This window comes from Cyrtonyx montezumae, unplaced genomic scaffold (genome assembly GCF_038088225.1).
Source record: "Cyrtonyx montezumae isolate F1298 unplaced genomic scaffold, pur_monq_1.0 scaffold_7, whole genome shotgun sequence".
Lineage (NCBI taxonomy): Eukaryota > Metazoa > Chordata > Aves > Galliformes > Odontophoridae > Cyrtonyx > Cyrtonyx montezumae.
Genome location: NW_027072078.1, coordinates 27,528,398 through 27,669,550, shown reverse-complemented (window position 1 = coordinate 27,669,550; position 141,153 = coordinate 27,528,398). Strand labels below are relative to the sequence as shown.

Here is a 141,153-nt window from a genome sequence, read left to right as displayed (position 1 = left end):
TAAACAGATTCTTTCCTTTGTTTCTGTGTCCATCTGTGTTTTCCACTGCCTACAGATTCATTGCTCCCAATGGGTAACAACCTGGGGCTTGGCTCTTGCACCTTTCCCTGAGCCTGCTGGGCAGCACACTCTACCCAGCTACAAGCCCTGCAGTAGCCCCCACAATGGCTTTGGTGCAGAAAGCAGTAGAGACTCTCCCAGGATAGTTATTTTAACAAGACATTTTAAAATGAGCTGCAGTGATTATTAGAAAGTGTGCTAATTTGCAGGCTCGTGGCACGAAGGCATTATAATACTGCCATGAAGAGCACTTTATCTGAGCCTCTGGATTTCAGATTTCTCCCACATTAATACTTCTGCAGTTTAACCCTGATTACTGCTGTTTCTCTCTTTGCCCATCACGTTGGATGTAGTTCCACATGATCCTTCAGCTCTGTTGTGTACAACAATGAAGGATGCAGAGTTAGAAAATAATTAAAAAAAAAAGCTGATGCGTAAGCATGGAAGAGAACTGCTTGGAGTTCTCATTCACATTTCTTAAAAAAGGGATTTATTTGAATAGAAGAAATTCTTCCTCCAGTGCAGAAAGGCTCATTGCCCAGCTAAATCAAGTACCCCAGCTAAGGCTTTCTAACAAAATGTTTGTGAATGCTTTTCCACAACGTAGGGTTTTTGTTTTTTTTCCCCTCCTATTCATTTGCACATCTTCTGCTCGTCAGTTGTAAATGACTCCAAGATGTTCATATGATATAAATTTATGAACTAGATGATAGCTATCATTTACCCTTCAGGGAAGCAAACTCATGTTTTCACTGCTCTATTGATATTTCTGACCTTTAGTTTTCGAATATTCAATCTTTCTCACGAGTTCTTGGTAGCTGACAGTATTTGAAAATACTGATGCTATCAATCAGCAGAAGTCCTCTTTTAATTTTTTAAAAAGCACCTTGTTTGTCTTGCATGACACAACATTAATGTTTTGTTAGCTCGAGTCAACACAATAAGATGAAGAGAGCAGGTGTGTAAGGTTGGTTTAGATGGAAAATATTTTCATCACAGCTGAGAAAAGAAGAGCTCAATGTCAAGTTTACACAGACCCAGGCAGGTCCTCAAGCTGAGGTGAATAAACTCAGGTCTGCTGAGGTCAAAATGGTTTACGCCCAGCAGTGCTCTTCATGAATGAGGTGAACATACAAAACTCCATATTGTATCATTTTCTGCAGTTCTCACTGAAATTGACAGTAATTTGAGGTCTAAGAGGTGACTACTCAAGTTACTGGAGGCTGTTAGTATCTTTCAAGGAACAACTGCCTTTAATTCAGAAAAGAATACAAGTAAATGGTGGAGAACATCCAATTTTCAGAATGGGCAGAGGAAAAGAGAATCCAAATGTACATACACCACAGCAATGAGAGGAAATGCGGTGAACCTCTGACAGACTGTCAAAATTGTTCATTAATATGAAACCAAAGGAACATTCTAATGGGTCAGAATTTTGACTGTGTGTTTCAGAAGCAATCAACCATTACCACAGTCAAGTTAAACTGGAGGAAAAAAAAAAAAAGAAGGAAGCTTGAAGTAAGCCCAAGAAGTCTTGGCAATTCAGGTATGAGAAGTAGAGTAGTTAGAGGCTCTTTTTGTTCCATGAAAGCTTAAAAAAAATAGCAAAAAAAAAAAAATCAAACTTTGAGATTGAGACAAAACAGGAATTTCTCTGTTTTCTTTCCAAAACTTAAAGGAAAGCATTTTATTTTTTATGGAAGGTGAGTGCTACAGATTTCACCAAGTTTGCACATCATTTAAGTCAATCTCCCAAAAAGTGCAGAGGTTGTCTCAACAGTGAGGAAACCATACCCTAGGCAAAAGTAGCCAAAAAGATGACTTAAACCCACCTGGCCCAGTGTTTATCTATGTCACTGACTCCAATTTCATCCTGGTGACCCGATACCCACACTGTCAGTAAGGACTTCTCAACATCCCAGCTACTTTCTAGAAACACTGTGGATGGTGACCATCTGTCACTGGGAAAACACGAGAAGGGGGATTATTAACAGACTGGCAGAGAATACTGGAGAACTAGCAATATATTTTACTAAGGACAGATGTAAACACAATGGGGATATTGTTTTGAAATTAAGGGAAGAACAGGAAATTTCACAGCACTCTTCTGAGGTTTTTCTCCTTGCCACACCAGTGGAAAAAAAGCTGGCAAGTGAGAAGACTAATTACAGGGAATAAATCTACCATTTTGTGGAATCTCTCCTGAGATTTGCTCCTCCTCCATTACTTCTCGATTGCCACTGTTACTGAGCATGAGATGTATGTATGTGCTGCTGCTAAATGCCACAGATGCATCTCTATTATCCTTGGAAGCATAAACTATTTTTTCTAACAATCAATTGCCCAATTCAGAAACAAATATAACGAGCTCATTCTGTCTTACTTGTTAGAATCCAGCACCAATTCTACTGGGACTCAGACAAAAAGGAAAACGCGCAGAAATAGCTTTGAAGAACTAAGCAGGGTACTTAATTACTTCAGTAATTTTGTTTCCTGAATTAAAGAAAAAAATGTTTCATAGATGAGACATTGGGATTTTTAAAGTGTCTCAAATCCCAGTTACAGAGATTTCTGTTTAAGACACCAATGGTCAAAAAAAAAAAAAAAATCTCCAAATCCACGTTCATTGCAGAAGAGGAAAATATGCAGAAAACTGCCAAAAATGTCATCCAGGAAGGGAACGTCTCCCAAGATTTTGTCTACACTAACAAGAGTTTGCTGGCACTTTTGAATGCAGACGTATCTTCTGCTGGCAAACCTTTTCTGTTCCCTATCTGCAATAAGACATGCTCTTCAGCTGGTGTGAATCCAGCTATCTCCACTCCTGCTAGCGTCAAAAGGTCATTAAAAACCATGGCCTGAGCAGCACTTCCAACACCCAGCCCCACACCCCACAAGCCCAGGGAGTTACATAGCAAGTCATGGGTGACCACCACGTCTAGAAGATGTAAAACCCATGTGAGTCAAGATGGAAAAGGGAATGAAGGTTCTTTAGCCAGCCAAACTTGCAATTAGGAGAGTGGTGCTAGGAGAGAAGAGTGATTCATGAAGTGGTGGCTGGCTGGCACAGCTCCTGTCCTTCTGTGCTTACTTCTTTTCATCACAACTCTTGAGAACTGGCCCAAAGCTAACTGAAGAAATGGAAATACTTTTATCAGCTTGAACAGACTTCGGATCAGGTGTGATCACAGTTGGCTTTTCATGACATTTTATCCTCTGGTACAACCTCAAAAGGCCTTACATGACGACTACACTCTGGAGATTTTCAAGTCCATCATTTCCAACAGAGACTTTTCTTCCTCCCTGCTGAGACAACCCTGAGCTGCTTGCGTTAATAATTAAATAAGAGCCATGCATGGGGAAGGGGAAGTGACAAATCTGCCAAACTCGTTCTGAGATATTTTGACAATCCACAGTCTGAAAAGATTGTAAATGAGGGACTGGTCCCTCATTACACTCCCACTCTCTCATGCTTATCTTTAAACATAACACGGATTACGCACCATCCATCCCAGAGACACATTTTGATGTCATAACAATAGTTACGATGCCGGAGTACACAATACTTAACTGCAGACACCTTGGCACCATGATTAACAACCACTCCTGCCACTGTACCTTCCAGACTCTCATCCAAGGAAAATTTGTCCCTATTAATCACATCCAAGCATTCATGGCTGAAATGCTCATTTGTATTGAGAAGATTTCTAACGTTCATCCTGAATGCTGTGTGTGGCTGCTAACCTTTCAGTGAAGCCCACTGGGAGTATCTGCTCATTTGTATACAAAGTGCATTGGATAAAAGGGCAACTAAACATAATTTACCTGGAAGTGAGGTTAAAAGTGGTTTGCCAGCTTGATGGTGTTTGGCTAGAGAAACAAGACATTAATTAACATCTACCCATTGATTAATATTGACTAGCTCTTTTTCCTTCTGCAAGATTTAATAGTCTTTTTTTTGTTTTTTACTTACATTTCCCCCTGACCTTGAATATTTTGCCAAATTTTTTTGGTCAAACGTGAGATTTCTTCTGGCCTGATTGCACAGATAAAGGGAAGAAGTGAACCTTTATTATAGACTGAAAATGCTGCTGCTCCAAGACACCCTACTGTACCCAGTGGGATGCCCCAGGACCCCAGTCAGCACCACTGAAAGCAATGAGCCTTGGCACTGCCTACAAAGAGCCCATGTCCAAATCCATGCAGCAGCCAAATCTGAACTAATATCCAAATCCCTCATTTCTTCCAAAGACATCATGCATTCTATGGTTGCAGCCTCCTGGTCCTATTGTAGGGGTGACACAGGGTCTTCACGTGTCCTGAGTGCCCCAAACACTTCACTGATCCCACCAGCAGAAGTTGGGCTGTTTTACCCTGAATGACAGTGAAGCCCTGGTCCCTGCTTTGTTCCCATCCCTGTCTGTGAGTGACACGAGTGGCAGTGTCCCTCCTGCCAGGATGTTCAGCATGGAGAGGGAAGTTGACATCCACTCATCCTCTGAAAGTACTTCTCATGGTTAAAAAAAGGATCCTTTACACCATCTCCAGACTTTCCTCCAGAAACTTGCTTCAGGCTGGCCAAAGCCCTCAGAAGTGATTTCTATCACAAGCAGAGCAGGTGGGAAAAAACCCCAGGAAAAAAAGGCAAAGCCTTGAAGCTGCATCTGCCTTGGCAGGCTTCGAAACACAGCCCTTCTGGATATTTTTCAATGGGTCTGTTAACTGCTAGTTATTAAAAAGTGACCACTTTTTAAACTTAAAAGATCTCTTTTCAAATTGCTGTAATTTTTCTCAGCCACTACAAGTCAGTGTTTTCTTCTTGAATTGAATTTTCCATAAATAAAAGACCCTCTGCCACTTTGAAATGTACTTTGATTGAAAGTTTTAATAAAAAACATTTGAGGCATCCTTATTGTCCTTGTCTAGAGGGACAATGCTTGTTTGTTGTTGGAAGGGAAGAAAATGCTGGCAGTAATGTCAGCTTCAGGATAAAAACAATTTTTTTTACAACAGAAATTCCAAATATTTGTACGGAGAGGTCTACATCTCCAAATACATGAATATTAAACCTTGTTTAAATGTAAGTTACTGAAAGATTTCAATGCAGTGAAGCAACCAAAGCAGCTCAATCCTGGAATAATGTGAAGTATTTTAAAAGGGCTTCAATTGATTGTGTACTTCTCATGGTAAACACCAGAAATGGGCAAAGACATGTTATGCTTTCTCTGTTATAGCATGATGTCTGATTATTATCACAAAATGTCCAAATTTTCAGTACATATTCACTGAGATACATGATTTTAGGAAGGGGAGGGGGAGAGGCAAGTTTAAATAAAGCAACAGCGTCAACTATGACAAATGGTTTCAGCCACTTCACAAAAAAAAAACCATGTTGAACTGGTTCAAGCATTTTTCTTTGGAAATTATCTGTTTGTTCTCACTTCCCATGGGATGACTCTGCACTTCAGAGCAATTCTTCCCAGTTCCAAGCTGACCAAGCTTTCTCAGGGCAGGTGAAACAATCCCAGCTGCAGCGTGATTTTAATCACAACAAATATTCCAAAACCATTTCAAATCTTCTTTTTTTTTTTCCTTTTGTAATATAATAATTTAAAAAATGCCCATCCCAAGTAGAATAATGCCAAACAGAAAAGCCATAAAAATTGTTTGCCTGACTCTAACTACAAAAAGAAGATGCATGAAGAAGCTCATAGGAGGGACAGTGCTGCCAGTGAGCACGGTGACTTGGCTACTGTTGCTGGCCACTCCAGCTTGGGAGTTTGGTTTGGTGTCAATCATTGCACTGCCAGCTGCTCTCTCCCATCACAAAGCAGTAACCTGAGAATGTCTTGACTTATGTCCTGTTCTCCTATCTCTTCACCAACAAATTAAACCAAGCATTCAAGGAGTCAGAAACTCAGCACTGGCCCAAGCAATTGGCAGTACCCATTGCATGGAGGTTGGAACTAGATGGCCTTTAGGGTCCCTTCCCACCAGAGCCATTCTATGATTTTGTGATTTTATGATCTCACTCTGGGCTGTTTTGCAGAAATGTTTCATTCTTTGTGCTCCAGAGCCCCCAAGAACATCTTTAAAATCGTTCCATCAAGTTATCTGTATCTTAAATATTGACCACAGATGAAACAGCCTCAACACTGAGAAGTTGCTTCGTGGCTTGAATGCTTCCAACACTCCCATTATCTGTAAAGGACTCGGGATTTGCTCGTTAGCATACATTTTACAGGCAGGCAACAAGAAGGGCTGTTTTTTTGAGGCTCAGGTGAGAGATGACACATACCCTCGCAACAGACAAAGAGACAGGTGAGAATATTTTGGTATGTGGTTTAAAGAGAATGTTATTTCCTTACAGTTGAAGCCTGGTGCTCCCATAAGGGAAAGAAGATGCATTTGCTGTATCCCTTTGAGAACAGAGATTAAGGGAACTTTGTAAGTGATAGATGGCCTCTATCAGCCCCACTGTGGGCACAGGGCAGACTCCCCTGTCAACACATATACCTGTGCATGTCATGCCCATCATATGAACAAAGTGCAGCTCTTCAAGGCTGATAGCTCAGTCAAAGAAGTCCCAGTTTACAGCTGAACTTTTCATGGAGACCCATTCTGCTGCTGGATCCATTTGTCTGCCCCCAGCAGCTTTATCTGCTCAGATGTTCAAAATAAAGTCTGTTTGCTACAGGGAAAATGTAATTTCTGCACTCTAATGTTGCAGAATGAGCAGGCCAAGTTGGCTCTCAATTCCTCACACTTTCTTTTTGTCAATTCACCCCCCACCCATACAACAAAATTAATGAAAGAGCAAGAGTCCAGCTCCCCTTCTTGTCCAGTCTGAAACCAATATTCTGGAAAGCAAATATAAAATTAAACCTCAAGAAACCCAAATACCTCTTTAATTGCCAAGGTTGATCCTCTAAGCAACCTCACCAGGGGCTGGTGGTGCCAAGTGCCCACTGCAGCTGTGGTCTGGGTGCCCTTGGCAGATGCTTGTCATGACTGAGCAGCTTCTGGCACTGCCAAAAAAAAAAACAACCTACTTTGCTGTCACTTGTATTTTATGAACTTCTACGAGCTGCCAAGAAAGAGACTTTGACTAAGAAAACAAGACAAGAAAAATGACCTCCACACCCCATTTTCTCATTCATCCTCGAGTTAATCAGAAATGTTTGCAAAAGGCTAGGGCAATCCAGCCCACGCTGCATTCCAGGCTTTTCACACCCACAGATACACTGCATCATCCAGGACTGGCTTTGTGACAGAAGAGCCCACCACGACCAGAGCTACAGCCTTTAAGAACCACTCTTCAATTAAGTTAAAAATACTTTTTGCAATTCAGAGCCTGAGGCTTAAGTGAAGATTTCTGAATGCCAAATAATCCATTTATTAAAAATAAAGAAAACATCCTTACTTTATCACCTGCTATTCCAAGGTAAGAGATTTATACCAAACCTCTGAAGAACACAACTACAGTGACTACAAATGGGATTACTCACAGGAGCTTTTCATTCGTAAGTTTTTTGTAGAGCTTGAAGGTCACACATTAAAAAGGGCTACAACCTCCTTCAAAACAGCAAGGGAGAATGCATTACCTTTGCTGCTGCTGCTTATGCAAGGAAACAATAAATGCCTTTCTTAACTAGTATAAATCAGTCTATGCCAGTGTTTCACAAAACCACAAATTGCTTGTCTTATTCAAGTGTCATTTTGCTTGCTTTTGATTGGGAACCACAGTGTTGTGCCAAGATGGACAAGATTAACTCAGCAGCTCTGAGATGGGAAGGGTCAACACAAAGCTCTTTGGAAGCTGAGCTTTGATGTGGTCAATTGAGACAAACCTGTGATCCCTTCAGGAATCCTCCTCAAGCCTCCAAGGTTTGAAGAAGCAACCCTGTGCTCCACCAAAGGAATGTGAGGTGGAGGGAGCCCTGTGAAGACATGGAAAACATCAGGAACCTGCCCTGCTCCACTGGCAATAGATTGCAGCATCTCAAATGAAGAGCCACAGGCATTCGAGCTCTGCAGAGCCACAGCAATGTGCTCTCCTCTCTTCTTTCCTCCACCTTGGGCCACTGTGCTTGCTCTCCTCACTCTGGATAGGGATGTGGTGGAGCTGGTTCAGGGGAAAAATGAGCTTACCTCATTCTCTGCAGTAATTACTTGTGGCTCACAGGACCCCCATGCCAAAAATCACACATCTGAAGAGATTCTTGTATTTTGAATTGTTTTTCAGATTTCTTAGTTGTCTCCTTCAGCACGTTTCAGAGACATCAATCTTTTAAAAATGTCTTAAGGACAGTTTTTCATGACTTTTAAAGATGACAATGAAGGTGTCACAGGACAGATATACTTGCCACACCAGACACCACAGTCTGGTAAATTCAGCTACTCAAGACCTATCCCAGCCCACTATATATGCAGCCAGGTGTGGGGATCCCTACACCTGCCACCCACTTTGTCTCTCCTGGCTTGTTTAAGTAGGGTGCAAATGAAGATTTTTCGAGAAGGACTAACTTAACTCTCCTGCAATTTTCATTGCTTTTGACATTTTGACATGCTGCCTTTGTTCTTGACTGTTATAACTCCAGTGCTGTCTGAGGGAAGAAAAGGTGAATGGAAAACCTTGAAAGATAACAGACAGGAACAAATGGTTACAGGGCAGCCGCATAGTTGGTCTCTTCTCCTGCAGCAGTTGGATTGCTCATATAGGTGGTATCAAAGGGAAGTCAACAAATAGCTATGGGACAATGATGTGTAGCCTAAGGCAGTGCCCTGTGCATACTGAGTGCCCTTGGAGTGGTTCTCCCCAATAGCCAGGAATTATCATCCTGCACCCAGGCACTAGGAAGGCATCCAACACTGGGAGGAAGCTCGGTCTTGGCTGTCTGGGCTGACCCTTGTTAGTCATGCAAGTGCTGCTGACTTCTAGGAGTCCCCCAGACTTGGCACCCGTATGCTCCTGAGAAGCACGTGGCTTTCTCTTATGGCTCTGGGGTGTAGGTCATCTCAATTTCTTGGCATCTTCATCAGGTATCTCATAATGACACAGATTCTAAATACTAAATAAATCATGTCTTTCATAAGCATTTATTGCTCATTAGTTTGGACATTGAGCTAATGAATAACTCATTTGTCTTCTAAATCCCTAATGACCATTAATTACAGAGTTTACCCAGCCTCCTTAGAAATGAGAGTAAGAAATCAGCTGTCAACTGTTCATAAATGTATACAAAAAGCATGGCTATTTTCAAGACTCCAGGATGCTTCGTCAGGGCACTGCAATCACTCACCAAAGTGCTGCTCTTTAATTTCCAGTTTGAAAGCCTCAGAGCTTCTCTCCTGGCAATTGTTAAGTGGCTGAATGATTGCTCCCCACTGACAAATGAGGGGATGGCAGGTCGCAGGTGTTTATATGCATTCATATAAAGTAGCACGAGGCTAGTCAGTGCTGCTTAAACGTGCGTGTCACCTCTTCATATTAACAAAGAAAAATACCACAAAAGGTTTCAAGTGTTTTGCTTATTAAGCAGTTGACTGATTGCTCCAGACTGGCAAGTGACAGTGTGAAAAGCTCCAGGTGCTGCTGCTGTATGGCAAACTGGAGCTGCCCAGCTTCCTCTGGGGCTGGCAAATTAGTCAGTGGTATGAAGAGAAGATTAAGTTTTAGCTGGATTAAATACTCAGACTGTTATGTGACCTGCTCTTGCCAACACAACATGCCTCCTGTTATAGAGGGAGCAGATCTTCAGCAAAACAGGACTTGGCTGACCACTTGAGACACAAAGGTTTCCATGGAGGCAGACAGAGCATAGCACAATCAGGTTCAGGTGTGGAAGACTTTCCTTGTGTTTGCTTGAGCCTGCTGTCCCAAACATCCGCTGGTGGTGGCCTTTGTTCTTGTGTTCAACTGCACTGTGAAAAAAATCCTTCCCCAGTCACTCTGTCCATCCTCTTCAATATATTTCTGCTTTTACCTCATCTCCCTCACAGCCATTACTTTTCCAGGAGGAGAAGTCTCAGTCTGTTGAGTACTCAGCATATGGCAACCTTTGCACGCCCTTGGACATCTTTCTTGCCCTTCTCTGTGCATTTTCCAATAGATGAACAATGCTATTGATTTAACTGGAAACAGTACAAGCTTTCAATCTGGAATCTGTTGGTTTCGTGCTTAGCTTTAAATATATTCAAAAGTCACATATACTCAAGCAATTTCGGTAATGAGCTGGGCAAGAAAAAGTTTTGATTGAATCACTACTGTAGCTTGTGCAGTATACAAGCTGCAAAAGCACTGTGTGAAGGTTGGGTTATCTGGATCACAGCTAGCAAGATCTTAATGACAGAATATGCAATAGCCAATATGTGCCTTTGAAATTCAAAATACTCATTTAATTCCTGCCCTGCAATTTACATATTTGAGTGTTGGCTTATGAATAGAAAAGGAACTTCATATTGCCAAAATAAAGTATTAGAAAATCATATTACATGCCATCCTGTCTTCAGAAAACACATACAGGGAAATTTTCTTCTTGAAGAATATAAATCTTTTTATTATTATTATTATTATTTAATTTCTGAACGTTTGAGGTGAGCTAAACTCATACTTCTAGGCTCTTCGCTGTAGCCCCAGTCAGAGCCATTGTCTCAGCACACCAAGGTGACCTGACAGAGGAGCTGACATGGTGCTGGGCATTCTGTGGTATCTGAGGTGGGGTTTTAACCAAAACAAAATTAAAAAAGCACCCCCAAAAATGGCAACTGAGCCATTTTTGACCTTGTTCATAAACTGCAGAGCAGGGCAATGCTCAAGACCTCATTGACTTTGATGGAGTGGAAAAAAACATTTCCCAACTAGCTCTGCCCAATTAAAGCCTCATTAACAGGAGAACTGAGTGTGGTGAGCCATGGGCAAAACCAGGCTGTCACAAGCAAGACCTGGGAAAGGCCATGAATATCATGACCTCTACTACTGTCAAGTTATGGAGCCAGTGACTGCCTGCAGATCTCATGAAGATCCATCCAGATGCCCTGTGTGTACAAACACACCTGAACATATGGCTCTACATTTTCAAGGGTGGAGTGACTGATATTTAACTAATGCCAGCCCAGTTCTTCACCGTTCTTGCAGGAGCATCGCAGCTATGTTTCTCCTCCTCTCCAACTGCACGAGCAGCTCTGCTCTCATGCTCATTGTCTCAGTGCTGACTCCAGAAGCTCCCAACTGACAAGCTGGGACAAAACAACCATTGTGAAGTTGGCTTGAAGAAAAATCACAGGGCTGAGTATTTCAAAACACCAACACCAATGAGTAAATGCCCTGGACTCATTGCTCTGAGTTTGCAATGCCTTGGCAAGAGGCACAAAACAACGGCTTGGGTGTTTACAAAACACGCACAGATGAAGCTGGTTGTCTCCCTGGGGCTCTGCCATGACCTTCCTTTCCTGGGAGGGCTTGTCACACCCCTGCCCTCCCCAGCCTCTCCCACCCTTCATCAGAAATTTAAAGAAAAATAAAATTGCGTGTAAGCAGAAGGAAAGATTTGGGGCATGGGTTCGGCTTTTAATGATTAATTTATTTAATTAATGGCCTTTCATTAAATTTTTCCCTGGGTTTGTACAGCCATCTCCCATCCTCCAAGGCACGCACCGGATTTGCAGGAGAGCGGAGGCCGGCGACGCAGGTGGGTGTTTGGCAGCAGTGGCTACAGAGGGACGCATGCTTGCTCCTTGCACATCTTTGCTGGGGCGGCATTGAGGAGCCAGAAAGTTTCATCATGTCCAAAAGAAAAGAGCAGAGTAATGAAAGGCTGCTCAGACAGTGCGGCAGAGTGCCAAGGTAATAAATCTCCGGAAGGAAAGTCAAAACAAACAGGAGTGAAAACTTCGGTTTGTGCTGAATTTCAGACTTGCTTTGTCTTAAATGTAAAAGCAGTGAGCGAGAGCAACTCCTTATTTTTATGCAAAATTTGAAATACTCTTCAATTTTCTCTCCAGATTTTTTTTTAATCTAAGATAATTTTGACAGTATTTCCACAAAAGATTTTGTATACAGTGCATCTAAAGAAATAATAATTTAAATCAGATTCTTTTTCCCCAAAATGCTTTTTAAGATAAAAAGCTGTTCTCTATTTAATGTGCAATGTGGAAATAAAATAAAAAAAATCAACCAAATCCTCTTAGCAGAAATCCTGGCCACAGTGTAATGAAGGGGATTTTTTGTTCTTGATTACAATGCGGACCAAGATTAATCACAACATTTTAAGGAACAGCTGTATTTTTGGCTGGAGGGGAGGGAGTTTAAAAATAGTTGGCATAAAGATGAAAACAAAAGACTAAGGCATTATGTTTAGCTAATTAGCTAATTATCCTGTCCTAGCAGCTCTTCTGTCGGCACAAAACTAAAATAGTCTTAAGCAAGTGCCAAGTATTTATGAAGAATGGAGCTTACAAACAGGAGAGAGACTTTTCACACTGCCTGATTGTGATAGAACAAGGAGGAATGGCTTTACATTAAACAAGGGAAGATTTAGGTTAGATGTGAGGAAGAAGTTCTTTATTTGGAAGGCAGTGAAGCACTGCTACCCAGAGAGCTGTAGGTGCCCCATTCATGAAGATGCTCAAGACCAGGTTGGATGGGGCCCTGGCAGCCTGAGCTGGTGGGTGGCAACCAGCCCATGGCAAGCAGTTGGGACTGGTGGGCTTTACAGTCCCCTTCAACCTAAGCCATTCTATGATTCTATGATTCCGTTTTCCTCTCTGATACCTTCTTTGATCTCCCTTATCTCCTCAGACCTACTCCCTGATGGATCCAGTGCCCCTGTGCTAAGGATGGAAGCCTAGCCTGGAGGCACAGGGCTTGGGGTGGTGGCCAGACATCCACTAGGATATGTCACAAAGACAAGCTGGGACTGTGGTTTGGGAACTTGAAGTCAATACTGTGGGGCATAATGTGTCAAAGCGAATATATCATGCAAACTTTGCCACCCACATAGATTAGATAGGGTTCACACTGCCTAGCAAAAGTGAGTTTGATATGCATGATGCCTTGCTTGGCTGGTAGAACCTCTTGTAGTACGATTAACTACCTTGCCTCCTGGTAGAACCATCTTGTAGTACGATTAACACGGAGCTGCAGCAAGGTGGGATGTTACCACCAGCAACCACCTCTCTGCCAAAGGGATAGCTGAAGCAGTCTGAAAAACTCAGAGTGGGTCCCATCACTGGGGCTTGGCTCCTGTGAGCATGTGAGCCAATGTGAAAGGGAGACTTCCCATTCCCTCAGCTGTGCTGGCTGCATCATGGGATACATCTCCATGCGCCTCCAGCAAGGAGAGTGGGTGGGCAGAGTCTGTGGTCCTGGCCCAATAAATCAATGACTACTGTTTCTGTGAGGCCAGTTCCTCATGCCTGATCCACTACGTAAATCCACCAAGCTGTAACGATTTCCTAAAACCATCAGTCACTGAAGCCCAGAGCAAAATACCTCTTGTCCTTCCCTATGATGCTTCAGTCCTCAATGATGTGAATGTAATGTTTTTATACAGGCATTTTCCCATGACACTGTTTAGAAATTTTCTCCAGAACGAGTCACGCTCTGATTTACAGCCGCACTTCTGCTTTCAGCATCTCTGTCTAAAAGCCTGTCTCACAGGTTTGATTTGCATGTGGCATGCAGTGCCCAGCAGCACTCTGCTAATCGGTGCATCACCGGCAGGCCCGGAGCACGCTGAGCAGTTTTGTCATTGCTGGTTCAGGTGCAAGCAGAGTTTTGTAAGAGTTCAACAAATTTGACAGCATGCCTATGAAATGGGGAGAGGATGGACACACAGACAGCACTCGTGTTTGTTCAGGTCTTCCCAGGACGATGCCGGCTTGCAATGGGAGCAGGGAAGGGCAGAGTTTTGCTCCTAGGATTGTAAGACAGACAGATTCATGCTGGATATTTGGAAAAATCTCTTCTCAGAAGGAGTGGTGATGCACTGGCACAGGCTGGCAGGGAGGTGGGAGAGTCACTGTTCAAGGATCATGGAGATGTGGCCTGAGAGATATGGTTTGTGGGCATGGTAGGGATGGGTTGAGGTTGGACTTGATGATCTTAGTAGTCATTTCCAACCTTAATGGTTCTATGATTCTAATATATCCTGGGTCCCTTGGGAAGGAGTGTGCTTGTAGGTCCCTCAGTAGGACAAAGTCACCCAAAGTCTCCCAACAAAAAAAAAAATCAGTAAAAATTAGCAGTCACCCTTGGTAATAACAGCTTATGCAATAAGCTGTCCTGGTCTGGCCAGGACCAGGGCTGCTATGCCAACAGCTTTCCCTGCAGGTAGCATAGGAAAGCAGACAAGCCAGGAACTTTTTTACACCCATCATAGTTCGTTCATTTCTTAGTGCTCGCAAACTTTCTGCTTGTAAGTCTTTGCTCTCTGTCAGAGCACCAGCTTTCAGGGTGATTTTTTTTTTTAAGCTTCACTCATTTCCTTTCATGGTGACAAGGGCTGGCACACTGCATAAAGACAATTTCATACCTGTTTATTATGTGGAAGGACACATGCATCTGTAACTGATTTGACAGAAGACAGCATGACAGATGTTTTACAGGATTTTCCATTGAAATAGTGAGCAAGAGGCTTGCTAGCACGTATGGGACATATTTATATCCAAAACAAAAGGGCAATAACATACATAGCAGAAGCCTGGCTTGTACACAGCTTTCAGCAAGTTTGTGCCAAGCACTGGCTCCCAGCCAGGCTCGCTGCTGGTGCAATCTGGCACAGCCCCACTGACTGCAGGCAGCTGCAGCAATCTGCACCAGGAAGAAGCAAGGGATCATTTTCTCAGTTATGCACTAGAATTACAAGAAAGGGAAAACAAGTGATCTGCAGAAGGCTGGGAGCACACAGTACCTCCCTGTGCTGGAGGGGAGAGCTCTGGGCATGCCTGCAAGGGCTGAGCAATTTGATTTGTGCACATCGTAGGGGCAAGCAGTAAGAACACAGCCATACTACAAGACACTAAGACAGAAAATTTTAGCTTGCTTATACTAAAAGCAAGATTAGAAATTGAGATGATGTGCCTGCACTCAGCACATCAAATACAGCCCTCTTTAAAGGGGAAGAGAGGTTAAAGATCTCCCATCTTTCTACCAGCGGCTATTTTTTCACCCGAGCATAAGGAAGAAGAGGTATGAAGATCACCTCCAGCTCTGTCAGACCCAGAGAGGTCTCCACCTTGCATCTATTTAAAACTGATTTTTTTCAGAACTCAGCGACCAACATGAAAAACAGCATGTTCACTTAGTCATGATCTATAGAGGAAACACTGCTTCTCCATGTTATCTCCACAGCACCTTGCACCAGGCTCAGGGCTTAGAAATTTATACTTCTGTTCATCGAGAGGAGAAAATAAAAATCCCCATCAAGATGCCCGTGGAGGGACATTGTCAGAAGGCTGAGAATTACAATGTCCTGCTCATGTCACTTTGCTTTTACCTTGCAAAAAAAGATATGTGTAACATAGGAAACTGGTAGGACATAAATCTTAGCAAGTTCGTATCGTCCTACATTCATGCCTGTATCATGAGTTTTATGAAAGACATCATGAAGTTGACTTGTTATGTCAAGACAGGCATGTTAAAAGAAAGGTCTGGATTTCTTTTGTTTCCATTTACATTAATGGAGGAACAAAATTCTCATCGGTTTTAGCTTGCAAATACTACATTTGTTGTCAGGAAATTGAAATAATTTTGCCTCTAGGTATTAAAAGCAAGGAGTATCACATGCTATTAAAAAATGATGCTGAAACGATGGCAAAACAAGAAGCCAGTGTAAGCAAATGGATGAGGAAACAAAAACTGAATGAGTCGTTTTCAAACATTTAATGATTACATGTCAAAGCACATTTTAAATGTCACAGCACCTTATGTGTTCATGAACGGGAAAACAATATGACTGAGAACTCCTGGCTAAAATAGTCTTGTTCCTGGCACTGATTGATATTCTTGAATGGAGGACTTGATGGATTATGATTTTTGCAAGAGAATCATTACATGCCAGGTGCACAAATAGAGAAGTACAGCTTGTTGACACTTCTGTGCAAAATAAAACCATTCTAGGAATTCTGATTCATTATGTCTCTATTAGGAACCAATCCACCTGACCTAAATTTTGCATCGTAAATCAGATGAAGAGCACTGACTGGATCTCAGCAAAGGCTGTACATCCACGGTTTAACGTCACTCTACTATATCCAGGGCACCATTATTATTCTGAAATCAATAATCTGTGCCATATAATTAAGGCCAGCTTGATCTCAAAGTAGAGATGAGCATTTCTACCAACTCATCTGCATAGGAATTTAGTCATTTTAGGGTCATTGTTAGGCTTTATGCGTACTGGCTGTTTTCTTCTTATTTTGATGCTCACTGCTGAAGATATAAAAAGACACCGAACCTCATGCATAAAAATACCATAGGATGGTGATAAAGCAACTTTGGAGACCTTTAAAGTAGAGACACGTCATTTTTCTTATTGGGGTGCCCTGCAATTGCAGTAAATGGGTTTTTGCTCAAATGAGTTAGAGGCACAAATTTTCACTGGTCGGCCACAGCCATTAAGAGAAGCCAGGTGTGTTTGTGTGGTGCTGCCTGAAAGGCTCTGACAACTGAAAACTTCCCCAGAAAAATATCTAGGAGCACGTAGGTCTAGCTGAAAGTCAAAGGGATTTGCATCCAAGTCTGAGATGTTTTTGAAACTATCCCTATTGGCATCAACTTGGAATTTGGTGTCAGTTTTAAAAGGAAAGATGGCAGCATTTTCTGCATAAAATTAGACAGGTTCATTAACTGTGAGGATTTTTTGTTTAACTTTGAGGAGCCGCATCGCTCGGTCCTCTTTGAGCTGCAAAAGCAAACCCAGGGGTACAGCCCCAGCCTTTGAGCTACGTACAGAAACAAAATGGGCTTTTGAAAGCTTCAAGCCCATGACAGCTGCGAGAGAGCAATAATTCAGGAAATGTCTTGGGTAAAATCAGCTCAAATGACTCAATGCTTTGTTTTATCATTACGAACATAAAGGAGTTTATTTTAGTTATCAACTGCAAATTCTCAAGGGGCTCCCACAAGATTTGATAATGGCATGCCTTGAATTGGAATGGCTGCAAGTGGCAGGAGAGTAGCAGTGGAAAAGGGACGCTTTACTCATCAGTGTCAGTTCTGCCACTAGCACATGAGACTCCCCAGCACGGCACTCACACCCTATTCCCAGCACTCTCTCTATCCCCAGCAGAACAAGGCTCATCCAGCCTTCGGTATACTCACCCCTAAATGAGTGCAGGTTCCTTTCTCCATAGAGTAAACGCATCTGAACAGAAACATAAAGGTTCCTTCCTCACCCACTCTTTTAGTGGTGTGGATGGAGTTAGTAAGCACTAAAAATCTTACCTATTCTGTATTCTGTGAAATAAGACCATCCTTCTTATCTTTGTAACACAAGACAACGAATTCTCTTTGGACTTTTCTGTTGTTGTTTTTTTTTTCCCTAGTTCTCATACACACTTCTTAACAAAAAAAAAAAAAAACAAAGTCTTTCTACCAGAACTTTTAGAACAAATGACAAGATGGGATAACATCGTTCATAAAGGGAATTTCCATATCCCTTCAGCATACACCTACTCACTGACTACCATGGGAGGAAGAAGATGTAAGCTTTAGAAAGCTATAATAACATTTTTGCACCAGGAAGAAGCAAAGAGGAGCTGCTGCCATGGGTGGTCCGGGGATGCTCTGCGAGTACCGCATCAGTGACACCTAATTCTCATATCAAACACTGTCATTGCACCATGGCCTGATCACCAGCAATATCAATGGGCATTTCACAGAAAATAAAGACTTTGCAATAGAAACGATTTAAGTAATACAGTCTTGGCTTTTTAAAAAGGAAGGAAACAAGCCATTCAAATGTGGCATGATTTCTTTCTCAGAATATTTCAAAGTCATGTCAGTCTATCTATTACCCAAGACAAATTACTTTGACAGCGCTATCTACTCTTGACATCTGAGTTGTCTCTCCAGTCTATTATATTTTAGCACAGGCATAAAATATTGTTCAGACAGTATGGTTAGTCTAAAAGAGTAAATCTAACTGCTTTGAAATGGCCTATTAGGAGATGAACTCTCAGTTTGGCTGCAGGCAGAAAATTAATCCACTGCTTTTCTTAGTTCTTCAATGGCAATCTTTTCTTCCCCACTAACTACATGCTTTTTATTCAGAGGGATGTAAAAAGGGAGTAATCTTCAGAAGGAAAGGGGGAAGCATATTGAAGAGAAATCAGAGAGGAAAGCATCATTAAGAAATCCTGATACATGACATAGTTAGAGGACATGTATCTGGGCTCACCTACTACTGAAGAAATAGAGAGGAGGGTCAAATTTTGACTTTAGTCCCAAGAACAATCATGAATGCAGCTTAATCAGCTCCATGCACCCCTAAACATTGCAGCCCATCACTGCTCCCTGGCTTGGTGTATCCTGAGTGCTCAGTAGCACAGAGGAACGTCCTCAGGGATCCTTTCACAAGAGACAGACATAGAGCTCAGCCCTAGACCTTGTCCTGCTTGAATCAGCACAGCAGAGGGATGCTGCTCAGCTTAGCAAGGCTTTTGGCTGCGTCACAGTCTAACCTTCAGCTGTGGAAGTGGTGTGAGCTTGTGCTTGGGCACAGCATCCTCCCAGGCATGTCTATGTATGTGTTTTTAATAAACAAACAGTGCCAGCTGCTTCAGCATAACTCATTTCAATTCTCCCCTGGAGCTGCTCCTCTCTGTAGCACCTGCCTTCTCAGTGCTTCTCTTTGCATGTTTGCTGTTTGGCTAGCCAGGGTGATTCAGCTGCTTTTATTGTAGCTAATACATCCCTTGGCAGCTTCTGCAGGAGAGGATCTGAAATGAGAGCCACGCATGCATCCACAAAGCTCAGTTAAACACATCCCAGAAACTCATGTGTGTGCTGGCATCTCAGGGGCCTGGCTGGCTGTCTCACATCCCCACAGAGCTCACTGGCTGTGATGGAATGGGCTGTGCAGCTGAAGGCAGGCATTGCCACCCTGTGGAGAGAGAAGAGGAGCAGCCAGCTCTGCTGGGGAACTGCTGTGCCCCTCTTCAGCCAGCAACCCCACTGCTGAGCCCACAGCTATCCCAAAATGCCAGCATGTAGGAGGCTCACATGGAACTGGCTCCATTCCTGCCAGGTCCCAGGTGGCAGGTTTGTCCCCATCGCATCTACTTGATCACCCACCACATCCACTGGCTCAGAGGTATCCTAGAGGAGAGGTAGTGAGAGATTCCACCTGGTCTAGAGACCAAGTACTTGAGAAGTACAGCACCCAACCTCAGTGAAGCAGTGCCCAGAACACCTAGCTGCCACCTGCAAGGCATCCCCACACTACATGGTGAACCTGTCTTCAGCCCCCTCACTTCTGGGGGAATGGTGAGGCTTAAACTCTGCGGTGTTTCCCACACCACAACGTCACTTCTTGTTAAAACACGTTTATTGCCATAACAGCTTCACTTTGTGTAATTATCTGTTGATCAACCTACTCCTACTAACAAGCTTACCTCTCTTCTTTTTTATTCATTGCTCCTGATTAGTCTTGAAGATAAATGATATCAGGTGAAACAAGCTTCCTGGGCTGATCAATCAGCCCTGGAGACAGTGTCTTGCCTTGCTCAATGTAAGCCCCCGGTAGCCCTCCCTGTACAGGGTGATTGCCTCTCCTTCTCCTGGGACTGCAGCAAAAAGATCCTGGAGGCATTTGTTTGGCTTTTTTTAATTGAAAAGTGAAAACTCTCCTAATTAATGATCCACCTACTGGGCCTCATTGTGTCATTACTCCTTATTGATGAAAAAGGAATAACAGTCATTGGATAAATTAGGGAAGGCAGGCACTCTAGGACCTACACAGTTCTTCTAAATGGCACGTGCTCGGTTGTGAAGGACGGAGACAAAGTAGCGTGAAGGGCACTTGGTAACAATAGGTGGGAGACAGAAAGGGATCCCCCAGAACTATCATTCTCTGTTATAGCATGTGTCTGAGGTACACACCCCATTCATAAACTAGGAGGAGCGTGAACCCATCTTCATATTCTCTTGGGAGCTGTACCAGAAGCTCATGAGCTGTTAGGTGGATAAATGAAGTATTTTGGGCCATTAAGGAAGTAACATTTTTAGAAATCTGTCCCATGACCTACCTTTGAGAAGAGTCTTCATTGAGATTCATCCAGCCTGATACTTCTCTTTTCAATGCTCCTTACTGTTGTGCACCTATAAACTAATCCTATATTGATCTTATTTTGTTCTCCAGTTGAGAACCAATGTTCCTAGTTTCATCAAAGCCTTCTTGTTAAGTACTTTCTCAAGAGTATATTTCCAGGAAGGATATTTACTGTACTTGTGTTGAAGGTGTTTTCTATCTAAGCCAAGGTGTGAAAGAAGTCAGATTAATCTGGTGCAAAGTTTTTTGGCAACACGTTGAAGGATTTTGCCTTGCCAAACTGCTTTTAAACTGCTTGGGACTCTGATCCTTTATCTTCATCAATCAAAGCAACCTTCCCTACTGTTTTAATAGTCCATGGATCAAACTTGGCTTCTGGCAGCATCCTCTGAAGTGTCAAAGGAGTTGCCATGGTCAAATCTTTCCCAGATCTCTACCCTGTGAGAGTTGCTACCTGCCATGTCAGCCTTGTACTCCCCTGGAAGATGGAGAGGACACTCAACCCCTCCAAAGTTAGGAAGAAGACACAGGAAAATAACGCCTGCCTTTTAAGGAAATGTATTGTGAGACTTTCTCCAGTTGCATGAAACCCACCTTCATGCAGAAAACTGGTGAGCTGAAAGGCTCGTGCAGCTCTGTGCTGATCCTGCCCCAGCTCAGTGCACGGTGTGTGCTACAGCAGAAGTCGTACTGGAGAGGCTACAGCAAAGTGGGTCCTAAACTTGGCTCAGATGAAGATGGCATCTCATACAGCACTGAACAAAAGGCAGATTACAGGTATCACTGGAGCACAAACAGTAATCACGAAGGTGTCTTCGGGGCACATGAGCTGTATATGCACACACAGCTATTTAATTGCATTATAAAATGTCTCACCTCCTGAACCACTCCAAACCAGCCACGGGAATTCTGCAAACCTAGCAATTGTAAGGGAGAGAGACCCATGAAAGACTGGCATTTTTATATAGGCAATAAATCCTACTTCATGAAGAAACATGTTGAGGTAAAATTGCCAGTGTCTGTTTTAATAAGTATTTATGATACATAAAGGGATTTGATTCATAAATGCAGTAATTATGTCCTTTCTACAAAGCAGTACAAATATAAAGCCTCCTACCCATTACACTGAAACTGTAATTGCATCTCATTAAAGAATATAAGCAAATTAAAATTAAAATCTTGGGGGGGAGGGGGTGGGGAGAAGTGTTACCCAAAGTCTTGATAGCTAGACATTATGGGCTTTCTATTGTGCCATTCAATCTGCCTAAATACCTCATAAAGTGGAGTGAAGCCCTGAAGATCTGGGTGGTGTTTGTGCAACCTAGAAGAAAGCTTTGCTCACCTTGGACTGAAGTTTCCAAAGAGACGTGCACTTGAAAGGCTTAAACAAAATCTTGGCTTTAACCTCAGACAAGTGGGAACTCCACCAGGGCTTTCCACGCAGCCACAATAGAACTGCTCCAGCCATGCCAGAACCACAAAGGAGGATTAAGGCCTTCCTCATCCAAACACAGTTGATAGACTGAAACAAGCACTCACCTTTTAAAGTCATGTTTAGGTACACACATCTGAAGTGAGAATTGTTTGCACTGCAGTAACAGAGAAATGTAACAACAGTATGTTCCCATATTGCAGGCACCAGGTGGATAGAGGGTAAAACAATGTCACGTAGAGGAATAACAGCTTTGGGGATCAGGCATGGATCACTAGAGTACAGGAGGATAGCTTAGGTTGGATATATAGAAAAATTTATTCTCTGAAAGAGTGATAAGGAATCGGAAATGGCTGCCCAGGGAGGTGATGGAGACACCATCCCTGGAGGTTCACAAGAGACATACAGACATGGCACTGAGGGACGTGGGGATAGTAGGGTTCAGTCAAGGCTGGACTAGATGATCTTAGAGGTCTTTGCCAACTTTAATGATTCTACGATACTATGATCCTGAGAGTCTGATGAACCCCCTGATACTTTTGCTCCCCTCCAAGCTAACCCCATCCCAACCTTTGCCAGGACTCCTGTGGACTCCTCTTGGGTCAGCCATCAGTATCTCTTACATTCACTTAAGCAGTGTGATTTTGGTGTGAAGAGTTTTTTCTCCTCTTACATACGCTTAATTCCTGGCCATTATGAGCCTCTGAAGGCATCAGACCCCACTAATTGTGTTCAAGATGAGCTCCTTATGACCCACGGCAGCTCTCATTGTTGCAAACCAGTGATTGCTCTTAATACAGGAGCACCTCTGCAGGGTGCGGGAGCAGTGCTGGACTCCTGATGCAACTTCCCTACCAAATGTTCTTTGGTCTAATCGCTTTCTTAAACTACACAAACACAATCTCTGCACCATGATCAATTATTTAACAGAAAATGATGCATCAAGTTAGAAACTAAATACCATTTAATATGCTCTAGGAATTCTAATTGAGAGATTTCACTGTATTGCTAATGAAAACTTTAACTTTGCAGTATTTTTAAATCTTCCTTGCATACAGATAAGCCAATATCTATATGCTTTCTTTTAATGTCTGGAATTATTTTGGTATTTTAATATAATCAGTCTTTCTATTTTGAAGAGAATGCCCTTGTAGGTTATTTGTTTTCTTTCTGTTTTGCAAATTGTTCCCTTTTCAAGACTGTTTGTTTAGTGTCAAGAGGTTATTAAACAAACCGAGCACCGTCCTTAAACTAATCAGCTAGAAGTGACTACAGAGATCAGGAATAATTCAATATTAAAGAGGTTACTTTTAAAACTGATCTGAAAGTGTAACCTACACGGGGAGAAGGGGAGGCACACACACATCCCTTATGAAAATTGAATGGATGAGCTGGAGAAAATGCCTGGCAGCACAAACCAGGCGACCCCAGCTCATTGCCACACATTCTCCCCAGCCAGAATGACTCAAGCAAAACCATCAGAGAATTACAAAGAGGCAATAGCTGCCTTTCCATTCCTTTCTTCAGGAGTGCCACTTTCCGCACACTTTTCTCAACACCCCCCTTGGTGTGCAGGCAGGCGTTGTGCACACTGGTGCTCCCCTTGGTTTGCTCACTTTCTCCCCTCTCCTTCCACTTTCTTGCAGCTGTCCAGAACCCAGAAGGGGAAGGAGAAGAAAGCTGCCCACTAATGGGACTTTCTGAAGGACTTTTACTCACTTTGGCAGGGTGCTGATCCTTGCACAGCAAGCACCATGCCTCTGCAAGGACCCAGCCAACTGCTAATGCTGTATGTAGAGCTCTCTGTGTTCAGATCTGCTGCTGCATCCTCAGGGGTAATACACTGGAAATGTACAGGATCAGTTCTTATCTATGTTCTGATGTTTCTAAACCTAGGATTGTACAGTTTTGAGAAGAGGAGGCTCAAGGAAGATCTTATTGTTTTCTACAATTCTCTGAAAGGAAGTTGTGATGAGGTGGGAAGTCAGCCTCTTCTCCCAGGTAGGATAGAGGTGATGGCCTCAGGTTGTGCCAGGGGAGATTCAGGTTGGATACATTTCTTCTCTAAAAGAGTGATCAGGCACTGGTGCAGGCTGCCCAGGGAAGTGGTGGAGTCACTGCTTCTGGAGGTGTTCAAGAAACATAGAAGTATGGTACTAAAATACGTGGTTTACTGGCAATACGGATGGTAGGTGGATGGTTGGACTAGATGATCTTAGAGGTTTCCTCCACCCTTTATGATTCTATGATTCTAACTGGCCCTTGATACAATGAACAGATTGTGAAACACATAGGAGATATGCACACAACAATAGTGCACACAACCAGGTTCTGTCATAGATAAGGAGGGAGGAGGTTGCTGTTGCCTTGAGCAGTAGCTGATGAAAAGCTATGGATTTCTGAAAACCCAAGTGAAGTTTCTCCACCAGGAGGTTGAAAGGCCACACTTCTCCAGTTTCTCAGTGTTCTTCCTTTTAGTTTTCATAGAAGAAGCAGCCTTTTCATTGGGATCTAATCCAGGCAGGGGGGAAAGCTGCCACTGGGCATAAAGCACACATCTGTCTCCAAAAATACCAAGCCAGACCCCAACCTGGGCCACAGAAGGGACTGATTCACCCTTCAGAGGTGGACAGCTCCAAGCCTTCATGTCCTCTGACCAGACATGAGCAGCCCTTGATCAGTTCAATCAGCAGAGTGCTGCTGATGGAGGCAGAGCTGAGTGCACTCGGGTCTCTGCTTGGAAAAATGGCTCGTGGAAAAGCTGACATGTTGAATTAATATAAAAACTCTCTCCCATCAGCATTTTGGGCGAAAGATCCCACATCCAAACTATTTATGCCAGAGATATGCAGAGCACTTGTCTTCTGTGTGGGATGCTTAGCCACTTTTTCATCTTTAGTAATGAGAAAACACCTCTGGAGTTCAGGAGAGGTGGTCAGGGTGGGACACCACCAACCCACATGCAGGAGTTGCTGCCCAGGTTCTTCAGCTCTTCTCTAATGGGTTTGTGTTCATTTTTCTTCTTCCTGATATTTCTTGAAATCAACTTTAAGCTAAAATGAACAATGTAAGCTGCTCCTCTGCAGAGATCTGATGGGTTTACTGGTCTCATTGTAAAGTAAAACTTCCCTGTCTTTTTTCCCAAGGAGAAAGAAGTGTGGGAGGGTGAAATCTGGTGAAAAAACTGCTGCTGTCAGCCTGGGTGGGGATGCTGATGCCTACCACAGAGGGGGGGGATCCGAAAAGCAGAAATGATATAACCACTGGGCCAGCCATCGAGTAAGTGCCGCTTTCCTTTTTTAAGCTATTCTGGTTACCATTGTCTTCACAAAAGGGAAATAAAATATGCAATGACAAATCACAAATGAGGAATAAGACATTGCAAGGAGGACAAACAGCACAGTCTAAGTCTCTTTCTTTGTTGCAATCCTGGAATAAACAAAGTTTCTTAATAAATATTTATATTGTTTGCATATCCTGCCTTTGGAAATAATCAACAGAACGATTCCCTCACCTCTTTCCCTCTCTGGACAGACATAAAGTTTAGCACCCCCATACTATTTGTCAGAGAAAGCTGGAAAATTAATCCACACCGCCACTGAAATAACCATTTTGCTTTTTCCAAGTGTTTAGCTGGCAGCACCCATTCCTCTGTTGTAATGCCTGGAGGAAAAAAATCAAGCTTTTTCCATGCAGAATAAACAAAATGATTCAAGTTGGTTCCAGGTTTTTGCCCAAGAAGTTAAGTCAGGACAGCTCTGGGGTCAGCTCACCCTTGGATAATTTCCCATGGCCAGATCAGGCTGTTCCCAGTCCATGAGCCTTGCTGGGGTTGCAAAGAAGGACCTGAACTCCATGCAGTCTCCCCCAGGAGCTCTGTACCTCTGTACCCCCCAAAGCTGTCTCCAGAAAATGACACACCAACTGTGTGAGCTTTGTTCTTGCTCACCTCAGCTTCAGCTTCTTAAACACACATCAATGTGTATGTAAATACTGAAGTGCAGGGACTCCCTGTGGTCAGCAGATTGTCCCACTGGGAACTGTGACATGAGTGTCTCACACAGCACATTCACAAGCACACAGAAGCCACTACAGTGATGGCCAGGGCACAGTTAAATCACCCCTTGGCTCCCCTCCTGCTGCTGTCAGGAGCCATCAAGCCAAGCCCTAACTCCAGACAGCATCTCCAACCCACTGCCGGTAGCGACTTCTTTTTTTCCCTCTTGTCTCCACAGGCAAGGACGATGCTCCCAGCACCAAGGGTACCACTGTCACATCAAGTGCCTGGCTGCCAGCTGGATGCTGTTCTCAGCGCTCTGCTCCTCATCTCCTTCCAACAAACAACATCTCGCAGGCTCTGGTTTTGCGGGTTTCTACTAACACAGCTCTGAAGATCTTTCCTCCAGCCCGAAACTTCAAGGATCTGTAAGTAGTGAACATGACCCTGCCCAAGGCTGTTGTCCCAAGAAGTGGTGAAATGCTGGAGAGGTCCTGTACAGCACCCCAGAGGTACAGCAATGGTGACCAACAGGGTTGGGATCCTCCTTGCTGAAGGAGGCAGGGAGGTTTGGAGTGGGCTGCCACAAGTTGTTCAGCCATTTTGAGTCTTGCCCAGGGCTTCCAGCACTAGAGCTGAACATTTTGCTCCTTTTTTTTGTCTTGACGTTGAATTCCAGTGCAAAACATGTCACAGAGGCAGGCACCTCCCATTCTGGCAGGTCCCAGCACTGTCTAGCTCCCCCCATCTTGTTATCTGCTCATGTCACTGAGAGCTGGAGGCAGCTCCACCACCAATCCACCACAACCTCATTTGAAGTTGTTTAATTATGACTCAGCTCTAGCACTTGCTGCTGCTGGTTCTGTATCTTATTTTAAGTATGTCACTGCTTGGTAAGGGACTGAGCGCACAACCGGCCAGTGGATGTGCAATCTCTGCTCTGTGTCCTCTCCTGCTCTACATCTCCTCTATCACAAAGAGATTTGCATTAAAAATATTCACATTGCTTAGCACCATTTATTCTCCATAATCTTTCCCACCACCTCCTCAGGTTCTGTGGCAGTTGAGAGCCACACAGCCTTTCACAGCCAAGCGAAAATTAGCATTCTGATGCAGGTAGTGCAAGAGGAAGGAGATAACACAGTGATATTTGTTCTCACACTGGCCATGCATCATCCCTCCCCAGGCTGCTGTCTGAAGCAGCGCGGATTTCCTCTGGAGCAGCAGCCAGCATGAAACCATCATGCATGGTCACTGCCTGCACGGAGCACCACGCGAGCACGGGGCATGAGCTCATTAGCAGGCACTGCTTGTTGCACCCCTCTCCTCCCCATCCCCATCCCTGCTCCTCAGCGCTCTTTGCACACAGTAATATCTACTTTCAGCCCTGGTTTCTTGCAGGTCACAGACCCCAGAGCTCTGATCCCTCCAGATCACGCTGGTTCGCCTCACTCTTGATGTGCTTGTTATCCTTCTAATTTTGGGGTGAGATCAAGGATGAAATTGCACTTGAGATACCCAACATGAAGGATAACACTGAACAGAGGGGTGGGTGTTTTTCTGTTTTAGTTCAGCTGGCCAAAAGCCTACTGGGAATATTTTTAAAAAAGCTTTACCCTGAGGATTGCTATCAGCAGGTGATTTTTCACCCTGCAGTAGAACTCGAGAATCACAACGGTAAAAACACAGCATCAAGTCCTTGTCTTTCCTCTCACTCCCTGCTCCGTGCAATGAGGAACAGGCTCGTGATGGTCTGAATTAAAATCCCAGTGTGGTAATTTGGGGTGAGGGTGCTTTCAGTTCCCTATTTCAGACAGGCTCAGCTCACTGATCTGTAGCACCGTAAAAGTTGGCTCAACTGGTGACTGGTGTTGCCCTGCAGATTTGGGCTCACAGCCCCCTTTTCTGCATGAGGTTGGATGAGGGGGAGAAAGAGAAAACCAAGAAAAACCCATTGCACCAACATTGCATCTGGTCTGGGAAGCAGCAAATTCCTGCAGAAATGCCAATTAGAAAGGCATCTGCTCAGGCAAAGAAAGTGTGATCCTTGTCCCACCAGGCTGAGAGCAGATTTGGGTCAGGGTTCCCAAAGGCATGCTCATGCTCTGTATCTCCCAGAAGTATTGGTGATGTCCTCATAGCTTCACTTCAGGCAGAGCTGCCCCAGCCCTCAGGTGTCTCCCAGCCTCACACAGGAGCACAGAATCCTATGCCCCAAACCCATATCATGCTCCCTGTCACTTGTCCCAGCCCCTTCCCTGCATTTGAGCAGGTAATTTTTTGTTTTGTGATCTTGACTGAACTAGGGGAGAAAAAAAAATAGAACAAAGGGACTCAAAATCCTGTTTCTCCCTTTCTTTTTTAAATTCAAAACCATTTATTTCTCTGAACACCTAGAAAAGCACAAGGACCAGGACATGTGGATCACACTAGTCCACTATTTCTTCAGTTTTACTCTCCCTGTCTCTTATTTATTTATTTGTTTGTTTGTTTGTTTGTATTGGATGGTAGCGGGAAAAAGAAGAGGAAATCTGAATTGTAGTTCCCAGAAAACACCAACCACAATTTAATTCAGCAGCTCTTTATCTGATTTGTGCTATCCTGGAGTAAAAGCACATCCATCCCATGCTCTGCTCCACTGGCTTCAAGAAGCGTGTATATCAATAAACAGGCCTATTGATTATGCCAAGACCAAGTCAAATAACTTCATGAGAACTGAGAACAGTAGCAAAAACCATTACCACCATAAAATGCCAGCCAAAGATTAAACCTAACCTTGACCCTGGCCCATTGAAGCCCTGCGGGCTGCTCCCTAGCTGTGAAGGGGATCAGATCAACCCCATGGAGAACACTTGATCCACCAGGTGCACACCTTCCCTTGGGCCCTGCCACCGACGGAGTACGGCTCTTTCAGACATGGGGAGGCTCACTGGTCAACATGTAAGGAAAATGGAAACAAAATCTCATTCTCAAGTGGTTTGAGACCCAGAGGCAATTACTCCATACAACAGTCCCCCAGTACGGCTTGCTACCTTAGGGAAAGATGTTGGGAAAGATTTGAGCAGAAGTATTTTTTCAGGGTCAGCTGGTGTACCTTTCCTCTCTGTCACCTGAGTTCTCAAAGCAATACAGTGTGCAAATGTATCCTCAGCAGCGACACACTTGTGAATGGTCTTCTCATCCCATGCCCACAGCCACAGCACAGTGACTGGGACCACAGTGGTGTCTTTTGGAGACTTTATGGTGTACACTGTCAAGACATAATAACACTGCATTGTGAGTTTTGGAGTTGCTGGAATCAATGAGATTTTGCATATTAATTGCAAACACCATCCTACCCCCCCAAAAAAATAAAAAATAAAGAAAGAGGAAGGGATTTATTGGCTTGATTAGTGTTTCAGCTTTAATAAAGTTCAAATTTCATCTTCATACAATTGACAATGCACAGCAGCGTCACTTGAGAGGGAATGCTGAAGTCTGCAGCAGCTCCAAGCTGCAGTGAGTGCTCAGTGGGGACTCAGAGGGGTTGAGCTCTGCAAATATTTGACGCCTCTCTGAAGGAGGTTGTTAGAGGCTGGCAAAAAGAGCTACTTGACCCACTCACAGATGCTGACAGCGTTTTCCCTGTGAGGTGTTTACACGGTGACACTTACTGGGCAGGACTCAAAATGGACTGTTTCTATCGCTGGGTACAAAGGGTGAGATTCATTATGGCCAGTCCCAAATACTGCCTAACAGGAACATTGCTGTCGTACTGTATGGTGACTACATGCACTAAAGGACAGATTAAAATTCAGCTTGAGAATGGCTAGATTGATGTACCTGGAAGCAGAATTTGTGCCTTGGCCTCCCGGAGTCCAGGAAGGAAATATGCATGGAAAATAAGGCACAAATTTCAGGAATTCAACTGTACACCAAAACGAAATAGAGCAAAACCCACTCAGATCTGATCCCCACCGCCTCACACATTGGCATGCTGCGGCACAGCGCTGTTAATGTGATGTTTCAGAAGAAACAATCTGTAATGAGGGAGGATCAGGACAATACCTGAAGAGCAGCTTCCTCCCCAAGGAGTTAAAACATTTTCTGCATTATCATACCATCAATATTGCATCCTCAAACTATAGTCGGACAAAGACTCGTTCATAAAGCCTGCTCTGAGCAGAGCTCACGTCTTCAAACACGTTATCCTCCCAGGCATGCCTTCCCCCTCCTCAGAGGCAGATCTCTCCTCTTTGGGATGGCAATCACAACCCAACACTCAAGCAATAAGCAATTTGTTGACAAAGAGAAATGCCAACAAGGAAACATTTCAGCTGCATTCAAGACTGGATTTTTTTATTATTATTATTATTTGCTTTTCTGGACATGATCTGGCAGCTGCGAGCAGAAAGAGGAGGAAGGATGCTGTATCCCCCTCCCCATGAGGAGCACAGCCAATGCTGCAGGCAAGCCATGCTCCCAGTGTCACCGTGCTTACGGCGCACTGGAGGAAATAATCCCGCATCAGTGGGGCAGCAGATCACAGGGATCAGACAGGTCTTTTTTGGTTCTGACCTAGCTGATGCCAAAAACCTCAAAACAAGAGCAAACGGAACAGAGGCAGATATGTCATCAGCCCCCTGTCTAGAGAATGCAGAGTTGTGCTGCACAGGGTGATGGTTAATCCAGGATGTCTCATAACTGGAAGAAATCAAAGAAGACAGGTGATTGTCTACAAGCATAATGCACAGCTCCTCCAGAACCACACTATGCAGGGCACCGCAGGGGTCAGCCCCTTCAGGATGTGACCTTAAGCACCCAACTGCTCCAGCTTCAACCTGGAACACAGAGGGGTAAAATACCATCAGAGAATCACAGAATGGTTGAGTAGAAAGGAACCTTAAAGCCCACTCAGTCCAACCCCGTGCTGTGGGCTGATTTCCATTGTATGGGAATTGCTAAGTCACGTCCTGAACCACTGATTGAGCACCTGGTGAAGGGAAACAGGTGAAAGCAGTGTGACTGGAAGGGGGTGGAACCACCTCCACCCCTCCCTAAGCCTCATTTAAGGGCTGGCTGCCCCAAGGGAGGGTCTCTGCCTGAAGATCCTTCTTTTTGAAGCTAACTATTCTTGGGATGGGTAAGTGCATCTTTCTTTTTTTAATTGGATTGTGATCACTGTCCTTTTTTGGGGTAATTTAGAACTGATTATTTGCTGTTACCTTTCCCTTCAGCCACCCACCAGATCAAGCTGTCTAGGGCCCTGTTTAACCTGGTTTTCAGCACCTCCAGGGATGGGACATCTACAGCTCCTCTGGGAAGATTGCATCTTATTACCTTGAGTAAGGATTTTTTTCCTTGCATCTAACTTAAATCTCCTTTCTTTCAGTTTATCCCCCCCCCCTCCCCCTTGTTCTATTCTGCCATTATGAGGATATCTAAAAAGTTGGTTCCTCTCTAGTTTGTGTGCTCCCCTCAAGTACTGGAAGGCTGCAATGAGGTCTCTATGGAGCTGTCTCTTCTCCAAGCTGAACAAGCCCACTTTCCTCAACCTCTCTTCATAGGAGAGGTGCTTCAAACCTCTGACCATCTCTGTGGCCCTCTTCTGAGCCTGTTCCAACAGCCTCTCATCCCTTCTGTGTTGGAAGCCCAGAGCTGGCTACAGTACTCCAGATGATCCATTACGATGGATATTGAAGTCTAGGTTACCAAACCAAGCAGGATGTTTGCAGGCAACCAGCATTGCCCTCTGCTGGCCTCCTCGCAATGCCCTGATGGCTGGTGACAAACAAGCTGCCTGAGAGCATCAGGACAGGGCTTTGTATCAGTACCTCTGGCTTGTGATGCTCACTGGAGGGAGCATGGTGGCCTCCAGGTAAAACTGAGAGGTGACCAAGGAACTCACAGATCAGTCAGCATAGAACTGGGCTAGAGAAATAGATCTGGTTGAGGGAAGCAGGCCCTGGTGGCATGTTAGCCATAGCTTGCCGTCAAGCTGCAATCTGTTGGAGTTCAGACATGGGACAGCCCCAGAGGGGGCTCTCACCACTGTGCCAGTGCCCACATGGCTGCCATTCATCGCTGTACAGCAAAAAGGACCCAACCCTTTAGAGCCTCAAAGTCAGTAAAGATGCAGTTAGTCTTTATTTCATTCTGACAGGTTCCTTTATCCCAGAGACAATACTGAGACATGGGATCTTAGCTGGAATTCATCCCAGAGTTCAATCCAATCAGAGTAAGGGGGGGGGGGGGGGGGGGGAGTTGCCATGTGTTACTGAGAAAAAGGTATTTAACAGGAATTTAATAAATAGATTTACATGCTGTTTTGTATTAGTCCTCTGTAGACTTCTTTAATGTAGAAAGAGGACACATCAAACCCACCCTCTCTTCTTTGTGTGCTCACAGATTGAGCCCATCAGGCACTGGAAACCCTGAAGGAGACAAGCAAGGAGATGAGCAAGCATTAAATCACTGAGAAAAATGGCCACGGTGAGTTCCAACAGCAGGAAGCCTGAGAGCAACACGTGGATAAGTGTGTGTGCATAAAGCCACAAGGCACAAAAAGCAGCACCAGCAAATGGGAGGAAAGAGATGCTAGGCCAGGGGCTCTCCTGCTCTGCTCTGCAAGAGGAGGAAGAGGACTGAGGAGGAGTCTGTGGAAACCTTCCCTTTTCCAGCCCATGGGACCTCCCTGCCCCACAGACAGGGTAAGGGATTCCCATTGGGACACAAAGATCTGGGATTTGTTACTGCAATGCTTTGCTGTGAGAGCACAAATACCTTTTTTTTTTTTTTTATCCAAACTGCTTTTTACATTATTTGAATATATAGCTGGTTACAAAGTGAGAGGTAAGGACCTCAAGTTATTTTGGGGAGGTTCAGGGTGGATATTGGGAGCTATTTCTTCTCAGAAAGAGTGGTGATGCACTGGCACAGGCTGCCCAGGGAGCTGGGGGAGTCACTGTCCCTGGAGGTGTTCAAGAGCTGTGGAGACGGATGAGGTCAGTGGGCATGGTGGGGGTGGATTGGGGTTGAACTGAATGATCTTAAGAGGTCTTTTCCAGCCATAATGATTCTATGAATGAAGTTGGAGAAAAAAAAAGTGCATTCCGAGGTACCACGACGAGGACTCTGTCCCAGCACCCGTGGTGGGGAACAGTTCCCACACTCCCCAGTGCCCTCTCAGAGCTCTGCCAGGAGGAGAAGAGCAGAAAAACACGCAAGCAGCCAGGTGATCCTTCCATCGATTGTGTAAACTGACAGTGGAGTGGCAAGGAGCATTTTTTTTGTTTCTATCCCAGGGAATAATCCAGCCCGATAATTAGTACATAAGAGATAAGTAGAAAATGAGACATCTAGTGAGGGTGGTTTGAGGCTCCTCATGACATTGATAATGTGCAGATACATAGATCACTGTCGGGGCAAACTGCCACCACGAGCCTGTGTCTTCCCATTGCCTCATCAATCCATCATCTGCTTAGCTGCTGACACCTTGGCAGGCACACACCACCGGCCCCGCATTAGAATTGCAAGGAGCGGGCTCCACCGGGGAATACAGATTTAAAAATCTAAGATTCAAATTTGTTTAAGTATTGTGAACAGCAATTCCCTTGCAAGGCATCTTCATTGCCCTTTTGCCAAGGGGGAACAGTTGGGTCTTTGTTAGAAGTACAAATTGCTTCTTAATGCAAAGGATAAAGCAGAGCCCAGGCACCTCCTTAGAATTCCTCCTGGCTCCTGCTAATGCTGCTGCATGTCAATTTTAATTTTTTGAAATTTAAACCGAGGGCTTTGTGTCTAAGCTCCATTTCGTTGGGAGAAAGGGGGGGGAGGAATAGTCAAAAAGGATTACAGATCCGGAGGGAATTGGGGATCCATAGCAATTATACTTCATTTGGGTCTGAGACACTGCTTTTAATCATATTCTAAATGGTACAAATCAACAAGGCGTTGCAGATTGGTAATTGTCAAATGCGTGTACCTGCTTATGAACTCTGCTCTCTTTGGCCAGGGAGGCTAGAGGATGGGATGAAGGCAGGAACTGCCTCCTCTCTCCTGGAACAGGGTGCTCGGTGGCCCTCTGCACAGCCAACAAGGCAATACATCAACTGAGGGCTAATAGGGGACTGTGAGAGCCTGGTCAGTGCAGCGCTGGAGTGAGCCCATCCCCAATGTGATTCTGGGCAGGGATGCTGCAGTTGGTGAAAGGGAGAACAAACAAGGTTTCTGCTTCTGTAACTCAATTAACTCCCTTACAGTTAAGTAATCCCGATTAACCCAAATAGAACGGTTCACCCATTGCCTGTGGAAGAGCTCAGGGCTGAGCACGCCCATTACACACCTTTACAAGAACACACTATGCCCGAGATTAACCAGTGTGAATGGGATCCCATTGAGCTTCCTTCACCTCTGTCCTGGAGCTGACAGCCAGTTGGGGTTCAGCCCCACACTTGCACTGAGCTCATCTCCCCTCTGCACTTGTCTGGCACAGTGCTGGAACACAGCTCTCCCTCACAGCTAGCAGAATGATTTTTGTGTTCTTCAGCAGCTCTGGGTCAGGCTCTGTCCCAGTGAATGTTTAGGAGATCTGCTCTGCACATCCCCCTTCACCCCTTGCTGATGCTGTGCCATTTTTACAGAACTAAATAAACACAAAGGGCTTTTTCTCTTCCTGTTTCTTCCCAGCCCTCTTGAGCCACAATCATGACCTAGACAAGGTGTCCCATCTGAACTTTAAATGTTGCTGCAAACCTGAAGGGTTGGAGCAACACCTCCCACCCCCTGCTACTAGCACAGGGCTCCTCTGCAGCACTGGAAGAGACACACAGCGAGAAGCCATTGTCTAAAAACATAATTTAATGTGATATTTTGGTGAGTGTGGTCAATGATTGAGTTCTTTCGCAGACAAGAACAGGTTTGACGTTAGTGACATCATCATTCACATGGGCATCGCATTGCACAGAAAAGTTTACATTTGACCCCATACAAATGAAGCAGCAGAGGAAAAAACATGGTCCAGTGCCACATCATGAATAACCCATTTGAAAATTCATCACTGTAATTAATATTCATTGACAAAAAAGAAAAAAAAAAGTAATAATTGAGCAGTTCAAATGCTGCATATGGCACGGGCTGAACTCTGAATCTCTGATACAGCACAGGAACCGCTTGGGTTTCTGGCTGCGTGCTCCTGGAGTGACACAAAACACTGACAAGGGAACGGGGGTTCAGGGGAAGGGGACGGAAAGGGAGGGGTCGCGTTGTTCACGTGTATTTCGTTTCCACGGGAAAAAGAAAAAAGAAAAACAGAGAAACCGATAACGAAGCCGAAGTGACCCGCAGAGAGCAGCGGGGAACCGCGGCACAAGGGGGCTCAGAGGGGAGGCACGGGGTCGGCTGGGTCACGCTGCTCACCGCGCTTTAATCGGGGTATAAAAGAAAGCCAGAGAAAGTGCTGTACTTATTGTTGTTGCCCCCGTGCGCCTTGCCTCCGTCCAGCTTGACGTACACCTCGTCGCCGGAGTCCAGGTGCAGCACCACGCTGTTGCTTGCGTAGTCGTAGTTCTGGTCGGCGTCCTGCGCGATGGCACTGGCCCGCACCTGCAGCACAGCCCTGTCAGCCCCATCCGTGCCCAAACCGCTCCCTGCCCGCTCCCCCTCCCCACGATCGCGGTCGTCGGTGTGCGCCGGCCCCGACGGCGGGGGCCGCTCGGATGGAGCGCGGCAGGGGCCGGGACGCGAGCACCCACCTGCCCGTTCTTGCAGAGGTCGGCCCACATGCTGGTGCCGTCGCCGCCCCGCATGAGGATGTGGTAGGTGAAGAAGTAGATGCCGCGCACCTGGCAGGTGAACTTGCCGCTGGCCGGCTCGTAGTGGTTGCCCAGGTTGGTCACCACGTCGTCGAACTTGAGCACCTCGTAGCCCTCGTGGGGACTCTTCAGCCCCACGTAGAAGGCGATGCGCGGACCCCCGAAGGCAGCGCTCAGCCCGCCCGCCGCCTCGCCGCCCGCTGCCGCCCCTCCGCCGCTGCCGCCGCCGCCGCCCGCCCCCCCCAGCGGCAGCCCGGGCAGCCCCGGCTTCCCCGCGTCCCCCCGCTCCCCCGGCGGCCCCCGAGGGCCCGGCGGGCCCGGCTCTCCGGGGGGGCCGCGGGGTCCCGGCTTGCCCGGCCGGCCCGGTTCCCCCTTGGGTCCCTGCGCGAAGGGCGGCGGGGGGTTGGCCCCCAGGTCCTGCAGTGCCTCCACGGCGGCGGTGCTGCCGGGGCCGGGCGGGCGGGCACCGCTGTAGGGGTCGCAGATCATGCGGCAGGTGCCCATCATCTCGTAGTGGGCACCGCTCTCGGCGGGCGCCTGCAGCAGCAGCAGGGGCACGGCGACGAGCAGAGCGACGGCCATGGCCAGGGCGAGCCCGGCGGCGGCCAGCAGCCGCCTCCTCCGCTGCCAGAGCCGGGAGGCGAGAGCGAGCAGGTCCTCCTTGCCTCCGTGCGAGGTAATGGTGGCGCGGGGGCCGGCCGCTCCCTGCGGGGGGGGACGGCGAGAAAAGGCGGTGAGCCCCCCGCCGCCGGCGCCTCCCCGCTCAGCCCGCTCGCCCCGCCATGCCGAGAGCCGCCGCCCCGCTCCGCTCCGCTCCGTTCCCTCCGAGGGGGCGCGGAGCCCGGGGCGCCCGGCGGGGCAGGGCCGGCAAGGGGACGTCGCGGAGCGGCCGCCCCTCGTCGCCGCCCCGACGTGCGGGGGGAGCGGAGCGGACCCACCTGCGGGGCAGCGCCTCTCGCCGGGGCCGCGCGCGGACAGCTGCCCCCGCGTGGGGCGGGCAGGGGAGGAGCGGCGGGACCTTCCCCGATGCACCCCCCCTCCCCTAAACTCTCCCCCGCCCTCCTCTCCCCGGATCTCTCTCTCTCGCCCGCCCCGTCCCGCCTGCCCCTCGCGGTGCGATTCCGGGATTCTCAGGCGCGGACAACGAGCGGCCGTCTTACGCGCGGTGACATCGTCCCCTCGGCTCCCGCTGCTCCTCCCGTCCGGCCGCGCAGAGCCGCGCTGCTCTCCGCGGCGGCACCGCACGCCCCTTCCAGCTCAGTCCCCCCCTTCTTCCCCCCCCCCCATCCCCCCACGGCTGCCAGGTGGGAGAGCGGCACTGCGAGGAAATACCTCCCGCAGAATTCACGTTGTGTGGGTTTCCCTTTGTGCGTTGGGTCCAAACTGAGTGTTCGTGGGATTTTTATTTTGTTTTCCCCCCCGTAACCCCCCCCGGTCCCATAAATTGTAATTCTTTGCCTTTGATTTTCTGATGAAGCGGTGGTGGTGCAGCGGGAGCTCTCACTGCGTTGTGTTCTTCCAGGGATCAGCGGGGCCTGGGGTGGGGGCACAGGGACCATGCGAGATCCATAGGGCTGTGCTGCAGGGAGACCTCTGCTCTCAGCTGGGAGATGAGGGGGTTCAGAATGCGACTCTGGGACCTTTCTGTGGGCTCTCCTTGGAGTTAAGGAGGGGTCGTGCACCTGGGATCACGTTTTTCACTCGCTCCAGTGTTGTCCTGGAGTCACTGAGGTTTCACTGTGCTGCTGCTGGGGTCAGGATTCAGCCCGGGCCCTCCAGAACTGTCTGAATCTTCACATCTGTATACGTAAAACTGGGAGGGGAACGAATCCCATAAATGTAAAGCCTTTCCCCGTGTGTCCTACTGGTAGTCAGATCAGAGTAAAGGTGTCTATTACTCAGCACAATGTCGCTGAGTGTTTCAAGAGGTAAAGTTGTGACAGAGCTGCAAATCCTCTTCCTCTCTTCTGAATTAACAGTTGCATCCCGTGGTGTTATTATCAGCCCCTACACTTGTCCAGAGCCTCGTAACGTGATTTCTAATTGCTGTTTCTGTTTCAGCCCTAATTTTCCATATATTAACCACATAAAATACATATACGTCTGCAAATAAATCACTTTGTTGATCATCTCTGCTTACGCTTCTGCTGATTTCCCTTTTGTTCAAGAATTTGTCACTAGCTTGGTGTCTATGTGAACCCTCCCTGTTCCCCCCCACACTCTGCAGCCTCTCTTACATCTTTAATCTCCTGTTTTCCAAAGGCAGCCGCCACACTGTCGCTTTGCTAAACCTTTTTCTGAATAATTAAGTTCCCCTATCAGTTGGGCTCTGGTGCAACTTCCCCGTTTCCATCAGCTCCCTCCTCTAATGAGGTGGCCCCCGCAGGGAACTTTATTCCGAGCGGAGCTCACGGGTCCCTCTGCAAAGCCACAGTAATTTGTAGAGCAGCATCTGCTGTGCCCACGGATCAGCGTGGACAGAAGCAGAAGTGTGTTCTAACTTCCAGCACAACAGTGCTTAATAAGGAGAGTTAAGCACTCGAACAAGCAGGCAGAGGAGATTACGGAGATGTCGGCAGTGAGGTGTCCGATTCCTGCAATTTTGTTTAGGAATAATTTAATCACTGCTCTGTAATGCAGTGAGAGGGACTGAGCGCCTCGTTAATCCTTCCGTCAGATTGCTCTGAGGTAAACAGAGTGACTTCAGCATTGTCTCCAAAAGGATCCGTGCTTCAGCTCTAATGCAGCGGGTGCCCCCAAGGTAGCCCTGCAGGTGGCTGCCACCCACCAGTCCCACACCGAGGTGTATTTGGGATTCTGGGTTAAAGGACCCTGGTCTGGAGATCCATTTTTCCACCCGGAGCTGCTGCTTCATTGGATCCATGTCTTCACCCCAGCAGCTGGCTTTGTGTGGTTTTATTCAGCCACGATTGATGAAAGTTTTCGGTGACACTGCTCTCTGATCCCCCTAAGTGCTTCATTCTTTTCCTTTCTCATATCACAAGATTCACAGGTATTTATCACTGATGGAATAAACTGTCTGAAACTTTGTGTTCAACAGCATGTAACACATAACATATGCACTCCTGATGCTGAAGTGCTCAGATCATCCTAAAACTGAATTTGAATGAGTGTGTATGATGTGATTTCTGTTCACAACATAGAGAATACGAAGATACTTATTACTTCTACTTGATGACAGTAGAAGTAGGCTTGCTACTATCCCTATGAACATCATTCTCTTGACTTTGACCCACCCTGGGGTTTCTGGCAGCGGCACGGTGCTGACCTGAGTGCCACTTGACGGACCCAGCAGATACACAGGTCCTGTGCAGCAGAGGGAATGCTGTTACACAGAACAGGAGCAGCTGCTGGTTCTCACCTTGCCACCTGCATGGCACGGTCAGAACACCCAGAGACCTGTCCTGCTGCAGCAGTACACACATGGAAAGGGATCCTCTGGCATCCAGGGGTGGTGGGAACCGTTAGGGATGGGAGCTCCAGGTACTCATCCCCAGAGCAGACTCTCAGAGTGAGAGCTAATTCAGCTCTCCTTCCCCAGCCCTCTGCTTCACAAACTGCTGGAGGAGAAGCAGGTTGGCCCTAGATTTGTCTGGTTCAATTTGTCTCCTTGGATAACTAACACTTTTCCAGTGTGACTGCTGGGATAGCTCCACACTGGTGATACAACCAAGCATCTGTTTCTGTAATTGAGCTGGGGCCTCCTGTACAACATACAAATGATTAAAGCACATTTCTGGTAAACATCGGATTATCTCCAAGTGGTGAAAACTGACATTTCAGCAGGCAGTTGGATGTCGGGGAATTTGGAGGTCTAGCAGGAGGCAGAGATCCTCCCCATGCTTTCTGAATATAACACGTGTGCATTCGGCCAGCGTGTGCATGGATGGGACCAATCCCATGGCAGAGTCTCCTGCTGAGCATCACCATTTGTCTCATGAGCCCTCTACAGTGCCTGGAGCCTCCGTGACTTCTGAAGAGGTAACGGGGAGGCTGGAAAGTTGGAGAGCTAAAATTGGCCCACTTATGCATGTCCCTTGTCTTCATTTAGCAACATTCCCACACTCAACCATTAGGCTAATTATTTCTATTCTGTGAAGGGAAAAATTGCTGCGGGGATTTGATGTGCATGGGCAGCTGGTTTAACCAGGATGAAAGACATACACTTCTGAAGCGCATTTGGGCTTCCCTCTGGGAGTCAACTAAACCTGCCGTCAGGTACCAGAGAGAATTCATCCCCTCAAGACAAAGTCAAGAATAAAATTAGGAAGGAATAATAGCCAAATCTGCAGGTGTGACAGATGGCACTGAATGGACATCTGTGGCATCGCGTTCTGCAACCACCATAAACTTTTACCATATACCCCTCAAAAATTAAATGTGTTCCTTTGTTAATCAGGCAGCGTAAAGAGGGGGATGTGAGGGTTGGAGAGCCAAAGCTAGGGATGTTGAGACACATGCCTTTGGGATGCTCAGGCATCAATAAGCTGACTAACAGAGGTGATTATTTTTGAATAAACCCTGTTAACCCAAGAGAAAGATTCACCGTGAGACAGAAGCACAGACTGCTGCACAAGGATGGCTCTCTGAGACTTGAAAAAGGTTTCATTAAAACGTGGCAAAATTGTCCCAACATACATAGTCATCAGTGATGACTGATCCAATATGAACCCAAATTAAAAGCATAACAATGGGCTTTATTTGGAAGCATTCTGACCTTACTCATATGACTCGTGTCCTGCCATCTCGTTGTCATTCTCAGTCACTGTATCTTGCTTAAATGAAAAGTGTAAGCTCTCCAGGGCATAGGACTGCATCCTTTTTTCATCTGCTCTGTACAACAATGTGGCAGGGAGACTCCTGAAACTGTTAGACAAAACACAAACAAAACATTTTAGCTCTAGTTTTGCACTTGAGTGAATTCCTTGGCCAGGAAAGAAAATTTCTTGCGTGGATATTAGCAGGAAGTTCTTTGCTCACGTAAGCCAGATGTAGACTAAATCACAACCGTGGAAAAGCAGAGATCTCCTTGTCAATGATGTTTATTAGACTGTGCTGTGTTTCCTGGGGGAGAACATTGGAGGCTCCAGTGCTTAGGGTTTGGAAGGAGAGGTTGGGCAGAGCCAGTGACTGCACTGCAGGGCTCGGTCCCCACTGGCAGGAAGATGGATGCAAAGCCCAAACGGTCTTTTCTATTTTGCTCCTCTGTGATCCTTATAAGAGAGATTGATGCTGACAGCATCCAGGTGGCGCGCCCATGACTCAGCTGTCACGTCACCACTTACAGCTTAAAGCCAGTGAGTCAAGGAATGAAAAACAGGTGGAAGGAGGAGGAGAGCCCTCCTAAAGTGCTCACCTCCAGCCATCTCTCATCGAGCGAATGGAGCCAATTGCAGACCACGGAGGCGAGGAAGGAGGAGAGGCACTGACAGAAGGAGCTGCTGGTCACCTTGCTCCAAGGGCAGCAGGGCTGCAAGCATCCTCCATGCCCTGCATGGTGTGGAAGAAAAGCCTGGTGTGAGTTAATGTGCTCCTCTGAACCAGAAGTGTCCAAGTTATGTGGTAGGTCCGGGGCCTGCTGAGACTTGTGAACATGCTGTGGCTGAAACAAGTATTAAATCCATCAAGTTCAGCTCGTGTTAGGCAGGAAAGGTAACCTCATGGATGTCTGGCTATGTATTTTCATCAACACGAAGATTAATGCTACAGATCTGATTTCAAGTTTCGCAGTCCTTTCTGAGAACATGTCCTCAATGTACTAGTGATAGCAATTACACTATTTCACCAAAAAGACTTCAACAGGACTCATCAGAGGCATACTCCTAGGTTGAAGTGTGCTTTTGAGACATTGCCATGCCCAAGATCTAAACATGGGCCTGATTTTTCACTGCTGCCTCACCAACAAGGCATCCCTCTCATAATTCATGGCAGCAGAAGGTCACTGACGTCTCTAGAGTTGGGTACTCCCCGCTGTCACTGCTGTGGGCATGATCAATGACTAACACATGGGAATCTCTGCAGGGTTGGAAACTCCATAACTTCCCCAAACCATCTGTCCGCCCCCCCCACAAAAAAAAAACACAAACATGTCCCAGTGTTTGATCTTAATTTTCCCACTGCAGCTTAACCTCTAATTCCTTGTCTTATCCATCATGGAGGTAAAGCAAAGGTGATTCCCTTCCTTTTCGAGGCAGATCTTCGCACACTTGCCAGCCACTGCCTTGCTTCCCTGTCCTTCTGAAGCTAGATAACCTCAGACCGCTCCACTTTCCACACTTGGTGTTTTCTTAGTACTATAGAATCATTTGAGTTGGAAGGGACCCCCAGAGGCCACCTGGTCCAACACCCCTGCAATGAACAGGGACACCTACACCTCCATTAGGTGCTCAGAGCCCATTCAGCCTGAGCTTGGGTGTCTCCAGCTACCACTGCCTCTCTGGGCAACCTGTGCCAGTGCTTCGTGACCTTGTCATAAAAAAAAAAGTACAAAAATGCCAGCTCCTTCCCTGTTGAACTTCACATTGAAATATTCAGGAATAGGGGAGTATTCGCTCCACAAACCCCTTTTATCACAAAACAAGGCAGCCACTTCTTCCCGAGGAGTTGCAAACAAGTGGAGTATCGGATTCCTGGCATCATCGGAGTCATAGCTGCATCTCGATTTAACCACATTAAGCCTTGCTGGAGGCTAAAAGACAGCATCTGTCTGCATGCCCCTCGCTGCCTGCTCACTCGCTGTCTGTGCCACCTAGGATGCAAGTCAGGCGGTTCTTTGGTTTTCAAACCTGACTGCTTCCAGTATGAATGACACATCTTGTGGTGACACAACTGCTACAGGGTCTGCAGGAATTGTCTGAAAGCCAAGAGCTCTGTCCAAAGGAAGGAAAAATGGCAAGGATATAGTTATGTGAAGTGAATGTGTAAAGGACATCAACTTCGAGTCTGAAAGGCACAGGAATTGAAAACATGAACATTTTGTACTGTCCCTGCCAAGTAAGCCCATTCTGAAAAGTGCTAAATCATGGCATTGGTTGTGGTGAGCAATGAAACTCAGTTTTATTGTGCAGAGCTGCGATGTGCAGAGGCACAGGGAGGAGCACTTTCAGGCTCAGGTCAAGTTTGCATGGCACTTGGGACAGCAAAATGTGAACCATGTCTTAGCACCAATGAATGGTGCTCATAAATGCCAAGTGTTTGCAATTAATTACAGCTTCATTCTCTACTGAAGTGTATTTATAATTACTGTTCATTAACATAAAGTGGACCGTTTTCTTTCCACGAATACAGAGGACACTTAGAATATCTGGAAACCAAGATAATTCTTTGAACACTGCATTATTAGTGTAAACAACAGCACTTCCAGAGAAAATACACCATGAGCAGCAGAAATATTTCAGGTAATGGATGAGGTATCCAGCATGACATGGGGACCTCAGTGCCATGAAAATCTCCCTTCTGTAGATAGCCTCATGTTTCTAGATGCCCAGAGGCCCAAGTGGGCTCACGCTGATTGAATCAGGAAGTGGAATAGGATGCCATTGATTTCTGGGGAGTGCAGGAGCCTGCCCACATTAATATATGGCACGTACAGCATGAGATGTTAATTGAACTTATACTGTAGAAAATTATCTGTGTCCAAAGTATGGAATTACCTGGGAGGATTTATGCAACAGACGTAAAATCCAGTGGAAACAGTCTAACCTTTGTAAGGCTTAATAAGTTTTCTACTTATTTACAGAAATATCTTAATTTATGCAAGATGAATGCCAGAGAAAATGCTATGGATTTAGTCAGAACCTATCTCTTGCTATTTATAGTCCCACATGGCCTTATTCTGCTCTGGTTTACATCAGGAGTAAAATTATTTGACTGGGCCCCGTTCAAACTCTTTTACATTCTTCATCAGTCAACACATCTTACTCGGTGCACCTACAGCCCACACGACATCATCCTGTAGTTTTCCACAGACGTACCACTGCAGCTTCTCATTATCTCCCATACACTAAGGAATACAACCTTAAAATAACCTCCAGGACTCATATGGGGTTGTTAACTGTAAGTGCTCAATAAATGAACTCCAGCAAATCTTGCTGGAAGATGTCATCACCCCATCCCTCTGCTTCTCTCCAGTGTCATAGAATCATAGAATCTTTTGAGTTAGAAGGGTCCTTTAAAGGTACATTTGGTCCAATTCCCACCACATATTTGGCAGAGGGAAACTAGGGCTCCTGCAACTCCAGCCCACCATCCCCTAAGCAGGCAAAATAATAGGTTCATAGGTACATTAGGCTGGAAAGGACCTACAAGATCATCTAGTCCAACCATCCTATCACTATCCTTACACACTAATCTAACGCCAAGTCCTACTGCTTCTCCAAAGATGGGTGTATTTATCGTGCACCCCCAGCAAAGATCCCAGTGACCTGAGTGATCTGTGATAGTGGGGAGCTTCAGTCCTCCTGCAAAGCAGGAGCTGGGACCCAGGAAGCTCTCCCAAGTCCTGAGCCATCCATCTGTCCTCAACCATCTTTTTTGCTCTCCCTTCTGCATTCCTTCATCCCACACCTCTCAACTTCTCTCACAAACCGCTGTCTCAAAGGATGACACAAAGGACTTCAAATGCTCCCTGGCAAGGAACAGCCCTCACCTCGTGGGCAAGGGAGAGCCCAGGGTGGGGGCAATGGGCTGGGGGGGACTGGAGATGTGGCCAGTCCGGGTTGTGGCCAGCAGAAAGCTGTCCTTGTGCAGCCCCTAGAGGGAGTCCCTGACCCAAGCTTTCTCTGCCTGGAGACAAGGTCAGTGCCAGTCTTGGGGGGGATGTCCTGCACCACGTTATGAACCATCTCCTCACCTTCTCCAGTATTTCTGCTTTTTTTTTTTTCTACTGGTGTCATTTTCCCCATCTGAGCTATGTTTCATTCCTCCTGTCCTCCCTTCTCTCCATTCCCTGCTCCAGCTCCATCAGGGCTCACTCACATCTCCAGATCCCATCCCAGCTCTTCTGTGCACCACTGGGTCCTCCTGGCTCTCAGTGGTGTGACTGAGATTTACCAACTTCACCCAATCCAACTTTTGAAATAAGGCCTGCAGAGCTCTGCAGTCAAATTAGAGCATCACACCAAAGCATGGGGCTTCTTCCACCCATAACAATTTGTCTAATACAGATAAATCATCTGTGTTTCTATAAAATTATCCCCAAGCGTAACTGCTTTCCTTCAGCTGGAAATTTGCATTGGTACATATGAGCAAATGGATGTGACCATCTGTACACATCAGCCACGATATGGAGAACTTCAGCACAAAGCACTCATGTTTGGCAAAGTTATCATCAAGTGAAAACTAGAATCTTGTCATGAAAATCATTCAGAAATCTCAGCTGCAGACATCGCAGTCCATATTACTTAGGATGGTAGAAGAACTAATTTCTACATCATTCTGTATCGCAGAGAAATCTGAAAACAGTAATATTTCATTTATCCCTCACTCCACCAGAACTTCCCTTCAGAGCAAATCGGTGTTAGCTGAAAGCAATGTTTTACCACACAGTGCAAAAAGGAAGAAAGGATATTTCGGTTTATTCACTCAGCCATAGGCATCCCATATGGCACAGATCTGGGCTGTGTATGTGAACCTCACCACACCAGAGCCTAACTATGCCCCGTGCAGCACTGGGGTATCAGATTGTGCTTACAGGATAGCACCCACTGGGGCTGTGCCACACCTGTGCAGCAGTAACCAGAAAAATCCAAGCATTCAGCTCCTTCCCTGTGCCCTCCTGCCAAACTGGCATCTGGGGAACTCAACATCAAGCGATTTCAACACTGCCATGTTTATGCAGCATCTCAGTTATCCTTTAATGGTGTGCTTACTTTTTCTCAGAAGAGAGTGGTGTCTAATCACGTCAGGATTTTCTTAAGCAATTCCGCCTCGGGGTGAAGACTGTTTTTTTGTAGCACAGCAATGGATCTATATGGCTTTAAGAGGCAGATTCTCCCAACACTCAGGGCCTGGCTTAGAGGAGGCTCCTGAACTGATTCTGTCAAGAAGGGTTTGCATTTTCTCCAGGGCTAGTTAGAAAAGGGGAAAATCTAAATGCGTTTTGACATTTGTATTTCGAGTGTTATCTGTCAAATATGCCAGGGCCGGATCGCAAATTTCCCGAAGATTGCTGTGGCTCTCCACAATATCAATAGTGACCTGGAGCTGGGTCCCGACCCAAGCAGAGGGCACGTTTGCAGAGTGCAGGGATAGATGCTCCCTGGATTGAATCCCCCAGGTTTGTTATTGATTCTGCCTGTGACATCAGGCAAAAGTCCCCATCGACCACAGAACCACGGAGGAGGATTTCTGGTACTCCAGCAGCATCTGATTAGATCTGCCTTGAGATCTGCCCACTCCATAACGCAGCCATTCCCAAAGCACCGTGCCCCAGTGCTCGGGTTTAATGTCATGCAAAGTCCCAGTGTTAAATGAAATTAAAATTCATTGTGTTGGATGCATTTCTGGGCTTAATGTATTGGTACTGCTAGCAAAACAGCGAGAGCTACTGAACACGAGATGCCACGCGTTGTATTAGCTACATTGATTTGTAGACAGGGAGTGCACAAATTGATGGCACGCTGTACTCAAACGTTGTAACTAAAGCACCAACGAAATGTAATGCTGTGCAGAGCTGTGAATTGTTACCGGGATATTAATAGCCAGGCTGGTCTGGGGTGAAGAGGTATTTGTGCTTGCTGCTGAGTGCTCTTGGGCTTCTGTGCAGCAAGGTGACACCGCTCTGTCCAGCCAGGGGGGATGTTGTCCTCAACTGGAGTGTGTTGATCTCAGGGTTCAAGGATCATCAGTTCCCTGAGCCCTGTTGTAAACGCCATCAACCATTTAATTAGAGATAATTAGTCACCACTCGAGGATCAGCCCCTGATCTCCTCTAAGTTTGTGTGGGCAGCAAAACCCAAGGTTCCCACTCTGGGCAGTGAGATTCTGGACAGCTTGGATTTCCCGTAAGGTTCCCTTTCCCGATGAATACCTTCATATCACACCCAGGACTTCTCCCTCCTCGTTTAATCCCAACCAGTCCCAGCACCTCCTGCTCCCCAGCCTGTAATTTACCCTGCGCACAAGCACTGAGCTGCTGTGATCCTGCCTCCCCAGGGGTCATGGCATTCATCACTGACACCGCGAGCAGGAGGCATTGGCCACCACAAGATTGATAGAGTCCCTGGAGTGTAGGTGGGACAGCGAGGTGGCACACTGCATGACTCCAAAAACATTGCTACCATCCATTTCATGGCACTGATGGATGGGAATTCAGGCTGTGTTCCTGTTATGAACAGTTTACTAAAGTTATGGGACTTCTAATATCCATATTTTAGCCGTATTCCCACTTTCCTACCAAAATCAAATGCCTTCTGAATTCTCTGTCGTTGCAGATATCACAAATACCTAAAATAATCCATCAATAATAAGAAAATATAAGGAGTAGATTCATTTTTTATCATCAGCAGGATGCCAGACCCGGGATGCAGGAGCAGCTGTGAGTGCTTTGCTGTGACCCCATGCCAGCACTGCTGGAGGCATTGCTGCTGAGCCGAATGGAAACAGTCCTCTTCTCTAAACACAGGAACAGAGGGTTTGTGCATCTCAGCCACTGCAGCTGAGCCATGAGGGACACGGGGCAGCAAGGGTGCAGGAATGTTCCTTGTGGAGTAGCAGGGATGCTTGCTGGAGGCAGACCATCCCAGCATGCTGACCTGGAAAATAAAATAGCATTCCTACACCAAAAAGGCTCCCAGCACATCATGGCACAGCCCCAGTTCCAGCCCAGGCTCACAAACAGAGCTCAGATGGACATGTGCCCACCTCATAGAAGGTTGGAAGGGCAGTGAAGTGTCAGCTATGGGGTGTGCACCAACAGACTGAAAGAAAATTAGGGCTGGGGGTTTGGGACTCTCATTGTCACCGCATCCAAATACCATTTGCAGAAATTGTCCTTCATCTGAGATTAACCTGGAATGCAAACTCATAATTTCAGGCATTCCCCTCCATCTGAGTGTCCCCAAGCTGAGGTGAAGTCACCATCCCCGGGGGTGTTCAAGAAACATGTAGATGTGGCACTGAGGGACATGGTTAGTGGGCACAGTGAGGACGGGTTGGGCTTGGACTACAGGACTTTTCCAGCCTTACTGATCCTACAGTTCAAGTGCAGCTGGGATTTAACACCTCCCTGTCAGGGTTTGTCATGCCCAAAGCCACAGTGCCTGGTACCGGGATGATGGTACTGGGATGCTCTATGTTGGCTTCCCTGCCTCCACTGGCCAGAGCCAGACACTCACCAAGGAGTTTTGCTGTCTGCCTGTAAATACCTCAAAGCACTTGATGGACGCATTTGTGGTATAAATAGTCATGTCCTCTTTATTTCACTCCAAGGTTTAATTAATATATAAATCAAATGCTTATAAAACTCACAAATGCTTGGGAAGATGTAAAATTTAATTAGTTTGCCCACACAACTCCATATGTCAACTGTTAGCTCAATTACTCTTCGCCATGAAATACTGACTGCGCTTTCCCATATTAGTAATTTCCCTCTAACTCAGAGTCATGGTTAATCAACACCCTGAACCCAACACACACACTCCTGTTAAATTAAATATTGAGCACAAGGAGCAAGAGCCTCCTTAATGAAATCACAGCTGGATTTTGCTCTGAAAACCACTTACAATATTGGAGCAGATCATGGTCCTTAGGGCAAGGGGCGTGTCCTGCCCGACCCCAGCTCAAGTGCTCCCAAAGTCCCTTTCCCCCAAATGCTATGGGACACTGTTCTGTCTCATGGGGGCACAGGGATGGGGATGGGAACAGGGATGGGAATGGAGGCAGGAATGGGGACAGGCAGTAGGATAGAGATGGACATGTGAATGAGTATGGGGATGGAAATGGGTAGATGGCCATGTGTCCATGGCCCTGTAGCTAGAAAGAGACACAGCCTGAGCCACTGGGAGGAGGACACTGGTCACTGGATGTGCTGTAGAAGAGGGTGTGGCTGCCAAGAGTGCTGCTCCCAAATGGAAATTAGGAAACCTGGAGAAGGGAGTGCACCTAACCATTCCTTTAAAAAGAACACTTTAAGTTAAGCCCTTACATTTCATATTTGTGCTGTATGAGATATATATATATATATATATTTTTCATCTGTGCTATGAATGAGAACTATTCATTTTTCCTAAAACCATTCCCTTATCAACTGTGTTTTCGGCAGCTGATGCACAAGCTGCCCCATGCACAGCATGGAGACCCCAGCCCTAGCCTGCTGCACCAGAACACCCAATTCTGACACTTTTTGGACAAATCAATGTCCTTCTGTCAGCAGTAACAGTGCTGAGAACACAAGAACACTTTATCAAGCTCTCCCATTTTCCTGTACATGGGCTAAATCTCTCCTAAGCTCATAAGATTGGATCAGTGCCCCATCTCCCCGTGGTTTGTGACCCTCTCCAAGAAAGGTTATGATTTCAATGGGAAACCACTTTGAGTAGTTGTTACTCTCCCTATATTTTTTTTTCTGCCCTGATATAAACAGAACTGGAACCCAGATACAAAATAAAATGATTTTCATCCTCCACTTTCTTTCTCCAGGCAATCAGCTTGTTTCTTTAAACCAAATTAGCTCTTCATATTCGAGTCTCACTTTATTTAATCTTCTTTTTCAATTAAATTCAATTGTCTGTGATCTTCTTAACTTCCTATGCTTCCCTGCATTGCTAATACAGACAAATTCTGCATTTCTGCACTTCCTTTTTTTTTATTTATTTTTTATTTTATTTTTGTAGTTTTCTTTTGCCCTGGTGACATGCTGCTGAACAATAGCAGCACTTCCTCTCCCTAGCAATGGTACATCCCACACATACCATCCACACGTGCAGAATGGCAGCTATGGTGGAGGTGTTTGGAGGTGGAACACCTTTTCCAGCAGACGAGCTCCTCTCACTCAGTGTGCCACTGATGGAAAAGAAGAAGACGTGTACCACTGCTTCTGGAGGAGTTCCAGGCAAGTCCCCAAGCTCTGTTTGTTGGCCAAGGGTGGATGGGGGTAAGATATGAGCTGGCTGCCTCTATGGAAAGGCACTGATGTTGCTCTTTACCTTTTTAGGTGATAAATTGAAGTGTCTTATGCAAAGCATGGTTTGAACCATTGGTTGCCAGTATTGATGGAGTTCAGGCAAAATGATGCTCCTGACCTCAGGTGTCCAACATGTAGAGTGCTGCATGCTGAATGCATCACAGCACAGCTGCAGGGCAGCTCCGGGCCATGCCTGCCATGACTTGTTCTTAAGAAACCCTTTTCCTTGAAGTGCTTCATGACAGCCAGCCTAATGGCACCATCCCACATTGGATGAATCCATCCCAACCCCCTCCATCCAGTAAGAAATCCACGGGGGAATGGGACATCACATTGGTGGTTCACAGGGACGCATTCACAGTCAGACCCACACCCTGAGCCACTGCACTGCACCAGGAGCAGGAAATTTGGGTACACTGTGTAAATTGCTGCAAAAAACAGCTCTGCCTGGAAAGAACAGCAGCCCCTTCATGACTGTGGCACTTGTGGAAGCTCTGATAACCGGGGGTTTCTGGTGTTCTGGAAATCAAAGGGATTCCTATCCTTCAATTAATTCAGGCTTTTATCTATGAAAGTGGAGATGAATTAAGGCTCCGCTCTGGGCAAAGAGCAGCGATGTACTGTCCCCAGCACAGGGAAGCTGCCAGACCCCACGGCTCACAAGAAATCCCCTGCACTGAGCATCCCCAGCCTCCAGTTTGGGGTTTCGGGGGAATAAAAAGGAGAAAGGCCATAGGGAGCCAACCTCAGCGCTGGGCATGGGGAGCCCGTCACAGAGAGAGCTGGTTTGGAGTCAACCCACACGGATAATTAACAGAAACCAACCCCGACAGTGTTGGCAAGGAGCTGCCTGGAAATGATGCTCCTGAAAGCAAAGCTCCTCTCATCTTGCCCGTTTTGTTCTCGGTGTTTTCTCCTTTCCCTACTAGATGGCGCCTGCAGACAGGCAGCGCCGGGCTCAGCATCGCGCCGGGTCCCCCAGGAAGGGGCATATGGATAAAATACGTTTTTCTCCAAAAAGCCACGCAGCTGCTGTAGTGGTAAACGGAGCGGAGCCGATTAGTGGCAGGAGGAAAACTGGAGGATACTTTGGGGACAAGAAGAAGAAAAAAAAGAAGAAAAAAAGTTTACTACTGCATGAAAAGGGAGTGAAATTGCAACAGTCAGCGGATCTCAGCACTTTGGGATAAAGGGACGACAGGAGCGGGCGCTGCTGAAGGCAGAGATGGGGACTCCCTGCAGCAGCTCACGGAGGCTGCGGGAGCGCTGAGAGTGGAAGGGTAAAGGGAATCTCAGCGACCGAGGGAGGGAATGGCAGCGACTGAGGGCTCTGCGAACAAACTACAAGGGCAGGACAAGGACAAGCGTGCCCTTTTCGCGATGCGAGAGGGCAGGTAACAACATCCTGAAAGTGTGTCAGAGTTCAGTGATTTCTTCCCTTGAATCCGCACAGAACGGCACGGCGGTCACACGTCACCGTGACACACGTGGGCACCTCCACCAGCCGCTGCCGAGCCCCAGAGCCCGCACCGCCGTCTGTGCCACTGCCGCAGCACGGCAGGCGAAGCCGTGCGTCTGAATCACACCGAGCACAGTCTGAAAAGCATCAGAGCGGCGGATAAAACCGTTCCCAAAGATGCTTTAGGAAAGAGCTTGCCAGGGAAGGGGTGCGGCTCCAGAGGGCTCAGCGCTAAATCCCCGCGGGTCTGACTGCATTATTCGCCCTCTCCCCGCAGCGTGGCACCGCGCTGCCGCAGGGAGCTCTGCCCCGTCGGGGCGAGGCCCCTTATCTGCCCCGCGTCCTGCTCACAGCCCCCGCGAGCAGGTGCACGGCCCCTGATAGCACGGCTACGGCCGCACCGAGCCGCACCCTCCATTAAAACGAAACTCTCACGAGCTCCGAAACGCCCCTATACGTGGAGCATTAAGGACTCCCACCCCGAACGGGTCCCACGTTCCCTGCGGTGCTTAACCTCGGCGCGGAAGCTGCAGCGGGGACGGAGAGTGCGCGCTCCGCATCCCCCCCGCTGCTGGGCCGGGCTGCGGCACGCCGAGCCGTGCCCTCTGGGCGTGCTGTGCCACACCGGGCCGGGCCGGGCCGGGCAGGCCGATCCGCTCCGCCGGCGGCACATGGGCAGGAGGGCGGAGCCGCGGGCTGACATCAGCGCGCTCAGCTCGCCGCCAGCGGCCGCTCCGCTCGCCCTCCCGCTGCCCGCCCGGCGCAGAGGTGAGTGAGGGACGGACGGAGCGCCGCACCGAGGGGGTACGGCCCAGCCCGGCGGGGGATGGGAGCGGCCCGGGGCCGCGGGGCCGGTGCCGGAGCCGGGCGCTGGGTCGGGGCGGTGGGGCCGGCCTGGCTGTGTGCCGGGGGATGTCCGCGCACACGCGTGGTTGGGGCGCGCGGCTGCAGGTGGCTGCTCGAGAGGGAGCTTTGCGGACGCTTCGTGGAGATGAATGAGTTCTTCCGGGCCGGAGAAAACGGGCAGTGAGGCGTTCAAAGAGAAAACATCCTGGCCAGGGCCGCAGGGGCGAGCGGGGGGAGGCTGTGCTGCTTCAGTGTCCCCGGGGGTCCTAAAAGGAAAAGGGTCGGATGCGCTGCGCTCTGTTCGCTCCGTGTTGCGGCGCCGCAGGGTGACAGCTGAGACGGAGTTGGAGAGGGGTGAGTTCGGAGCGGGGCTGCCCCGTAGGCGAGGTGGTCAGACACGGGTTGTGCCCGTCGGTGGGACGGCCCCAAACTGGGCACCGAGAGCCCCGGTCACCACCAGCCCAGCGCTGCGGGTAGAACTGGTGCGCTGGAAAGCGCATCCCGCGGAGAGAAACCAGAGATGGCGAGGTGGGGGAACGCTGCTCCTTTAGTATCAATATTCCTGCAGGCTGAGGAGATGGAGGGCTAACAAGATTGAGCTACTTTAAGTGTTTGAGATTTTAAATCAGGCTTACGTTTTCTCCTCTTTTAAAATCCCATTTGCTACAAAACAAATGTGCGTTAATACGGGATCCGATCTCAGTGCGCGGATTCGATTTCCTCCATAATTGTAGCGCAGAAAACATTGGTGACTCAACAAGTCTTTGTTCAAAAGGAAAACACAGCAAGCCCCAGGAAAACGTGCTTTTTGAGAGCAAAATTGGTGTTTGCTTTGGTTTAGACTTTTGCTTTTGTTTGTTTTGCTTTTTATTGTTAGGAACTCTGCTTTAGCTGCAACCTTGCAGCGCTACGCCTATAAATGAAAGCAGCTTTAGAGTCAGGGGAAACACATTTTTTCCGGTGGTGGAAGAAGTAGAGCAGCAGGGGAGCTCTGTGGAGGTGTGAGGGATGGGCAGCTGTGTCTGTGAGATGTTGCGTTACAGAATTGAAGCCCGCTGGTTTGTTATCTAGATGTTTACCACCACTGATTGCAATTAGGTTTCCTGTCAACCTCACAATGGAGGCCAGATTTCCAAACTTTAAGTTACTGCTTCTCCATAGGGTCGTTTCCCCTGTGGTGGACTGCAGGGTGCTTCCCATCTTCATCTAAGCGGGATGTAGCTTAACTGAATGGATAAAACTTTTGGAAAGCAGTGATGTGGGAGCGAGCATCCCATCTCAAAAGCCCTTGGGTATTCCAGAGCCCAAATCAATGGAACGCTTTTAAAAATTTGGCCAAGGTTTCAGGATTAAGACATGAGCTCCTTCCACTTTCTCTCAGATCCTCAGACTTGTAGTGAGTCTGAGTTTTGCTAACACTCGCGTTTCAATTTAGTTGCAGCCGTTGCAAAAGTGTCCCAAGAGTTCCCCACAGACCGTGGTCTGCAAGTATGGGTCTGTAGATAACACACCCGCAGCGGTGTGCTGATACCAACCACTGACCATCACCAACAGTTACCTGCTTGAGTTAGGCAGCACAGATGAGCTCCTTACTGCAGGGATGTTCAGGGAGGGGAGGCAGCTGGGGCCCTGTGCATGCCTGGACTGGGTTTCTCTCATGCTGCATTACCCACTGGGCAATTGCGTGCTGCTGCCTTAACCAGAGGTGTTTCCTCCCCAGACAGCTCTGTGCTCATAGCAGCTGCTCAGCAGAGCAGGTGTGTCTGTGGCATACCGTGGATGTGCCTGAAGGGCACGTGGTGTGTTTGGCAGCATGGACTTCGTAGTCACTGTCCTTTATGGTCCTTTCCCTGTGAAACTTCCTGCCCTCTTCTCTTGCTTTTCCACCTGCTCCTCCCAGGTCTGTAACACCTATTCCTCCTTTCCCGTTGGCCTCAGCACCTACCTGAAGGAGTGAGGGAAAATAGAGATGTAAACCAGCTTACTGAAACTGCGCAGGCAGCACTGATTCACAGCAGGACGTTAGCAGCTCAGTGTCCCTAAGGAAAAGGCACCGAGGGATGACAGGTGAGACCCCACATGCTTCTGCCATAGCACAGGACAGGCTGTGCTCCCGTGGCAGGGAGACGGCACTGGCCTCATGCTGGAGGTGTCCTCTTCCCTCCACCCCAGACCAACCCCTGGGCCACCCTCTGCCCCACAGGGCTCTATGCATCGTCTGAGTTGCTGCAAGAGATAAAAACAGAGAGTGTGCTGGTCTTGGAGGGCCTTCTAACAGGCAGCAACAGCCAACCCAAACATTTTCATGAGAAGGCGGTGCAATTCCTCTGCATCTCTTCTGGGAAGAAAGAAGTTGTGGAACAGCAGGGTCTGGCAGCTCCCTGGGGGGCTGCTGGGCTCAGAGCTCACCCTGCTGCTCTGCTGCAGGAAGGGGAGAGCTCAGAAGTGGGCGAGAAGAGGTAGCTGTTAGCATGGTAAGAGCAGCAAGCAAATGAAGACCTAAGACCATGGCCTTAGGGTGAAACCTCTGAACCTCAGATTCCCACTTTATCTATCCCAGTCCAGGTCCCCATCACGCTGTATAAACGCAGCAGGCACCAGCAGCATGGTCTCTTGGTACACCAAAAATTTATTTTCTAGTTTGGTCAAGCTCCAATCAATACTGTGGATGGGTGATTTTTCTGCCCAGCGTCAGCGTTGCCTGTTTAACCTCACCAGTTGCCCACGGGCTGGTGCATTTCTATGGGAAAACTGTGGCCAAAATGTCTGAGCATGTGTGGGAAAAGCAGAGCATGGAAAATTCTGGGAAAGCCTATACTTTCCCCTGTTTTGAAACATGTTTTTGAGTTCTGGTCATGGTGAAGAGCATCCTGTGGTCAGGGACATGCATGCCTTTGCTTCCAAACCCAACATCCTCAGCATTTGTCAATGATTAAACCGGAGGGGGCATGGAGCAGTGAGAGGGGGGTCAAAAAGAGCAGGGCACACGCTGTGTCCCATGTGGCTGGATGGAGTGACCGCATGGACAGCGGGTGAGGGACTGGTCAGGCAGCAAAGAGAAGGGGTTAGGGGCACAGCACAACAAGTCAACAGTACTGTGTGGCTGTGCAAAAGCAAACAGCATGCTGGCAGGTACAAACAGGGAAAGGGGTGAGGGTGAAGCATGGAGCAGTAGTGGGGACACACTGAACTGCTGGGACTCCTCAGCAGGTGTGCACCCACTACAGTGCCGGGGCAGCCTCAGCACCCAGTGGGGCTGCCCTAGCAGATGGGGACCTGGGGCTGCCTGGGGGCTCTGCTGCTGGCACTTCCTCATTCTCACAGCCTGGCTGGCATCCTAGGGACGTTTGTGACATTGCTGTTCTGGCTGAAGCAATGCATGCAGATTATTGCTTTTGCTGGTTCCTGGTTTGCACTGGTGGGGAGCTAGCACTGTCTGCTTTGGAAGGAGAAAAAGAGGTAGCAAGCTTGTTTTCCCCTCCTTCCCTCATCTGTGAGCTATTCACAGGGCAGATGTGTTATTTCCAGTCAGCCTGGACAGGACTGGGAGAACTCCTGAAGTGTGAGCAGAGCTGAGATTAACTGGCTTTAAATAAGCCCTTTTCTTACTTACATCCGTGCCAGTCTCAGCAGGTACTTGGTACTGGCTGTGCTTTTTGGAGAGCCTCTCTGGGTATGGGAGAGACTTACAAGCTTTATTTTCCCTGGAAACAAAATATCTGTAGCCAAGACATGAATATTTCTATGAACAGCAAGACCTGAACAGAGACTTCAGGTGCTGAATGCATCTTTCCAGCTGCAACTTCTTGGTGTGTCAACTCCATGGAGAGCTTCAGGCTCTGCAAACAGGAGCTGCAGGAATTCACCATCAGGTACAAAATTCTCTGCATCCAGATGACCTGGGAATGGAGATCACCCCCATCCCTAGAATATGGGGGGAACCATGCTCCATGATATACAGGGACCATCTCGTTGCAGACAGTGGGACATTCCCCTCCTTCCACTCCTTTGCTCACTAGGGGATGCAGGCAATCTTGCCCTTTATCTCAGATAACTCCCAACACCAAAACTGAAGCCCTGACGTGGCTCTGTAAGGATGTGTGCCACAGCTACTCAAGACTCAGTTGTGGTCAGTCTAACCAAAACCTGACCCCAGGGAAAGATGCAGAAGTGGTTATTCTAGCCAAGATGCTGCCTGCTGAGACTGTGAGCTGGGCTCAGAGATGAGATTTTGGGCAAACAGGAGCCAGTTTTGTTGTGCTACACAGCCCCATGGCGAGGAGATCCTTATGAGATTGCTGCCATGTTCTTCAGCACAGTTTGACTCAGTGATGTGCTTAAGAGACTTTTGTTATTTTAGCTACTACAAAACTAAGTTGTCTTTTATCTGATAAACCTGAGTACTAAAGCAGAGAAACGGATCTTGATGGGTTTTTTTAGCCCAGAACTGAAGCAGTGCCTGTGCCCTGCCCTCATAAGGACGGTCTTGTTCAGGATTTACATGCCAAGCACCAACTGTGAGTTACAGGAACCACGAGGCTATAGTCCTCTGCCCAGAATAACCGACAGGGTCCTGTAAAGATGGTCTCATTGTTAAACAAGTGGTCAGGGATATCTGGGTCTTCCCAGGCAAACTTGCTGGAGCCCTGTTATCACTGGTATCTCAGTCTCCATGTCTGTGGAAGGAGGATAACGATGGCACCAGCTTCCCAGATAATGTGCTGGGGCATTATCTGAGTGCAGATTGACAGTTCAGGGAGTGCGGCCACACCTGGAGGGGCTCCTGCAGCAGCTCAGCCCAGAACGGCCATCCTGCTGGCAACCATGCTGAAAGCTGTGTTTGCCTGGCACCCAGCCTAAGCTAACAGCCTGCCAAGCCTCAGGTACAAAATATGTGGAGTTATCCCTGCTTTTCTTCTGCGGAGCCCCTCCCACCCTCTGCCTGTGCAGCAGAGATTTGACTGCTTCGGTTCACCCGGCTTTTGTCTGTCTGATCCCATGTTTTGGGGAAGGAGCTGCCTTCTGTCCTGTTTTGATGTGGTGCTTGGTGGAGTGGAGTTCCTGATCTTGCTAGCTGCTATTGTACTGCAAATAATAACAGCCACTGAAATGCAGTAAGTGAACCATGTGCAGCAACAAGCATGCTGGATGTAGCACAGCATCTCCATGGAGTGATATATAAGGGTGTCATTAACCATCTAGCTGAAGGGCAGCTTCACATTGCACTTGGTATTTTAATTATGGAACTGCTGCCCGGTTAGGATTGAAGGTAGTTTACTTCCATTGTGCTGGGCTGTAAATCATCGTGCAGCTTCCTTGCTAAGACACCTCTCTCCTTGAACTTGGTGTGCTGTAACTCAGCAGGGTTACTGTTTCCTTGACAGGGAAGATCGAATAATGAGGTTTATCCAAGGCTGCAATGCTCAGGCTGTCTGTGGGCTCTGCAACATTCCCTGCGCTGGTGACTCCTCTGCCTCAGGGTGACCTGGCAGAAGCATGGCCCCCTGGAGGGGCTGGTGGGGCCACAGGGAACAAGTAGATGCCCTAGCCTTGAAGACACCCAAGGTCAGGCTGGATGGGGCTCTGAGCACTTCGTGGAGCTGTAGGTGTCTCTGATCATTGCAGGAGGATTGGACCAAATGGCCTTTCAGGGTCTCTTCCAACTCAAATGATTCCATGATTCTCTGAAGTCCTGTCACTATGAGCATTGCTTTCTGTCCCAATGGCCAGGAGCCAGAGGTGTCTACTGCAGGACAACATTTTGTGCATGCAGGTTGCTGAAAAGCAGAGGGTTGTGTAGGCAGGAAAGATGGTTAAGCTAAACAATAGCATGGGCCCTGGAACAAATAGTTGTGGGCATGAATACACCTAGGTGGAGCAAGGAGGTTTCTTAAAAGTAAAGCAGTGAGTTTTTTATAAAGTGCCTGATAAGCAGAAGCCAAAAAAGAAAACACATCTCTTCAGACAGAGCTGGAGTATTTACAGTGGGGTTTTGCAGCCTGAGCTCTACTTGTGGGCTTGCTCCTCACTTAGAGAAATACCAAATGGTCTAGTTTCCATCCTCACCTACGTGTTTCTGTTCTGTGTTCAGTTTATGTGTTTATAGTTTTATACTCATGTTGTTTTGCAGCAACTCTGATCTGTATGGCCTGTACCCAATGCAGGGGTGTGTGCATAGATAGCAGCCTTGATTAGACCACTGACACAGGTGCAGAAGCAAGTCCCTTCAGGCATACAAGCCCTTCCACAGGTCTGGAGCAGAAGCAGAAACCTTCAGGGTGAAATCTGAGTAATTCTTTCTAAGCCCGTGAGAGGAAGCTGCATGATGTGTAGAAAGCAGACAGAAGGTGTTATTAAAGGAGAAGAAAGCATGCCTCTCTTTGTCAGTTGGTTTTCTTCTGAGAGCACTTCTTCCATGTATTTACATCTTAAAAGATGAGGTGGATGAGATGCCCCTCTTGGTGGGAGCCAAGCAGGGCAGACAGACCTCTCCATAAAGGCAGTACTGATGCTGAAGGTGGGATTTTTTGCACCCAGAACAGTAAATTCTAGTTCTGAGGTCCATCTTCTGAAGGTGCTTGCAGGCTTTCCATGAGGAACCAGGCTGGGGAACCAAAGTGGCTGTGGTGTAGGCAATCTCCCTGCTCTGCTAACTTTGGTGTGCTCATGGTGTGACTGCCACGGAGCCCTCAGCTAGTGTCTGCAGAGAACTGTGCCTCTCAGATCTTGAGTGTTTTTAATAAAGTTACAGCTCATTAAAGCACACTCATACTGCTTGTAATGCCCATATGCAGCCCTTGGTATGTGGCAGTAGTGAATTTTGGTGCTCAGCACTTTGCACGAGGATTGCAATTCTCACAGTAAAGATTGGCTGTCCTAAGCTGTTATCATGCCCAAGCTTCATCTTCTTTTTCCCAAATCACTTATGAGCGTGCTGGAAAAACACAGATCCGTGGGGAAATCCCATGACAACCTGTTCCCATTATGAAAATTATTTCTTTATTCTTACCCTTTGTTTCTCTTTGGTAACTATTCACGCAGAAACAACCTTCCATTTTGCACCATTATTGCTTGGATCCCAGAAAAGCTTTGGATAAAGAGCATTTTTGGAAGCTGAAGAAAAACAGAACCTAGTGGCCAGGTCACCCTGCCTGAGTCACCCTCACTTTGGAAGAACAGCACTAGCTATAAAGCAAGACTGTACTCTGCCAAAACCAACCTCTCTCTCTCCCATATTTATCACAAGCCTGTTGATTCCAGTCTTCATTACCATTTCTACCAGTGTACCCAAAACAAAAACCAGATGTCCTGGTGTGCAAGTTCCCTGGGCCACCTTCTGGCCCCTTTAAAAGTCTGGTGTCACTTTGGCTGTTTGCCATTCTTCAAGCCCCTAGGCAGGTTGGAGCTGTAGGTGACACGTCATGGGAACAGCCTGGCAGCTCCCTGATTGAGCTCCTCCTGATCTTCAGGCTCAGCTGGTGTGATGCTGTTGATTTTATTGATTCGCTTAAAGCCTCTTCGTGGCCTCAATATCTAATCTGATGCGGAGAGCAGAGTGTTGCAGGGCAAAATTCATTACTGTCTGTAAAGCTCATCAAGATCATTCATGAGCAAATCCCGTCATATTTTAATATATTTTTTTAAATGTCACGAGAAAGTTCTGCTTGTTCATTGATGAGATGAAGCAAACAGACCCAAATATTGGAACAGGCAAAGCCCACAGCTCTTTTCATTTACCACCTGGAGGACACTTTCGTTTCCCTTCACACTCCCTGCTTTGATGCTGTTCCCACAAATCAGTTGTATGCCCAGAGATCCCCACGGACACAATCTCCTCTGGTTCCATAGGGCTCCAAGAGCTCCCGTTGCTGGTGGCTCTGAGGATTGGTCTGGCTTTGCAGTATGAGATGCAAATAAGAACAACAAAGGATGGCTGAGTGCAGGTGTTTGAGCACACAAACCAGGGAAACTTGTTCCTAAAACCTTTTCTGTGTTGATGTCTTATCCCCCTCCAACGGCGGCTGGACATCACTGCACTCATGCTGGTGGGTTTAGCCAATGGGTCTGGGCTACAGGGACCCAGCACTGTGCATCTACATTTAGGCACCAGGGAATTCCTCCCTTCTCCAAATCCTCATGGACTTCTATTCACGCGGCGTAAGCGCTGTTTTCCCCACGGCTTGCAGATGTGGTCTGGGTTTCTTCAAGAGCTTCACAATGAACTTGCGTTTCCCATTTCTTTTCCTGCCAGGATGTCTGGAGGAGACATGGCCAAGCCCCTCCTTGGCCACCGGAGCACAGAGGCTGACCCCAGCGTGGTGCCTGCAGCTGGCCGCACCATCGGGGTGCTGGGGAGTGGGGACTTTGCACGCTCATTGGCCATCCGCCTGGTGTGCTCTGGCTTCAAGGTGGTGGTGGGCAGCCGCAACCCAAAGCGCAAAGCCTGCCTCTTCCCTTCTGCAGCAGAGGTCACCTTCCAGGCTGAGGCAGTGAAGAAGACAGATGTCATTTTTGTGGCGGTTTTCAGGGAACATTACTCCACGCTCTGTGACCTGGCTGATGTGCTGGTGGGCAAGATCCTGGTGGATGTCAGTAACAACACTGAAATCAACCACTGCAGAGAATCCAACGCTGAATACTTGGCCTCCCTGTTCCCAGCCTGCACTGTGGTCAAAGGCTTTAATGTGGTTTCTGCGTGGACGCTGCAGTCTGGTGCCAGGGATGGAAATAAGCAGGTACTGCTTTCTTCTGATACGTGCCATATCCCAGCTATTTCAGCAGCTGAGGTCTGACAGCAGTAAATGGCCTTAGACCCATGGAAAAGGGGCATCAGTACTGGTTTTGGCATCCAGAAGCCATCCCACTGCTTGCACGCTTCTTTGATCAGAAAAGAAATGCCCCACTCCATGTCTTGTAGTCCTTGGAGTCGCTGTGTAAGTGAAAAGTATTATTTAATTTTCTGCTTATCTAATCATAGCCAGTAAAGCAAACTGGTGGTAGGCATAAGAAAGGAAACCTGTCCAGGAGAGAGGTCTTTGGCAGCCACAGTAAATCCCCATCAAAAAGCATGATGCTCAGTGATAACATAGGCTTCCTTTAGTGTAGTATCCCTGCTGCCACACTTGTTCCCAAGTGTGGGATCTTTTGCCAAACATGTATCTTTCCATTTGTTGCAGGTTCTGATCTGCTCCAATAGCCAAGAAGCCAAGCGTACTGTTGCAGAAATCGCTCAGGTCATGGGATTCACCCCTGTGGACATGGGCTGCATGTCCTCAGCCTGCGAGATTGAGAACATTCCCCTGCGCCTCTTGCCAGCCTGGAAAATCCCCATCTTTTTGGCCCTGGGGCTCTTTCTTTGCTTTTTCACTTATAACCTGGTGCGGCAGGTCATCCACCCTTATATCAGGGAGCAGAAGAACAAGTTTTATAAGATCCCTGTCGAGGTGGTCAACACTACGCTGCCGTGTGTGGCCTACGTCATGCTGTCTCTCGTCTACCTGCCTGGCGTGCTGGCAGCCTGCTTGCAGCTCTACTACGGCACCAAATACAGGCGCTTTCCAGACTGGCTCGACCAGTGGCTGCAGCACAGAAAGCAGATTGGCCTCCTCAGCTTCTTCTGCGCAGCCCTGCACGCCGTGTACAGCCTGTGCCTGCCCATGCGTCGCTCCCACCGCTACCTGCTGATTGAGACGGCTGTCAAGCAGGTAACGTTGGCACCCTTTGCTCAGATGTTGGGTAGGGGGCTTCAGTGCCTTTGCGTTTCTTTCCAAAGGATTTGTTTACGTAGGAGGTGTGTCCGCATCACAGCGTGCCTCCAGTGCTGTAATGAAACAGTGCTGAAGAGCTGGGCATAGGTCTAGGGGAACAAGGAAATGGGAAAGTACCCTACTGCCTTATCTCAGCAGTGTTTATCCAGTGATTATACCCAGAGATTGCTACACCTTCAGGCAGTTCAGCTCTACAGCTCAGCAGAGCCATGGAAGAATGCGACTCTGCGCTCCTTTGTCCCTGGCTTCTTGCTGCTCTTCCCTGCCTCCTCCTGGGATGGTGCAAGAAGCTCTGTGCAGCTGAGAGGTGAAGTAGATCAAGGAATTGCCCCCAAACCGGTCTGCTTTCTGTGCTGGGATGTTTCCCAGGTGCTTCTCACTGCAGCTACCCAAATACACAGAGAAGGGGAGGGGGCATGGAGGCAGCTGGGAGCAGGACAGCTGGTCTGGGGAGCAGTATGTGCTTAAAGTATCCATCAGATGACGTCCTCATTCTCTCTCCAGCCTGGCACAGCCCCTTCTCAATTACTACAGTCACACATTAATCTCAGGCAAGCATCCTGTGTCCATTTCCCCTCTCCCTCCTGTTTTCTAGCAACATCTTTGTTTAGTAAATTAAACCCATTTAATGGGGTAAAGAAGATGGTTCTAAATGTTGTTCTCTGCCATGAAGCATAAAACCCATCTTCCTTTCCATTAGCATGAACAATTTCCCCCACTAAATGCACTTGAAATGAAGGTTATTAGGAGACTACTGCATATTCAAGCATCTGTATTTGTTTTCATGGCTTTAAACTGACTTCTCATTCCAATTATCTTTCCAAATGCAACTCTGGGGCTTGCTGCTGTGGTTACAGGCTGTGGGAGCTGTGAGCATCGAGCAGTTCTTCCCAGCAGGCTGCAGATCTGATCTGATCCAACTGGGACAAATGGCAGTGGCACCTCCCAAAGGCAGAGGCCAGTAGCACTGAAGGTGGGACTAGGAACCAGTGCTCGTCCAGGAAATCTGCTTCCAAAACAAAAGTGAATGCAGATAAAACTCAATTCCTCTAGTCCTATGCGCACCGTTTTAACAAAACTTCATTGTCATGCCAGGCTATGGAGAAGAAGATGAATATCTGGGTAGAGGAGGAAGTCTGGAGGATGGAGATTTATATCTCTGTTGGAATAATTGCCCTGGGCTTGCTGTCGTTACTTGCCATCACCTCACTTCCATCCATCGCAAACTCTCTCAACTGGAGGGAATTCAGTTTCATCCAGGTAAAGTTGACAAGTGACGATGCCAGAGAGTGGTTCTGCAATCAGCCAGTGTTACAGGCACTCTGCCTCTCGTCCTGGAGGACATCTCAGGGCAGTGGGATACTGTGCTTCCAGTGAGGCACACAAGACTGCTGTGCTCTGATGTGGGTGTTGTGTCTCGGGGAAGGGAAAATGTAATGCATCACATGTGTCCACGTGGAGCTTAGTGGCAAGCTTTGCATGAATGAGTCTTTAATGTGCTGGTGGAATTTCTTTCTCACCCTGCTTTTAACAGCACTAGCTTGATATCCTGAGCAGAACCAGCCTAGGTTTGTCTGTGTGATGTCCCCTGCAGAATTCTTTGGGATTTTTCCCCCTCACCCTGCACCTTTGAGCAGTGCTGCATTCACTCCTGAAGTCACACAAGGCAGAAAGCTCTGGGGCTATTTAGAGAAAGCAGGGTTATTCCTTTGTGTATGAGATCTGCTAAGTCATGGCCCGAACCAATGATTGAGCTCGTGGTGAAAGAATGCAGCCAGCCCTGGGAGCACAGGTGGAAACAATTCACCTGTGCTACCAGAAAGGATGGATCCAGGTTCCACCCATCCCTCAGCCTCATATAAGGGCTGGCTGCCACAAGGGAAGGATCTCTACCTGGAGACCTCTCCTACTGGAGTTGTTTGGCAAGCCCTGAGCCTTGGGATTGGTAAGCAAATCTTTCTTTTTTTTTGACTGGATTGTGACACCACGCTTTTTTGGGTTATTTAGAGCTGTTTATCTGTCATTGCCTTTCTCTGTGCCTTCAATGCTCATGATCACTCTAGGATCTAGCTCTGCTGGGAATGTTATAGGGAGTTTGCAGCAGGCTGGAGAAGGCTGATGGATAACCCATGGGGACAGACAGTGCTGGACACAAATCTGAATGATCAGTGAAGTCTGCGTCTTCTAAAAAGCGGGTTAGGAGTGTCTGGGTGTTTCTTTCTCCCAAGTTGCCCAGTGGTTTAGGAGCCTTCTACCTGTTTGCAGGGATGTCTGGGCTCATAAGGCCAGATCCCCACAGCAACCCAAGTGGGGATCCCAAACCTTCAACCCAGGGGCTGCCACTCTGTGATACACACAGAGCAAGATTTCAGGCTAACAGGAACAGCAGGGAAAAACTTTAAGTAGCCTGTGCACTTCAGAGCTCATTTTGAGGCCAGATTTCCTGAAAGGTGCTCACCTGTTGCATCACATAATCCTAAAACCCATCATTAACTGTGCTTCTTAGGCAGCTGCTGCTTAGCTTGCACCAGGCTCCTAGTGATGCTGCAATGCCACCCAGCATGCACAAAACCCCACAGGTCCCCCCACACCTCCTCTGCAGAGCTCCTCTGCGCATTCAGGGGTTGGGGTATGCATAGTTAGGGTATGCAAAGGTGGATATCCATCATTCATTCTCCCCTGACGAAGCTTTTCAGCTGCACATAAATAATTCAATATCCATTAGAGCAGGAGTTTGAAGCCTGCTCTCCCGCAAGTGCCCTGATCTCCAAGCTAGTAAGTCAGTTCATCTCTTTTTTTTTTTCCTCTCTTGTTGTGAGCTGTTGAATAGTTATTTACAATGCATAAAGAAGCCTCACGTGGAGAGCCTGACCCCAAGAGACTGTCCCTTGGGGGGATGGGAGACTTGGCTTTAAATCTCTCTTTCAGATCAGACAGCAGAAGCATATTAGTTCTCAGCACTGCATCTCAGGGGAGCACTGCAGCCATTGGGACATTGGAAAAACTCCTGTCTGTGCTTAGGCACTTAGTACCAGGAATCTGAAATGAAGGCAAATACTTCCTCACAACCTGGAATGAGGCTCTGAACTCCCTCTGCCTCCCCAGGCAGCTCTTTTGCCAGGTGCTGCTGTTCTGTCATGTAACACGTACAGTGTCTTCTACCAGCACACATCCCACGACCATCTCTTCTGCCCTTTGCCATCTTTCCCTGAGTCTTTCCAACAATATGTCAGCACTGGCACCAAGTACATGATGCCACGATGCTCTGCTCCAAAATAGCTCCTGGCTGCCCCATGCAGCCACTGGCTGGCTTAGGGCATGGAAATATCACTCCTACCTATTTCTGTAGATGTGAGGGGGAGACGTGGCAGCACAGCACCAGCTCCCAGCTGATGGCATGCTGGAGATGCATGGGTGGCATTGTGCCCAAGGAGAGGATTAGAGGCTCTTAGCATGTCAGCTTCCAGCATGTGCCTTTGCTTGTTTGGCTTTTAATGAGGAATGTTTTAGATAACTTTCTTAAGTAAGTTGGCAGTGCCAACTTAAGGAAATGAATAGCAGATACATCTGCTGTTCCCAGGTACCAGAGGGTAACGTTCACATACAGCAACTCAATTCTTCCTGGATTAATGCACAGTGACATTGTAATGTAAATCTGAGGGGTGAGGAACCAGGCTGTGCTCTCAAGCCCCAGGGATGACCGGTGCTTGACCCTATTACAGTACTGTGGCTAGCTGTGAAAAAACGAAAGGCCTGGAAAATGCAGAGCGTAGCAGTCCCTGCTGAGTATCTCCCCAAAGCTGCAGCAGTTTGCTGCAATCTCTGTTGAGGTGGCTGCTGTGTTTGAGAGGGGTTGCACCAACAGCTGCACCTGAGTGAGGACTGGGGCTTGCTGAAAGCTGGGAACCACTCTGATCCGCTCCTCACCTGGGGTTTCCCACACCTCACATTTTTCCAGCAGCACTGTAGGCACTTCTCAGCAACATGGGGTACTGCCGTTCTCTTACATCCAGCCAAAATCGTGCTCAGCTTTTAGAATAAAACTAGTTTTTTAGTAAATCCTGTGCATACACAAATACCAGCTTGCAAATGTAGCTGAGTTGGATGTACAGATCCCCTCAGTATTAAGTTTTGACTAATAGAAAACATACAGGATCCAGACACTAGATAACAGGAACAATTCACGTGCAGTTCAACTTACAGGAGAGATTTTTAATGTTCCCCAGTGATTTACAAACCAAATCTAATTGGCAGAGAAGTGAAAATGTGTATGATTCCCTTTATCTCCCCACCTGAAAAATCCTCAAGGAATTTGAAGGTTGGGTTGACCTGGTTTCCTTCTTAGCTCACATACTGCAGGATACAAAGGATCTGTCGTGAGACCCTTTTAGCCCTCCTGATGATGAAGTGAGAGCCAGCTTCCACGCAGCTAACAACTCTACGGGACTAATGGCAACAGAAGTCAGAAACCTGTATGGGTTAGGAAGGTGCCTTTTGCCTTGGATGCTGCACAGGCGTTTATAAATGAGCAACTTGTGACAGTCACCTTCACTGATGTATTGCAGCATATCTCCTGGATACTGAGGAGAGGTGGGAGAGAGGAAAAAAAATCAATCCAGAACAGGCAGTGTATACTAAACCTGCACTAGGAAGGATCCCATCTTCATAAAGCCATCTCTTAGGGGGCTTTACCACCTTAATTGGCAGCAGCCCCATGTTCCCCATGCTGTGGCAGTGCAAAAGCACTGCTGACACCTGGGAGCACTGGTTTGTGTCACTGCTGTGCTCTGAGGAGCTGCCAGCACTGTGTCCAGCTGCCACCTGCTCACCTGCACGCTTACTGCCAATTAGCTTTTTGTTCTGTGTGCCCTGCTACTGTGCACAAAGATGGGTCACTGCACAGCTCTGATGTTTGGTCTTTTTAACTTGGTGCCAGCAGCAGTTGGAAGAGAAACTGTAGAGGAACAAACTAATTACGTCTGGCTCTGACACCTCTGCCATCCACGTAGCCCCACCCAAACTGTATCTGAGGGCACCCTGCACCCAGTGCCAAAAGCACCCACTGCCCTCAGCCATCACTCCTCACCTTTCCCCAGCTGTGCTCTGCAGAGCAGCAGCCTGCTGGCACCTCTGACCCCCTCCCACCCAGGGATGTTTCCCCTGTTGAAGGGGAGCCAAGAGCGGATAAATGCTAAGTGAGCCACAGGTTGGTTCCCACTGTTAAGAGCATTATCTCCTTTAGCTGTGTAGCATATCCCAGCGAACTTCATTTTTCAAATGAAGCAGATGTTGACCCCTTTTAGGCTTGTTGCTTGGGCTGAGGAATCAGATATGGCTTTCAGGTGGATAATAGGTCCAGTTTATGGGGCTGCTGCTGGCTCTGGGAATGACCTTGAGGAGTGCTGGTACAACACAGAAGGAGCTCCCTGACTTGGCAGGGCTTACAGACACCCATGTGATGGTCAGAGAGATGCAGTAAAAGTAAAGTGCATAGATATGGGGCGTACTTCAGGGATCTTCTTTCCTTGTCTGCTCACTCCACTCAGCTGCTTCAGAAATTCACTTTGAAGGGTAGAGGAGCCTTGATCTGTGCTGTTAACAACAGACTAGTACACATTTAAATGTTATCTGGGTTTTAAAATGGTTTATCAGCCATCAAATCCAGGAAGGGATAAGTACTTGTCTAGCTGACAATGTGCTACATCCATGCTTGAAAATATAGCTGGTGGCCCTTAGGAAGAGCTTGTGCCTGAGATGAGCTCAGAGTCACCACCTCTGATGCATGTAGAAAACCACCTGCAAGGGGACCATTGTTTAAAATCCCCCTTGAGAGCAATCCTCAGCAATCTTGGAATATTCAGGTGAAATGTTGTCTCTATGGATGCTTGGGAGCCATGGTCTCAGTTGAATATGGGGCACGTTCTGGTCTGCAGAGCAGAGCTATGTTCTTGCTGCCTCCCTCAATGGACAAAGGGCTCCTGACTCCCAATTCCAAGGACTTAGTTCATCGTGCAGCCTCACAGTTCCACTCACAAACCAACACCCATGTCTAGGACAGAGAAGGAAACCCATCAGGGCTGTTGCTCACCTCCAACCTGAGCGCTTCTATTTTGGCACACTGCAGTTTTCCTGCAGGTGACAGCAGGTTTCCAGTTGCATTTTACTCTATCAAAGAAACACAGAAATACTCGCAGCTTTCTCTGCACTGAATACTCTTACAGGGGAAAACAGGCACGAGGCCCTCTGCTGACTGCTTTGTGTTTCTCTTCCTTCCAGTCCACCCTGGGATTTATTGCCTTGGTCGTCAGCACCCTGCATACCCTCACGTATGGCTGGTCAAGGGCCTTCGATGAGAACCAGTACAAGTTCTACCTGCCTCCCACCTACACCCTCACGCTGCTCGTCCCATGTACTGTGATCCTAGCAAAAGTCGCCTTCAGTTTGCCCTGCATCCAGCACAGACTCCTGCGAATCAGGAGGGGCTGGGAGAAGGGGAGGTATGTCAAGTTTGTCCTGCCCAGCTCAACAGGGGAGTATTCGAGCGGGGAGACATCTAGCAACGTCTGATGAAACCCCACGGGTGGCAGAGGATTTCAAAGCACTATCAACATTTCTATAAAGGTGTTTCTTAATATATGTGTGTTTTGGTATAATTATATCGTGGGTGAATAATAAAATCTGGTGACTTTAGAAAATGGGCTACCATGAAACTAGTTTAGACAGTGGTATTTAAATTATATTGCTGGTTTGCTAGGATAAATATTGCCTTAAAGATCACCGTGAAAGCTGAGCTAGCAACACTAATATACATGGAAGAGTGTGGATTCTGTCACTGGGGATGCTGGTTGGCAACTCTACAGCAGTACTTCTCTGTTGCTTCCTTATCCACCCTCATGAATGTCAATGTTTTTGTTCTTTTTTTTTTTTCTAAATATGAAGGAGCACAGATTTTCTGGGCTTTTTGACAGTGAAGACATCCTGCTTCTAAAACATCTGGATCAACCTAAGCAGTGAGCTTTAGAAACACAACTTGTCCCTGGCTTTGGTTTCCTTAATGAACTAGCCACATAAGCAGAACAATATCCCCGCTACGTAGTGCCTGCACGTTTTAGTAAAGGTATCCAAACCTGACAGCAAATCCAAGTATCTGCTTTCTCAGATACAGACAGCAGTTCTGGTCCTGTAGGCTATACCAGGTGCATGTTTATAGGCTGCAGAAATAAACCACCTTTGCTATCACTATGAAAGCATTTGAAAAGAGGGATGTCCCTAACTCCCTCACTCCCAATCTGCACTGCTATCTCTGAGGTGACAACCACTGCTGCTGTATGTTCTCTGTTCTACCCAATCTATTTCAGGCAGTATTTGATGGAAAGACTGAAGAAAAAAAATGTGACACTTCATAACATTTCATGGAGGGAATCAAAGCCCTACATTAAATAACAGTTTGAAGCTCTTAGAAATAATTGTCACCTGAACATGTCTGCTTGGACAACAAAACAGCAGCTCTAAAACCACTGGTTTCACCAGCAGTGATAAGGTCTTTGAACTTCCTTGCAAAGGGACCAGTGAGTCTTGACCACAGCATGAAAATACAGGAATTGCACATCTGGGGCACCGTCATGCACTGCTTTGCACCTTAAAAAGTACTTACTAGACCTCAAAGCGTGTATCAAATGCTTCTCTTCTGGCTTCACGCATGCTTTGGGTGATGTCTGGGACAAGAATTGTGCCCTACTTTCCTTTGCTACCTTTCATGTTCTATTCCTTCAAGATCTTGCTCTGTATCAGAATAATTCTTTCAGTTTTGGACATCCACATCATTCATATAGAGAATGGACAGCCATTCACAAGAGCTCATTTAAAAGCAAGCAATCGAGATGACACAAGAAGACTACCTCAGCAAGATCAGCCATGAGGACATGGATGGAATAGCCTAGTTTCCTTGGGGTTAAGTAAATGCACCACTCAGTGTTCAGCTTTGCCTTGAAGAACATCCATCAGCATCAAGTGAGGTGTTGCATGTGGGACCAAAAAGCACCTTTTATAAGACCAGTTAATACAAATGGGAAAACGTGGATCAACGTTGAGGCACATAAGCCACTCTTTGAGCAAACACTGTTCTTGTAAACCGGATGATTCCTAGACAGAGGAACTTAAGAATTCCCTGTTTAGCTTCAAATGATGACAGTGAGTAATACTCTCCAAGTACTGCTCAAGCTGCCAATAATGATATTGAGGGGTTTTAGGTTTTGCATAAGGCTTACAGTAAAGTCTCCAACCAACACCTCTTCACACTGAGCAAAAGGAAATTGGCATGAGGGAAATGCCAAGTTTGCACAATCAGCTGATTATTAATTTTTTGGCAACACGAGGAAGGGACATGGGAAAGTGTCCCTTTCAGAAAGCTGCTGTTATGCAGGTTTCCTTATTCACCACCACAGCCTCACCCAGATCAGCACCTCATCGAATCACTCACTAAGAGGACTGACTGTGCAGCACTATTTAGATGTGGATGAATGGTAGCCTAAGTTTCCATGTGGATTTGATACCCTTCCACATAGTTCCACCCACTCCAATATAACTCATGCTTGAGGGAAAACTGGATTCAGCAAGCTTCTCTTCCGATTCATCATCAAGCAAAGTCAACATAAAAGCACAAGTTTGCACATTTTATGTTTACAATAAAGTATTCCAATGTCTTCAAAAAAAAGAAAAAGCTAAGGTTCCCACGTCTTTAGGTCAGGCAAAACAGCTGCCTGCTGGCCAAACAGAAAGGAACAAGCATTACACAGGCTTTGTATTCAAAGGGGAAGGTGTAGTTTCATTGTAGAATGCTTAAAGGCCAAAGACTCACCATTTTGCCCAGCAGGACAAGGGTTGCACTTCAGCTTTATTTACACAACTTTCACACACACATGTCCTTCCCATTGATGGCAAAGGGTCTTTTTTCACAAACAGAAGTAGAGCAGGGCACCCAGGCAGGCTGACCCAAGGCACTGGATGTACTCGTGAAGCAGCACGTTTCTTTCCAGCCAGATGGCAACCTGTGGCAGATGAGCCAGCTCAACATCCCCACAGCCCCACATCATCTATAAAATGGTCCATCACGCAGCCCCACGTAATGCCTGTGCCAACATACTGGCCAGCCAGTCACATGTCTTTTAAAGACTGAAACCAATTCCTCTAAATGCAGAGCTGCATTTCACATGGTGCCCTCTGTAGGCATTTGGTCTCTAAAACCTTTGATATGAGAGATTGGGTAATTTATTGTGATTCTGGAATACTGTAGTTTGAGGTGGTTTTGAATGCTCATTTCCCTACACGGTTTTGTGGAGAGGGGATTCAGTGAGGTTAGCTTCAAATTTCTCAATGAATTGTTTTTATACTTAGAAATTCTGTCTCTCTGTGCATATACACACACAGAAACATATATATTATTGCAGAGTATGTAGCTGGAATGTAAATTCTTTATATTTTTATTTTCTGTATTGCCTACAATGTGCCTCTGTGATTTGTAAGGACCAATTGAAGAACTGTAAGGCCAGTTTTACTGGTCTCTCTAGCTACATAAAAGATATTCTGAACAAGTCTATAAAACTGAACTCATTTGGATGTTTTCAGCCCCTCCAACTAAACAGTGCCATTAATTCAATGGCAGAGAGTAAGGGGATTATGTGCAGTGTAATGACCCAGAGATAAAGCACACCAGCAGGTAGGTTCTTGCTATCAAGGTAAGTGAAGATGATCCTTGCTGTGGCCCAACATGCCAAGGCCTGTATTACAGAGCTGCTATGCACACTTAAGTGCATACAGACCTATATTTCATGACATGAGGTATTACACAGCAGGTGCAGCACGGGAACAAAAATAGCTTCATTCAGTAAACTGGAAGCACTGTTGATACAGAGCTTGAGGAAGAGGAAGATCCCAATGAGGTTTATGGGACTGGAAAGAAAAAAAGGAGTTTTAACACTATCATTTTGTTCTCCGTTTCTTAAATCAGTTCCTCACAGAAGTGGGTCGCCAGATCAACCAACTTCTGGATCTGCAGCGTTGCATTTTAATGAGCTAATTTGTAAGTTGATTTTAATGAGTTCATTTAAATTCCTGTGCAGAAGCTTAACCTCTGCAGGTACAGCTCCCTCACTCCTTCTGGTTTATAATGCAAGGCTTTTAACAGTGCAATTGGTTTCTTGCTCTTCAGGGATTAACTTACAAAGTGATATATCAAACTCCAGTTAAATCTTTAGAGGGATGAGGCCGCTTCAGCACCTCTGTGCGATGTATTTCCTCCAGGATCTCCAAGATGGCTGCACCGCTGTGTGAGCTGCCACGAGTAGCAGCAAAAGACTGGTAAATCCCTGAGCTCAAAATGTCCCACACTGAGCCAGTGGGATCTGCAGACTGTGCCTCAGCTTTGAGATTTGTTAGAAGGGGACAATTTTCTTTTACCTGTTTATTACACCTTAATAAGAAGCGTCAGTTTTTCAGAGTTTCTGCACAGGCAGTCAGGCCCACTCCAAAGCTGAGCAGGCAGTACACAGCAGGAAGATGCCATCTGTGACAAGAGACAGCTCTTGCTGGCAGAGCATGCAAAGGAGTTTCTTATTCAAAGCCTAAAAATAACTTGTGTACAGCCAGGCAGAAGGATCACATAATACAAGCCACAGTATTAGAGGAATCTTTCAAAGACTTGAAGTGGAACTATAGCCATTTCCCTAGAAATATAATCTGCTTTAGATTTAGAAACCTCAGCAGTGGGAGATCTACTGCAGCTGCTGTTCAGCTGGTTAGTTATTCTTGTTATCTGTTTCCCGTACCTGATGTTCAATTTGCTAGCTTCAGCTGCTGGTGCTGCATGCCAGCCTGCTGGCTTACAGAGCTATCCACAACCAGAAGGCTGCTTCTATGTAGCTGTCTCAAAAACAGAGATACTATGTGAGATTCGAGGCTGCTTTCTGGAAGGCCAGTTTCCTTCCATGTGGGGACAGGAGAAGCATGGAGAAATTGCCATAATACTGTTAGGATATGAGGCTGCCACTTCTAGACTGCTGATTTGACTCTAAAAGCAACAGATGTGCTCCAGTTGGGTGGATGCCAAATGCATGCACAGAGCCAAAGGTGTGACCTCAAAGTCTGGTCAAAAACAGACTGCTGCCATACCTTCCACTTAAATCATCCCAATCCATGAAAGCAAAGAGGCTTCCCAAACTGCCCTTAAAGATTATGTTTGAAGGTTAGAACAAAGAGAAAATTAACACACTGTGAACATGATTTCTTATGTTGGGCCATTGGGCCTATTGACTCCCTGGAAAGCAGGATTAAACCTTTCCGAGATGTGAAATGAGAGCAGACAGACATGCTCTGCGGTCCTTGCTGCCATTCCTGGTACACAGCACTGTGTCACCTGCCAGAGGGCAGAACTGGACACACAAAGATAAATTCTATTCTTAACCCACACTGTCATACTGAGCTCTTGAATGTGCTCACCACCCACAGAAACTCACACTTCTGGCTCACTTTTGGCCTACCGCAAAGAGATTAACCTATTGCTGGCAGAGAAAGAGAAGTCAGCAAACAAAAATACAATCCGTATCTGATCAGAAATATACCTGCAGGAAGACATGACTTTTATGCTCCATCACCAGCCTGAACACCCACCCACCTCTGCTCTTCAGCCATCTGCCAGGCTTCAAGGGGAGCTCTCAGCGAAGCACAGCCAGGTGCTGTGCAGGAGGAGAAGTGGGAACAACACCTCCCAGGCACCCTGCACCACACACACAGCAGGCACCCTTGCAATCAGGTGGCATTTATGCATGCTTCAATCATTCAAAGCATAATGCTCTGCACAGTGTTTGGGTTTGGGCTCCAAAACTCATCTCCCATCTCAACCCATCACAGCTCAGAAAGCGTGGCACAGTGCAAAGTTCTCTTCATCCCTTGCCCTAAAAGGAATAGTAGGAGCTTAGAGTCAGAAGCGTGGAGGACACATTTGTTGTGTGCTTAAGCTGTGTTGCTGGATTTTTGCTCTGCTTTGCATGTGTGACTGTTCCAGGTGGTTTTCCTTGTGTTTAAAAAAAAAATGGCATATTTAAAGCCTACTTTACAAAACCTCAGCAAATTAACACTGATCTTTTCCAGACAATTCCTCAAATGAATGTTCTGCAAATGCCTCCTCACAGCATGCAAAGATTTAGACACGCTGGAACTGGCTCTGCAAAGGATGCTCTCTAACAAGAGGAATTTAAGCACTGATACCAGTTCAATTTGCCGCTCTTTGATTTTAATATAAAAAGAAACACTTTCCGCAAGGAAAGTCTCAGCTTTCATCATCAGAGCCCTAGCACAGACTTTTGCGGGCTAAACCAATTCACAGATAAGCACTCTTCCTAAATATTCACTATCTCTTGGCTTACACGGGTTCTGGAGAATGAAAGAGCAGGCTGTGCTGACATCTGGTGGCTTTCCCCGCCGTCAGAGATGGTCTATGGCAATAGGTCCCAGTTTTTTATTGAGTTTTGCATCTCTCACACGACCTTTCTCCTGTTTCCTTCTAAGATACAAACCATTATAATAAAAACATTTTTGTTTTCACTGACCAGTGGGCAGTGCAGTCCTGTGCAAGTCCTCTCGTAAAGCAACAAAAGATCCTTTGTTGCGCACAATTGGCTACACCACAGAGGTCTCTTCTTTATTTCAAAGGATATTCCTTCACTAATTTAAAAATGTGTATTCACTTCCACAGATAGCACTTCTATTGCATAGCTCTAAACCACTAACATATTGTAAATAAGCAGAGATGGCAGCACAAATGGGGAAGTGGCAGGGAAAACAAACAAAGCGTGTCTGCTTCTCCAACATCATGGTGGGAAAGTATGTAGCAGGAAAAAAATCAGTGCCTTGTTAATGTGAAGAGTGGCAAAATTATCTGCTGGCCGTATTTGGTTGACTCATTACTCATTTGCAAATCCTTGCCCTGCAGTAGTACTACAAGAAGGAAATCCTGGAAGGAAGATCTGGTGCCAAGTGGTGCCAGTCAGCAAGGCTGAGCTCAGTCCAACAGATTGTTCAATAAGCAGAAGCATGCACTTGCCTTAAGCATTTTTAATGCCTCCAGCCAGCTGCCAGTGCCTCTGAAGCCAAGATCATATCAGCCTTACAAGACCAAGAATGAGTATCAGATGTTCTGTTTTCCCATTCTTGTTCTTTGAACATTCGGGATTTCTTAGCTCCCAAGGACAGAAACCACTAATGTCCTGTCATCACTGTGTCAAGTGATGGACTGTGACCTGCAAGTTCATTTTTAAGTGAACGATCCATGGGGATGTGCTGAATACTCAGAATGAAAGAGAAATATCACAGCTTACAGCTTATCTCAGGATCAACTCTAAGAACATTTTCATCAGATAAAGCAGTTCCCCGACTTTCACAGTGGTGATCTCTGAGGACTCTTCTGTGTCACTGGCAGCATTTCATTCAGCTGTGCCAACAAGTTCTTTGCTCTTGCATCTTCAAGGAGCAACTTGACTACATCCAGACAGAAAACTACACAAAAGCAGCTGCATGCAGGAAGTACAATATATGTCAGAAAAAAAAATAAAGAATTTCTGCATTCAGTTCTAAAAAAATAATTGAAATGCGTAATGATTTAAAAATACTATTTTCATATCCTTAGTGGTATAAAAAGTGGCACTATTTTAGTGTATATATAAGCCACAAGAGCTGTATATTCAAGATTTTCTGTGTTTGCTCACTTACAGTTACCTCTTCTTCCTGCTCATTACAATTCCTTTCCCAATTTCCTCTCTTCCCTTTTAGCAGCTATTCATCCATGCCTCCTAACCTAAACTCCAGACTCTGAAGTGGTCTTGGTTCTCTAAGAAGCATTGTAGTTCCCCAACTTCTAGTTTGGCCACTTTCCCCTGTTACACTTCTATAACCAAGGAGAAGATGCCTCTTAGTTCAGCATCCACCCTGGATACTGCTCTTTTTGTTAATAAAAAGGATGGTGAAATGGTCCAAGGACATCATAACGTAAGATCAGTCCTTATTAACGCCCCAATGTCTAAGAATAACAGTAAAGTTATGCAATCTATCCCACTATACATCGTGGAGCAGTCACCTGTAATCAACAGTAATCATGAACTAATGCTGTTTAAGGCCTCTGCCAGGTTAACAAAGCATGGTATCAACTGTGTGGGTGGTTTCCTTTAATATAGAGAGGATTTCATAACAACACAGGCAACAGTCTTTGGTAATTTAGCCAGTGTTCCCAGATTTCATTCAGTGTACAGTCCCTTGGAATCAACCCATTTTGATACAAGGACAAAAACTGCTATACCATATCCCACCCAAAGTATTGAACAGAATCCATCTTAAAAAGCTCTCTGTTATGATCTATGGTTTTGTGGTGGCTTGAGGACACTTTGGTTTTGTTTGTTTGTTTTGTAAGAAGTATTATTTTAAAAAGTAGAAGCTCACTTCAGGGAGAATCCAGTTTACAAGATGGTCATTGAGGACATTGCAAAAGGCTCTTTTGTGCTGCTGCAGAAAGGAGTGCATGAAGTGCCACTGCCAGAGAGTACAGAGTACAAAGCACTGCTTTAACTCTTCCCTTGGAAAGAGAAACTCCGGAGTGACAGACACAATTATTTGTCTGCACTAAAGCATTTACAGTTTTCTTGCTGATGTTGTAGAATTGCTCCTTCACTACAACACACTCAGTGTCACACTGAACTCCTCTAACTGTACTCGCTGTAACTATAGAAAGGACACTGACATTTGGTAATTTTCAAACATCAATGCCTTAAAGAGAAGGGATCACAAAACCAATTCAATTCTGTCCGAAAGGGTTGGAGACCAAATTAAAATTCCCACAACAGAAGCAGAGCAGTGGCAATCTTTGCTCAAAGAGCCTGAGGATGCTGAAAGTCATCACTGTCCAAGACACCGCTCCCTTCAGTATGCCATCTACTTCCCACACAGCTACAATCAGTACTGTAGATCTGGCAGAACAAAACTCATCTGGAGACTGGGGACCAGCAAGAGAAAGGAGGTCTGGACTGAAAGATGAGAGACATGTTAAACTTTCTCCATAAATTCATTAGAGCACACACATCAACGTTTCAGTGCCAAGAGTGATATAGGTCTGCTTACAAGACATAGATACAATCTCCTTTTTAATAGTAGACAATATGGCAGACCTCTTTCACAAGAGAATAACTCTATCTGAAGCAATAAGTTAATGGCCTGAACCAGTGATTGAGCACCTGGTGGGAATGCAGGGGCAACCCAGGGGAGCTCAGGTGCACATAATGCTCCTGAGTGACCAGAAGGGGTGGATCCTGGCTCCATCCCTTCTCAAACCTCATTTAAGGGTTGGTAGGGTGCAGGCAAGGGCTTCTAGTTTGGAGATCCATGCCTACCTGAGGACTATACAGGCCTTCTGAAGGTAAGCAGTTTTTTTCTCTTATTCTCTGTGGCTATTTCTGTCAAGTCTGAGTGGATCCTTACTTGCTGTGGTCTGGGATCTTGTTGCTTTGCTGTCTTGTTGCACTTTCTATTGCTTTACATTAAGTAATAGCAGCTACCTGAAAGGTCTCCAGTCTGATCTACAGAGTTGTCAGGAAAGATGAAGAAAATGAGGTGGGAACAATGCATTGGCCCTACATCTAAAGCAAAAAGAACTTTTATTTAGAAGCTTTGGAACTCATACATCTGCTTTTGCTATTATGTCAATAAAAAAATAACAATCAAAGCTCTAGGAAACTGTAAGCTTACTTCTCTGGAGAGTCTCTAGTGGAAATGGTGTTGTCAGCTCTGACCCAGAACTGAAGATAGACGCATGGGCCTAAAGCAATTGCATAAGGTCTCATTTGACTTAGCAGAGCAAAGGCAGAGAGCCAGAATCTCTTCTATCTCAGTGAAGCGAGGCTTAAAGATACAGTCCCATCCTGGCAAACCCCTTGAAAGCAGTTTTGTAACTGTCTCTCTAAACCAGATGCAAGACTGTTTGTTCTTAATTTAGCCATTCTTAATTTGGTTAATTCTAGGAAAGTCTGGAATTACCAAGAACTAACAGATAGCAACAGAGCATTTGGTACTTGGAAAGCAGGAAAGAATCAATCCCACTCTTTCAGACATCTGTTGTGCAGGCTGGGCTTTTCCATGCAAAAATTCAATCATTTGGGTTTTATTTTTAAAACTGAGACCCTGCTCCTTGAGACTACTTGGAACAATGACCGACTGCTATTTCTATAGTGAAGCCCTGGCAGAACTCAGGTTGCTACCTCGGATGAGAAGGTATCCTCATGAAGCAATGTAGTAACAAGTAAGCTGATCCTGGAACACAAAAGACCTCTGCACAGTCTGTTTCAGCATGCTAAAGAGGGCTGGGAGAAAGTATAAAAGAAAGCTTTCACCAGCAGAGAGCCCAAAATGCTTGCCTGCCTGCACCACTCAAACAAAAGAGCCCAAACAAAGTGAATGGAGTAAATCTGTTACTTGAAACACAGAGATTCTCCTGTCAAGCTCTCTAAAACAGTCACAAAAAGATTCCATTTTCATTAGAAGTTACTGCTAAGAGGGGGTTTTACTGTGTGGTGTATAATCTCAATATGGAGCTGACATTATACTGCAGGATCATACCAAGAATGTGTGCCACAGGTCAGAGCATTTGCACAGCCTCCATTGTGAAAGACAAGCAAAGGGAAAAGAAATATGAAAGGGGGAAAAAAAAGCAATGCACGTCCCCCAGTCTTTCCTCTCTCAGTCTCAGCATATTGGCAGAAATTAATTTCTATAGGAAGGGAATTGCACTGTTTGCAAAGCAATCCTCAAGGATTTATTGATCTTTTAAAGAAAAAGTCATTAAGCAGGGCAAGGAGGATTTACAACAAGTATGGGAAAACAAAACAGTCTCTTGGGATCTTCACCAGGCCGAAACAGGATTAGCTTTGTAGTTCCTGTAATCTTCCTCACAGAAGAATGCTAATTCGGTCTCATTTGCTAGAACAAATAAAAAATTAAAGATTTAACACACCAGTCAATGAGCCACCACCAACAAGCAGCTGTTTGGAACCTCAGAAGACAATCGGTGACTTCCTGGTCAAAGACAATTATAAATCACCAAGCACTTTCCTCCTTCCAGTACTAAATGTGCAGCTTCACTCTTCTATAAGAATGCAAAGCTGAATACACAGAAGTACATAAACAAGATTCTCAAGTTTTGTTTAATGTAGACTACAGAATTATCTGTGTTGCATTCAGCAAATTAAGTGATTGCATTTCTAATGCCTTCACGTGCCAGGAAAATAATGAAGTGTAACTTACTCTTTTTTGTGTATCTGTCTTTTAGGGAAGAAAAAGAAACTATTTTCTTCTATGAAATTAGCCTGTAGGTGTAATAATCTAATACTTAGAGGATCAGTAGAATATTTTACAGATCACTTTACATTCTCCCTCATGACCCATCAAAATGTGTGTCTGAAGAAGTTAATTTTTTGCCCTGCTGATGATTAATTCATGAGGCTTCAACAATATGCAAAGTGAAAGACACAAATTGGCTTCTCCAGCAATACCTTCAAATACCTCTAATTATTCACAGGGGATATGGCAGTGCTAAAGGACCCACAAAGGTTCAGAGCAGTCACAATTCTTTCAACTCAGTAGGTCAAGGACTTCCTCTTCTAAAACAGTAAGTCAGCAGCATTACTAATTCAGAACAGAGACAAATCTGATGGAAAGCCTTCACAATTATTAAATGTGGATTTCTAAGGTGCTGAGCCAATAAGTTCTATGCTCGTTTTATAAATTAAACCTGGAGTTAATGAAGACTGCTTGCCTTTAAAAAAGAAAAAGCAGAGGGGTTTTAGAATTTCGACTAGAAAATAGACAAGACTGTTTGCAATGAATACTCAATGCCTTATTTGCATACTCCACTCTAAAAAAAAAAACCAAACATGCAAGCTTTAACTTTGCTGACTAAATCATTGTTGTAATAACCACGACCACAGAGGCTTTTCTAAGGATACTTATCTAATGTCCTCATAACTTCTAACTCTTCTAGTCAACCCTTTAAAGTGCCAAGAATGATCTATTGCAAGTCTCCACCAAGTTTTCTAACAACCTGTTTTATTCTAGAAGATCTTAATCCAAACCAGGTAAGGGAAAAAACATAATATGTCAATAGGAGGGTTCAAGTCTTACTGATATCAATGTACAAAATGACAACTAATGGTGCATGCATTATGCTTCACTTTCCTGGTTCCCTATCTTCCACTTCTCATGGCAGGATTGCTTTGAGATTTCACTACAAAGACCCCATGCCCAATTTAGCTAATTTTCTGGTCAAGGTATGCTGCAACATATCAAAATTGTATAGTGGCCAAAATTGTTTCCTTCTCTTTGTAAGCCACCCAACTCTTTGTACACAGGCACAGAGCAGTCAGCTCAGTACAGTATTTACTTTGATGTTTTGATGCTTGTTTTGAGATCACATTGAACTGTTTCACTGTTGTAGCTACAACTCTAGTTACAAAGATGCATGCAAGTATTTGTCAATGTCTTTTTGAATGTGGACAGCTCTGGATAATGCCAGCTCTAATGTAACATCTAGTGCTGTCATCAGTCCCTTTCCTGAGCTGTACTGCCTCTTACATCTTAGGTAGATAAGAATCATGCTTAAATGAAGCTTCTGCTTTGCTAGATTACTAATCTTCAAGGCTTGAGTGCCAGTAATCCTCCTTCCTGAGGAACTATTTTTCTCCCTCATGAAAATTTCTGGTTTAGTTTAAGAAAAGATGGCAACACTTGGGAAAGGTATGCTGAGGGAGGTGTAGAGAAAAACATTAGAGAGACCCCCCCCATATGACATAAAAAACAGTAAATGGCCAAATGGCAGAAGTTCCATTCCTTGAAACCTTTAAGACCATATGAGACAAAAGAGCCAAGAGACCCATGAGAGGAAAAAAATATATTTCTGGGAAGCAATCAGAGGGCTTCTGGAGGAGGAGGGAGCTTTCTTTGACACCTCTGCACTTAGAGTGCAGGGAGTTAAGCACCACAGCTAGGCAAATCACAATCGAAAGAGCAAGTGTCCATATGAAGGTGGAATGCAACTGCATTCCCTGAAGTGCCCTGCTGACACAAAGTCATTCAGCCACATTTATGAGAAGCCCAAAGGACATCCAGGGACCATCAATTTCATCATGACAGACATTTCTTTACATTATTACCAAATGACATGCCCTATATGCAATCCCCTGTCAAAATGTGAGAAATCAGGTCAAGCTTCAACTTCATGCTATGTTCAGCACATTCCCTAAATGACATTACTTGAGCTTTCCTAAGCAATCTGACTATGAAGAGCTGTATGTTGCACATAAAATAAATCTAATCTTATTTCATTATTCCATATTGGTTCCACTACTTACATAACTAACCAAAACATCAGTTTAAATGTTACTGATAAGACTAAGCAGACACGGTACTAATAACCTATCTGCCAATCATTTAAAATTACTCTCTGCAGAATTATAAGCATACCTTCTAAAATCACAATTTGCATTCTGAACATTTGGAGTGCAGATACCTGCTGCCCTCAGTTCAGTGATTTGAATGTATATTATCCTGCCTTCTTCACAGAATAATTATCAAGTAGTGTAAAGAGCACCAGGAATACCATTTACTTTTCAGCAGGCTATCCAAACATAATCAGCCAGTTATCAGTTTAATGACAACCACAATGAACACCACCTTCAGTCAATATAAGTGTTCTCATACCTACTCCAGCTGCTTTCAGTGTACTGCCTTCTTTCAAAATCAGTTGGTCATCGTCTTCCAAACTCACTACTAGATCACCAGTCTAAAATTAGAGAACCAGAACACAAAGATAAGAATTTACTGTCTGTTCCAGTCTTGTTCTACAGTGCAGAGGTCTGACTGCATTAAAGCAGGTAAAAGGGGAAGAAAGCAGCTAATAGCCGTACCTTAGATTTGTGAGCTTGGTGAATAATCTTCATTGTATCTGAAAGAAAACAGGTTTTCTTAAAATAGGGCTTAATATGCAGGCAACCCTGAAAATTATACTTAGGGAAGAAAAAAGTAACAAAAGGGTATGATTGAAAAAATTCTTTATTATTAACAATTGTACGTATTCAGTTTGGAAGAGGAAACCTTTTGATTTCCTGATCCTGCAGCCAGCCTTAAACCAGTCATTCCAGAAGTAAGTCACCACAACTTATTGGGCTTCTGTCTACTGCCTGAATTACAATAACTAAGTAGCCATCCCAACTGCCAGCAAAATATACATATGTCAAATAAAATGCCAGTTAGGGTGTTCTAACTGAACAGGTTTTACGTTTAATTGGGGCAGGACAAACAGCATTAATATGCTGGCAGCTACCACAGCTAAGTGGGTAGGAAGCAAGTGATGAAGACACAGTAACCTGACCACTTTGAATCATTCCTCAAAGTCTTTCTTCCCATGAAGAAAGCATCCATGGTAGACGGTGCGTTGAGCAAGTTCTTTCTCCATTAAAATGCACAACTTCTCCTTCCTTTCTACACCCTATTTTATTTACCTGTGATACTTCTGTGCAGTGTTGCATTAAAGCATTGCAAAAAGACTAGGTAATCACAGCAAAAACATTCAGTTTTTATGAAACCATTCTACCACAGCAAATATAATCCTCTGAGTTTTAAGCTTCTAGATCTACTTTGGCACATTTCAACTGCTCTTGGCACAGTCGTTCTCTGAATTGTCTGTATTTTGTCGTTCTATTGTCTGTATTTTACTTACATCTTTGTGTTCTCATTTGAGCTATTAAATGCTTTCTCTAACTGTCACATAGATGAAACTGCAGTCTCTTCCTAGCTACATTCTCTCAATTGCTTTTGCTGTTTCATCACAATTTAGTTTCACTCGTGTTCCCAGATTTTTTATCTTTTCTGGTAATGGATCCTTCATGGCAATCGAAATGAAGCGGCCTTCTGTCTCTGAAATATCAACCATACTGTTCCATATTTATGGGGGGAAAAAGTGGAGAAGCTGTGTATGAGACAAGATGGCACTTAGGCCAGTGTTGTCAGTGAAAAGGAGATAACAGCAGGGTAAGAAGCTGAGAAGATGGCCTAGAACTTTTCTCTAAATACAAGAAAAATGTGTACCAAAATACAAAGAGGAAATCTGAAAGTCATAAGCAGAGATAAAAGTTAGAGTACCAAACTGTAAGGAAAAAGGCGATGATGGAATATATGAGATCAAGAGAATGAAAAGCTGCTAGATTCTGGAGAGGTGAAAGCCAAAGCAGTTAAGATGAGAAACAATCAGGTCTAACTGAGACTTCTGGCACTACCAAACAAAGTAGAAAAAAAATGCAATTCCTACTAGTACTATTCATGCAAAAGTCTTACTGCTCTTTCATCACCAAAATACAACAGAGATAGGAGAGCACACAAGGGATGCCAAAATTACAAACCTAGAGGGAAAATTGACAGCCTACAAGGAAGGTGAGGAACTTGGGCTTGATTTTTTTCTGTGTGAGAATTTCAGCATAGCTGGCACCATCCCCCAGAAATAGGTCCCCTCTGACCTGTCTAACAGGTTATAAAGTTCTGCAATGTTTTTTACCTGCATTATGCTCAGTCCTACGCAGCACCATCAGGTTCTCAGCCACAACATACGCTTTGGGCAAAACTTTAAGTGATGAAAGAACTAACAGCAAGGACAGGCAGCATCAGGCAGGTAACTGCAGCCCTAGATGGGACTCCCTCATCCACGCAAAGCAGAAGATATCGGGGGAAGAAGAGCACCTCCAAATTCAAAGTTGCAGCTGTATAGATTTTAGGACGTCAAAACAATAATATTCAACTCCTTGACGCTGACAATTGTAAATCTTAACCCCTAACTTCTGTTTTCATCTCATACCATCTGCTATCTGCAAGAACACAATGAAATGCTTGGCTTTTTTTTTTAATAGGCCAATAGAGTCAACTGCTATTTGCATGCATTAAGTACATTCCTCAGTCAGTTCTTTGAATCACTGAAGAGAAAGAAGCGTGTAACTCCAAAATATGGGAGACAGATGATCACTTGTAGCAAATCTCCAAGGGAAATTTCAAAACTGTTGAACTGAGGAGAAGGTATGTGACTGATGTCTGAGTTACCACAATCCAAGAATTGAAATAATTTAGTTTATTTTGGAAGAATGTTCTATCCCACACAGATAATGGCACACAATCATGCAAGGCTTCATGCAAAGAAACACAAACATAGTTTTACATTGGAGGATAGATTCAGTCTAAATTTGATACCAGGTTATTTCACTCTGTCAGCTGTATTTTAAGAACTTTCTTATCTACCCTGAGCAAAGTTCCTCATATTATGTAAATTATTTAAGAATATGAGCTTTACACATTTTCCTTCTCCTGCCTTAAGAGCCTGCTTCATGATCCTTTTTGACCTCACAATTAGTAAAAAGATACTGAAATACATATGCATAAATGCTTTGAAAGTGTAGTTCTGTTTGAGGTCAGAAGCTGCTCTGTAAAGTAAAAACAGAGCTGAAAGATGCTTATAAAACTAACAGAAATATTAACATCAAAAAACTTTGCTACCACTTAGCAAAGAACATACAGCATGCAGCCTAATTCAAAGATGAATGCAGAAACTCAAAATAATGGTCAGCTTCTGCAGGTCCTGAAGGTATAATCCCAAAGGCAAGAGCAGCAAACATAGGCAGGCACTGCAACCAGCATGAGTATGCTAAAATAGTTGTCTCCTAAATTGTCTAAAGTGATATAAAAGATTACAGCTACATTTTGCTAGAGACAAATCAAGAAAAAATACCTACCGTACTTATAAGTTTTAAAAGGAGGAGGAAGTCCTGTTCTTGAAGGTACATCTGTTAAAGCAAAATCACAAAGTTAAAATGAAGTGATCCTTCTAAATTTCAGTAATGCGTGAGTGCAGTGCACGCATCCTGGACATCAAATTAAATCCTCAGCATAGGAAACTCTTTCAGTATTAAATACTAAAATATAGCCTTTGGCTCAGATTCTACAGTTAGTCCATATTGGCTTAACTTCATTCAAGCTTGAAGCCCCTCTGAACAGAATGATCCATGCAGACAGCAATTCAATACAATTACGTTATGATCACGATAGTTTGATCCTTCAAAAATCTGCCAGAAGCATCCTGTTAATGGTTCACACAGTCCAAAGTTCAGCATCTCTCACTACCTTACACCAGCAGCATCCTAACAACTATCACTCCCAACTGTTCAGTAAACACAGCTATGCTAACCAGTCACAACAAGGAACCCAAACAGAAAATTAACTCTTTAGCCACATGCAAGGCACAGCCTCCCCAGTGACATCTAGGCATTTAACCAGGGCCTTGTAAGGCCCGCCTGCTATCAGGTACTTAGCAGCCATGTGGTTGAAAGCAAAAATCCAGCAGTAGCTTAGAAACTTATCTCAGACTCCTCCTTCAAAACAGATTACAGAACAGGAAGGAAACACGGATTTTGGACCAGGAACAGTACTACCCATCTGTGAAATACAGCTGGCTCAAGACACCAGTTTTGTCTCAGCAATGAATTACAATAGTGCACACATCAAAAGCAAGAGAGTTTTGGATTTTTTTTTTGCTTTTTTTTCTAATTTTCTTTTTTATAACTGCAGCTGTACCATATGTTCTGAAAGTGCTTGTAGTTTTCTAAAACCATCCTAGGATCTAAGCATGCCAATCACTGTCTTTAGGTAAGGAAGTTGCTGAAAATACAGTACAGCTGTGAGGCCCAGGGCAACATCTCAGAAGTTGCTCAAATGTGATCAGTTACAACAGTTCCAGACTTGTTTAAGCTGACGTGCAAAAAAAATCAAAGTCTGTTGATCTGCACACTTTGAATGTCTCCATTTAGATGTGAAGAAATATACCTGTGAGATTAGTTAACACCCTAACTAATGAGTTGCTACCCAAGCTAGTAGATAACAGCTTTAGATAGGCCGTCACTTTCAACCAGGCTCTGGAAACACAAGGCCCACAGAAGAGTAAATGTGCACCATAAAGCTCAAGATGAGGACAGAAACTCAGAAGCAAGCGTGCAGACCTCACAGTGTCAAAAACAATTTTTCACAATTCCTTCTCTTTTCACAAATAGCAAACAGATTTTCATTCCCACATTCCACATAGTGGTGCAACTCTTACAGATCAAAAGGGCCGTAAAGTCTATTGATTTTCCCCAGTTAATTTCTGAATAGTATTTCTCAAGGAGCCTGAGGCATAGAGCCAAGTGTAGCAATGCCCTTGTCTGTCAGTCAGAAAGGATGGAGCACTTGGAGGAGTTAGGCAGACAGAGCAGTGCACTCAAATGCAGGCATGACACACCAACTGTGGAAGCTCTCATCCAAGGGAGGAGAGCACATGGGACAAGATAGAAATCTGGCATCTCTACCAAAGTCATATAATTCCCACATTTTTTTCCACTTTGCCTTCTAGTGTAGGGGCGATAACAAGAAGGACAAGCAAATAAATAACAACCCCTTACCCTTCTGCACAAAAGCAATGAACTGCTTCACTGTCTGATCCAAGTTAACTCCATGATAAACCACAGGCCTGAAATTCCGGTGCTCAAAGGAGCGAACAAGGCGAACTGTGACGGTTGAGCTTTCTGCTGACATGAGAATTAACTTTCAATAACCTGGAAAAACATCAAAGAGAGGAATTATTGACCTTCCTCTGTGTACGAGCACAGCTGGGGAACATGGTGGGGGTGAGCCTCGGTGAGAGACTACAACATAGTGAGACAGTTCAGAGCAGCACTGCCTCTCAGGACTGCGCTTTTAGCAGTGCTACAGAAGCAGTAACAGAACCTGACGCAGTTACCTGGGCTTTTATTGGCAATGCACATGAAGCAGCCCCAGCACATACGTGTACTGTGGAGTGCAGCACCCGACTCCGTTAAACAGACATCAGGGATGAGTGCAAGTGAACTATTTGCCTTGTAGGTGATTCTACCTGTGAGTACCTTTGGGCTCTAAAGGAACATACTCATGCTCTTTTTAATATGCTTATGTTGTACAAAGCTTAATACCCTGAAAAAATCCCCGAGCCGTTTCACAACGTTCCTCCTCCTGTCCTTTCAGGAGTGAAGACCTCCCCACACGTTCGTGCAAATAGTTTTCCTGGAATACCACAGTACAATTAACGGGGTTCATTTCCAATGATAGGCATGTACAATGGCTCTACGTGCTTCACACTCCTTTAATAGAGAGCAGAACCTCCCACGGCTCTGTTTTAGCAGCCCACGTCCCTCTGTGAGCAGTCCCACCTCCACCGCCCCCTCGCACACCCACGGACAAATGGCGGCCGCCCTAGTCCCCGGAAGAACAGCTCCCAAGCTTACCGCAGGGCCGCAGCCGTTACTTCCGGGTTTCTCCCTCGGTCCCGCCCCCTTGCGCAGTTTTACCAATCACATCCGAAAGGTGATGCTTCCGCTGCACAAGCCGAGCCGCAGGATTGGCTGAGAGGCGCTCTGTCCCCGCCCCCCACTCCGGTCGCCCCGTTGTCGGTCAATGTCCAAGCCCAGCGCCGAAGTGGGCGGCCTCCCCAAAGCCTGCCCATGAGGCGCTGCCTTTCCACTGGTTCTTTGCGCTATCCGCCCCGCCCCTTGCGCGCGCCGATTGGCTCCCTGCTAGCCGAGGCGCTGGGATTGGGCAGGGGGTGCTGTGGCGAGGGCTGAGGCGGCAGGGCGACTGGGGCGGCGCGGCAGAGCTGTGGTGCGCGGCGTGAGGGGAGGATCGCCATGTCTGAGGTAGGGGCCGTGGGGCGGGCGTCCCTCCATCCCTCCTACTTCTTTCTCGGTGCTGACCCCTGTCCTGCTGCGGGGCCTTTCTCTCTCAGGCCGCGTTCCAGAAGGCAGCTGAGGAGGTGAAGCAGCTCAAGTCGCAGCCTACGGACCAAGAGATGCTCGACGTGTACAGCCACTACAAGCAGGCCACGGTGGGCGACGTGAACACGGGTACGTGCGGGGCCCTCCCTCAGGCAGCGGGGGATGCTGCTTAATAGGAGCACACTGACAGCGTGACGAGCTGCCGAGATCTGTGGTTGTAGCGTTAGGAGTGTAGGAGGAAGGTTGGTAAACGAGAGTGCTGTAAGAAGTACTGGAAAACTAAAGTGGAAAAATAACACAGGACGTGTACAAGAGAAAACACTCGGAAAAGCTGCAATCAGATATTACGTAATCACGTATCAAGCTGCAATCAAATATCATGGAAGAACTGCAGTAGAAATTCCTCTGCAGAAGTGCTGTGCCAAATCCCTGCTGCTGCTTGTGATGCCACTTCAGCTCAGGCTCTGAGCAGCATTTAGAGTGAACCCTGCCTCCAGTGACCTTGTCTAGTACTTGAGAATCCAGAGCTAGAAAGAAAAGGGGCATTTAATTGGAGCTCTGGCCTCCTGAGCTGGTTGTTTCTGAAGGTTACTGAGTGCTGTTTGAATTCAGAGCAGGCAAGGAAATATACTGGAAGTGCTAAGTGTGGGTGTATGTAGTCATTTATTCCCCTTATGACAGACAGCACTGGAGGGTGAAGGATCTGATTGATTTCGATATGATTTGATTTTGTTTACTGAAGTGAAGTGGTGCTGTAGAGCTGCTAATGCACCAACATGTCTGTAAGTTGCTGTGAAGCAATAGCTCAGTTGGCTGGGAAAGCAGTCTGTGTAAGAGTAAGCTGATAGGTTTTTGTGTTGGAGAGTACAGCTGCCAACTATTTCTGTGAGCAGCACAAAAGGACCACTGTAGCTAATAGTCAGACTACTGATCAGTCCTATTTAATTGATGATCCCAGGGACTGTATTTAATGAGTCAGGAAGTGAAAACAGAATAGACTTCAAATGAAGGCTAATCATATACACATGCACACCTAACCCTGTTCTTCTCTACTTGGCTACAGCGTGGCTTGTAATGAAGTGAGTTAGAATTCAGTGCCTATACTCATGGGATGACAGAACAAAGGAAGTACATTGTTAGAAACATCCCATTAACTTGATGATAATATGTCCTAAGCTGTATATTTCTGGCTTTTGATTTCTTGTCTTTGTGCATTTCATGACCTTAGGACACTTGTACTTAACTTTAGAGCTGATGTTCTTGGTTTGTTTTCATGCCACAGTATCCTTCTCAAAAAGTGCTGTGAGAAACCAGATGGCACCATCTGATGCTCTTGTGTTCAAATACTGCTGTCTTAAGGGAATTTGACAGAGCTTTTCCATTGCTAGCAGTAGCATGTGGGCTTCTGAGTGCAGGTTAGGAAGGTAGTTGCTAAGATAAAACTCTATTTTTATCACAGTTAAGAGCTAAATAACCTTCAGGGAGAGTTACTATTGTCTGCTACCAGGCCATGCAAACTAATTGTGCTGCTTATCCTTTCTCTTAGATCGCCCTGGTATGCTTGACTTCAAAGGCAAAGCAAAGTGGGACGCCTGGAATGCATTGAAAGGTAAGTGTCTACTTAGAAATTAAAAGTGAATAAATAAAACTAAGGGAAACTGGTCAGAAAACCATATGTGGTTCAGCAAGAAATCAGGTGGTGTTGCCTTGTAAGAGCTTTGTGAGTATAAAATTGTACTTCTGATTCTCTGCAAGGGAGAAACAATCCTTAAAAAAAAAAAAAAACAATAGGCTGTTGGTCAGAAAAAAAATAAGGTATGAATTGCCCAAGTGGGAGAAGATGTTACACAGAGGCGAACTGTACCAGCAGCAGAAGCTTAAATCTCTTTTCTGGGTCCTGGCCTAGTAGTACTTCACAAAGTGACCTGTCCCTCCAGTTCCTTTCAGTTGTTCTGTTGTTTTTTTTGTTTGTTTGTTTGTTTTTAGAGTTTTTCTAATCCTCTAAGTTATGAAATTGAGATTTTTCTAGTGTTTTTAACCATGCCAGCACTACCTCTAAATGCAGTCTGAGTTGCTTGAGTAGCTTTCCTTCAGTAATTGGGAGTTAATAGAATGCAACCACTGTTCAGTTATTGTCCATACAAATGTAACTTTGCTGTTTTCTGACCATTGAGCACATTTGTTCAAAACTTTGTTACTGGATTTGTAGCCAAGTGACCTCATTAAACTTCTCTGCTTTGAGTTACTATGCTGTAATGTAGTTCAGCAGGGAGCTGTGGCTTGATTGTAAGTAATGTCTTAATGCTAAATACTGTTTTAATTCCAAACTCTGAAATGAGTGAGTGTACACTTGTGGAAGGTACTTTAGCAGAGGCTCAGGGATACTTTTATGTAATACAATTGTACAGGTGCAGGCTGATATCCTGGAAAAGGTGCCTGCTAAGGGAGCTGTCTTATTGCTGATCACGTTTCTTCTGTCCAGCTACAGCAGGGAATTGTTTTGTTGAATGAGGAGAACCTGGCAGTGATTCTAGCTGAAAGGCAAAACAGATGTGCTGCAGTAACGCATCAGAAAGTTGTTCCTCCAATAGTAACTTGAGAATGTGTATGTAAATCAGCACCATCCATATAGAAGAGAGTCAAACCTGGAAAATGTTCAGAGATCCATCTCTGAATAGCCAGCAGAGCTGTGTGTAAGGGAGCTTTAAAGCTGGTGATGAACTGGTGAAGAACACAGTGTGGATGTACTTGTGGAGGGGCAGGCTCGTGAATCTCACAGGGGAGAGGAACAGGAAGTACAGCTGTTGTGAATCAAACTCAGACCTGATGAAGGTGAGACACTTGTCACCAGGCTTTTTCTTGTCTCTGTGTTTGTCCCTGCTCAAAGAAAAGCTGCCGCAGGGCATTTTGTTGAGCCACTATATCTGTTCTGACTGCTTCCCATGTTTGTCTTTCAGGAATGTCCAAAGAAGATGCAATGAAAGCTTATGTAGCAAAAGTGGAAGAGCTAAAGGGCAAATATGGCATCTGAGGACTGGATAGAGCAGCTGTTTGCACACCTGAAACATGCCTTATTTCTAATACTGTGGAAAACTGCTTGATGATGGTTTTAAATACCAAGTATACTGTAGCCTGTTCTCATAATGCCTGTAGTTCAGGGGGAGCTCACGTACCTGCCAAATGTACTGATACCGTTTGAATTTTGAGAACGAAATAATCCGGAACTCAATAAAGTGCATTTGATACTTTAGCTGGTGTTTTGGTCATCCTCTAGGGATTGTGAATGAGCACGAGCGGCCGTGCTGCAGCTTTTAAGCGCTGTAAGGTTGAAGCGGTGGTTGGCGCTCACCTCCAGTCGTGCCGCCAGGGGGCCGTAGTAATCTGTTTCACTCGGTGCGAGCCTGTGTTCAAACCAAGCCGGTGTTGTCTGGCGCTGCTTTGTGTGGATAAATGGGAACGCACAGAAGCTGGAGCACAGGGATTATCACTGAGGCCGTGTATGCCTATAACACGGTGCTCGGTCGTTGTTCCTCAGGTGTTAGGATTGTTTCACCAAAACAAAATGCTTCTTGGGGATGTTATCCTTGAGCAGCAGTGCTTGGGTTCTGGAGATGTGGCAGACACAGCATCTGAACACAAATCCTCCTCTGTGAAAGGAAGGGCTCTGTAGACAGATGAGTTGTTGATGGCCCCTGTGCTGTACTGCTGTTGATGGTGTTAGTGTTGCCGTGTCCTGCAGCTACAGCGAGGGGTGAATCCTTGGTTAACACTTATGTGGCTCTTCAAGAAAGTCTTGAACATCAGCAGATGTCTCCAAAGCCCTCAGGTGTAACAATCTGTAACAGCTCCTTAGCCAGTCTGTCTGCAGTGTGATCTGTGGGGGGGCAGCTGCCAGAAAGGGAGCTTAAAATGTGACAGTCACCTCAGCATAGGGCATGTGAGCGTGGAGCCACCTTGTTCAGGAATAAGGCTTTTCTTCTGACTAAGTAGCAGCATAAATATTTGGGGGTTTTAACTTCCTCTTCCATCCTGTTAGTTATTTGACATCAAGTGCACATCCAACTTGTAAAACATGGGTGAAAGCAAGCAGTCAGCAGCAGAGATCCGTAGCTCCTTGCCAGCCCTGAGTTGCACAGCTCTGTTCAGCTGCATTTTGTCACGCTGGATAGTGGTGGAAGGTTCTGCTAGCTTGGAGCAGAATGCTGCTCACAGTGGCAAATGCTTCCACTTGTGCTCATTTGCTGGAAGCTGATGTACTTGAATGTGCCGTGATTTGCCTGCATGCTTTCTGTCAAAACTAATACTCGACTTTTCAGAAGCACTGAGTTTTGAGGGAAGTAACATCAGTGGTCTTAGTATCTATTGCCCATTGGCAACCAACTGTACGACTCAGAAGCTGCCAAGTGTGAGTTGTTAGAGGAGCAAGAGCTCTGCAGTAAGATGGAAGGTACTGCTGCCTGTAAGCAGCGCTGGGATGAGAAGCAGCCACACAAATACCGATGGCACGGCCTCTAACTCGACAAGTCGTTACTGAACAAAGTGCTGAAGTTTGTGAGCTGACCTTCTGCGGGCGCTCTCTCTCCAGGAACGCTGTGGTGGCGGTGGACGCTCGTGCTTGAAGAGGGCTGTGAATTCAATGAAGGTGCTGGTGCTTTGGCAGCAGCTGGTAAACGTGTGTGCTGTGTGGCTGCTCTGAATGCGGTGCTGACTGCACGGTGCCTGCTGGCGGGGGGTGTGACTTACAGTGCCTTGGCAGAAGCAATGGCACAGCAAGAGTGGCTTCAGGACACCCAAAGGCAGATCTGTAGGTAGAGGTAATTGCTTTTATTAAACTAATTCAGTGGCAAAAACAGACAACTGTGAGGGAATATAGCCCTCTCTGATATTGAAACAAACAGCAGCAAGTCCCAAACCAAAATGTAACTTCACAATCACTGCTCTGCCTGAAAGAAGACACGCTCAGAGGAACAGATGTTCCTGGGCAGTGCTGCAGAACAGCAGATTGTTCAGGCACCCATTCAGGGAGTTGCTGCTATTTCATCTGTGTTAGATGAAAGGAAGGGCTGCAGCACCCTGATCCTTGCTGTGTTTGTGGAAGGAAAAGACGTGCGGGTCAGAGGCCAGCTGGCATACATGCTCTCAGCTCTGCTTTGCTGAGTTTGCAGTGCACGAAGAACAGAATCTGGACTTTGGATAAGGCAATAATAAATGCTAACTTGCATGTGTGATAAGAATGGTCTGCCTATTGCACTTCTACTGTTAGTTCTTGCACAGAGAAATAATTGACTGGTACCCAGTGCAATTAAAGAAACTACACGGGGAGTCCACATTGTTTTTTTCCTCTTAGGTTTTGCTTGCTTTTACCAAATTACCAAAGACTCATGAAGGTGCAATCCTTCTGTAGGTGTAAGAAATCCCTCTTGTTATACTGCTTTAGGCCCGTAACAAATTGTTCCATCCTGAGGAGCTGTTTCCTATCCTGTTAGAAGGCAGTCTGAGGGGAACTGCAGAATGTGACTGTCTTTCTATCAAAATTCTCCAGTCCTAACCTGGAGTGTTTCCCAATACTGCTATTTTTAACCTTTGAACTTATTTGACCCTGATGATAGAGCTGAAAATAAATGACAGTTGTGTTTGCTGTTTGAAATGCAGGCACCTATCTACAGGGTGCCCAGAGCTGGCAATACTGGGCAGTGCCAGTTTGGAGTGAGAGCATCTGAGCTGTGTGCTGCATGTTGGTGGGATTGATTATTAATGGAAGGCTTGGATAGGTTTCTGAACACCACAGCTAATTCCAGAAGTTCCTCTGTCTTCCAGGCTGTCAGTGCTGCTTGGAACTAAGAGGAGCTGGTATCCCATAGACACAGCATCTTCAGTAAGTCCAGTAATAAAATGGAAGGGTGGAAATTGATAGAATAGAAATACAGCAGAAGAAGACAGTCTGACTTTTTTTCTTCCCTCTCGTTTACAAGTACGTGGAGCACCTTTAGACTGAGATAAGTACTCTATAGATTAACCAGTATTCAGCTGCTGATTTAAAGAGCAAATAATGTCTCTCCGTCCTAGGTGTGGGTCTGTTTCCTTTACAAAATGAGCTCATATTTCCACTGGAAGAGGCTTATCTGTCAAAACTGAAACACAGCTTAGGTGCTTTATTCTGGAATAGTAACATAGAGTTTTTGTGTGGAGCACGGTTGCAGCAGTATTTTAGCTTTCATTTCCTTCTCTGTCTGAGGCTTCAGGATGTTTGTTTGTTCCCCAGCGTACGTTTATTTGTCGAGGCCTGACGCTCTCATCGTTTGATAAAACTGATTCATTTCTTACAACCACATTGCCATCCAGTGCAGCTTCAGAGCAATCTTTTGCTGTATCAAGAGTACATGACAATGTACAGAGATGTTTTCAAAGTCTCCATGTGTCCTGCTCCTAATGTTTGCAAACCTTCCAAGACTTGAGACTGGAAAAATAGAGCTGTTGAAAAGTACAAATGAGGTCAACAAAAAAATACAAATGAGGAGGTGATTAACACTTGAAGGCTCGAGGACACCTTGCAATCCTGAAACCTCTGGTCCAAATACCTCGAGCTCAGTAAGTTTATGAAAGCAGTGATATGAAAAACAGCCTGAGCATGGAATCAGTGGCTCATCAGCTCCCTAATGCAATAGTCCTTGTGTTAGCAAAGATTACTGTAGCTCCGAGTACTGCCACTGCAACAAGAAGTTCCTTATTGTCGTGAAATAGAGCCCAAAGTCCTGACAAATTGGGATGCCATATAATCTCTGCCCATTGGATTCTAAGTCACCTGCTTGTTCTAAGCCTGGATATCCTCAGGCATGCGAATCCACACCTTGAAAAGCATCAAAATGACATTGCTTAGCTGCCATAGCCAGAGACACCTCACTCGTCTCCACCCAAGTGTGCAAGATGTGTTCCCCACATAGCAGTGCTGGGAGGAGAGCGTGCGCTGCTCATCTGAATCAGAAAGGTACACTGCCTGCTTCAGTGCACCCGGTATTTGTAACTTTCAGTACGTAGCTGCAGTGAGTTGAGTTCTGCAATGTGCCCTGAGCCAGCCAGTCGTTGGTAGAGGTCCCTACAAGATGCTGAATCCAAGAGAGAACAAGCAGGCCCTTGGTGTTGAGTCTCTGTAGTGCAATGCAGCTGTATGGCCAATAACTGATGGAAATGTGAACAATAGTTTTATTCCAGAATACAAAATATACTCCTTTAAGTCTGTCCTTCTGTTTAAAGCATCTCCTCTTATTGTAAGATAGATCTAGTCCAGGAGGGATCTGGCGGTCGCTGTGATGGGCCAGCACATTGACAACATTTTCCTACAAGCTGTGAGAACCCCAACAGCTGCTGCATCATTTGGATGAACGATCCCAAAGCTCTGCAGCGGGATATTGGCAGTGTGTGATGGCCCCGGGCTGGGTGTGGTGTGTGCAGTGAGGACGCTGGCAGCGGGGAGGCATGCAGGCAGGAGGCAAAGCAAAACCATCTGGCCCAGAAGCCGTCTCCTCTTTACACGCTTCACTACGTCCCTGTGCACGTGAGGGCTGTCCTGTCAGCTGCAGGGATTTGCAGAGACTTGAGAACTGTGAGCTAAAGCGTTTGTGACAAGGGGTTGGTCTGAGCTGTAGGGCCCTGGTACAGCCCCAAACTCCTTCTGCTGCATCCGTTGCCCGGGGCACGTTTTGCTGAGAATAACTGTGCTGAGTTCCCAGAAGCTGCCCGACTCGAGCACTTGTGCCAGCAACTAGCTGACTTGGTACCCCATTCCAGAAGCTGGTTTGGGGTTGAACCCAGCCTGAGCTGTGCACAGCTTCTTGTATTTTCTAGGGGAAAAAAAAAGAAAAGTTAATAAGGCAAAACTGCTTCTTCCTCCTCATAAAACTGCCTATTATTGGGCAGACATCTTGTCCTTCATAGGGCCCTTCAGCATCTCCCAAAGGGTCAGCCCATGAGGTGCTGAGGATCTGTTTGTCTCCAAGATGAGCTCAGGTTCTGGCTGGGAGGTAGCCTTGAAATAGTGAGCTGATAGAAATAAAGATCAAAACTCCCAGCCAGGTCAGCTGCCACCTCATGAGTTGTAAAGACATCATTGGAAAGAACTTTTAACAGATAAACGAAACCTCAGAAGCAACTTTGAGTTGTTGTGAATGTTCTTTGTGCTTCTGCAGGAGGAAAACTGGAGAAAGCTCTTCAGTGTTGAACTTGTTAAACTAACAGAGGCAGATGAAGCTATTCCCATGCTTTTGCAGCAACCTCTGGTAATTTCCATTATTTATGAACACATTTCCCTGAAAATTTTCTCTCCAGGGAGAGGATGTGAAATACCCACTCAAACAATGGAGAAATGGGACTTTATAAACAGAATAATGAAACTGGCACTGTCCCAAGCCCAAGTGAATTAACACGGCTGAAACAAAAATACATCTCAAGTGCTCTGAAGGTCATTAGCTGCGTTGCTGCAATGCAGTGAACATCTCTGAAGGCAAAAATATCAATTCCTTAGTTTTCCTCTTTAAGCATAGAGCTCTTTTTGTTGCAAAGCACTTTCCATTCTGAGCTTTCCAAAGCAATCGTCTTGAGCCATTTCCCCGCGATGTGTCTTTTCTTGGAGCATGTTGCATCTGGAAAAGGCAGAAAGTAGAATTGTTTCCCTTTGTTCCAAGGGGAAATTTGTTTGTTCGTGTCAGAAAGATGGGCAGTTCTGGCAGGTTTATAATCCCACATCTTCACCAACAGGAATCTCTGGCCCAACAACAGCAGCAACAAGGAGAGACAGTGCTGGCAACCAATTAACACAGTGCTATGAGCTGTGTTATGCTGGGGAAACCAAATTGAAGACAGAGTTGTAGAGAGACTTCACATTTGCACTTCCAGACCATCCTATTCCCTGCTGCCCCAGCACAGCACCTAGCTATGTGTCCACTCGACAACCCGAGCACGACATGGAGCACTCTGCTTTCCAAAATAACCGCTGTGAGTTCCTCCTTCTGCAGTGACAATGCATGTGTTTGCTCACGTGTGCCTTCCCGCTGGTGCCCTTGCTCAGCAGGACGCCCGTGTCACAAAATAGATGCCTGAAGTCATTAGGAAAACACAAGTGTTCAAGTTAGATGTACGCTTAATTGTTTTGTTAATTAGAGGTCCAGCTGCCAAGTGCTTTGCAGGACTGAGCCTATGGTGAGGGTTTTGCCATTGAGTGGCGTGCATTCTGTCTGGCCCCAGCCTGCATTTGTGTGCACCCTCACGTGCAAGAGGAGTTTGTCCCTTTCATGCAGCAAATCAGGTCCCGAGTCAAAGGGAACCCATGAGGATCAGTGAGTCCAATTCCTGGCTCCAGAACCCAAAAACCAGGCCCTCTGAGACAGCTCAGCCTGTGTGAGATTCCAACCCACAGTAAGTGTTAAATCAAGGACTCTAAAGCTGGAAATGCAACAGCAGCTGTACCAGTGAGTCTCAGTACGGCTGTGGAAATACTGCTCAACCTGTGGAACAAATAGCACACTCACAGTGAACCTGAAGTGAAAGGGATGTAGCATCAGCTTGGAAACAAGTTCAGGAAGCAAAAAACAGCGCAGAGCATGAGGCCACAGAGGAAGCTTTAACAGCAGACTGCACAAATTTGTGATACAGAAGAGGAAAATCCCACAGAGATGTTTGAGAGAAATGTAATCCAACCCTCTACGTGGCTTGGAAGAGAAACAAGCGAATTAAAGCTTTTGTAGGACAAGAGGAAGAAAAAGGTCAGAATTATCATTAAAATGTGAACTGCAAAACCCCATGTAAACATGTTTTTCAGAACGCTCTTCTCTAGAAGAAAAATACTAGAAATAATGCTCCAGGAAACAGCCCAAGCTGCAGCGAGAGATACCTATTGCCTGCGTCCAGCCGGGACAACCGGCACAGGGCAGCTGGTTTGCCCCGGCAAGGACCTGGAGCAGGGGTGCGGGCACCCAGCGGTGGTGGATAGGGCACAGCGAGCCCTGCTGGTGCCACGGCTGCAGAAAGAGATCGGTAATTCATCACAAGATGGCAAACCGCGAGTATAAGACCCAGGGCATCAAACTTTACGAGCAAGAGCCTTTCTGCTGGCAACGCAGGTAGAGAAGCGAGCCGGGATCCGACAAGAGCGAGCACGGCCCCAGGTGGGAACCGGCGCTGGGGCGGCTGTGCGAGCCGGGCAGCGGGGCACAGCCCGGGGACGCGGTCCCGGAGCGCCCGCTGAGCTCCGCCCGCCGCTGCCGCTCTGACTCAGCCGCGGGAGGGCCCCGAGGGTGCCCCGGCCCCGCGGGCGTGGCGGGGCGGGCGGGCTGCCCACCGCCCCCGGGGCCATAAAGAGCCGCGGCCGCAGCCCGCCCCGCTGTCTCGGCGACGAGCGGCGCCGGCAGCATGACGGCCATCGGGGCGCAGGTAGGGCTGCGGTAGGGGAAGGCGGGCAGGGCCGGCGGGGTGCAGCCCTCGTTGCCCCCGATGTGGGGGGTCTAGCTCCGGGCAGAGCCCTCGGTGCTCCCCGGTGCTGCTTCCCGTTGGTGGGGCTGCTTGGGGTTTTTAGCGGCGCAGTGGACGCTCTTGGAGGGGTTCGGTGGGCAGTGGTGCTGCAGCGGAGCCCCCAGCCTCGGGGGTGCAGAACCAGGCTCAGAGCTTAGGTCCTTGCTTATAGCCGTCACCCTCTGTCCTCTTGGGGGCTCTCCGCTCCCCAGGTCCTGCCAGGACAAGCAGATTGATGTGGAACACGGTACACAAAGCCAGGCTCTGGCATGCAGGCACCCCTAGTGATGCCAGGAAGCCTGACGGGCAAAGCCACCTTCCCCCCTGGGCACAACACATCACTGTGTTGTGGTGTGGCCAACCAGGGGCACTTCAACCATTGGCACTGTTCCTACGAGCCCACCAGCTTTGTCCCTCTGACCTCATTTTGGCACAGCACAGCTCTCATCACTCCCATTTTTCTCCTTCCCTTCCTCCCCCTCAGACACACAGGCTGCTGGCACCTAGGAGGCCGCAGAAAGCCTTCTTTGAGACCTTCATCCGGAGCCTGATCATCCTGTGCGTGGCCATCGCTGTGGTCCTCTCATCCATCTCTGTCTGTGACGGCCGCTGGCTCTTGGCAAGGAGAGAGCTCTTCGGGCTGTGGCACTTCTGTGCCCTCGGCAATGGCAGTGCCCCACGGTGTGTCACCGACCTGCGCCTGGCCCGCGTGGAGGGGCTCAACGTGGGCATGATCCTCATCCGCAGCATGGTGTCCTCTGCTGTGGCCGTGGCTATCTTCGGCCTGGAGCTCCTGATGGTCTCCCAGGTCTGCGATGATGCCAGCTCGAGAAGGAAGTGGTCCATGGGCTCAGTGCTCATCCTTGGCTCGTTTCTGCTGTCGGCCACTGGGGTTCTGAGCTTCCTGATCCTCATGAAGGATCACCTCACCTTCACGGGCTTCACGCTGACGTACTGGTGCGAGTTCATTGCTGCCTTCCTCTTCTTCCTTAATGGGATCAGCGGGCTCCACATCAACAGCATAACGCACCCCCGGAATGGGGCAGGGAAGATCTAGGTGCAAAGGGTGTGCTCTGCCTTTGCGTAATCAGCTTTGCCAAATAGACTGGAAGAAAACGAAGCCTAATGAAGTTTGAAAAGGACACGGTGCCTTACGTTACATGAGCAGCATGGCGGGCACAGACTAGAGCTGGCTGCTGGTGGCACGTAGCTCTCTGGAGGGGTGAACAGAGGAGGAGATCTCCACTGAGTGCACCAAGGGGTGGTAGGATGCAGCCTATACCAGTGGGCTCAGCCCCAGGACTCACTCACAGCCTGTGCTGCTATGGTTCAGTACCACCGGGCTTTTCCTTGTGCTCTGGAGCTCACATGTGGGCTCCAACTCCAGTGTACCTCATGGCTTTGTTGTATCTCAGGGATGGGTTACCTGTGCCTGGCAGACCTCAGTCTGATCCCATTCTGTGCCCTGCTGCTGCGTTCCCTGCATCTGTCCCATCCTTTGCCCCCTCACAGCCCCTTGCAGTTTGCTGTGATGGGACTTTTGCTCTTCCTGGGTTCTTTTCCATCCCCCTGTGGCAAGAGGAAAATGCACTGGGTGGGAACAGTGGCTGTGCAGGCCACATCTTGTCACACAACCCTTTGTTGGGATGTTTTGGTCATCAAAGTCAATGTGCAGTGAGCTCATCCTCTAGATGAGTCTCCTGTCGTGTTTCTTCTGGGCAGGGAGAACTGTAGGACCTCCTAGTCAGAACAGAACAGTCAGAACAAGCCCTCTTCTCCCTTTGATTAACCTGGGAGGAAGAGCTCTGGCCTGCCACAGCTGGTGGGAGTCCGTTGAGGCTGGCCACTCCTCATCAGTGCCCCAGTTAATCTCTGAAACTTCTGCAGCTTTGAGGTTTCCCATGGTGTCTGATCAGCAAAAGGCCTCATTCATTGGTTGTTTGCCCTAGATGCATCCAGCCCTTCCCACATACACTGCTGTCGAGGCTGAGATTAAAGTGCTCAGAGTGTTTGAGGGTTTCTGGTTGAAAACCTGTTTTATATCTGCTGCTAGGACAGCCTGTATTTTGTTCTAGGACAAATGTCTCTCCGTGTTTCATCTCTGTAGTTTGATAGCTATTGAGCAATATTCTCACTTCCTGTGTAACTGAACCCAATTTTACACCTGAGACAAAAGCATTACAATGGGAAACACAAGTGAGCAGCTTCAAGTTGGAACTGTTTGTAAGCAGCTCTTTGTCTTGATTCACTGTGCACCAGTTCTGGGCTGCCTGTGCTGGGTAGGACAATCCTTCCTTGCCCAGAAGCCTGAGTGTATTTTCCTTGAATGCCTTCCTGGTGGCATTCACAATGAACTGAACTGCCTATGGGATGCTGTCTGCAGCCCCAGCCCTGGGGAAGGGTGCAGTGTGCCCTGGCTGGTGCCTCCTGCCCAGGGGGATGCAGATGACAATTTACCTTTGAGTTCCTACAAGACTTTCTGCAGTTGAGAGTGATGTCAGGATTCTCTCTGCTCGCTGCAGAAGAGTTCTCTTGTTGGGGGTAGGAATCCTCTGGGGAAAATACCAATACCGGTTTTGTATACTACTGCTTGACTTACTAATACAGGGTGAAAATGCATTTTGGTGGCAAAATGCTACAGAACAGGGCTGATTGCCTCGGAGATGTCCTTACACAAAGTGATTTGCAGTTGGTGGCTTTTCATTTTCTGAAGCCTGTGGAAGCGCCAAGTAATATTCCTGAACTTTAATAAATGTCTTTAAAATAACACAGTTGTCATTCCCTCTTTATAGTTAGACTACAGGTTTAAGGGGGGAGTTGAGCAGGGCTAACATAGCCCCTGGGCACAGTTCTGTGTGTTTACCCAGCTAGATTGGAAATAATGCCAGCATGATGCTTTGCTGAGCTCCCTCAGAGGGAGATGTGGCTGCATGGCCATTGAACGCCCCTTTTCATTCCCCTCCATCCCAAACCCCGACCCACGCAGCCTGCTTGCTTGTATTATGAAACGAGGGGAGGTCAGCTGTGTTTTGTGGGAAACAGAGATAACCTTGCAGGCCTGAATGATTTCCTGCTGCATGTGGTATGTTTACCAGCTAAAGAGCTCTTTCCTGTGTCCTCTGTTTCCCTTTTCCCACACCGCACCCTGTGCTGGAGCATCCTCCGCCTTTCTCCAGCTGTGCTCCTTTGGCCTGGAGGAACAGCATCTGAGTACAGATGTATTTCTGTAGGTTTTATTTAAAGCTTGCAGTGCTGATTGGGTTAGTTAAATGCGAGGAACGTAAATTTCCAGCATCACCACTGCATTACTTTATGTAATCTCAAGTTAATTATCACCTGGTGCTCTCCTGATGGGAGAGGCCGTTGGCCTGTCTCAGAAGGTTTAGTATCTCTTAAAAACAGGGCAATGAACACTGCCTCCTGTTAATGAGCTGTTCTGACTTGCTCTGTTTCCAACTTCAATTGCAAACCTGTGCACAAACCATTGCTAGTGGATAAGAATGAAAAAAGAATGTTCTAGGGCATAACAGCTAGGAACGTATCCAATGCCACCTGAATTTAAGCCCATGTCAGCTTCGTGGGCTGTGCTTTGAGGGACTGCTGGCTTGGAGGTTGAGCATTGCTCAGCTTTGTGTCTGGAGAACGTGTAACAGGAAGGTTGCTGCCCTTGCCTGGCTTTTCCTTCCTGGTGGTGAGCAAGTAGAGGCCCTTCTCGCCCACCTCCTTCACGTGGTTCCACTTGTTTTCCAGCCACAGCCCCAACCCCTGTGAACTGGCACAACCCCTCTTCTGAAACAGTTCACTGCAACTCCCTCAGTGCTCAGCGAAATGTTGCACAACTCACTGCAAAGCAGCACTGCTTTTTTGCTTCTGACAGTTTTGTTGGGAACTTCCTTGTTGCTGTGTTGGGAGAAAAAAGAAATCATGATTCCCTTCCTCTTAAATTCAGCCTTCCGTTTTGCTGTGCTGGTGTTAGGGCTGAAGGAGCTGCTGTCTGCAGAGCCTCTTGGGTGACTTGGAGTGAATAGCCAGGGGTTGTCATGGGTTTTACAGCAGCACCCCAAGAGGATGTTAAACTGCTTGTCTCAAAGAGGGCACGCCATTCCTGTTTGCTGATAACAAGCGCCTTCTGTGCACTAAATACTGAAGAGCAAGTGTTGAGAAGGGGAAAAGCAGTGAATGCTGAATATGGAGTTCATGCTCACCCTTTGTGTTGGTAATTTCAGGGCAGTGAAACTGGAGTCTTTGTGCTCTGCACCCGATTATCCCTTGTTTTTTACATTGCTCACTGAGATTTACTTCCCAGTTACTCTTCATCTGTGTGTAGGCATCTCAGAGCTCCCATAGATATAAGTACCTCTTTCCTTTCCTATTCATGGAGTTATGGAATCATTAAGGCTGGAAAAGTCCTCTAAGATCATCCAGGCCAACTGCTGACCCATTGTAGTGGAAATGCTAAGTCACAGCTTGAAGCAGTGATGGAGCACCTGGTGGGCAGGCTGGGCCAACCCAGGGGAGCTCAGGTGCATGCAGTGTACCTGAGTGACTGGGAGGGGTGGAGCCAGGATCCATCCCTTCCTAGACCTCATTTAAGGGTTGGCAGTGGGGGCAGGGATATTTTGCTGGAGATTGCTGCCTACCTGAAGCCTTCTAAAGGTAAGCAGGTTTTCTTTCTTTGTTTCTGTGTCTGCTGCATTTTGGCTTGTCCTCATGGGCTGTAGCATAAGACTCTGCTAGCTTGCTATTTTTGCTGTGCTTTCCATCATAGCATTACACCCACCCCTACCATGCTCACTAACCATGTCTCTCAGTGCCGCGTCTCCACAGTTCTTGAACCCCTCCCTGGGCGGCCTGTGCTGAGTTTTCTGAATATCCAACTTTGAGATTTCATGGTGCAATTTAAGACCATTACATCTCATCTGTTATTAGTGCAGATCATCACAGAGACACCCAGTAGGGAAGAGTGCTTTCACGTTGCCCATGCAGAAGATTGGTGAGGTGACACCACCCGCTATGCGGTGCTAGGTGTGGGGCCACCTGCTTCTGTCTCCTGCCCCTCATGGACCTTCTCCTCCCAAAGCTCTGAGAACTGCCAACACCAGCTGATTTTAGAATGGTTTTATGGAGACACAGGTCTGCAGAAAAATCAGGCTGTATCAGCCCAGACTCCACCCAACCTTGTCCTGTCACTGCTGGAATGGCCTCTGTGGGATAGCAAATAATTGCATCAGATCTGCTTAATTACATTTGATTAGATCTCTGGATATATATTTCTTCATTCATTCCAGAAGAAGGTACATTTAAAACAAGCAGCAGCTTCAGCTTGAGTGGCAAATGTTCAGTTCTCAAACCTGGAATGTAGAGGATGTTTCACTCTCCTTGGTCATATTGCAGCTTTTGTGGGCCAATGAGAAGCAAAGGTTAAGGGTTGTCTCTCTTTTGATGTGTCTGTCTTGCAAAATGACCTGGGACTGAGTGAAAGCCCCAGACCTTGAAGAGTCTGCTTGGCTTCAGAAAGTCAGTGAGAAGCAGGAGCTGATACCACTGATACGGTTTCTGTTGTTCCTTCCACTCATTTTGGCTGAGTTTTAGAGGACAAAGTTGACACAAACCCTTGTCATTTCCAATAACATAAGCTTAAAATTAATTCCTGGAAATGAGTTCACTACTTTATATTCAACTTTTTTTTCCCTGTGCTTTTGAGGAGGTTCAGTTTTCCCATTGCTGCAGGTGACCTGTTTTGGCAGAGCAGCTGAGGAATGCCCCTTGCCAGCACTTCATTCAGGAATGAAGTGCCTCAAGGAATGCCTGGAAAGGATAGCTTCAACAGGGTAAAGATACAATATGGAATAGTAGACCTGACTGCATTGTCAGCTGAATTATTTTATCTTTTAAAAGCTGCTCAGACAAGAGTGGCCACTCTTGGGCTTTGCTAAAATAGCTTTTTCTACCTTTTTAAAAAATACTGTACAAAAATCCAAACTGGACCACTGTTATTTTCAAGATCTCTGCTGTTAGAAGAGACAAAGAAAATTTTGCCATCACTGGAGCACACCCAAGCAATGCATATGCAGTCACAGCTGAAGCAAAAGCTCAACAATGGTTTGTATTCTGTCTGTTATTGTCCACCACAACTGAAAGACTTGAAACCTTTGGTAATTTCTAAGCATGAATTGACTCTGCATATCAAACCCATGGGCTTTATCAAAGAATAGTTTGTGACTACCATCTTGCAAAGCTGAATATCCTTCTAGCTTCAACAGCAGAAGAAAGACAAAACATCTAAAACCCACCAGCCTGGCCTAGGATTGGAAGGGAGCCATGCAGAAAACAAGGAGCTACGTTTAAGAAAGGAATAGCAACCTAAAAATATCAGCGTGGACAGAAACATAAATGACTGTGGTCAGAAACCTAAGGAAGAAAACAATGTTTTGGCCCATTTTTGCCTTGCAAAACAACTCCGGTGCTATGTGGGATATAGATGAACAGATGTGCTTCAACAAGTGCTGGTCTACAGCCAGCTCCCTCTTTGGGATATATACACAGGACTCCCAGCACAGCCCACGAGACTCATCCACGTGTATCTGAGCATGGAGCTGTCCCTTAGGAGCACGGTGTTAAAGCACACTCGATCTTTGGAGAGTTGCTTTCCTGTCCTGTGGTGGGCTCGACTTGGTCACCTGCATCTCTTGAGTTAAGCCACTTCCTCCATTACTTGCTGAGGTGCTGAGCTGCTGACGCAAGTGTTTGCTTAAATGCCATTGCCTCCATTTTCTCTGAACTTCCAGCTGAACCTAGGTAGAAAGATCACAAAATGCTTGGTTCAGCTGGTTTATCTTGGAGCCCTGCACTGGGGAGAGCAGTAAAATGGGAAAGGGAGAGATTGTCACCTTTGCCAAGGTCTGGATTTGTTTATTTAACCCCATTTAAAGGATGAGGGTAGGGCCTGTTTCTTGTGACTTCTGGAGATACTGCTGCTGCAGTTATGCCATTTTCTGTTAACCTGTTTTTCTGTTAAGTATTGGTGAAACTATTCACAGACTAACTCGCCTTAGTTAAGTGTCTGGTTTGGATTTGTCAAAGGTTTTTGTATTACTTATAAAACAGGACACTTTGATACTGAGGGTAAAAAAATAAGTGCATGTTTTCTTTTCTAAACCATATTTTCTTACACCTTGTGACAGCACAATTCAAACTATTTCTAGGCCCTCCTTTCTTTCAAAGAGACTTTTCCTTCCAACCTTAGGCACAAACAGTTTGGATTTTCAGTTCCCCTCCAATAACCTCAGGATCTCCCGTGTCTGGATGACATTCCCCCTGCCTCTAGAGCAGCAATATTTCAGGAGCTGTTGCTACAAAAGCAACAATCTTCTTCCAAAAGCTTTGCTTTATGAGACTCTTAATAAATCTAGACCTGACACATCTTCTAAATTCCCTCCCAGGGATCAAGCAGAGAAAATAGCCATGGTATGACAGATGATGACATCATACGTGAGGATTGGGCTCTGATTCTCAGTGTGACTGTGTGTGGGGTGGTACTCCCATCCTCCACTCCCAGACAGTAGCAATACTACCTGATTTAGGAAAGGGCTGCAGTAGTTGAGCAGTGAAGTTTGCATCTGGTGTATGATTACCTAGGTTTGCAAAGTCTGGGAGACATTTCAGGAGTGATGTTAAGAAGGTGGGAAGAAAATCCTCAAGTAAAATGTGTAACTCACTGGAGAACGTATCTTACTAGTTAATGTTATCTACACAAAACTCACCTCACCGTTAAGAAAGCAATAAAGTACAGCCACGACAAAACCCTGGAAGATAAAAAGAACTGTGGTCACAGAACTAGAACTGCAGTTTCAGCTTTTCAATTTGGATGAGATATTTGAATGGAAATCAGGTGGCTTGTCGTTGCCAGTAGGGCTCTGTTCTGTGCAGAGCTCGTTGTTATTCCTCTTATTTGCCTTAAGAGGAAAAAAAAAGAGTAGCATGTTAGGTATTACCTGGAATGATCCAAGAGCTAACTCAAAAAACAGCTGAATTTCCACAGTGCCGCTACTCGCATCTTCAGGGAAGAAAGCAAAGATGATGTAGTGAACCCCAAAGAGTGGGATGAGGAGAAGTGTTGACTTGGCAAGTCTCCTGAGAGCAGAAACAAAGGGAAAAGCTGGTGTAGAAGTGGCCAGAGGAACCCAGGAGGGCTGTCATAGTGTAAAGTCACAGTGTGCAGGACTTACTTGTACTGGTTGAAATCACTGCTCCGTCCTTCGGGTGAGCTGAGCTTCCTCATCAGGATCCTCAGAATGTCGACAAAGAGAATGAAATTAACCTGAAGAGGAAAAAAAAATTGTTACAAACTCAAGCAAACCAAAGTGGTCCGTGACTACGAGTGCAGCTGCCAGGCCTCAGCTGAGCTGCTGGGAGTATTGTGGTTGAGCAAGGAGAACACGGGCTGGGGCTCGCCTGTAGGTTTGCATCTGTGCCTATCCCTGTCCCATGTCTCCCAGTCTCCCTGGCCTCTCAGGGCTTCCTCGGTGTTTGCTAGCTGTGGCCATGAAGGAAAGGGAGAGGAATACAGTGGGGATGTTGGGATAAACGGGGTTCAGGGCTGAAGATTCTGTGTAGGCTTTTTACTGATGAAAATCTGCTGGGACTGGGAGGATTCCTGCTGGGAGGAATTGTCAGTGAGCAGCACAGCAATGCAAGCTAGTCCGGGAGCACAAAGGAGCTTATCAGTGCTGATTTTCTGCCCTTTGAACTGCTAAGGATCGTGTGCTGAGAGGAATAAAGAGATTAGATCTGAATTCTCAAGGACTGGCTGTTTGTTTGCCTCTGGCTTATGGGCTTGAGAAAAGCCTCTGCTGGGTGAGCAGATAGGAGCATGCAGATGGCTCTGCCCGAGGCAGCCAGCGACATGGGACCTTCGAGGGGATTTGGGGTGACTCCCAGAGATGAATGAGGGCAAGTGAACGCCAGGGCTCCGTTGATCCTGAATCCCTACGTGCCCTGCAGGCTTTGTGAGGATGAAGAATTTCTTGGTGGTAGATGAGCGCAGGGTTGAACCCACTGCCTCTGCATGGGTTTCCCGGAGCATGTAAGTGTTGCAGTTTGTGTTTTGAAAACATAATGGAGCCTGCTGGCAACATGGAAACCTCAGCCATCCCCTGTATTCTGGCTTGGAGTGCCAAAATGTTGCTAGACTAGCAGCTCCCATCTTTCTCTACCGCAGCTTCAGATGAATCATTGCAGATCCCCAGGGCACCACACTTGGGTGAACAACTATCTCCAAGCTGTAGTTCCAGGGCCTGAGCACCAGCAAGTGCTCACACTGTAGACATAAAGTATTATCTGTGCCAAAGTGTTCTTTACATCAGCTCTGCCTTTAACCAGGCGGGTTCACGCTGAGTTTCAATGCCTATATCTCATTTCAGTGAGTAATGCCTTAACAGTTTAATTGCAATCTGCTGACCTATAGTTTGTAAAACCTGTGAGCTGCTTTCATTGCTGAAAACAAAAGCTAATGGTCGTGTAAGGCAAGTTGTTTTTGGCTTTGCTAAGAGGGGCAGTGACCAGGAGACACAGAGGCTATTGTATTGAAAGGTACAGTCACTTGCTTTCTCCTCCGAGCCTTCCTTGAAGCAGTCCCAAACAAGCTTCCACAAGTCAGCCAAGTTCATATGAAATCAACAGGATGTGGAAACCTGATCTTCAGGCTCTTGCTTCTTGGGAGGACGCTGTAGGGTTCTTTGCAACTTAGCTTCAGGGCATTGGTTACTAAGCCCTGCTGAGTTGCTTAAGCAGTATTTCATGTGTCACCCCAGTCCAGGCGCATGTCTAAGATCGATTCATTAACACATTTCTAAAGTATATTGAGTAGATGATGTCTAACTTGACAATATTTGAAAATAGAGCTTGAATGTGCTCATCTCAGAAAAGACTTACAAAAATAGACACAACTACAGGGCCTCTAATGATCCACCAGGTATTGGCATTTGTGTTAATGTCCCAACACCTGTAAAAAATAGAAGAGAAGGTACATTCAGTTATCAAAACACTGGTGTCTTTTCAAAGGGATTTAGTCTGTACTGCACTTCAGGTTGGTCCCTACTCCCTCTTTTACAATATGAATTTCCTGTTCCTGCTTATGTGGTGCAGTGTTTCAGGAAAACTCAGGCAGAAAACTGTCCACCTGCACTGGACAAGAAGTACAGCCTGCCCCTAAAGCACAGCCACTTTTCTAAACCTTGTAAGGGAAAAAGAACAAAGCTTCACTGATCGAGTGCGGGAGTCTCAAACTTCACGAGATGAATTCATACTTGAAAGTCATCTCCCACCACTAGAAATGCTCAAATGAAATTTGAAGCTCCCTCTCTGCTTGCTTAGCTGGACTTTTCCTCTCCCCCTGCGCTTGGACCCAGCTGTGCACCACAATTAAGTGGCGATTGATTTGCTTGGCTGCCGGTGGTTGGGAATAAGCAGGAAATCCCCAGAGCAGCCTGTGCGACTTTGCCCTCTCCAAGCAGCTTACCCGACGTTTTCACTGAGCTGTCTCGCGGTGGCCCATGCAGCAACAAAGATGGTTGGGGCACCTGCAATTGAAAAAGCCAGTTACTGCTCCACAAATCCATCCCAAAGGCACAATGAGCCAACAATTATGCTTACAAAAAGGAGAACCATTACCCCATCCGAAGGTGATGAACCACCAAAGGAATTTCCTTTCTGAGAAGAAGGAAATGGCCAGGAGAGAATGGAGGTACAGTCCCTCCACGAGGAGCCAGCTGTAGTTAGACATGATGCAGTATTGAAAGAAGACCATGGTAAGCTTACAGCCAGCCTGAGGAAACAGAGGTTAATTAACTTTTGCTTTCATTTGCATCTATTTTCAAGAAAGTTTAAAGCGCTGAAGATGTTTTCCAGGGCCCTGGAAATCCCAAATATTTTCAAAATATTGTTTTCAATTAAAAGAAGAGGGGGAAAAAAAGTTTCAAAATGTGTAGTTCTTCTCCAGATCCTGTGGCTGCAAATTTGCATCTTACTACCAGCTCTCAAACTGTAGCACAAGTCAGCAATATTTAATATGGTCTCCTATTTTCCCTCTGAGCACCATTTACCAGGATCTGAGATCCATTTAAGAATCTCCATCCTGGTGGTGCATCCCACGTTCATGGACTGTGACACACACATTTAGGTGCCTCTGTGTCCATATGCTGAACTCTGGGTACCTTCTGTGAACACCAGTCAATGCTGCCCAGCAGATGAACACAGACACCTACTTCAGAGCAACCTGGATGCCCTCTGCTGCAATATTTGGTAGGATTGAAGATGCCTGCAAATGGGTATCTGCAGCCATGAGGAAGCGCATGTGAGTCTGTGTGTTTATTCCAGCCTGGGCTTTTTTTCATCCCCATACTTCCCCCAGTCTGATAAATAGAAAGCTAAGATGGAGATTTCCTTCCCTGCATGCTAACTGCAGATGGGATCCTTCTGGGAAGCTGAAGTGTGGAGCAAGCTGGAAGGGAGGGGGTTACCGTGTATGCCTCACAGTAGTTTGTGTCTTCAGAGGAAAACAGAACGTTATCTTTGATGAAATTTGATGAGGCTCGCAAAATGAACGATGTGAAGAGATGCATGTGGATGTAGTTCCTCGTACAGCGAAGTCTCCTGTAACAATGAGAGAGCTCCTGTGATGTAACATTTCTAGTCAAAGCATGCAGCTTGTAGCTGTACATCTCAGGTTTTAATCCTAATTAACGTCGAGCTGACAAATAAAGAACACAGTTTGTCCCTGGAAGAAGGACTAATGCATTTCCGAAGGACACTCTAGTAAAGGCCTTGGAAAGCTAAAAGTCACATCTGCTCCGCTCAGGTACTAAAAAAAGGCAAACGTTGCCAGAAGAAATATGATTTCATGTCAATATGCTTGGTCTAGCATATTGGTCACTGAATAAGCACTAAAGTGCAAACTCCAGGTTATAAAGATGCATTAAGATAAGCTCTGTCAGGTCACTGCTGTAAACATGCAATGCTTTCCCAGAAGCCAACACACCGGTGCTTAGAGCAAAGTTTCAGCCATGGTTTCTAGCGAGGAGAAGAATAGCAGGAGGAAATGCAGTCTGCCCCAGAGACACTGAGATCATGGCAAAATCTCAGCGTGGAGGTGGTGCAAACTTCAGGCTGCAATTTATGTTTGGAGAAGACAGGAGAACATAATATGAGGAAAAGCCCTTAAATTTTTTGGAAACAGAACTCAGCTCATTCTTATCACTGATTTATGTGACGGTTTCCAGAAATACTTCAATGTTTAACTTGCTGTGAAAGACACCAGAAGTGTCTGTGTCTGCTGAGATGACCAGAGGTCCTGATCAAACTCAACCAGTGATGCTTCTCCTCACCTTAAAGAGGCCAGGACCACCAAGGCTATTGTCAGCGTCACCAGGGAGGTGCAGTACCCAATGGTGTACATGGTCTTCAGGGTCATGAAATAGGAACGCTGCAGGGGAACAGATATCCTCATCTTCACCTTTGATTGTCTGCCAGAATTCAGCCCATAGCAAGAGAAGACTGTCCCCTGGTTATTAACAAGTGGATTTTCTCGTAAATCAGCTGCTGAAGTTTTAATCTCAGCAAGCCTTTGGAGAAAGATTTGTGCTAAAGAAAACCCATACCCACAACCCTGCCTAGGGTAAATCACATTATTCAGGCTCTTTTTATCAGATTGAGCATGTCCCTCCCCCAGGGCCGTCAGGCAGCAGTTCTAGGTCGCAGGCACTCAGACTCACTCTTGCCTCGTTTGTTGTGTCATTGACATTGTAGCCACAGGCGATATCTGGTCTTGGATATGGATCAGACCAACCCTCACTGGTGCAGTTTCGATAGACAAAACCTGTATGTTAACAATGACAAAAAAGACAAAACCAGGTGAAACCAATTCCAATTGTACCTGTGCTCATCAGTCCCCAGCGTGTAGGACTGCACCAAGAGCAATGGAACGCTTTCTCCCCAGGCAGTGCACTCTGCATAGCTGAAGGTGAAATGCAGCTGAGCTGATGATGTTGATACTTGCCCAGTGTGTTTGTGTGGGTTATAATATTGTTTGCCAACTCAGGGATGACTGTGATGGATGTGTTTTTATTAATTGCAACATAAATAATACTGTTCGGTACATCTGGTGTTTCTTGGCCAGTGTTCCAAGATCAGCAAACATATGACTTGTTCAATCACAGATTCATGCTCCATACAAACTACTGAGATGTTCCCAGCTCACGTTTGTACTATGTTTTGTCACAGTCTGAAGAGAATGCAAAATGTTTTAGAGTCATGGCTTTATGGTGAGATTTACATGGAAAATAAAAGGCTTGCCCCCACAGTCAGGTCCAGGCATTATCTTATGCTTGTTGGAAATCAGAGGCTAGGAGGGGAGTCCCCTCAGTTAAGTTAGACTTCTGAAAGCAAAATGCTTAGGCTCGTTGAGTCTTTTATGGTGGCCTTCCCAGTCACTGGAGAAAAGGAAACTTGTACAGAATTCATCTCATTTTCAGACAGACAGGGCAGTTTGTCTGACCTATTTGGATGTCCAGCTCCCCAGGTTGAGTGAGACCTGAGCCACCAAGTTGTGTGTGGTTAAGCAGGACACATTTGAACGTGTCCACATTCGTGTCCAGTGCTAACAGTGGAAGCAGGCAGCCCTGCACTAAACATCTTGTAATCTCACTGGCAGAAAATGGCCCTACCATGCAGTTGTAGACTGTAGGCTGCAGAAAAGCTTTCACAAAGAAAAACACCACTGCCTGCTGTCCTAATCACATACATCTTTCCAGTAGGAGACACCCTATACAGTGTCCTGTTTCACTGATGTAGGGAATGAAAATCTGGCTCTGCTGCAAGGACTGAAGGCCCAAAATCAGCAGCCTTTCTTAGTGGAAACTTCAACAGGAGACACTTTAAAAGTCTATTTTTGTGTATACAATTAGCCACAGGGACTCTAGGGCATCCAGTTTGTGCAAAACATCCCTGCAGTGTTCAGAGAACAGAGGAAGATATGCACGCAGTGGTGCACGACAGTGGTTTATTCTTTTTGGAGCCCCACTGGGACTGTCAGGACAGTCAGGGGCTCCTGCTGCCTCTGAACTAATCCTGGTGACCTGAGAATGTGCCCGCACTTGCTTTGCACTCACCTCTGTTCAACTTCAAGGTACTGCAAACATGCTGAGATCTCCATGTGGGAAGAGCTTGGGCTGTGTCAGTATCAGACTATTATTCTGATGCTTTTATGAATATCTTGTTCTAGCTCAGCATCACTGGAAGGGCCAGGCTTGTTTTTCAAATCAGGTTTTCTGTACTCTGCTGCAGCACAGCAGCACAAAATGAACAGAAAGAGCTCTCCCAAACATCTCTCCCCACTGTCCTGTCTAATGTGGGGCCACTAAGATGACCAAGGGACAGGAGCAGTTATATGAGAAAGCTGGGATTGCTCGGCCTGGAGAAGTTATGTTTTGAACACTGTCACATTGATTAGTGCTTATCAGAAGTGGCTCAGCTCTCAGCTTCTCAGTCAGGAGGGCAACTAAAGTTTAAAGCTGTTAGCCTATCTGTCTCCAAGATAATGCAATGCTCATTTGACATGTAGCTATGACCTTTGGATGTCCAAATTCCTGTTTTCCTCCCGGGCCGATGCTGGCTGCCTGGGGCACAAGCAGAGAGCGGTTCCCTCTAGTGGCTGCACCAGCACGGACTGCACTGAACACAAGTAAGGTTCAGTATTGCTGCGCTACAGATCTGTGAGCACGTGTGCAACAGATGATTTTCTCAGCAATCTGTGACTTTGTACCGTGTTTCCTCTGCCGTTATACAAGATTATAGGATTCGGTGGGCAGCTACTGTCTGTGTGTACAGTAGGCAGTGCGATATTTCTTTTGATGCAGTTTGTGCCTGATTTTATTTAAAGAGAACTGAATGTTTATCCTCCTAGTTATCTAATCCTTATTAGGCTATCTGATATGTTTCTCCTGTTTCTCCTTGCACAAAATCAACATCTGCTTTTCTTTAAGCACTGGTTCTCATTATTCTGCACTCTGTAACCAAAGAAAGGACGAGCTCTTCTTCTGATTTGCATCATTAACTCACAAGGAGAAATGGAAGCACGTTTCTCAGACACTGTTCAAAAGTAGAAATTAGCAGAAAGCAGGCAGAAATCCTACTTAGTGCCTCACGATTACTGCATTATAGTGGGAATAAATCTCACTCGGTTTCTAGCTGGTAAATAAATTAAAAAACAAAACAAAGAAACTGTTGCTTGAGCCCATCTGTTTTTGAACAAGGAGCTTGGAGAGCCTGTGGGTCTAATGAAACCTAAGTTCCTGTGCATTTTTGCTGCTTCTTTCCATGGTGACTCTTAATGTCACAGCCAATGAGTGAACCCCAAAGCAGAATTTCTGGGCCTTCCTTAAGGCCCAGAAGAGCTCCTTTCCCCCATACCTGGCTGGTTGTTTCTGCCCCAACTTGCATGAGCCTAACCCTGAACTTTTGCTCTCTTGTCAAGCTTGGTTGAGATCAGCCAAAGATCCTTAATAAAAAATAAACCCTTATTTGAAAGGGAAAGACAGACTGACTGAAGAACACTTGTTCCCTTAAGAAACTATGTGAAAAAGCTGCTTTACATGATAGCATTTATTTTCTACACTTCTCTTTGTCTGGCTAAGAAGAACAGACTCTTGAAACATCTTGCTACTTTAACCTCAGGCTTTCTCACATTTAGCTTAGTGATGGAAATGATGCTGCTAAGTGGCCATCAGGCTTTAAAAGAAGCAGGGACAGAATTTCCTTCAAGTTCCCAGTGATATCTCTGTAAACACTGCATTGGACAAAAAACACTCAGCAACAAAAGTGTACTTTTAGTGTTACCTTGTTTCCCGGTCAGCATCTGGAAGAATTTGGGACAATGAGCACTGACAGTGTATCCCATAGCAGACGAAGGCCAGCAGCTCATGTTATCCCACATCCCAGCACATCTCCCTGGGGGCAACAACAGAGCACCATGAAACTTCTCCCAGCAAGGAGAAACCGTACAACATCCCACACCAATGAAACAACATGCAGCATCTCCCAAAAATGGTGCACCACACTACATCTCCCAGCAATAATAAGGAACCAAACAGCATCACCCAAGGCAGCTACGGGAACAGGGATGCTCTGCTACTGAGACAAAGCAAGTCTTTCTGGGAGCTGCTGAGAACTGGAAGGGACAGAGCAGGTCCTGCTGGCTTCAGACCAACCCCAGCATCCCATTTTGGTCCTTGACAGATCAGGTCTCTGGCAGCCAGACACAGAGCAAACTGAGCTGCACTGAGCCTTACATCAAGCCCTTGGCTCCTGGACTGGTACCTATTGAATGACACTGGAAAGATGAGGAAAAGCAGAGGTGAAAAATTTAGCTCACATTTCAACTTTTCTAAAGCTTCTACTTTGAATCAGCCTGATGTTTTCTTTTCATAATCCTTGTGTAAACACGAAGAGGCACAATGTGACTAAGCGTTTAAATAGCTTCAGAATGATCCTGGGCAAAGCCACTCTCTTTCCCTGTATGGCACACTGAGGACAGGCATGGGATCCCCAGAGCTTTGTTTTTCTTCTTCAAACTGAAGTCCTGCAGGATTATCTCCACACAGAACTCAGGCATGCAGATAATTAAAGGATGAAAAAATTTGCAGACTAAAAGCATTATTTCCTCTAATAAAACCATTATTTTATAATTCACCAAGGTAACAGACCCTCATCGAATAAAGACCAGCAGAAGGAAATTCCTGTGCTTTATTCAGAAACCATTACTTGAGGACAGCTGTGCCCCACATCCTTGTTTATTTTGGGGGAGTTTCTCTGCCAGGATAAGCTGTGTTTGCAGAGCCACGGTGACATGCAGGAGCTGAGTCACTCTGACCACTGCCAGCTCAATGCTTTCTGCTACAGGGTAGCCCTGAACTCACATCACTGAACCCTCTTTGGTCAGAACTGAGTTTAAAGAACAATTTTTATGGTTCCCTGGAAACACACCTCCTCAAATATATAACACAGTCCTAATCTTTCTGTGTGGATTTATGGAGAGGGGCACAGAGGGTAGCAGTCTCCTGTACTGAAATACCTAAGGGGATGTTTAAGATTTGGATCCAACTGAAAACTAGATTAAGTCTCTTTTATACACAATGAGACAAGGCTGCATTCTGGAATATCTGCCAACCTCCCCTGAGTACTCCACTGTATGGGCAGTGTGCCCCAAGGCTGTACTCATACCCATCAGTCTGCATGGCTCACAGGGATGGGTAACACAGGCAGAGTTAAAAATTTGCAATAGATCTTCCCTCTGAGTCCTGCACAGTGAAACTCTAGCGTGTCTTAACACCCTCTGCTAGAGAGGAAGGCTATGAAGCTAAGCAAAAGCCTCAAGTCTTGCTCCAAACCCCACACAGAGCACATCTCATGGAGCACCTCTCTTGCTGATGAGCATCTTGCCACCTCTGTAGAAGTCATCCAGGAGCAGTTCAGTCTGCAAGATGTTATGGATGACACAAACCCCTTCCCAGTGGTGATGGCTGGTCAGGCAGAGAAGCAGTCCCATCTGTTGCCTCCATCCTGAGTACTATGTGAGCTGCTGACCCAGCTGCTGCAGAGCTAACTCTCGGTTTACAGGAAAGCTTAAATAACTGCTTGTGTGCCTTCTATGGGAGGAACATGGGGTACTGAGCCACTCACCTGACCTGAGAACAGCTTTTACCTTGCACATTCATCCATCCACCTTTACCTGAGCTTAGGAGGAGATCATTTTCAGACGTTCTGTTCCTTGCCTCCAAGGACAGAATCTCAGCACAGTTTTCTTCCTCCTTTTTCAGGACACTCAGGAGGTCGCAGACAGGAGGGACAGCCCTGATCTGAAAATATGAAAGTAGCAGAAATTCTTTTCCTCTTAAAACTTACTTAGCGGGACTTGACTTCCTAATGCTCCTATTCTCCATCTGATGCTGTCAATTGTTTGTGGGCAGTATTTCCTTGAAATAGTCAATTTTCTTAGTTAAGTCTGCTCTTTTCTGATAGCAGTAGGCAAGTAGAGACTCAGTTCCTGCCTCTTCCCATTTGCTGACATTGTTATTGAGAGAAATGAGCCTGTTATGCTGCTAAACAAAGTGCCTGAGCAAGAAGCTCCTCGTAAGGACTGCAGAAACATCCAGGGCACTGCTGGACTCCCCTAGAGTACTTAATCACCCACCTCTGGCAGTGTTAAACCACAGACCTTTGCCGTTCATTTTCCTGGGTGACATTCACATGCACAACCAGCCCAAATATGTTCACTGTCTGCAGCCCACCCAAGACTGTTCCCCTTCTAGTAATCATGGAGCAGTAGTGGCCAAGCCAACAGAAGCACCTCACTGAGACATTTGCAAGAGAACTGATTGTAAATTGTCCTGAGCTCACTCTCTCAGAGCCCTCCTTCCCCATCCTCCTTCCTCACAAGGAAGGGTTAAAACGTAAGTCTTACCCCAGTCCTGATGTAGTTATTGAATGTGCAGTTTATGTTACGTGTAGCTGGGTCAAAATGAATGTACAAAACAGCTACTGGACACTAAAATGGCATGTATTGAAAGTCATTGTAAGGTGGTTTGTAGGATGAGATCCTGGTCTTTACACCTTGCAGTATACTTAATGATAACAAATCCCCACACAACAACATGTTGACCTGATTCCCATCTGCAGCAGACTTGCTTGGTCCCCAGAGAGCAGGAAAATCTACTTGCACCACTTTTTCCTGTTTCCATCATTTTAAGCAATGTAAATACTACATTTCCACCCAGGTTCCCATTATGACAAACAGCATAGCTGCTCGTGAGCTATGAAATAAATAAAACCAAAATAAATCATTTTTGCATAGTGACATGAATTTTCTTGAACTGCTTGTGCAAAGAATTCAGATTAAATAAACTGTTCTCTGATACCAGGATTTAAAAGCATTAAATCCCTTTGATCTGGGGAAAAAAATGAGAGATGTCCAAATGGAGTAATATGTCTAAGGAAATGTAATTTCATTTAGCTGTTTCTGTTGTTGGCTGAAGGCTGAATTCAATCATTTATGAACACTGACAGATCATTTAAGCATTATTTATCACTCTCTGTTGCTGAACATTTGATTACCAATAGTAAAGCAATTAATGTTTTCATCATATGCAAGAACAAATTTCAGATCTAAAGCAGACTTCTGTTGCATCATTCTCAGAAGTTACCTCAGAAATATCTTAAAAGCCAACATTAGTGTTGAACATTTAAAGTGATCAGCAGAACTGGCTTTGTATGCATTCAAGTTGCTCATGTAAAGCACATGTAAAACAAACATTCTTATTTATTTAAAGAAAATTTAACATGTCAAAACAAATAATATCAAACTCATTCTGAGCAGAAATAGTTGTGCTAACTAGATGTCCAAAGTGCATTTCTTAACCTATGAAGGAGTGAAACTAAATGCTATTTAATAGAAAGAGTATTTGCAGCCACTGAATTCCCAGACAGTTTAATATCAAAGTTAGTGTCCCTAGCTTCACAAGTGGTTTAGGGGAGAACAAAGGATGCCGGGCTGTATGCCATAAACAAAATCTATATGCTGAAGGACTGGAAAGAGAGCAAGGAGGAGTTGCTCTCAGCAGGACACTGAATAAAGACATCTATTCACAGTGCCTTTTGGAGGTACCTAAGAATAAGACCAAACAGCAAGAAAACCAGCACAGTCAATGTTTTATTATGAAACACAATCAAAGCAATGCAGACTGCATTCCCAATGCAATTAAAACATCTAGGCAGAGCTCAGGTTTTATCAGAGAGTGAGCCCGATATCCTGCTGGGACAGAGTGATTTTGCCAGTGCAGCAGTGATTCTTTATCTGGAGTGAGGGTTTGTCTCCTAACGTCTCACAGCCGGGCTGGACAGATTTCACCCTCAATTTTCTGTGCTTTTCAGAATTGGAAAGCACCCGAGCAGCACTTGGAAATGACGCTCCATATTCAGCTGTCTTTCTCATGGTATTGGGTGCCTGGAGCACAGGAGAAATCTGCACATCAATTCCCAGAAAAAGGGGAAAGCCAAAAGCAGAAAACCAACATGTGTGGGGCAAACATCACTTTATGTTCCTCCAGCCCCAGTCAGATACGGCATTAGCGGTGGTGGGCATTCCCCCTGAGGAGATTCCTCCCTGAGTTTACCAACGCAGTAACACTGTCCTCTTTGTACAGCTGGGGAAACGAAGACAGCCAGCATCTGGCCATCTGGACACTGTCAATTAGTGAAAGCAGCAGAAGCAAGAATAAAATAAAATAAATCCCAGTTTACACACCGACCTTTTAAAGACAAAGACACAACAGCTTTGTGGAATAGAGGTGCACTTACTCAGGCAGCATTATTCCATGCAATTGGAAATAAATAGCTCCAAGCACCTACCAGAACGGCTGAAATCCAGAAGATGATCACCAAGATGGTCCACATGGTCAGCCACAGCCTGCTTCCCGCATCCCTCATGCACCAGAGGTCACTGGGCTGTCTGTGCTCTCCAGCCTGGCTCTCAGCTCCCCTCACTTTGTCCCTTTCCCTCCGCTCTTTTTCCCTTCTCAGCTTTGACCATCCTGAGCCAATGCTTCTCTTCAGCTGCAGAGCCCCAGCCAGCATCAGCAGTGACAGGACCCCCCCATCCTCCCTCCAAGCTCTCCTCCTCCTCCACAGTAGCCTCCCGTCCCAAGAATAACAGCACCTCTGTGGGGCATGTTCCTGCTATCGTCTGCCTGTCTTCCTGGCTTTTACTCGCTGCTATTGATGGGTGTCGGTAGGGAACAATTATTCCTCATGCGCTCATGATAAGGAACCAAGCAGGGCTCCAGTGCAAGATGTCAGCCCCACAGTGGCACGGGTAATCTATTAAGGGGAAACAGTCATTAGTGCAGAGCGTAGACGGCAGGACCCAGCCCTGGAATAAGCACCCTGCTGGGAAACAGGGTTTGAGGAATGCTATCCAGGCTGGCTGTACTGCTCCGGCTGCCGGCAGCTCTGCACATGCCTCCCACACCGAGTGTGCAGCCCTGAGCACTGGGGGTTGGGGGGGTGACTGAAGCTGCTGAGGGGGAGCCAGGGGTGAGCTAGGGCTTGGGGTTTGGCATGAGAGAAAGGGCAAGGGGACCTGGTCCTTCCACACCTTCTGAAGAGAACTCTAAATGCTCCACTCCACCTTCTTATCTAACATCCAGAGCATCAGCCCGTCTGCATTTGGTCCTGATGCTATGGGATGCAAAATGCCACTGCACCTGCATCTTTGTGGTACTTTGTGGTGGGATGTAGATCTGAATCTGCCTATAAGAGTACCTCAGCAGTCCCCTTCTCTGTCAGCAGCCCACACTTCACTTTTGCAGGTTTTGTTTCCTTGGAAAAATTATTGGAAAATTCTGCTTACCCTGGCAGTGAGCTGAACCTTGGCATGACAAGTCTCCTTCTAGCACAGTAATGAGCATGGCCTCAAAAAGAGCCAAAATTTGCTCTGTGCAATAGTGCTCATTCTCAGACAGCTGCAAACCTCAGCTATGGTGAAGTGTCTCAAAATATCTTTTGTTATCTTTTCCGATTTGTCATCTCCTATCACTCAGGCACAGGTTAAACATGACAAGGTGTTCCCAGGCTGCAGAGAGTGCTCTGGATCTACCTGCAAAGTCATTGACTGTGGCCATGAGACACCTTGCTGGTTGCCTGTGCACTGAAAATCCAGTCACTGCGTTGAGCAAGCTGTCCCCTAGAGCATTATGGAGGAAAAAGGGTTTCCTAAAGAGTATGGTGCCCTTCCCATGACTGCTCTGACCACAGTAACTCCAGCTTGTGCCTGCATGTGCTTCCTCAGGCAGCCAAATTGCAATGCTCCCTGTTTCTCCCACACACTACCTTCATCTCTTTCAGTGTCCCCAGGGCAGGAGCTGGGCAAGCTACAGCTGTACTGCCCAGCAACTGCCCAGTGGGCATCGCAACAAAATGTTCAGCATTTCCCTTGCAAAGGGACAATATTTCAGCCCTACATCCCCCAGATCACAGTAAACTTGTGTGAACTTTTGTATAAAACCTCTGCCTGCTCACAGGATTTGGTTGAAATTGGTTGAAGGGTTCAACAAGATGTTAAAAGGGGGTCTGAGAGGCAGCCAAGCAATGTGGTTACAGCAGACTGCGGAAACCACATTGGCAGTGCTGCGTTATCTCAGAGGGAGCAAAGTCATTCTGCCTCTTCCCTCGACTCAAAGAATATTGTATTATTCTGTCCATATTGTCACAGCCTGGCCTGAAAGCCACTGCTTGTGTGCTTGTGGCACCAAGGGAGATTTGCTTCTGGAAGCATTTCTGGGTCGGGGGGGGGGGGGGTATTTTCTGACACAGATGGTGGTTGCCCAGGGGTTTTGGGGAGCTGGTGTTGGATTTAGACACTGACAGGTGGATGCAAACAGTAGCATTGTGTGACCTTTGCATTCGTTACATGCAGGCTGAGGGCTCAACAGGAGATGGACGCAAGATAAGACCTGGAAAACTGTCACCTGTGCAAACCTTTGCAACTGATATTCATAACGGAGATACAAAACTGAGCTGAGAATCACCTCCTCAAATCTCAGTTCCCAATCCTTATTTATGTCGACCATCCCAAGGAAGCCTGCACATCTGCCAGGCCAACAACCCGCTTTTCATCCACCTTTTGCATTCTCGTGCTACCTGTCTGTAACCTTACAGCCCGTCTTCCAGACGTGCATTGTCCTCAGCCCCTCTGACGTGGGGGCGGATGTGGATTCAGGTTTACACTCCATTAGCACCGCGCAAACAGAGACACGCACACAAACCGCGTCTCCGTGGGAAGAGAAGTATGTCAGCACACTGTTAGCTCCACTGTATTCCCACGGCCTTTTGCTCGGAGCAGCCAAACAAGCCCGAAGTGACTGAACCCTACAACGGGCAGTGCCAAAATTACTCCCGCCCCACAGACGCCTCCCCCCGCCCTAACTGCCGCCCCGCCACGGCGGGAGGAGGGCGCCACCCTGCCGGGCGGAAGTGGTGCAGCCAGCGTGGATACACGTTGCCTGGCAACCGGCGCGGCCTGCATGGCGGCGGTGAGTGCCGGGTGGGAAGGGGAGCGGCTGTACTCTTGTGCACGGTTCCTCTCGCAGGTTATCGTAGTACAGCTGTCCAAGCAGGTCATCAGCCATCGATCTTCCTGATTAAGAAGTTCGTAGAGTCATCAAGGTTGGAAAAGACTTCGAGGTCATGAAGAGCATACAGAAAATGAAGCATCTCAAGAAATGCAAAGTCCAGAATGGCAGCTGCTGAGCTCAGAAGTGTCTGAGTGAATATCTGGTGGAGTCACCACTCCTGGAGGTGTTCAGGAACGCTGGAGGTGTGGCACTGAGGAACAAGGTTATCAGATGTGGTGGGGATGGGTCAGCAGTTGGATTTGATCTTAGAGGTCTTCTCCAAAGTTTATGATTCTCTGATTCTCCTTCTCTCCCTGCTGCTGTTCACAGGGCTGTGTGCTATATTTGGGAAGATAATTTCTTGCAGATGGGTAATGTCTGGTGTTCTTATTGTGCAATATTTGCTCTTTTCATTACATAAGTTTATGTTCTGATAGCGGTGCTTACTTAAAACAAGATTTATAATATTCTTGGCCTTCTGGTTTTATAGTTATCATTACTAAACAAATAACTAACTGCTATCTAAACAAAAGATTCAAATGCCAATTTTCTTATCCCTCGTATTAATATTTAAAAATTAAAAATGAATCTGCAAGTTAATAACTCAAGCACTCAGGAGAGATTAGAAGAACATCTCTGCACAAGTCGATTTGGGCAGTGGGATCATTAGAAGGACTTTATATACTGATAAACATGAAGGAAGAGAGAGATGTCCTACAGCCAGTGTCCCCAGTAAACCCTAGAACAGGTGAAGTTCTGGTGCTTGCCATGGGGCTTCTGGAATCACCCCATCCTCCGTGCATGTCCTTAGCATACCATGGGTGTGCTTTAGGAAGCTGGCGTGAACCAAGTTTCCTTAAGCTCAGCTTACCAGCTAAAGGTATCTTCCCCTGTACAGATGCACGCTTGTACTGCTAACTCCACCTCTGAAGATTCACTGTCCACAGGGCAGGATATAGCATGTAAAATGTTGTGGGAATATTTTAAGTAATGGTGTGTGTAAGTTGGGTAGATAACTGAAGCACTTGTCATGTATTTGAAGCACTCTTACACAAAATAGGTTGTGTTAAATATAGAGTCATTTCTGAGTGCAAGTTTGTCATAAACCTAAGTGGTGGCATTTTGGAGTGTGTCATTGTTTCCACAACTTGCCTTTTTCCTGGTTTAGCCATCCTCTCTCCTGTGGTGGGATGGACTTTCTGTCTATGAGCTTTCTTTATGATTACTGCCTGAAACTATTATCCCTTGTACTGACTTGACTTCTGGAGCGTTGTAGATGTGATCAGGCTTTGCATATCTGGCAGTAAGACCTGTGCACTGTGGCTGAGCATGGATTTTCTGGTGTTCAGGGGCCTTGTGACATCAGCAGTAACACAGTGCTTGTCTTCCTGATGAGCCAGCCCTAGCCTCTGTACCATGGTGAATCCTACATGAATAATCTCAAAATGAATAGTGATGCAAGTCTGATGATTTGACACTTAGCTCTCTGAAGTGATCAGAAGATACAGTATATTTACATCCACCTTGGAAGGTATTTGACAATTGGCAGTCTGGTATTTGTGCTTACCAGTTACAATCAAGGATGTGAGACAGTAAATCCATTGCTCATCCAGGGGGAAGGATTTTAACTCATCTTGGGTTTTGTTATATTCTGTAATATTTTGTAATCTACTTCAGAAGGAAAACAAAAAACAAAACAAAAAAAACCTAAATGGCTTTAGATGATTTTAGCTAATGGATGTTACCAGTGGGAAGACTGTTCTATCATTACATTATTTTAATTTTACTCTAGGTGCTGGTGAATTTTAGTACCATTCAGATTCCAATTGTGTCCTGACATGGCCGTGGTTGAATCAGCCTCCACAGAAATCTTCAAGAAAATACCCAGTGTCCTTCTGGGCAGCCTGGTGGAAGAACCTAAAAAGAGACGTGCTGTCCCCAATCACCTGCTGGAATCAAGTGAGTTTGTGAGTTTCTCTGACAGTTCCCCAGTCTTGAAGCAATCCTAGGAAGTACTTCTTGGATATTAGATGATTTTACTCAACTCATAGGTCCAGCTCCCATCCCGTGTCTCCCTGTGAGCCCTAAGCATGGGAGAGGAAGTCAGGAAAAAACTAATGGCTGTACTTATCCTAGCTGACTCTAAGGTTTTGTGGTGACTTATTGAAGCTGTGGAGAGACAGATGCCATGAAATAAACTGGTGAAGGGATTATGGTTCTGCTGGGGTAGTAGCTGTCACCTTAACCCTCCATTTGAAGAGTCATGCATGCTTATCAAGAAAAATAAGCTCTGTTTCCCTTTTCTCTCTATAATACGTTAAGTTCAATATAAATATACTTGCTAACTATATCAGTCATCAGGTGTGTGTTAGTTGTTTGCCTATTCCCCATGCTTTACTGTCTTTCTCTGTAGAGGTTTATTCAGAACATAAGAGAAGCAATGTTATACAGGCAGAGCCTGCTGTACTGCACTATGGAGGGTATGAAGTTGGAAAACATCACCAACAGACAGTGGTAAGTATCAGGGCAGGGATCCTCTTGGGGCACATAAAAAGATAAAAGAAGCTAAGTATACTGCTTGTGGTCATGAGGCCATTTGCTCTATCAGAACTCTAAAAGGCAGCACTTAAAATCAGTGTCTCTGTGGTAACAAAACAGACAAGTGTACTTACCACTCTCTTTAAGGGTCTCTGTTTTACTTTTCTTTTTCATGTGTCTGTGTGTTTAGAGTTGTATGTGACTTGCAAGTCATGGGTAAAGGATTCATGCTTTAAGTTCCAAAAGGACTGTTAGCAACACGTACTTGGACAGACCATTGCTGAGGCTCTAACTGTGTTCTCTGTTGCATGGATGTTGAAAGCAACTCTAGCCTTCTTCCAGGAGCAATATAATCTCAGAAACAAAAGTCAGGGCATAGATTTTTTTTCTTTCCTGTGAACAGTTTGAGCATTTCCTTTTTATCTGTTTTTATTAATGTGGCAAGTGTTTTGAGACTGAAGTTGTGTGATTGTGATGGGTTAGGTCCACCAGGTATAATGAAAGTAAAGAAGATGCAGGAGATATGGCAGCCTGAACCGTCACATTGCAAAGGGATGCTACTTTGTGATCCAGAACAAAACCTTGGAATATTAAATAATTTCAGTTGTTTCAGATCTCTGAAGAGGAGAAGTCAATAGGTTGTTTCATTTCTTTGTCCCTTTTGCATAAGAGCAAAACAGCTCCAGAATTTAAGTTCTTTCTAGCTAAGAAACTGTGACTTGGTTCCAAGAAGGAAAATACAGGATGCAAGGTCTGAGCACTTTTCTTTTTATAGACTGAGCATACACTGAATTATTTCTACTGAAGTTGAAATGATTACTTGTTTAATACAGCTTTTTGCCTGTGGATGGTTTCATAAAACATACAGTTGGTTTTCTCAGTTGATCTCTTATATTGTAACGTTGTTTTGATATTGTTTTGTTTTGCAGAAGTTGATAAATATTTCTGGCAATGTAATAAGCCCTCACATTATACCACCGCAGACAAAGTATTTTCTAATCAAATACAACAAAACAGTAAGTGTCAGAAAGCCTTCACGTGGCTGTTTGCAGGCAGCACTGTTTCTGATTGCAGCTTTTATATGTCTTTATTTTGGGTGATTTTCTAGCATCGACTTGTCCCTGGCTTGTCATACGTGGTTACTGTTGACTTTTGTCCTGATGAGTGGCGTTATTACTATGACTGCATCCGAATTCACTCTCAGGTGAGGATTTACTGTAAGAAAATACACCTAAAGTTCTAAAGGAATGAAGAGACTATTTGCACTTGATGATTACAATAAAGGTACAGTTAATTACCTAGAGTAGTGTGGGTTTTATTCCCAGTGAGTCTGGATTTTAGTATTTGGGCTTAAGCATCTGTTTGTTTTTTTTCCTTCTCTGTGAATGTCCCACAGCTGTGGATACAATATATTCATTATTCTGTAATTTTTTGCCCATAAATCAGACTTTATGTCACTGTTGGTGCTTTATATAGTTACTGAAAGTATGATAAACAGATGGACACTACTAGCAAGCAGAATATCAAGATGTAAAACAGCCACAGTGATAATATTGAATGTAACTCATGCTCACTCATCTTTCTTCTACCACAGAAACTTTTACTTTGCATAATGTTTGTTCATTACAGTAAATAAATATTCACCCTCTTTTTTTTTTTTTTTTTTGTTTCAGGAAGAAGATACGTTAGTCATTCCTATGCATGGTTACCCTGCTGTGAATGTGATGGAATTTCCATCATTTATAAATATGTCTGATGTATCAGTTGGACAGAGGTGAGTTAAGGACAGAAATTTGTCCACTTTTTGTGGACATGCTCCAAAACTGAACAATCTCCTTTTCCCCTCTTTGTACATCTTAAGGTCTTAGAAGCTTTAAGGAATTCAGCTACTATCTGGACTGCAAAACAGTTCCATATATGACCTATTACAGGCACACATTCACAGGAAAGTGAATGCTGTACAAACTGAACGCATACGTAGGTGAAGCAAGGTTTAGCTAGCCTACATTGGCACTTATTCACTTCCTTCATCATGCAGTGAAGCAGTATGACTGCTGCTCATAATCTGTACACTCCCGAATACTAAATCTTTTTAGCACTAGTAAACCCTGAGAAAGAACAGTCTTCCTTGTCAAGAGGAATTATTCTGGAAATTAAAAGCTAGTAATTTTAAGAGTAATTTAGTGATAGCAAATGGCTGACCTCTGTTCAAAGATCATTATATTTGCTTCTTCTATTTGAAAGCACTTAACAAGATATTTTGATAGCATAGACTTCATCTTAATCTGTCTCTTCAGTAGATGACACTGACTGCTCTTATGAGCAAATGAGCAGTGGAACTGGAAAGGGGAAAAGGAGAAAAGAGAATCTGTTGGTCAGTGTCTAGGTCTGTAGTATTTAAAATTATGGTGATTTGTACTAAAGTCAGGCTCTCTGAGATACTTGTTACTGTACAGAATCCGTGGGGCTATGATCCACAGCCCACTGATGTTAACTGAAAAAATCTCTTTTACTTCCGGAAGTCCCACATTCTACCACCCAGCTTTTTCTTTAGGCACAGAACATCAATTAGTTAACAGACAGCATGATTGCCATGTTTTTAAGGCACTTTGGTTACTGTACAAGCTGCACTACACCTTAAAACAAATTGCTTTCCCAATCTACTGTTACATCTTCATGAACAGGTTACATTAAGGCAGAGAAAAAAGACCTTGCAATTTTTGTTTATTTCCCCAACCATTTCAACATGCACTTTACAAAGGAACACTGTGTATTACATGCATTCTTTGCTTATCGGCAGTGTAGGATTTCAGTCAGACAGTTTACAAAAAACAGAAATAAACCTGGGTCAATTGAATTTGGTTCCTAGGTTAATGGCTAGCATTACATCAGTGCTTTTGTGTTTCTGCATGATACTTGAAAGCATATACATACAAAAGCAAAGCAGCTTGATAAGATATGTGGCAATACCCCTCACACATCTACTGTGAAACGTAAAGGGCTTTTATGAAAATGAGGCTTTAGTGTGATTATTTCCGGGATGGTTGTATGGGAACCGTTGAATCAGGGCCTGAACCACTGATTGATCACCTGAGGTGAGCACTGAGTCAGCTGCAGGAGCACAGGTGAAGGCAATGTACCTGTGTGATGGGAGGGGTGGAGCCTGGCTCCACCTCTCCCAGACCCCATTTAAGGGCTGACCACCACCAGGAAAGGATCTCTTGTTGGAGATCCCTCCTGTGTGGAGTTGATGGCGAGTCTCAACTGTCATAAAAAGTGAGCTACTTTCTTCTTGCTAGTTGTCTGTGTACCATCTACATAAGCCTACCAAAAATATACCATCTTCTGCACTATTTTTCCTTGAGCCCTGTTCTTGGGGTTATTTGCCCTACGGTGGTCTAGTCATTCTGATGTACTGGAGTATTCAAGCCTTCTGAAGCCTGCACTGAGGTTTTTTTTTGTTCTGTTTTTTCTATCCTCTTCCACAAGCAGGTCTATGGAATGAGGCTGATTTCTGATTCTATACTTACTGTGCCTCCAGTTTGGATTGTTCGTACTAACTAGATATTGTAGTTTATAAGAATGTGAGGATACACAAAAATACTTTCTGAAAAGTAAACTATCATTTTTTTCTGTAATCAGATTCTGTGCGGGTCAGAGAAAGTAAGTCAAGATGTGAAATACCTGGCAGGTATATCAAGATGCATATCAACTGTAGTTTAACTTTTATTTCTTTGTTCCTGTCTTTTCAGTAAGGAGTACGTTATCCCGTTGCAGTGCAGCTGCCCGATAGATTTTGAATACCACATTGATTTTATTCAGCCTCACAGAGCGTTCACTGTCCAGCCAATATCTGGTAGCTTGCACTTCTTTAAAGTTTAAAATTATTTGAAATTGCTGATGATGAGCTGACAAAGTGTTATACATCAATGTTCTTGTCCACGCTGCTGGCTTAGTTGTTAACATTTTAATTAACATAGTTACTCAAATAATCTTCTGAGATTATAGAGCATCTGATCTAATTTTTTTTTCCCTGCTGTAGAGAGGACTCTAGGAGAATAGAATCTTGCCTGTAGTTGGGGCAACTTTGATGTGAACTCTGAATATTTTAAGTTTTCTGATTTTTTTTTTTGATGGATTTTCTTTCTTCTGAAGTAATATTTGTACTCTATCAGATGTGTGCTTCACAAAGGTGAACTACACTACAGCTTTGGTTTGGGTCATTCCTTCAGAGTAATATTCCTTCTGGTTATATGTTTTTAACAGCTGCAGTGTATTGAGGGATGACAAGGGGTAATGGTTTTAAGCTAACTGGTATTACTGGAAAGACACTTTGAGACCTGAAATGTTGATGGCAGAAGGCCTAGAAAACTTTAACACTTCTAATTAAAAATCTAGTCTAGAATTCATTTGTGCATACTTAAGTGGGCTCACATTAGATGAGCTCTTACTGTTTTTCTTCTCTAATCACAGGAATCATTCCAGGAAATGGGAAAGAGGAAGTAACTGTGAAATATTCCCCCCTTGAGTATGGAACAGCACAAATGAAAATGCAGTTACTGATTTCACAGTTCCACTCAAAACCCTATGTATGCGTTTTCATAGGAACATCCACACCCCATCTGGGTCAAACGTACGTGAGGCTAACTGCTTTATCCAGTTCTAAAAAATACCATGTAGTAGGATTTAATACCATTTTGCTATAATCATTTGAGGTGTTTGTATCTGTGGTGACCTAAAATGCACCGATGTCGTTAACAAGTTAATGTTAACTAGTGTTAATACTTCCACCTTCTTTCTTACATCATTTGCTCAGAATGCATTTCCTCTGAACTCAAACTGTTGCAAAGTAAAAGTAACAAGATGTTAAATATCCTTGCACATCCTCAGGTTGTTGTGCCTGGTCTGTGTGATTCTTTTTGCTGAGGCCTTGCAAGGTCCAGTTTTTTTGAGCAATAAGGTCTTTGGAGCTCTGCCTATTTTATTTATTTATTTAGTAAACTGTGACATTAGCAAAATTAGAAAGTTTGATTCCACTTGTAATATGGGGAAGTGTTTCCAGTGTCCTTGTATGTCTAGAAGTAATATAAATTCATGCAATAGGATTAGATGCCATTTAGAGAGTACTTAGAAGAGCAATGTTTTTCCTTCTGCTGCCTAGAAAAGAGCAGTTTGAACAACAACAAAGGTGTCCAAAGAAAAAAGCAGTGTCTGTTGGAAAATCACTGGTGTGGAGAAGAGACAAATGCAGCCTACCACCATCCAAGGCTATTCAAAAAGTAAAGGTGTGAAGAAATAATAAGTACGAGTACTTTCCTGGGCTGCAAATCTTGTCTCTGTTTCTTCCTATTAATTTATGTCCCTTAGGAAATTGAATACCAGAACCTCAGATTCCCCACAGACTTGTCAAATCCATATGCTGTAGCTACTGTCTTGAATCAGGAACCAGGCAAGCTGAAGATCAAGAAATTGAAAGAAGGTAATGTAGTTAAGCAGCATAAACTCAGTCTTATCAATATTTGTAGGTTTCTGTTGAGAAACGTTGCTTTAGAATTGTTGGGGTTCTGTGATTGTTGTCTCAGTAAGAAATTCACTTTAGCTGAAGTAGCTGGTGTATTAATGAATTCAGTAGTCACCATGGGTGTTATTTCCCAATTAAAAATTCAATCTAGTATGTGACTTTCTGATATTCTTGCAGTCCTTTGCCAAGGCAATGAAGGAATAAAAACAAGACAGATGAAGGAAGAAGTGTTTGAACTAAAAATCAAACAAAAGATTAAGGAAGAGGAAGCAAGTAATCTGAAGTGGTAAGTGTTAATTAACAACACTGAGATTTGCTTGACTAAGGCCTCTGTGACTGATGTATGCAATATGCACTGGTGCATAATGCTACCATTTCATGTCCTGATAGGCTTGTTTAACAGTTACCCAGTGAGATCTTTAGTTGTAGTACAGTTGCATTCAGGAACTTCATGAAAACCTGGTTCATCTAACCTCACGCATCCCATCCCACTTTGTTCTTGATGATTTTTTGATGGTGTTATGATGTGGAATATCAGTAATACAACAAAAATCATAAAACCATGACAAGGTTAAAGGAGATTTTGTTGTGGCTGTCAATAAATCAAGGGTAAAATATGTAATGGAGTGAATAACACTGCATGTCAAAAGGTGTAAAGCAAAATTCATAGTCGTGCTTAAGCATACTGAGATTTCATTTGCAGTCAGAGCTGCTGTTATGCTGAATATTACAGACCCCTGGACATCTTAGGAATAGGAGGATCAGCATATTAAACTTCGTTTTACTTAATTTGCTTTGTTTTATTTGCTTTTCTTGCTCCTGCTGAAAATACAGGCAAGCTCATAAAGGCAAAGATCCAGTCTCTTTGGAATTTAAAAGAGAGGTTATTGAAAATCGACAGAGGGAGGAAGAGCAGTATAAGGTTGGTATTTGCTTTTTTTTCTGTAAATTTAAAATTACACTTATACCAGACTATATACAGTGCACTAGTGAACAGTAACATGCTGTCTACATCTTCAGTTTTTCTTAATCCATTGATACAAACCTATGCTAGCTTCGTTTTCTCATGCAATTGTATCTGTATTATTTCTTTGTGTCACTGTTACTGAGATGTGTTTTTTCTTGGAGGTAGATAGGGAGAAGGATAAGTTACTAACTTATTAATGGAAATGTACGTGGATATTTGTTCAGCCTGGTAGGTTTCCATCTGATAACATCACAGTGCAGCATTGCAGCAATCCTGTCAGCACTGTGGCTGCATTCAGCCTTCTGTTTTTACTGTACCTTTCTGAATGACTCGCTTTCGAAGGTCTAAACCTGGTCAGTACTCTCATGCAGTACCATGGGGAGATGAAGTACATGCTGAATTTACACGTTCACCCTCACTTCCTTCTGATTTCTTCCAGTCACCCCAGGCTGCAGGCTATCTTCTCTGGAGGTGACAGCAACAATAGGTAGTAACAGAAAATATTTGTCCACATATGGCACAGCCCTCAGGAACAGGTGGGATTTGTCTAGAAGGCAAGATAGAAGGGACATACAGGCAGCTTCTGACGTCCCACTGAGTTCCAAGGCACTGTTTATGGCAGTAAAATTATTTATAGATGGGGTCAAAACTTAATTTATACACTGAATTAAGTGTGAATAAATTCAAACATTATTTATAATGATAGCAAAGGAGGAAATAAGTAAAAAAAAAAAAAAAGAAACCCACAATCTAGAATGTGAGCTTGTTATATCATTGAATTAGATGTATAATCACCTTATTTAGAAACATTCACTTACTTATCCAAAAACACTACAACCAACAGATAACTGTTGGACCTAAAAGAAAATTATTTTACTTTGTTTAACTTACTTCAGGGTCATGTTTTGTCAAGTGCTTCCAGAGTGTTACGTTGTGAGTTTCCACTAATTGTAAATGAGTTTAAAAAAATCACCAAATGCTTTTCACTAATGGAATTGTTCTTCCTGGTGACAAATCAGATCCGAAGAGGAGACCCTATCATAGAAAAGGAGTTTCAAAGGAGCGAAGTAGAGGTTTCTTCCAGACGTGTTTTCCGGCTTGTTGAGCAGGTTTGTTTCTATTTCTTGCTAAGCTAACAGCCGTAAATATTTGTTTGGATTCATTGCTTTTCCTCCTAATACTGCCATTTCTGTGTCAGTGTCCTATTTCCCATTTTACTGCACTAGAGCCAGCAGTGAGCTTGTGTGCACAACTCATCTTCTGACTCTGATCCTATCATGTGAGAGACGAGCAGAAATCCACAGACACAACCTGAGATTCATAGTGCTCATTCCTGAAAGCTCTCACAGGAGTAGCTTTCCCATACTTTAACATAAGATTAAGCAAATCACAATTTTGTGACCTTTACCTTGCAGGTCGAATTGACGAGAACTTTTCTGGTAAAAAGGGTTTTTTTTGTCTTTCTCTGTGATGTGTAATTCTTAGGATTCATTTCCTGGGATAATTGAGATCTTTGTTTAATAAATCGTCTGCTATCGAAGGAACAACATTAGATGGATGAGTCATTGCTGCTTGCTTCTTACAGAACATCATAGCTGTGGCAGCTGGTCTGTTCCTACTCTCTTATGCCTGTTATGAAGTGTTGAAAATTGTTTGTGTGGCATGGAGCTGTGTGCAGTTAGCTCTAAGCACCTTCCTAACCTGTTTTGGTTGAGTGGCTGTTCTCCTGTTGAGGGGTACTGTACCACAGAGTTAACAGAGTCCCTTCTAGTGCTGCATTTTTCTGTCACATCAGTCTAAAACTGAAGAGGTTTGTGCATCAAGAAAGAGATTGACTTCTGTTCGAAGAGCGTTCAGGCAATTCAGGATGTCAAATGTAGACATCACCTCTGTCTTGAGTATGTCCAAAGCAAGAGGTAATTAGAAGCTGGGAGGTTACTCAGCTGAATTGTTGTTCTAGTTTTTCCCTGGTCTTTCACCCTTCTGTAAGGTTGTGTTCCAAGCTACTATTGGAAAGGAATGCTGAATTTGCTGGGCCTTCGTTCTGAGCCCTTATAGCTTATTCCAACTTCACATTTGGGCGAGGTGAAGTGTGTACTCACTAGGGACCTCTTGCTACTGTCTGACTGCCCGTGTATTGGAGTCCACTTTTAGTATGTGACTGTCCTTCATGTGTGAAGGAAAACAGACCATGCTGCGTTACCTCTGCACTGCCCATATTGTATCTGCAGTATTTGATGACCTCCCTTTAAGATCTGCAGTGAAGAATTCTGCTTAAAAGTGAGTAGGGTGACATGGACCAGGAATTAAGTAATTTGACAGGATGTTTTTGCTTAACTTATTTCAGTATTAGGAGATAACATAGGGATTCTGGCTAAGGAATGGCTTAGGGTGGAAAAAATCTATCACTGTCTATTTTTAAAATGGTTCTTTTTTTGTTTTGTTTTCTCTTGAATACCGTGCAGTATCCAAATGTCCAGCCCACATTTGACTTGCTCCGTAATGACCCTTGGGAAAGCAGAAACAGGATGTTGAGGAAATTCCAACAAGCAGCATACAAGGTAATGTGAACAACTAGAATGCAGTGTGATAGTGGAGTGCCTTGGAAAGAGCACAGAAGAGCATGCAAAGCAGCATGTAAGAGATCTTTATAGTGAGCTAGGGATGTAGATTATTGTTAGATATGTCTCTGCCTCACCAGAAAATAAGGATCTGTAGTAATTGTTGTCTTGAGTTAAAGATTTTTTTTAGAAAAAAAAATGTCAGTCAATACTAAGAAAATATAGTAGAATTTAATTTGTTTTTTTTTTTAGTTAAAAATACTTTTAAACAAAAAGAGAAGACTTCAAAGTGCATATAGAATACTATGCCCAGTTTTGGGACCCCGGTTAGAGAAGTTGATCAGTAAAATGGGTTGAATTCAGTATAAAGCTGCCAAGGTGGCTGGGGTCTGGGTAGTGGAGAGGCACTGAGAGAACTTTACTTATTCAGCCTGAAGAGGGGAAGTGGTGAGAGTGGGCAGCACCTTCAAACTCCTTTGAGGAGTTTATTGAAGGTGGAGGCAGCCTCTTTGCTCTGGTGTATGGTGAGAACACAGGAAACAATGGGTGTAAATTCTAATAAAGAGGTAGGGGGCTGTTTATAAGGAAAGCCCTTTTCACTAATGTTGTTAAAGTAAATGGCTCAGATAGTTTGTACAGTCTGTTTCTTTTGTGTAATGTCACTGTGGAGTTAAGTTCCTTTCAATAGTTAATGTTCTCCATTTTATTCCTCCTGAACAGAAAACTATAGCAAAAATTTTTATACAGACATCTGGGTGACCTTTGTAGAATACGACTGTATGAATATTACTGTGGCTGTAAACCTTAAGATGTTAAGCTTAATATTAAATTTAAAATAATTCCTTCAGATTGTGATCCAGTCTCGACTAAATCGTTTACTGCTTCTGTTCCATGGGCTAACAAGGGAAGCCAAAGGTTTGGAGGAAGGCTTTACATCTGGTAAGGAGCAGAAGTTTGAAATTGATTAATTATTGATAATTTGTGTTAAGCTATGGTAGGTTGGGTGCATTGAATATATGCTGATATATATACATAGTCCCTACTAAGGAGTTTTCAAGCAAAAAACAGATGCATGACATAGTGGAAATGGCTGTTTTAAAGACACATGCATATTATGCACATAATTTACCTATTAAAATATATATATTTAAGAGCTTTGCAACTTATCCACTTAATAATAGAGCAGCTACAGTTTGTAATAGTGGAGGCTGAAGAGAACTTGTTTCTTACTTCGTGTCATCTCATACGTGCACAGTTTAGAAACTGTTGAAGCACCTTTTCATATCCAGCCTTCTCCTGCCTCTGTGAAAAGACACTCTTTAGTTGCCAGTATGCAGGAGTTGCAGGGGTGCTTTGAGTAGGAGGTAAAATGGCAGCTGGAGTAATAGAGGCATTCTGACTTGTCTCTGCCTTGTTGAGTGAAAATAGGTGAAGCACCTTGCTTTAACGGGTGGGTTGTATTGTCCTTCTTGAAAAGAGGAAATGAGATCTGTTTATTAGTTGAAGGTTTTGTACACACTATCTTATAGATGGACTTTAGGAAAGATGGCCTTGCTTTTTGTATTAAAATGAATAAACATGTCCTGTGTTAGGAAGATCTTAAATATGTTTTACGACTTGAATCTATTTCTGAAACAGTGTATTAAGTGATATTACAAAAACTTAATACTTGCTTTCCATTCTTGACAGAAATTGAGGGTTTCAGCCAAACAGAGAAAAGTGAAGAATACAAAGGCATTCCTTCCAGTGTATCTGAAGACCGAACGTTACCTTCCCTTGAGTTGTGCCGTGATTTGGTAGGTATAGTAGACAAAATGGTGGCCACTACTCAAAATTTTGTTGATGGCATTGGCCCCAGGCCCAGTCCTGCCTCTTTTTTTTTTTTATCCTTTACAACATGGATAGTGTTGTGGAATTCCAACAAGTTAGTTCAGGACTTCAGATTTATTGAGAGTACTGCTGAAAGCAAGTAAAATTGTCTGCATTCCCTCAATTTCATTCTGAAATTATATTTAATACATTAATGGACTAAGTCACTTAAAATCTATGATTTTTGTCCAGGAAAATAAACCTTAAAAGTAACTGAAGTGTTCTATGAAGGGTAGAAGAAATATTAAAATGTTTGCATAATCATTTCTTGTTTTCAGATATCCATGCTGATGATTTGCTGTCAATGCAAAGCAAAATGTCCACCATATTAAGGGCTTTTAAATACTGTTTTCTTCCAGGAATCCGATGCTCTTGGCCCAGTTCTTGTCAAACCTGCAGGTGTGAAAATCAGACGCTTTCTTCCTTTTTACAGCTTGAAGGTGAGCCACTACAGCTCCCTGTTTCTCTTTCACCAGTCCAGCTAGCCATGTTTTCAACTTGATTTGGTGGCCTCAGTGTGCAGTCCGGTAGAAATATTGCCTTAATAAACAAGCATGCTAATTGCACAGCCTTAAAAAAACAAATCTCACCTATTTCTATAAGTAGCAAGCTTGCACTCAGCATATCTCTCCAGGCAGAGGTGAATCATCTCAGCTGGAATTATTGTATCTCAAGCAACAAGACAAGTCTTTGAATGAGGGTGCTGCAAGCCCTGCGTGACCCATAGGCTTTCCTTGGATTGTAGAGAGCAAAAATACCATCCATTATAAAAGTGTCCTTCCTTTTAGAAAGTAGATGAAATTGTCTTTTTGTTTTGGGTGCAGTTCTTTACTTAGTTCCTGCATAGAAAATGCAAACATCTCATTCTTGAAATATGTAGTACTGTTTTTTTGTTTTAACTCCATGAGTTCAGAAACCTTTTTTTTCTCCTGCCCTCTAAAACCTTCCCTCTCAAATTTTTGAATAGCAAAAGTCCAAGTTCCACACCCTGTCGAAGTGAAAATACTTTCTCAGGTTCAAATAATGAAGGTTTTGGCTTAATTTCCTTTTGCTTTACTTTTCTTTTTCCCCAATTGTTACAAGAGGTGTAGAAACTTTACTGTTAATGTCCTTTCTCTTTGTTACACACTGCTTCATCTACCAATGTTAGTTTTATTGCTTAACAGAGCTTCTCTCCACCCCATTAAGTTCAATATGTTTGATCACAAAAGTGCTAATCTCACAGTCTTTCATAGAAGAGCAGTGTTCCTTTATGCACTCATTCAGCTTGCCCTGGTCAAGTTTGACTTCTCAAAATTTTGGTCATATTCTTCATAGTAGAATAGCATTCTGAATATCTTTTACTGCAGAGATGCAATGTGTCTGTGATGAAGCTGGAATGTTCCATTCCCTTTATCAGAAGTGATTATTGTCATATCCTGCAGCACATCTTTCTCCTTTGTGCTTAGGTTCCTCAGCATTTCAGCATTATAAAGTATGAGCCATTTGGCACACGCCGTACAGCTGCAAGTTACAAAGCTCTGAAACTTCAAGCTCTGAGACAAGGAGCCCAGGTAACAAGGCATCTCAAATAATTTTTTTTTTGCTGAAGTCACTTCCACTTACAATTACTTGATTAATTTTGTTCCAACATTTTATAACTCCATATGCTCTGAAAACCTTTGTCTGTGTTTTTCAAGGGTGAATTGGATCTTCACCTGGACTATCACAAGCCATCATCTGAAGAAGAAGCAGAAAGAGGTATCAGCCTCTTAAAATTGGTTCCTCCCCAAGCTTTAGTCTACCCTACGGAGAGCAACCCTCTTCGCATTTTTGTAAGTAGAAGCTGACTTCCACAAAGTGGGTAAGGAGGTGAAAAGATGTTTATTAGTGGTCAGTTCTCTTATTCAGATTGGTATATGAAACTACTTGCTAGTGTGAGTAATACCTTGTGGTGTGTGCCCTGGTAAGTAGGAACCACAGAGCTCATCCAAGTGAGAGTGGCACCATTTCATTTTAAGGTGGATCAGTATAGGGAGGGCTGATAATGCAAAATCCCCAGTGGGGGCAGTGACCTGGACTCACATTCCACAAATGCTCAGTGTTCCCAGGATTCCTTGATATACCTTGGGGCTTCTCCCTTCTCCATTTGTTTCTTGATTTGCACGTTAGAAGAGAAGCCATGACCTTGGCATCTCAGTCCTTCTAACTTGGCTCAAGAGCATGAGGTTATAGTAGGACAGGTATAGTCTCCTCTTCAGCTCTGATACTGCCTGATCCTAGAGTACGCTGTGGAAAGTAGAGGTAGGCAGTTGGCTCACATTGCATCATGATGTTGTAGTTTCCAGGTGGATTATGGGTCTGTGGTGTGGGGAAGAGACAGGAAATCAAGGGTCACACTGAAACAAAAAATCATAGTGAGAACAAGTGTGTATTTAGGAAGACTGTATAAGACCTGAATTTTCATCAGTTTAATTCTTTGTTGTGCTCAGATTTTTAAGTAGTCTTTTCTTCTGTTTTTAGAATCCCACTCCAGGATTGCTTCCACTTTTACGTCCTTTAACTTATTGTGAAACAAATATTGAATATCATCTTTGTCCTCATCCGAAATACACCTTTACCAAGGAATGCCCCAAAGGATCCAGTATTCCGATCACACAAAAAAAATTTCTGCATCACAAGGTATGGCCTTTGTGGTTTATTGTATGAGTGCCTGCCTTAGATATGTACTTGTTCCAAGGAATCCAAAAAGAAAATGAAGAATCATCCTAGATAGAAAACACTTTCAAATAAAAATAGTGTGCACCTAAATAATCGGTGCGTGTAGGGTTTAGTTATCTATGTATTTTTCTGCTCTTTCTTTTTGCTGTCTATTGTATTTTTGTGACCTTACAGTGGAGGAAGTATCTTAAATACAGAGAAATGCAGCTCTCCCGATTCACTTCTCAACCCAGAAATTAGATGCTGTTTCCTGCAAGCTTCTCTCCTTCTTCTCTCCCTCTGTCCACTGCATTATGTGTTAGAGGTCTGATTGCTGTCACGCTTGTCATTTCAGGAGGTGATTTGTGGTGTAATGGACTGGAGGCAATTCTTACCAGTGGTGTTTTCCACGTTTCCTAACACTCCCATATCAACAAGTACAACATCTAGGTAAGAAAAACATTGAATAGACAGGGCCTCTCACCTGCACCAGTTTCTGCTGCTGGAATCTGGTGACCAGTCCCACAGGTAAAAGTGGGCCTATCGCTCAGCAATCTGAAGTCAATGAGAAGAACCCCTACTCACTCTCCTCAGAGGGTGGGTTAAGAATATAATGCCTAGTGCTGGATTCAGCCTGGACTTAGTAACATCTGCACTGGATGCATTTTGATTTGGTGCCAGAAGACTCTGGGGAGTACAAACTGTTTGTCCTGCAGTAGTATGAACAGTAAAACCTTTAACATGTGGGCACATGCACCCACTGGTAGCCTGCATCTCCCAGGCTCATACCACATTAGTTTCTGGTGTGCTATTTTTTTCCAGGATTATTTAGAAATACGTCAACTTGTCCATAACTGCAGCTACTTCTGTGAAGCTTCACAATATAATTATTGACTGCAGTTACTATCTGCTCATCATACCATTTCCATCACAGGGATCCTTACAGTTTAGATATGCTTCCAAGAGATGTACCACCAGTACTGTATAACTTGCCTGAGAGAGACAGAGAGAGCATAATTGACCTGTAAGTTTCTCCTCTTGTGTTCACTGTGGTTTATTGTCTTAATTGCTTGTATGGATGTGTCCAAACATCTTCTTAGAGGTTATCAAAGGCAGAAGCACAAAGTCTGCCTGGAATAAGACATTCTTTGGTTTTGTTGTCTAAAAAAAATAATTGTAATTACTGATTGTTCTTCATATTAATGGTTTTAGTGGGACAGATGAAACTGAATTTGAAGTGCTTCTTACTCCAGAGATGCTGAGAGCTGAATTTCCACAAATTGAGCAGATGCTCTCAGAAGATGCCAAAGTGAAATCAGCAAAAGAAGAAAGGTAAGTGGAATTTGAAATTAGAGAAGAGGAATTATGCAGGAAGTCATACTGGGATGCTATAGGTGCTCCATTACTGAGTAGGTAGCAGGTCTGGTGCTTCGAGAAAGTCAGAAGTCTCCTGTACTTCATTTTGCACTGCAAATGTGATCTCTGGATTGGGCTTAAGAAAACAGATATTGAAATGATACACTGGCCTGGATGTCTCTAACTCCAATTTTATCAAGAATCTAACCACTCACAGGGACAAATTCTGCCAGCTGCCTCCAGTTTTGTCAGGCCGATGTGCTCAGTTTGTAGTTCAGTACAGAGATCTTGAGGAAAAAGCTGAGGAAAAGTGGATCTTTAAGGGAGTTGATTATTGCCACGGAGTTGTTAGAACAGCGTACAGGGTTCCCCAACAGTTTTGAGGGTCTGGAAGTAGAAGTGGGTGCACTATGTGAAACTTGTGGGAGTGTGATGCTTCAGGAAGGATCCAAGCAGGCATATCAGCTGATAAGTGGAACACTGGGGGCAGTGAGTAGTGGGCAGTAAAGATGAAATAAATGGTTTCAGGGGAACACAGGAGAAGTTGCTGAGATAGAACCTGATGTTTTTGCAGATACCTTGTGTGTCTCTGTGGAATTGATGTTTCCATCCAACAGATGCAGTCTTTTAATGTGGTCATGACAATGCTTCATTGCCTACCTAGTCAGGATGTATGTGATTGCCTGAATCTGGGAGTTCTTACCAAGAGATTTCAGTCTCATTTTCTTTAGTTTTAGAGGGAATGACTGACATTCAGATTTTCTGCAACTGTCAGCCATTAAACTTTAAAACAGTGCTGAGTATAAGATCTCTGACAGAACATTGATTGCTGTATTGTGACTACCTCACTTTGTGAGGACACCTTACTGCTCCTACACAGCAGTTGCTATGTTTTATCCTTAAGGCAAATAATTTTTTCTTGTGAATTTTTTTTGTTTTGGCTATTACAGAATGCTTCTTCATAGGAAAAAAAAATGTAGAAACTCAACCTAGTGTGTGTTTATTTATCAAATAGTTAATTTTCCTAACTGACCTAATAAAGAGTGAATGCTTTTTTCGTAGTTCACTCCCTTTACGGTTCTGTGTAAGTAATGGAAAACTGTGGTCAGTATTAAGAAAAAAGAGAAATTGTGTGTGTTTTCCTTTGGTTTTGCCCACATTGCTAAGTAGCTTCCCTGGCTATTACGATTACAAATGATCTTTTAAACTTCTTTCAGAGACCCCCACAAAGATCCAGGTGGACATTTTCAACCCCAAGACAGCGGACTCAGAGAAAAGATTCAAAAACACATGGAGGAGATGAAGATAAAAGCACTAAATAAAACCCTTATTCTCGGATAAGAATAATCTTATGAAGTCTATGGTTTGGTATTGTCTATCCTGTGATAATACGTGAGGCCTCCTGTGTCACAGTGACATCGACTTGAGTTCAGTGAGGTCGGCAACTACTTCTACAAAGAAAAGAGAACCACTGACTCTTACTTCTGTCAAGAACTCTCAGCGTGACCATTTCTTCCCACACAGCTGTTGCTCCTATGACAACCCTCAGCCATGTGCCTGCTTATTTGTTAATGGTGTGAAGGATCAGAAAACCACAGTATTACCTTGTAATCGGTTTGGTAATTATAGCTTATTGGTTTTTTTAATAAAATTTGAGAAGCTCTAATGAGCAAAATCGTCAGATTTTTGTTGTCATCACCTATCCTTGAATTTTTGCAGGTGAGTCACTAAGTCTCAGTCTTGACTGTAGGTCATACACTTGAGATTCTTGACTAAAAGGAAGGCCTGAATGCTGTTACTGTCCATGAATCTCCTTGGATGTTCTTTAATTAGCTGTGCAGGTGTTTGTCTCTTGTATTATACTAGCCACATACTACATGCTAACTTTAATGCCTGTTTTACAGTAAGTGTTTAGAAATAAGAATGATGAGAGAAGCCAGAGTTGATATCTTCCTTTTTACATTAGTCTCCTCAACAGTTTCATTGTCATCCCAATGGAAATGAATCAAGTTTCTCCATTCTCCACCCATGAATGCCAACCCTTCAAAGAAATGAACTTCCATTTTATGTAAGTGATTCTCCTTTCTGTGTTAATGCTTTTGTGGGCCAGAGAGAGTTCATCGTACACAGACGGTAAGAAAAAGCTGTTACACTGTTCTCTAAGTTATTCCTAAAGTCCTAAGGGACTGTTCTAGCTGCCAGTAATGCACACCTCTGCCCATGCTTCCCCCCCAAGATGACTCATAGTATGAGGCTGACTCTTCCTGACCAAAGGTG

General features: G+C 45.3%; 7 protein-coding genes across 11 annotated transcripts; 4 read left to right on the top strand and 3 right to left on the bottom strand.

The window, feature by feature from the left end:
* Window positions 1-34,612: 34,612 nt before the first annotated feature.
* On the bottom strand, window positions 34,613-36,233 carry C1QL2 (complement C1q like 2). The gene is made up of 2 exons (XM_065750507.1): window positions 35,494-36,233; window positions 34,613-35,344 (listed from the first exon to the last, which is right to left on the bottom strand). The coding sequence occupies exons 1-2, from the start codon at window positions 36,133-36,135 to the stop codon at window positions 35,165-35,167; spliced, it is 822 nt and encodes a 273-aa protein (XP_065606579.1). The 5' UTR covers window positions 36,136-36,233; the 3' UTR covers window positions 34,613-35,164.
* Window positions 36,234-51,875: 15,642 nt separating this feature from the next.
* Window positions 51,876-70,547, top strand: STEAP3 (STEAP3 metalloreductase). 4 transcript variants are annotated; one of them, XM_065750933.1, is made up of 6 exons: window positions 51,967-52,181; window positions 56,879-56,884; window positions 60,253-60,736; window positions 61,178-61,705; window positions 62,864-63,028; window positions 68,045-70,547. In XM_065750933.1, the coding sequence occupies exons 1-6, from the start codon at window positions 51,982-51,984 to the stop codon at window positions 68,333-68,335; spliced, it is 1,674 nt and encodes a 557-aa protein (XP_065607005.1). In that variant the 5' UTR covers window positions 51,967-51,981; the 3' UTR covers window positions 68,336-70,547. The 4 variants fall into 4 exon arrangements, with proteins under 4 accessions (XP_065607003.1, XP_065607005.1, XP_065607004.1 ...); XM_065750931.1 differs by lacking the exons at window positions 51,967-52,181; window positions 56,879-56,884 and adding an exon at window positions 51,876-51,923; XM_065750932.1 differs by lacking the exon at window positions 51,967-52,181 and having other exon boundaries at window positions 55,917-56,884.
* CUNH2orf76 (chromosome unknown C2orf76 homolog) lies at window positions 53,877-87,247 on the bottom strand. Of its 2 annotated transcripts, none has more exons than XM_065750935.1 (6): window positions 87,181-87,247; window positions 86,323-86,475; window positions 84,625-84,675; window positions 81,760-81,797; window positions 81,554-81,635; window positions 53,877-53,946 (listed from the first exon to the last, which is right to left on the bottom strand). In XM_065750935.1, the coding sequence occupies exons 2-6, from the start codon at window positions 86,453-86,455 to the stop codon at window positions 53,936-53,938; spliced, it is 315 nt and encodes a 104-aa protein (XP_065607007.1). In that variant the 5' UTR covers window positions 86,456-86,475; window positions 87,181-87,247; the 3' UTR covers window positions 53,877-53,935. The 2 variants fall into 2 exon arrangements, with proteins under 2 accessions (XP_065607007.1, XP_065607006.1); XM_065750934.1 differs by lacking the exon at window positions 53,877-53,946 and adding an exon at window positions 78,145-78,778.
* Window positions 87,248-87,497: 250 nt separating this feature from the next.
* Window positions 87,498-90,916, top strand: DBI (diazepam binding inhibitor, acyl-CoA binding protein). Its single transcript, XM_065750469.1, has 4 exons — window positions 87,498-87,588; window positions 87,678-87,795; window positions 89,213-89,275; window positions 90,624-90,916. The coding sequence occupies exons 1-4, from the start codon at window positions 87,580-87,582 to the stop codon at window positions 90,695-90,697; spliced, it is 264 nt and encodes an 87-aa protein (XP_065606541.1). The 5' UTR covers window positions 87,498-87,579; the 3' UTR covers window positions 90,698-90,916.
* A 7,134-nt stretch (window positions 90,917-98,050) lies between these two features.
* Window positions 98,051-99,726, top strand: TMEM37 (transmembrane protein 37). The gene is made up of 2 exons (XM_065750400.1): window positions 98,051-98,088; window positions 98,651-99,726. The coding sequence occupies exons 1-2, from the start codon at window positions 98,068-98,070 to the stop codon at window positions 99,221-99,223; spliced, it is 594 nt and encodes a 197-aa protein (XP_065606472.1). The 5' UTR covers window positions 98,051-98,067; the 3' UTR covers window positions 99,224-99,726.
* A 4,431-nt stretch (window positions 99,727-104,157) lies between these two features.
* On the bottom strand, window positions 104,158-118,848 carry SCTR (secretin receptor). Its single transcript, XM_065751399.1, has 13 exons — window positions 118,624-118,848; window positions 115,949-116,075; window positions 114,058-114,168; window positions 110,937-111,040; window positions 110,550-110,647; window positions 109,686-109,818; window positions 108,838-108,991; window positions 108,686-108,746; window positions 108,100-108,169; window positions 106,395-106,486; window positions 106,161-106,299; window positions 105,930-105,971; window positions 104,158-104,960 (listed from the first exon to the last, which is right to left on the bottom strand). Exons 1-13 carry the CDS (start codon window positions 118,846-118,848, stop codon window positions 104,784-104,786), a joined length of 1,533 nt encoding a protein of 510 aa, XP_065607471.1. The 3' UTR covers window positions 104,158-104,783.
* Window positions 118,849-123,196: 4,348 nt separating this feature from the next.
* On the top strand, window positions 123,197-140,530 carry CFAP221 (cilia and flagella associated protein 221). Its single transcript, XM_065750504.1, has 23 exons — window positions 123,197-123,344; window positions 123,799-123,899; window positions 124,853-124,939; window positions 125,032-125,127; window positions 125,597-125,697; window positions 127,676-127,779; window positions 128,397-128,556; window positions 129,085-129,208; window positions 129,291-129,402; window positions 129,622-129,730; window positions 130,279-130,366; window positions 131,431-131,520; window positions 132,877-132,972; window positions 133,821-133,911; window positions 134,662-134,768; window positions 135,201-135,281; window positions 136,290-136,394; window positions 136,521-136,655; window positions 137,344-137,502; window positions 137,876-137,970; window positions 138,455-138,544; window positions 138,733-138,852; window positions 140,094-140,530. The coding sequence occupies exons 1-23, from the start codon at window positions 123,224-123,226 to the stop codon at window positions 140,215-140,217; spliced, it is 2,496 nt and encodes an 831-aa protein (XP_065606576.1). The 5' UTR covers window positions 123,197-123,223; the 3' UTR covers window positions 140,218-140,530.
* Window positions 140,531-141,153: the final 623 nt, after the last annotated feature.

Coding starts and splice junctions, on each gene's coding strand:
- C1QL2 (XM_065750507.1), bottom strand. CDS start 36,135: ATGGCCGTCGCTCTGCTCGTCGCCGTGCCCCTGCTGCTGCTGCAGGCG. Junction 35,345..35,493: donor ACCTCTGCAAGAACGGGCAG/GTGGGTGCTCGC, acceptor GCTGTGCTGCAG/GTGCGGGCCAGTGCCATCGC.
- STEAP3 (XM_065750930.1), top strand. CDS start 60,041: ATGCTGGTGGGTTTAGCCAATGGGTCTGGGCTACAGGGACCCAGCACT. Junction 61,706..62,863: donor TTGAGACGGCTGTCAAGCAG/GTAACGTTGGCA, acceptor TTGTCATGCCAG/GCTATGGAGAAGAAGATGAA. Junction 63,029..68,044: donor GGGAATTCAGTTTCATCCAG/GTAAAGTTGACA, acceptor TCTTCCTTCCAG/TCCACCCTGGGATTTATTGC.
- CUNH2orf76 (XM_065750934.1), bottom strand. CDS start 86,455: ATGTCAGCAGAAAGCTCAACCGTCACAGTTCGCCTTGTTCGCTCCTTT. Junction 84,676..86,322: donor CATTGCTTTTGTGCAGAAGG/GTAAGGGGTTGT, acceptor TTGCTTTAACAG/ATGTACCTTCAAGAACAGGA. Junction 78,779..81,553: donor ACTGAAAGCAGCTGGAGTAG/GTATGAGAACAC, acceptor TATTTGTTCTAG/CAAATGAGACCGAATTAGCA.
- DBI (XM_065750469.1), top strand. Junction 87,796..89,212: donor GGTGGGCGACGTGAACACGG/GTACGTGCGGGG, acceptor CCTTTCTCTTAG/ATCGCCCTGGTATGCTTGAC. Junction 89,276..90,623: donor CGCCTGGAATGCATTGAAAG/GTAAGTGTCTAC, acceptor TTTGTCTTTCAG/GAATGTCCAAAGAAGATGCA.
- TMEM37 (XM_065750400.1), top strand. CDS start 98,068: ATGACGGCCATCGGGGCGCAG. Junction 98,089..98,650: donor TGACGGCCATCGGGGCGCAG/GTAGGGCTGCGG, acceptor CCTCCCCCTCAG/ACACACAGGCTGCTGGCACC.
- SCTR (XM_065751399.1), bottom strand. CDS start 118,848: ATGCTGGCTGGGGCTCTGCAGCTGAAGAGAAGCATTGGCTCAGGATGG. Junction 108,170..108,685: donor CAGCTCAGTGAAAACGTCGG/GTAAGCTGCTTG, acceptor TATTTTTTACAG/GTGTTGGGACATTAACACAA. Junction 106,487..108,099: donor CTGTAGTTGTGTCTATTTTT/GTAAGTCTTTTC, acceptor TTTCCTCTTCAG/GTTAATTTCATTCTCTTTGT.
- CFAP221 (XM_065750504.1), top strand. CDS start 123,224: ATGGCCGTGGTTGAATCAGCCTCCACAGAAATCTTCAAGAAAATACCC. Junction 125,128..125,596: donor GCATCCGAATTCACTCTCAG/GTGAGGATTTAC, acceptor TTTTTGTTTCAG/GAAGAAGATACGTTAGTCAT. Junction 134,769..135,200: donor TTGAGTTGTGCCGTGATTTG/GTAGGTATAGTA, acceptor GTTTTCTTCCAG/GAATCCGATGCTCTTGGCCC.